Source organism: Meriones unguiculatus, chromosome 3 (genome assembly GCF_030254825.1).
Source record: "Meriones unguiculatus strain TT.TT164.6M chromosome 3, Bangor_MerUng_6.1, whole genome shotgun sequence".
Classification (NCBI taxonomy): Eukaryota; Metazoa; Chordata; class Mammalia; order Rodentia; family Muridae; genus Meriones; species Meriones unguiculatus.
Genome location: NC_083351.1, coordinates 156680030 through 156824208, shown reverse-complemented (window position 1 = coordinate 156824208; position 144179 = coordinate 156680030).

Below are 144179 nucleotides of genomic sequence, written 5' to 3'. Positions count from 1 at the left end.
GAACACTACTCAGCTATTAAAAACAAAGAAACCATGAAATTTGCAAATTGATGGAACAAGAAAAGATCATCCCAAATGAAGTAACCCAAAGCAGAAAGACACAGATAGTATATACTTACTTATAGGTGGACATTAGACATATAGTACAGGATAACCATACTACAAGGCACAGAGCAAAGAAGATAATTAGCATGAAGAATCCAAGGGTGAATGCATGAATCTCATAGATAGAACAAACAAAAGTAGTGGCTGAAGAGAGGGAACACTGTAGAAGAGGGGGTGCAAAGAGTTAAGAGCATAGAGATCAGACCTGGGGAGAGCAAGGACTAGAAGACAGAAGGACTGTAGAAAAAAAAAATGAGAGTGGAGGTATGTCTGGGACAAGCTGGAGACCTAAGTTAGGGTAGTTTTCTGGCAGGATATGAGGAAGACTCAAGCAGAGATACCTAGTAGCAGAAGCAAAAGGAACTGAAGAGGACATCCTCTAACTAGACTAATCTCCTAGCAGAGGGAGAGGAACAACCCACCCACAAAAACTTCAACCCAAAATTTACCTCACCTACAAGATGTGCAGGGATAAAGATAAAGCAGACACTGAGGGGATGCCCAGCCAATGCCCGGCCCAACGTAAGACCCACCCTATCAGAGAGTGTCAACCCTTAACACTGTGAAGGATGCTCTGCTAAACTTGCAGACAGGAGCCTGATGAGTTGTCCTCTGAGGGGCTCTACACAACAGTGCCTCAAAGTAGACGCTGACACTCAGCCAAACATCGAGAGAGGCTTAGGGAGTCTTGTGGAGAAGACTCCCTAAGTGCGAAGAAAGAGGAAAAGGTCTTTGGTCTTCTCCACAAGAAGACTAACAGAGCCAATTAACCAGGGCCCAGAGGGGCTTACTGAGACTGAAGCATCAACCAAGAAACGTGACAGAAACTGGTCCTAGGCCTCCTACAAAGAAGCATAGGCTTCATGTGGGTCCTCTAGTAAGCAAAGTGGGCACTGCATTTGACAGGGACTCTCTTGCAAGCTTTTGATCACTTTTCCCTGGTGGAACTGCCTTGCTTGGACACAGGGGAAGAGGATGAGCTCAGTCCTGATGCAACTTGATGAGCTGGGGTGTATGGGAAAGGGAAATCTCTTTTTCTGGGGAAAAGGGACCAGGAGGAGGGGGGATGGGAGGGTGGAACGGAGAAAGGAGAAGAGATGGAGCAAAAAAGAAAAAAAACCCGAATAACAAAATTTAAAACAAAAACTTAAAAAGGAACAAGAAAGTTATTCATAACCACATCAACAATATTTAGATTTGGTTGTGAAAAGTTCATTATAAGGAATTTCAGGGAGGGGGGGAAGGGTGTTAAAATTACTGCAAATTTGATATTAGTTGTACTGTGACAGGAAATTAAATATGCTGATTATGATTTGAAATTCACCGTCAGATTGACTTGAAACTAAATCATATGTGAATATTTACCATTTTCATTGTGACAAGCAAGTTCCTTAAACTCATTAAATCTGTATTTTCAATTTGGAAAATGAGTAATGTCAGAATATATATGTGTATATATGAAATTTCAATGACATAATTTTATGTTGGGGATCACCACAACGTGAGGAACTGTATTATAGAGTCGAAGCATTTGGAGGGTTGAGAAACACTCTTTAGGCTCTAAAGAGATAAGAAGAGAACAAAATAAAATATAAATATATCCATGTTCATATTATAGTAACATTTGAAAGTGTCTCCTCAATCAGGCACCTCAGAACAAGGATGGGAAACATTTCTCAGAAAGGGCTTTATCAATTATAATAGGAACAAAAATACAATTGAAGACTAATAAAAAGTGAACAATTTTTATTTTGTCAGTGCACACAGATGTACGTATGTGTGTGTATGTAGAAAATAATGAATTAAATATTAATTCCTGGATTAATTAAAAAAGCAAGTGATAAATTTGGTCTTTTTACTGCCATATTTGAGGTAGAAATATTCAAAAGCTATTTGCCTATTATCTAGACTTCATGTATTTTTTTGTAAGTTCAGATGAAAAAAAATCCTGATCTTTGTTAAATAAAACATTATATAAAACATGGAAACATTAAATTATTGTAAAATTAATTCTATAGAATATTTCTTCAGATTTTGTAAGTGTTAAAAATCACATATCTTTTTTTCAAGTATGATGTATTTAACTTGCAAAATTCTGAAAGTGCTGTGCATTTCATCATCTGTTCATCTCTTTTTCTCTCCTCCTGAAATCCAGCAATCAGTAACCTTTTACATTATTTCACAGATTACTCTAAAGGAGAATGTTATAGACTAGATTGTAAATTATATAGCCTATTCTGGCTAACTTCACTAATTAATCAGTACACGCATATATGTGTGTGTGTGTGTGTGTGTGTGTGTGTGTGTGTGTGTCTCCCATTTTCTTTGGGGCCTAGTCATTTTTTAATTATTTAACAATAGTCTATACTATGTTTGGCTCATAAAATATTTAAAAATCCAGTATCCTATTTAAGTGTATTTTTTTTTTCAATGCAGTTTATTCAGGAACCTTGAACAATTATCTGACCCTGGGGAAAGCCAGCCCACAGCTTAAATAGCCTCTGGGTAGCCAACCCCAGCATGCCATGTGCGCAATGCAGATAGGTCCACACACATGGAAGCAAGCCAGATCTTCAGCCTTAGCCAAATGTGGAATTGTTCCTGACAGAGAGCACTCACCATCAGGAAGGTGGAAGGCGGAAACCAGCTCCATCTTTAAGGCACGGCATTACACAGCTCTCTACAGTTCCCCCTTTTTGTTTTAGATGCATCAGGCAAGAGTAGAAGTCTGATCTCTGTTATTAGAAATAAATTGGGACTTTGTACAGATGTTCATTTAGGTGTCATCCACCCAAAGAGCATCAGACCCGTTCAATACCTATTTCTCAGAGGCGGGACCTGGGGCATCAACCCGCATGCAATCAGACATGCTCTTCTCTGGGTCCAAAGTGGCTGACCCTGAGTGCAGTGCTTAGCCTCGCATCCTGAGCATAACATTTTAGCTTTTTATGGTAGCCAACCATGCTTGGGGAGACTGTCCTGCTTCAATGGCTGTAAAGGCCTGAATGGTCATGGCTGCATTACTCTGTTGTGAGACTCTAATCTTGCATTTTTACCACAGGCAAACCAAGGAGACCAACACCAGAAGGCCTACTAATGCTCTCATGCCCGCCCATTCCTTCAGATGATTCATGGCTGCAGCAATCCATGATGATAATCCTGTGGCTAGTCCTGCGCCCACTCTGGTAGAATTTACTGTGACAATGGCCACTCTCAGCTGCTCCATCGTAGTATCGTATTCTCCAGTCCAATTACCTGAAATATAGCTCGACAATTGTTTAGACAGATTTGCAGCACAGGAAAAATTCTCATGTTGTATGCTAGTGACACAAAGTCCAGCATACTTTCATTGACAGCCAGGTTGAGCGATTTGCCATAGGGTATCAATTTGCTCCTGCAAGAGGTCAATCCTCTGATTGAACACCATCAAGCTTCCTTTTAGTTGAGCATTAATTCCTTTATGTACAACTAAGGCATGAGCTACATTGGCTAAATGATTATTCAGGGTCTGAGCAGTCTGCCCAGTATGACTCATGGCTAATGCCCTGGTGGTAGCTCCAACAGCCATCAATGAGATGGTAGTAACAATGGTGGCTGTAGTTCCAAGATCCCTTTTCTGTCTGAAGAGAGTCATAGCGTGAGGGGCATCAACGGGCACAGGCACCCAGCGAGGTATGTGAGTAACCAGGGCATACCTAAATTCACTAGCATTCCAGCATTGGGCAAAAAAGCAAGTATCATTACCACAATTACTTGGTTCTATCTGTCTAATAATGAATAAAAATGGGGGATATAAACAAACAGGTGTGGGCTTATAGGAAATATTATGAGAAGCCTTAACCCCCTCGTTGGAACATCTTGCATAAGTTCTAGAACTAGCAGTGGTGGAGTCCGAGGTCTGAGTAGGTTCAGGAGACCATTGCCCCCAGGGGCGAGACGTGCTCCATGTAAATTGACTAACTCCATGTTCTGCGGCCAGCCAGCTGGCTGACACTGAGCAGTGTGCACCAGGGCAAAAAAAGACACTGGGAGTCCGTGTCTCCAGAGAATCCACAGGGAAGGAAGGAAACTGTACTGACATAAATCACCCAATCCTTCCCTAGAAAAAGTCTAGCAGACTAGTGGGGCCAAGGCGCCATCACTCAGCTGTGCTCCAGACACAGGCACAAACAGTTGCTGTGTGCCTGATGTCCAACTGAGTCACAGCAGCTGATCATTAAATATACAACAAGAAACCCAGAAACAGGGCAGCTGCCCTCAGGACTTCCCTGGGTGAGAGGAGAACCCTCTCGACTAACAAAGACCACAGTTACCACTCAGTCTATATCCCTGAGCTGAGCAACTCCTGAAAAAACACCAGCCATCCAGGGACTATACCCAAAAAGCTGAGAAGACATCCTTCAGGAAAAACCAGCTTTCTGCAAAGGGGATTCTCTCCACCACAGGATCCCCAGGAACCACCAGAAAATAACCCCAAACACCTAAGATAGTATTTTTATATTTTCAAGATTTGTGATGAAAACACTGTTAAGCGACTGCCTCTGACATAATCTGATAGGCCTGTTCTTTCATCACCTCCCCCTGAGGGGGGAGCAGCCATACCAGGCCACAGAAGATGACAGTGCAGCCACTCCTGTTGAGATCTGATAGACTAAGATCAGAAGGAAGGAGAGGGGGACCTCCCCTATCAGTAGACTTGGGGAGGGGCATGCGTGAAGAAGAGGGAGAGAGGGTGGAATGGGGAGGGGAGGAGGGAAGGGCTTATGAGGGGATACAAAGTGAATGAAGTGTAATTAATTAAAAAAATGAAGAAAAAAAACACAACAAACAAACAAACAAAAAACACTGTTCTAATGAGTCAGTCACTGGCCCAACCTGAAACTCACCCATGGGAGAGAACCAACCCCTGACACTGTTAATGATACTGTGTTGCTTGCAGACAGGAGCCCAGCATAGCCGTCTTATGAGAGGCTACACCTAGCAATGGATCAAAACAGATATTGAGACTCACTCATAGCCAAAATGTTAGGCCAGAGGGCAGAGAACCTTGGAGAAAAGTGTCTTCATTTTTATTCTATTTTTCTGTTTGTTTTGCCCTATTTCCATTTGTTAGTTTTTGCTTTGACTTATTATACTTTATTATATTAACATGAAAATTTTATTTAGGTGTTTTAGTTTTTTTTTTTTTTACTCTTGTCTTCATCTCAGAATTCCAGACCTAAAATTCATTCATGTGATCATATTTTCTTACATACTTTATTTTCATTGCTAATGCAAATACTGTATTCTGAAGAGCAATGTATAAGTTTGGTGGTATTCTGAAAAGCAATTCATCATATTATGATGATCTGCATCCTTTAAACTTGCTATAATTCTTTGTAAGTTCTAGTCTTTTTATTGTTCTTATTGATAATTTTTGGTGAGACATATTTTCACATACATGGTTTTATATTCAAGTTGCAGAAAAGTCATTATTTCCATTTTACTCTGTAGTCAATTTGGCGGTATTGGGATGAGCTCAGTAATGCATATATATATATATATATATATATATATATATATATATATATAATTTTATTAACTTTCCTGTTAATTTACTGAAGCTGGTATAGGAAATTCAATGATGTATTAATTACATTTTCTATGATCTTCTTAAGCCAGAAAGCATTCCAGTGAACGTTTTATAGAACATTCTGGTACCTAAAATATCTTAGAATAAAGCTGCTTTGAGTTTAGATTATTTATGTATTTTTCTATTTTTTCTTCCTCTCAAATTCTGATTTCAAGGAATTTATTTATAAATGAACAGAGTGTTTCATCAGCAACATTCTGTTCTTCTATCACAAATATGTAAGTTTACCTTTCCTAACTGATTCACATCCTGCTTTGGATTCTATTCTTCTCTGAAGAAGAAAACACTCCCAGGTTTTCAGGAAACACACAATCATATTCACAATAGTTTGTGGTCCAGAAGGGGAAAAAAGTATACATTCCAATCAAATGTATATTCTTTCTCGTATTCAGGATTCTTAATCTATGCTCACAATTTAAAGGAAAAGACATTTTTCAAAGTGAACATGATTATCCATTGGATGGATTTGAGATCTTTCTAGTACTCTTTACTGTACTATATACCACAGTCTTTGTTTTGCGGCTCTTTTCAAACTGCAGCCACCGAAGAGTAATTCCTAATCATCCTGACAGGTCCAAAGTGACAGATTTAAAGAACGGAAACAGCAGGGTACTCAGTCTTAGATGTCAAATGTGGATGGTCCTGTAACACAGCGTTTCTCACTGCCTAACACACAGGAGTCATCATACCATCTCCAGAGAAGCTCCTACACCAAGTAAAAATGTTTTTAAAAAGAAGAAAATAAATGCTGTTTGACAGGTCTAAAGGAATAAAACTTGCTTAAAAAAAATCAGTATTAACCTGAAAAAAATCACATTCCTAAATTAGCAGCTACTAAATTTATATTTGCTTTTTCATGTACATAAATGTTAAATATAATTTATAACATAAATATAATTAAATGTCCAACATTAAATTATAACTTCTCAAGCCTTATGTGGGACTCTAAAGCATGCACACTGTTGATGGAGAAGAAAGCATATTTCCCAAATTTAGAGCTTTGTGAATGTCTGGATCTCCAGCACTTAGGGCAAGGTGTAGGTGGACAATGAATGGGAAGTCTTTTTTTCCTGATTTACTAGATGGTGCAGACTCTGCCCTTTTGACATGCAAGGGCCTAACTCCATGCTGCTGCCATCACAGCTGGGAGAATTAAACACAAGAAACTTCCATGAGCAGGCATGGATGCAAAGTTCTCACCCCAGGCCAAGTGCAACAGGCTTCTTGTGGGAGTGAGGAGGAATGCACAATTTCAATTGCCTTTCCTCACTAAACAAGCACAGAAGGTACGTAATTTTCATTACTTCAGATTCCACTTAGGAATCTTAGTTAAGACTTGAGATTTACTCAATGACATGATTGCTTCATGCTGCCCCTGATTTTTTTGATGATTTAATATTATGAATTTAAAAGAAGTTAAGAATACTAATGGCAATTAAAAAAAAATATCCTCACTAGAACATTTTCCTTTACTGTCAGGCAGGAAACAAAGGATTCCAAAGAAAATTTAAATGGATATAAACAAACAAAATCCCTACTTGAATCTCTTAGAATTAAATTGTAATATTTTAATCACTGATAGAACCTCATTTGCATGTACATTTGAATCCTCCTTCAGTCCTCAAAATAACTAAACACACACACACACACACACACACACACACACAGAGTTAAAACTGAGCTGAATTTTAAAATCTGTTTTAGTGTTACTTTTAATAAATAAAAATGAATTCTTGAAAGATTGTCAGCTGCCTGCATCACCCTTAAATAATTATATACATTAGCTAAAAATAAAACATAAAACAGAGCATATTAATTATTTTATATCATATTTGCTTACTGTGCATACTTATCATCCACATAACTGAAAGTTATCTCTATTATGAAAGAGAAATGTGAGTACCCAGGACATGTTGTCCCTAGTGACAGCCAAGAGGGTCATAGCCATGCCGCTGAGGTAAAGGTATGAGGTGATTTTCACTCTGCACTTACCATAAAATTTGAAAATTATTGGGAGTAAAAAATGAAGAGTTTTCATGACAAGAAGTACTAATTAGGCAAACTAATTCCTGTGCCAATTAACTTAAAATGGACACGGATGCTAGAGTCACACGAAAGAACATAATAGAATGTTTTATAGAGAAGTATTTGCATGTTAGTTTCTTTGCTTACATTTCAGAAAGTAATGGATTATGACACCTAAATTATCTAGCCATATATAAATCATTTGAGGAAAGATTTTTGACCAAAAGTTTTCTTTGATGAATTGACAACAGTGGTTTATTAGATTCAATTTTTTTATGAACAATGTTAAATCACTTTAATCTTACTTTAAAGAATAATTGAATGAATATAGTTTGTTGCATTAACAATTTAAACCATTTAAGAACACATTGCTTTGGCGTAAGCTGAAATATAATTCAGGTGTGTTACTAACAGAAAGTAAGTAAGCTAAAATTTAAAATGCACTTTGGTATTTTGCTTTTTATAATTAAAAAAAACTATTTATCTGTTGTTATTCAAATTCAAAATCATATCACAAAAGAGCTTATTCATATTTTTATATTTCTATTGCCCAAACTTCTTGGCAAATTTGTCTTTGAATTTGTAGGAAAAATGTATATTTTCCTCTTTTTTTGACCAAGTATTTAAAAAATTAATATACAAGCCACATGTCAACACTCACTTAAATAAAATACTGATTTGACAGTGTTGACACTTATTTATAAAATAGTTCAGGTAAAGCTTTGATAGTTATTTCACTTGATAAAATTATTTTAATTGAAGTGCTTATAATTTTTACCAAAGTAATTGGTGAAAGTTTGTGTTCTGTTTATGTTTTCATTAAATAATGTTTAAATTAAATAAAAATCATTAATATTTGCCAAGTGACAAAGACGTGAGTAGACTGTATATCTCCCTAAATCTTATTTGGGTTAATGGAATAAATAGATTCTGAAGTTATTAATTCACTCAATATTTCATAATATTTTAAGAAATCTCTAAATATTAAATCAATAACTTTAATGCAGAAATAATGAGTTTACTATAATTCATTTTATTAATCTCATGACTAAACTAGACAAATGGCTGTTATATTTTATAACTACTCAAAATTTTTTAGATAAAAGAAATTATTCAGCAATTTTATATCAAACAATACATTTGAAGTCATTTAAATGAGAATATATTAAATTAAATTGAAATAATTTTTATTGAAAATGAAATCATGTACATATAAAAAGTCAGGTAGCAAACATACTTTAATATACTCAATTTCTCTGGTTTAGATTTTAAGAGTTCATGTAATTTTTATAAAATCAGAACTGTATAAGGTCACTCAGAAAATAAAATATTAATGTTCAGGTGTCATAATAAGTGCCTGAAACCTAAGCAGGTGTACTTATGTTCCAGAAAGGAAGAGGGAGGAAAGGAAGATGAAAGAAAAACATGAAATCACAAAATATAAAGTTAAATACACTGCAATACATAATATAATTGAGTAATAAGACAAAAAAGATCTGTGAGAACATTTCAAATCTTAATATCAATTTCTAATACAAGGAAAATTGCAAATTAGGAAAAGCTTAAAATATTGTTATATCCCTAGGTATTGATGTTCTTTTGCTTATTCAGTTTGTATTTTTGTTAAATTTATGTGTATTATAAGTATTTGGGGATATTTAAACTATAATAGTATGATATGGAAAATATAAGAACTATAAACACTTAAATATTAAAAGCCTAGTTTAGAGTATATATTTCAGCTTATTTTTTAAGATGCATTTACTTTAGTCTTTCTTTCATGCCTTTATAAAACTAGTTGCATTGAAAACTTAGAAACCTGTGAGTTCAAAGCCTGCCTGGTCTATAAAGAGAGTCCAAGATATCCAGGGGTACACAAGGAAACCCTTTCTGGGAAAAAAAATAATAATAAAGAAATAAAAACAAACACACACACACACACACATAAACTAAAAACAAAGAAACCCTACTTCATATATCTAAGATTTTCTGTCTTATAATATTTTTACTTAATTATAGTTCATATTTTTGTTTACTTTTTATGTAGGTAAAGGTTTTATTGCTGTAAAGAGACACCGTAACTATGGCAACTCTAAAAAAATGTTTAAATGCAAACTAAATGGAAATTTAGTTTGCTATTGTTGTTTCGGGAACCATAGTCACATGGTGCTAGAGTGGTAGCTGAGAATTTTATAACTGGATTTGCAGGCAGCAGGAGGTGACAATGACATACTGGCCAGGCTTGGTCCTCTGAGAACTCAGAACTCAAATACTAGCGACACAACTCCTCTAACAAGCCACACCTATTTCAACAAGCCACTGTTCTCCGAATAGTGCGCTCCACTCCTTATGGACATATTGGAGGCATTTTTTTATTCAAACCACCAAACTTTGTAACTAAATATATGCTACTATACTCATCCAATTAAAATTATTTACCGTTGAGTACGCTTTTTTTCGTTTGTTTCAGGACTCATATATTTCAACTCATCTATCACATTTTCAGTAAGTTCATGTTCTAACATTTTCATGTTTTCACTTTTTTATATAAATGGTATGGTTCTTCTGAAAATAACTTAATAAGAAAGTATTTTTTAAATTTTTAAAATTTTTTTTTTTAATATTGATCACAGGTTATTTACTTTGTATCCCAGCTGTAGCCCTCTCCCTCACTCCCTTCCAATCCCACGTTTCTTCCCTTATCTCCTCCTTGTCCCTTTCCAAGTCCATTGCTAGGGGAGGAGGTCCTCCTCCCCTTCCATCTGACCCTAGCTTATCAGTTATCTTCAGGAGACAAATGGGATGGACATGGGAAGTAGGAGAAAACAAGAAACAGGCAGGAGTCTACCGCAGAGGGCCTCTGAAAGACTGTACCTAGCAGCCTATCAAAGCAGATGCAGAGAGTAATAACCAAACCTTTGGTAGAGTGCAGGGAATCATATGTGAAAAGGGGGAGTTAATAAAACAGGGAGAGGACAGGAGCTTCACAAGGACAAAATATATTAGGGCACAGGGGTCTTGTATGAGACTGTTTTTCTAACTGAGGACCATGTATGGATATAACCTAGAACCCCTACCGGATGTAGCCCATTGTAGCTCACTATTCAAGAGAGTTTTCCTAGTAAGGGGAACAGGGACTATTTCTGACATGAACTCAATGACTAGCTCCTCCCCTTCCCCCCCCTCCTGAGGTAGGAACAGCCTTGCTAGGCCACAGAAACTAATTTTTCTTTGTATTTTAGCCTAACCTATTTCTTTATGATAGAGTGTATATTTTAAATGAGACACCCAATGCACAGAGAGTTTCAAATTGTCACAAATCTCATATGAAACAGAAAGAGGTTGTTTTGTCTATTCTTACAGTAGACCTAAGGGTAGCTGAAAAACATTTACCTTCAAATTTCTAACTATTTATGTATAATAGTATTTGACAGAAAGACATCATTTCAGGCACCAAATAAGAAAGATTTTAAGAACAAATCATGTGAACTATTTCAGTGAGCTCCGAAAATGTATATTCCACACACTGTGGAGATACATATAGAGAAGGCTATGTGGACATAGGAGGTTACACTTAAATTTTCAGTGCTATAAGCCAACTCCTACCTAGGCTACAAGAAATTAAGATTCTCCTCTCAGTTGGCCAAAGGCACACAGGTATGGTGACACCCTCATTTTCAATTTGCTTTATCTACTGTCTTGAGCCCTCTCTTCCATGCATAGGAGAACCAGAAAACACACTAACAGATTTTTAACGTGACGTCTTTAGATCTGGTAATACTAGGTACCCTAGCACTTTATGCTAAAAAGAGAGCAAGAGAAGGGCAGGAAAACTAGGCTTTATTTTTTTTTTAAACATACATTACAGTACCTGGATGGCCAGAAACCAGGAACTGGATAGCCCAGAGACCTAGGGTAGAACTAAATATGACTAGAAAAAGAAAGAAAGAGAGAAAGAAAGAAAGAAAGAGAGAAAGAGAGAAAGAGGAGAAAGAGAGAAAGAGAGAAAGAGAGAAAGAGAGAAAGAGAGAAAGAGAAAGAAAGAAAGAAAGAAAGAAAGAAAGAAAGAAAGAAAGAAAGAGACAGTAAGAAAGAAGGGAAAGAAGAGAAAAAATAGAAATATTTCTTATGATCTTTTGCTATATTCATAATAAATTCATGTCTTGGTTAATCATCATTAGAAAAGCTTCCGAAGTAGCAAATTGGAGCAGGAACAGAAACCCACAGCCAGGCATTATGTGGAGCCAGGCTTGATGGGGTCCTTTTACTCCCTTCTAGCTCCATGAACACCATAGAAGAAGGAGAGGAAAGATTGTGGGAGTCAGAAGGGCTGGAGGACATCAAGAAAACATGGCCCACTGAATCAATTAAGCAGGGCTTACAATGGGCTTACATGGGCTTACATGGGCTTTCAGCCTGTAGTAGAGGATGTCTAACTTACATGGCCACAGAAGTTAGTGACCACAATGTGGTCTTCAGGGTTCTAAAAAGACTTTTGAGATTTTATTAAAAAGGGAAACAAAGGTAAGGATGGTTTTTTTGTTTGTTTGTTTGGTTTTTTGTTTTTTTGTTTTTTTTTTGTTTTTGTTTTTTGTTTTTTCAGCTGGGACATTTGCACAGTCAGCATAGCAAATATTCTTGGTCAGAAGGGGATCAGCTTGGCTCCTATCTCAGGACTACTCTGTAGTCCAAGAAAATAGTCAGTTATTTGGGAGCAACTGTGTACCTATGCTGACATGATTGCTCCTGCCATGGTAATCATCCTAACTTCCATGTAAAGGGTATGGATCATACTTAAAAGCAATCTTATCATGAGGACATCTTTTCTTCAGACTTAGATTGGATGGTGGTTGCTTTTAGTTTTTTTCATGAAGATATTTGTGAATGAGATTTCTTGTCTATAGAATTCAAGACATCCACACTGGAAAATGACTACTTTTAATTCAAAATAAGTCAACAAGGTGAAATAGAATAAGGAAGGGAACACTGGAAATCTCAACCATGAGCTTAAGCTACTCTCCATGGATGAACACATTCTTCCTCTAAAACGCCAAAGATGCACTCTTACCTCATTTCACCTGAAAAGATACTGCCTGTGCAAATTAAACGAGATACTCTCTCCCACCTAAATGCAACTAATTACAGGTTTAAATCACATATTCCAAATAACTATATAGTAAAATCTTGGTTAGGGCTCAATTGAATAGATGAGGGCTGCCATCTGGCCTGTTTGACACATAAAACTAGCTGTCGTAACCCTAAAAGAACATTTTAAATTACAGACCATAAAATATGGCATGGTTTAACTATACTTATCTTTATTTTTGTTCTTACCAGATTAATTAACTATAATTATTTCCAATTAAATATAAGGCACTGGAGAAGAGACATTTAGAGCTGGTAATGAGTAGACAGAATTAAAATCAATGTGTGATATGAATGCCTTTCTATGTACTCTTCTGCCTCAGGATATATGTGGCAGAAGTAATATAGATAATTAATTATATTCCTAAAAACCCACTTGACAACCTTATTGGCTTTGAATGGATTTCTTTTTGTGGTTAATACTTACTTGCATAAATTGAAAATCTTCTGATACTGTTTTCATTTTCTCATTTACTTTTATTCTTCTTTTATTTTATTCCATCTTTGATTAAAAATGTTCTTGTTTTCAAGTGTTTATCCATTTTTTTTTGTGTGTGTATGCCATGTAAATGAAGTTTTCCATAGAGGCCAGAAGAGGGCATTGGGTGTCAGATGCACTAGAAATAGAGTTACTAGTGGATATGATCTGCTGGATTTGGGTGCTAGAAAAAGAACTCCGATCCTCTTCAAGAACAGCATGTAATTATAACTGCTGAAACATCTATCTAGCCTATTTACCATTTTTGTATGTTCTCTCTTTTTTCTCTGTCTCTACCTTTCTCTGTCTCCTCCCCCCCCGACGCACACACTCTGTTTTTGTGTGTGCATACCTATTAAACATTCCTTGTTCAATAGCACATATGTAGAAATCTGAAGACAGCTTTCCTGAATAAATTCCCCTTTCCTTTTCCTTGAGTCACAGTCTGTCTTGTTCTTGGTGTTATGGTACATACTACAGTACTGCAGGATATTTGGTCCCATTGTGAACCTGATATTGTGAACTGTAAAGTCCTTTTTCTAATTGTGGCGTGGATCAGTCTTTGATCCTAGAGATTTCTGTATACTGTAAGCAAGTACTTGTGGTATGGCTAAACCTGAGCACACACATTTAATACAAGATTTTTGTTTATTGTAAACAGGTGGTTTTGTGTGGCTCAGCCATAACACATACTTTAATCTGAAAGTTTTCTGTGAACAGGATTAAATAAAGTTAACCCTAGGTCAAGAGGTGGAGCAAGCAACCAGCTGACAAGGATTAAACAGAAAGGAGAAACGTTGAGAGATTTAAGACAACATGGAGACTAAAGACCTTTTCCCTGCTGGGATGTGAACTGAGTAGGAGACCTTTTTCTTTCAGGACATGAGGTGAGTAAAAAGGCTTTTCCTTCTGGAATATCAGCTGAGTAGGAAGATCAGCTGGGTGTTTTCTCTGCCTCTCTAAGCTAGCAAGTTTTCACCTAAGCATCTGGCTCCTGAGCTTTTGTAAGTAAAATGGAATGAAATTATTGGAATTTTGTTTCTGTAACAACACTGAAGGATGTCTGATTCGTAAGCTTCTGGCTAATACTCCTTTTCCAATTTCCATTTCATAGTAAAAATGCTGAGATTACATCCTGCTACACCCATTGTTTTTCCTGGAGTTTCTGAGATGTAACCCAGATTGTCAGTTTCAAACAAGCATTCTTTCTTGCTGAACCATATTACTGGCCCCCATCTTATCTTAATGTCATTAAAATAGATAAAGGGATAAATGGAAGCACCCCAAACTTATAATGTCCATTCTTTGTTTTTATTTATTTTTCTGTTTATTTCATGAGACAAGGTCTCAGGCCTGGCTTGGAACTAGCTATGTAGATAAAGCTGGCCTTGAACTCAGAGCCTGTCTATGTCTGCCTCCTGAGTTCTGAAATTAAAGTTGTATACCGCCACACTCAGCATAACTTTCTTTCTTACTCATTTATTCTTTTATTCATAAGTCAAAATAGTAGAGATGGTCCCACTAATTATATTTTTAAATAATAATCACATAGTGCTTTCTTTTATTGCCAATAGAATATTTTTAATCATGACATGACTACAAAAAAAAAACATTGCAAACTCAATATTGTATAGGTAGCAAGGATGGGAGGGTTGAGAGTGTGGTAAAAAAGCATGGGAAGGGAACATTTCAAAAACATTGTATGGAATTCTCAAGCATTAACAAAAGTAGAGAATAAAATTAAATCTGTCACTGAGAAAAAATGTACGTACATTTAAAGTACTTTTGATTATGCATACTAATGCTAGCAACATATAGCAAAAGATGGATATGTATAAGCATATAAATATAAAACAAATACTTTATAAAATATGCAATGCTGTAGAACATTTATGTGTGCGAAACATGCAGTGCTTTAAACAAAAACATTAATAAATACATATTGATTATGTGACTAATTTGCTGTGCTTGACATATTCTTCACCAAATGATTTAAAATGTAATTATAAACAATCTACAAAACATAAACATTAGACTAGGCAGTCATTTAACATCCTAGAACATTTAGAACTCCTAAAGCTATTCTTCCATCCCAGAAGCAACATATCATATCTAGTACACACTTATAGAAAAGATTTATTAATATTTGTATAGACTCAATCATTTATGTATTTCCAAAGCAACAGATGGATACATACAGATCAGTGACTAAAAATATATATAGGACAGATACAACTGAAGAGATTATAGAAGTATTTCCTTTGCTAATAACCCTGATTAGAAGTAGGCATCCTCTGAGTAACAAGGGTGTATAGAGGAATAGTGAATACATGTTACCAGAAAAGATGCTGAAGCCATTAAAATCCAGTTGCCTCAAGGGAGTTTGACTAGAGCTGAGTATGAAAAGCGTTTGCTGTGCAAGCATGAGCATAAGAGGTTGAATGCGTAGAATACACATGAAAGCTGGACGTTGCAGCACACATTCATAATCCTAGTGTTCTTACGATAGGAGGTGAAGAAGAGTCCAGAGATGTCTTGGAGTCAGTGGTGAACAAATTGGAAAAATCTCTGTCTGAAACAAGGAGAAGAAAGAGAATTAGACATGATTCTGTCTCCAAACCTCATGTGTACGGTGGTATGCATTAATTCACTAAAATTCAAATACACACACACACACACACACACACACACATTCTTACAACAGCAATCATAACATTAAGTAAGGGACAGAAGGGAATAACTGGAACTCCCTGTCTCTCTTCCCTTCCAAATGTGCCCATATTAAATAAATCTCTTCTGGATTTTTTAAAAAAGACAAATGGACCAGATTTGGTGGTTATAGACTTCAATCCTAAAATTTTGAAATACACATACAACCCCCCTCACAAACAAACAAACATACAAGATTACAAAGGCAACAAAAATAATGCTTACATTCATTATTTTCAAAATATAATACAAGTATAATTAGGTACTTTGTGGATAAAATAAGAATGTTTAATGTAGAGAAATTGTAATCCAGCATCCTGACTGCTCTAACCATATCCAAAGACCTTCTAGGTCTCTGTGATCTAGCTCTAATGAAGACCAACCCTTAGTACCCACTCACCCCCCCCCCCCGCAAAAAAAAAGAAGGTAAGGTTGGTTTTTAGAAGGAAGCACCTATGTTAGAAAATGATGTTTATTCAAGAGGCAAAGTGACAAATGAGAAAAAGATTTGACCAAATAAGAAATGTCTAATCCTCACAAGAAGAGGGTGGAAAGACAGGCAACTTAAGGGAGATCAAGGGAGAGACAGAGACACAGACAGAGACAGACGGAGAGACAGAGAGAAACAGAGAGGCATAAAGCAGAGTTAGACAGAGAGAGAGAGAGAAGAAATAGTTTTACTTGAAGGGTTTTACAGAGACAGATTGAAGACAGAAAAAGCTAGACACACAGGTGAAGACAAGTGAGCCAGAGAATGAGAAGGATCCAGATTAGAACAGATTGCTAGATTTAGTTTGGGGCCAAGCAGAGCAATTCATAGAGAATCCAGGTTGAATCAGTTACTTTGGAGAGGAGTTTGAGCAAAAACAGCTGAGTTGAAACAGCCAGCCAGAACTAAGAAGGGGCTAGAAAGAGTGAGATTAATTCAGTACTAAATCTCAGAGGTTGAAAGCATTCTAGACCTAGATTAGATTGTAAAGAGTCCAGAATATTGTATGGAATCCAGGACTAGGCTGAGGTTAGCCATCAGAGACAGTAAGCCTCTGGGACAATTACATCAGGTGAATAACCCAGAGATACTTTTGCTTTATAATATTAAAAGTACAGCTTTTTATAAATGTATAGAAGTACTCTAATGAAATTAAATGTAGGATTTATCTTTGCTTCATTTTTGTGGTCTAGTGTTTGTCTTACTTTTGTTGTTTTGGTTTTGTCTCTCTCTTTTTTATTAGTTTTTGGCTTTTTTTTTTTTGGGTAGCTCATGTAGTTTTTAATACTACTCAGTCTAGAAATGTACTATACGCAGTTGACTGGATCTTATATCTCTTAGTATTGAAGGAAATGCCCCATAGACATGTCTACAGGCAAATCTGATGAAGGGAATTCCTCATTTCAGGTTATCTCTACCCAGATCTATCAAGTTTACAATAAAGATTAGCTGTCACACATCCATCTCTTGTCAACTTTACATGCAAATACATAACTTTAAAACCATAATCTTTCCTTCCAATGTCTTATATTAATATTACACTATAATATAAACCACATGTCAGCATTTTAAATGCCTAAAGTTTTGTTTTTTTTTTTAATATTCAAAGACTTTTGACCGTGAGCTCTTGTAATATCAAAATCGAATTGTATTATTATTCAAAAAGGAAAGAATCAGGGTGTATGTACAATCAAATCAATGCAAAACCAAGATCCATTGGTATAAAAGAGATACACGTCCAATATCCTGGACGTACTCCTGAGCTCGTGTTTCTAAAGAGTTTGGGATGTTACACTTCCTTGGCTCTACCATCCACAATACACATGGTTTGTTTGGTAACTGTGTGCTGCTTTACAGTTGTCTTTTTCTTTTTTCTATTTTTATTTTTTATTATTGCTTATTATTATTAGTTACATTTTATTAACTCTGTATCCCAGCTGTATCCCACTCCTTTATTCCCTCTCAATCCCACCCTTCCTCCCTCATCTCTTCCCTGCCCCTTTCTAAGTCCACTGATTGGGGAGGATCTCCTTCCCTTTCATCTGACCCTGTTTAATCAGGTATCTTCAGTACTGGCTGCAAAGTCCTCCTCTGTGGCCTAGCAGGACTGCCCCTCCCTTGGGGGATGGGAAGGTCAAAGAGCCTGCCATTGAGTTCCTGTCAGAGATAGTCCCTGTTCCCCTTACTACGGGAAACCAATTGGTTATTGAGCTAACATGAGCTTTGTCCTAGCAGAGGTTCTAGGTTATATCCATATATGGCTATTGTGGACATCCATTGCTCCAGCACCTCCAGTACGGTGCAATCTCCCCTGCAACTTAGACTGCACCTTCAAAAGTCGTGTTTCTATTTTTTCACAGTGCACCCCTCAGCAGTTGTATCGCTTCTTCATTCTTCTCTTACACACGCCAGCCTCTAGCAGGACCACTTCGGTCCACAGCTCCTGTGTGCTGACACTGAGGATATACTCCCCAGAATATTATACCTTAGGGATCTTGGTGTCTTATTAATCACAGTTGACTCTTTTCAGGCCCAGCCTGTGGGTATCCAGTGTACCCAAAAAACAATTCATGTACCTACCCAGAATAATTTAAACATATAATACAAATTTCCTGTTAGTCTTTAGGGATTCCAAACTCTCAAATTTTACAAGCCAGGCTCTCACTACCCACTCTGATCTCAGTGTTGCCTTTGAAGTTTCCATTAAAGCTCAGTCAGTTCTGAGCACTTCGAGCACAAAGTTACAAGTGCATCTGCATTTTAATTTCAATTTTATTTTATCATAGATATGTATGATTTTTATGGATAAAATAAAAATCAAGTAAAATATAAATATCATATTTTATTTTTCAATCTATTTTGTCAGAACTATTTTGAAAATTTTATTTTCAAATTAGTTACTGTAGTTGGAAATAGAATTGAGTGAAAGCCAAAGAGTAATTAGTCATTCATTTTTTAAACTGAGTCTAGAACTTTCTCTTAAATTGACTAATCTGTCAATCAGTAAAGGCTGGCAGTTAAAAGTTGTAAATATAATTAAACTTCTAATTTAGTCTTTCATTAACTAGACACAAAATTCAGAATAGTGGTATTTAGTAAAATCATTGTAATACTAAAAATGGAGAAACAAACCCATAATGCTTTATAAATAAATATATATATATAACATTTTACATATATATATAATGTATTTATATATGAATACATTTTATATCATTTATATATCCATGAATAAATATAATTAGCAATGCTTTAAATGTGCTCCTGAGAGTTAGTGGTCAGGTTGTAACTTATTTTATACTTTAAATCCTTAAAGGACAGATTAACAGAATAGAAGAGCTCCTGAAGATGAATTAGAATAAACGGTAAAAAAATTCACACAAATAAAGTGCCTTATTCTACTTTATTTCAACTAAGGAAATGACTGTTCCAATTTACCAAAGTGATAACACAAGTTGTTCAATAGAAACTTGGAAATATTTCATTTATAGAACCTGAACATAATTCTGTGAATAGGATAGTAGTTTAGCCAAACAATAATTTCTTATAAATTTGTTAATTCAGAACTCATTGAGCATCTATAAGCAGATAGTTTTATTATTATAGTGAATACTATATAAAACTAAATATATAATGTTTTGTCACAAACACTGACAACCTAGTCAAAACTCTATGACTTTTAAAAAAATTCACATAAATATATAACAATAAATATAAATTCAGTATTAAGAAAATTATGTCCTATTTCATAGATAACTTGCTGTTTTATGTCATGGACTGTAAACTAACTTGGATCAGTAGAAATATTAAAATAGTAAATGATTACAAATAAATGCCTGTTTTTTGTTTTTAACAAAATCTCTATTGTTTGATTTTAACCAATAAAGACTCAGGAGCCAGATGCTGGGGTGAAAGCCTGCTAAGTCAGAGAAGCAGAGAGAGCACCCAACTGACCTTCTTCCTCAGCTGATGTCCCCCCAAAAAAAGAGCTCCTTCCCATGCTGTCTACAAACCCCTCAAATTGAATGTCCTTCCCTTCTACTTCCTATGTTTCTATCCATCCTGACTTCCTCTTCCTCTTTTCTTTTCCTATGTTCACTTCCTGTTAACTCCTGTCTTGTGCCACCTCTTGACCTATAGTTGGCTTTATTTAACTCTGTTTACAGTACTCAGGCAGATAGCTCTTGGATTAAAGATATGTGCTAGGGATGAGAGTATCACAACTAGAAACAGTAAACATCACAATACTGGGGTTCATAGTGTGATCAAAGATCCTGTAGCATATCTTTAGTTTTGTCTAGATGTAAAGGAAAGATTTTAACTCTAACACAGTAAAACTATTTAAAAACAACAAACTTTTCAAAAATGTCTCTCTTGGTGTATTTGGTGGATTTAGGAGTTTTTTTTGTTTTTGTTTTTGTTTTTTTTTCAATGCAGTTTATTCAGAAACCTTGAACAATCCTCGGACCTTGGAGAAAGCCAGCCCACAGCTTAAATAGCCTCTGGGTAGCCAACCCAGGCATGCCACGTGGGCAATGCAGATAGGTCCACATACATGGAAGCAAGCCAGATCCTCAGCCTTAGCCAAATGTGGAATTGTTCCTGACAGAGAGCACTCACCATCGGGAAGGTGGAAGGCAGAAACCAGCTCCATCTTTAAGGCATAGCATTCGGCAGCTCTCTACAGTTCCCCCTTTTTGTTTTAGATGCATCAGGCAAGAGTAGAGGTCTGATCTCTGATATTAGAAATAAATTGGGACTTTGTACCGATGTTCGCTTAGGTGTCATCCACCCAAAGAGCATCAAACCCGTCTGATACCTTTTTCTCAGAGGCGGGACCTGGGGCATCAACCCGCATGCCAGCAGACATGCTCTTCTCTGGGTCCAAAGCGGCTGACCCTGAGTGCAGTGCCTAGCCTCGCATCCTGAGCATAACATTTTAGCTTTTTATGGTATCCAACCATGCTTGGGGAGAATGTCCTGCTTCAATGGCTGTAAAGGCCTGAATGATCAAGGCTGCATCACACTGTTGTGAGACTCTAATCTTGCATATATACCACAGACAAACCAAGGAGACCAACACCAGAAGGCCTGCTAACGCTCCCATGCCAGCCCATTCCTTCAGATGATTCATGGCTGCAGCAATCCATGATGATAATCCTGTGGCTAGTCCTGCGTCCACTCTGGTAGAATTTACTGTGACAATGGCCACTCTCAGCTGTTCCATCATAGTATCGAATTCTCCAGTCCAATTACCTAAAATATAGCTCGACAATTGTTTAGACAGATTTGCAGCACAGGAAAAATTCTCATGTTGTATGCTAGTGACACAAAGTCCAGCATACTTTCATTGACAGCCAGGTTGAGCGATTTGCCATAGGGTATCAATTTGCTCCTGCACGAGGTCAATCCTCTGATTGAACACCATCAAGCTTCCTTTTAGTTGACCATTAATTCCTTTATGTACAACTAAGTCATGAGCTACATTGGCTAAATGATTGTTCAGGGTCTGAGCAGTCTGCCCAGTATGACTCATGGCTAATGCCCCGGTGGTAGCTCCAACAGCCGCCAATGAGATGGTAGTAACAATGGTGGCTGTAGTTCCAAGATCCCTTTTCTGTCTGAAGAGAGTCATAGCGTGAGGGGCATCAACAGGCACAGACACGCAGTGAGGCATGCGAGTAACCAGGGCATACCTAAATTTACTAGCATTCCAGCATTGGGCAAAAAAGCAAGTATCATCACCACAATTTCTTGGCTCTATCTGGCTAAAGGACAAACCCACTAAAACCTGTGCATCTAAAGAAACTAAGCAAGAGAGAGGACCCTAACTAAAATGTCCAATCCCCATCCAGAAAGGCAAAGAGGATGGACATCAGAAGAAGAAGAAAACAGGAAACAACCTAGGAACCTACCACAGAGGGCCTCTGAAAGCCTCTGCCCTTCAGACTATCAAAGCAGATGCTGAGCCTGATGGGCAACTGTTGGGCAGAGTGAATGGAATTTTAGGTAAGAACTGGGAAATAGTAAGAGCTGGAGAGGACAGGGTCTCCACAAGGAGAGCAACAGAACAGGAAAATTTGAACACAGGGAACTTCCCAGAGACTCATACTACAACCAAGGACTATTCATGGAGATAACCCAGAACCCCTGCACAGATGTAGCCCAGGGCAGTTCAGAGTCCAATTGGGTTACATAGTAATGTGAAGAGGGACTGCCTCTGACATAAGCTGATTGGCTTGGTCTTTGATCACCTCCCTCTGGGGGGGAGCAGCCTTACCAGGCCATAGTAGAGGACAATGCAGCCACTTTTGATGTGAACTGATAGACTAAGATCAGAAAGGAGAGGAGAACCTCCCCTATTAGTGGACTTGGGGAGTGGCATGCAAGCAGAGGGAGGAGGGAAGGTGGGATTGGGAGGGGAGGAGGGAGGGGCTTATGGGGGATGCAGAATGAATAAAGTGTAATTGATGAAAAATTTTAAAAAAAGGGAAAAAATAATTTAAGAACCTTAAATGACTTTCAAAAGTGAAGGAAAACATGGAGTTAGTCAATTGGCATGGAGCACGTCTCGCCCCTGGGGGCAATGGTCTCCTGAACCTACTCAGACCTCGGACACCACCACTGCTAGTTCTAGAACTGACGCGGGATGTTCCAACGAGGGGGTTAAGGCTTCTCATAATATTTCCTATAAGGAGTATTTTTTAATTCATGTCAATTGTATATTAACTCAGCAATTTGGGAGCATTTTGTAATCTGAAGCTGATTTTTGAGTGGTGTTTGTCAGTTCAGTGGTATTCCTGGCTAAGCTGAACAAGTCAGTTGAGAGAACCAAGCCTGACCCCCCACCCCCACCCCACCCAAAAATCACCAGTCTGAGGAATTAGGACATAGGTCACCAATTCCAGGAACAAAACAATAAATTCCCCATCCAAGGAATAGTTTGGAGGTAACCACAAAAATGGGAAGTTATCTCATCTCAGGTTGGGGCATCTGTGCTGAGCTGCTCACTGACCTTATGTAGAACATTCAAGGCACAGAAAATACTAACATTCCTGAGGTCTATAAATAGTTCACTCTATGTTAGTTAGCCACAATTGCTTTGTAACAAGCTTGCCCTTCCTGAATATCACCCAATTGTGTAACAGCTAAGCTGGAATGTCCCAAGCCTTGTTGTAACTCTCAATAAAAACCTTGATCTCTCTCTGACCACAGGGCTCTACACTCAAGATCTGTAGTGTCCGTGATGTTGTGAGCCTGGGCTCAAGCTTTTAATAAAGACCCTACTGTTGTTAGATGGGAAAATTCTTTGGTGGTCTTTAGGGTCCATGAGACTTGGGCATACCACAGTCAACCAAAAGGTCTCCACTGTTTGCACAGAACCTGGCAGCAGAAAAAGCCAGAAAAGGTTTCTTAAATTTATTTCTTCAGCTTATTATGTTTGCTTGTTTTGTTTTTGCATTTCATTGTACAAGTGTTTCCAATCTTGTTGAGTTTTATGCCTAATAATTTCTGTATTTAAATCTATTATGGATGCAATGTGTCCTAATCTCTTTCCCAGCATTAACATTGGCATATAGAAAGGTCACTGTTTCTATTTTTCTGGTTGCTTTTATATCCTAAAACCTACAAAGCAATGTGACTTTGCTTATGATTTCTAAGAGTTTCCTTGTTGAGGCAGTAAAGTCTTTCCAGTATTATATCATGTCATGTGCAAAGAGGGATAAATTGACTCCTTCCTTTTCTATTTGCTTCACTTTAATTTCTGTCTCTTGACTTATTACTCCAGCATAGACCTTAAATATTTTATTGAGTTAGGGTGCAAGGAGTTGGCATTCTTGTTTTGCCACAAATTGCAGAGGAAATGGTAATTTCTCCATTTAGTACAATGCTGCCTGTAGAATTGTTGTTTATTGCCTTTGTGTTATTGGGGTTCACTTTTATTCCTATTCAGTGTTTTTTTCATGAAGGGGTTTAAAAGTTTGTCAAAGGCTTCTTATATATAGATTTGTCTTAAATTTTTGTTCTCAGTTCTGCTCATGTGTTTCCTTACACTTGCTACTTTGTATATTACTGATCCATTCTTGTATCTTTGAAATGAAAACAACTTCATGGTATGATCTTTTAATATGTTTCTACATTTCTTTCACTAGAATTTGGTTGATGATTTTTGTGTCTCATATAGACATAAAGAACTTTGTCTATAATATTTGTTGTTGTTGCTCTTTTTCTTGGTTTGGTTTTGACATTTCTATTAATTCTTTGTGAGTTTCACATCATTCACCACTCATCTCTCTATCCCTTCACATCTGCCCTTTGCCTTTGCAATCCTTTCTCAGCCCCCCCCCTACAAAAAAACTACAAAGAATCAAAGAAAGAAGCAAAAGCATAGAAACCATCTCATTGTCAGAACTGTAATACATCATAATGTGTCTTCTCTGACAGCATCAATATTTGATCCTCATCTGGACTCTTCCTAGTTATGCTGTTGTTGTTCGGGGTCATGGAGACCCTGCAGCTTGGTCCTCTCACACATGCCAACCATTCACAGATGATACAGATTTTGGGTTGGGCCAATTTAGAGCCCTGGGTGTGGGTCTGGGTGGGAGCCGGGCTGGTCAGCCTGGTGGCACTCCCTTATCTGCACCACCAGGGCGAGTTCTCCGGCACTTCTCTAACTAGGCCACCAAATACCATTACTAATAGGAGGCAGGGTCAGCTCTCCTGCTGTAATACTCTTCCTTGGTACTGGCTTACTCAGAGGTAAAGCTGGGAATTCACCATGGTCCCAAAAAGCAGACCTGGCCGTGGATAGCAGGCTACTCTTCTTCACCCTCAAGGCCTCAGTTCTGTGTCTCTTCATAATGGTCAAGTTGCTTGACTTCCCTTTCTCTCCCATCTGACCTCCTCATATTTGTGCACGGTGGTGACTCCTGCTGCAGGATGACCACATGGCTGTTGGCACCTTGGGATAAATAGTCCATTAGAGCCTGGCAGCACAAGGGTGTCTATGTCTTGCCTGTGCCATGGGATTTAGGGTAAGTTTCTGGGTAGCATGGAGGTATGTGGGTTTCTCTCTGACTCCCTCCTCCCACATTTTGCTGCCTGGATTTGATGGGATTTGATTTGATTTTTATGAGTACTAGGAATATGTCAGCTTTCCCTACCACCCCCAGCATTAAGCTCAGAAGAACAAAGGACTTCTTCCATCTGCTCTGCCCCTGACTCATGTAAGAAAGACACCCATTTTAGTTGTTGTTATTTTTGTAGTATTCTGACGTGGCTGGTCCTTCAAGATAGCCCACTTCATAGAATTAATTCACTACTGTTCCTTCTCTCTCACTGTTATAAAACAATTTGAAGAGTTTCAGTGTTAGTGTTTCTTTAAAGTATAAAGTTATTCCATATGGTCACTGGCTCTTCCTTATCAGCAAACTTTTTACTACTGCTACAGTATCGCTTATGGTTATGGATTTAAGTGGTTGACATCATTTTGACCTAATTTTAGTAGGCCATAAATGTCTACGAGTACATGTATTTCATCTATATTTTCTAACTGATAACTTCAACACTTCTAACAATGATTTTCCGCATTTTGTTAAATTTGTGGTAGCTTCCTCTTTCAACCTCTGATTTTTTTTTTAATTTTACTGTTTTCTGAATAGTCCTGCTATGAGCTTGTTAATCTTGTTTATTCATAACACTAAGTTTGTGCCTTATTTTATATATTTTATATTTAGTATCCATTTCATTATAATTTTTTTGTATTTACCATTTTTTGGAGACTATTCATTTTGTCTTTGGGTTTTTCCTTTTATTCTATGAAGTACACCACAGGGTAGAGCTTATCAGAGAATAGCTATACTAGGCTCCAGTCTGCAAACATAGCAGAGTATTGTTAGTAATGTCAGGGACTTGCCCTCTCCCTTGGGTGAGTCTCAGGTTGAGTCAGCTGTTGGTTGGACTTTCCCTGAATCTCTGCTTTATCTTTATCCCTGTACAACTTGTAGGCAGGGTAAATTTTGTATCAAAGATGTTGTAGGTGGGTTGTTGTTCCCTTCCCTCCACTAGAAATCCTATTTAGTTAGATGTTGTTTGCTTCATTCTCCATGACCCCTGGAGTCTCAGTGAGAGTCACTGCCATATCCTCCCAAAATTTGACTCGACTTAGCCTCCAACCCCACAGATGCTCAGGCTTCATGTGGGTACCCTAGTAAGGGGAACAGATACTACAGATACTGTCTCTGACATGGGCTCTATTACCTCCTTTTTGATCACTTCCCTCAGTTGTCTCTACAAGCCACAGGGGAAGAGGATGCACTCAGTCCTGATGTAATTTGGTGATCTGGGTGCTGGAGTTTTGCCTGCACCCAGGAGAGAGGAGTAGGTGAGGAAGGATAGGTGGACGAGAGAGAGAGAGGGTGGGACCACGAGGAGAGGAGGGAGGGGGTAAGACTGGGATGTAATGTGAATAAACATATAAATAAATTTATAAAAGAATTCATTTTAAATTATTCAGGTTATTATTATTATTGTTATTGTTATTGTTATTTTACAATTTATTTATTTTTTATCCAGGTTGTAGCCCACTCCTTCATCTTCTCCCAGTCACACCCTCCCTTCTTCTTTCTCCCTTTTCCTTCTTTCCTATTCTACTGATAGGAGAAGTCTGCCTCTCCTACAGTCTGACTCTAGCCTGTCAGGTCCTATCAGGACTGCCTGCATCATCTTCCTCTGTGGGCTGGCAAGGTGACCTCACCAGAGAGAAGTGATCAAGGAGCAGGCAACCAAGTTCATGTCAGAGAGTGTCTCTTCTCCTCTTACTAGGGTACCCACAATGGAGACCTAGCTGTCTATGGGCTACATATGAGGAGGGGGTCTAGGTCCTCTGTATACATAGTCTTTGGTTGATCTATCAGTCTTGGCAGTACCACCTGGGCACAGGTATCTTGGCTTTGTTGATCTCCTTGTGTGGCTCCTGTCTCCTCCGGGTCCTTATATACCCCACTTTTCCATAAGACTCCCTGTGCGCTGTCCAAGGTTTGGCTGTGAGTCTCTGTATCTGCTTTGATCCCCTGCTGGGTGGAGTCTTATAGAGCACATCTGTGCTAGGCTGCCATCCTATTTCCTCTCTTCTACTGCTTCCGGTGTCTATCCTGTTTTCCATTCAGAATGAAAATTAAGCATCTTCTCTACAGTCTTTGATTTTTGTTTAGCTTCTTTAGGACTATATATTTTAGTATGTTTATTCTATATTATATAGCTAATATCTACTTTATTCATATATTTTAATGTAAGCACTCAAATGCTATAAACTTTCTTCATGTACTGGACTAGGACTTCCTGAATGTCTGGTAAGTTTTACTTTCATGTTCATTTGGTTCTAAGTTTTTAAATTTTTTGTTGTTGTTGTTTCTTTGGTGACACAGTTGTCTTTAATTTTACATTTTTCAGTCTCCATGAATTTGTACAATCTCTAATTTTCTTTGCTATTTATTTTGATTTGAATGGCCCTGATTTTGATGAAGGACAAGAAAATATTTTGATCCTCTTTTATTTATTAAGATTTAATTTTTGACTAGATTGTGCTCTGTTAGATTTATTTATTTGGTTTTTATGTGCCTGTTTGTATGACTAAGTGTGTGTTGTCCATATAAGTGGCATGATGTCCAAACATATGTATGTTTATAAGTGCAGCGAGCAGAGGAAAATCTCAAGTGCTAGACGTTAGATGCCTAATGGTGTTTTATTATAACTAGTTCTCTTACTGTTTTGTATTACTCAAACCAGGCTGGACTGGCTGGTTGGCAAGGCACAGGAATAAAATTGTCTCCAACTCACCAGTGTAGGGAATCTAAGTGTGTGACTTAATGCTCAACATCTTTTTGTTTCTGAGGACCCAACTCAAGCCTCCTTGCTTATGAGACAAGGTCATTATAAACTGCGCTATCTTCAAGGCCCAATGTAATCTATTTTTCCAAAAAAATTTGACTTGTTGATAGAATCATTCATCTTATATCTGTTGTACTGAACATTCTATTTGATCTGGTTTAATTTACTTAATCTCAACTGTCTATTGAGTTGTGAATTTTTATGATCTATTTAAATGTAAGAATAAAAATCACTCATTTTTTTTATCATGATCTACTGAAGTTTTCATTCTCCTTAGTGTTTGTGTTATAAAATTAGGAACTCCAGTGTTTTGAACTTTGGAACATATGTATTTATATTGTTTAAGTTTCATTGAGTAATTTGTTTCTTTATTTGAATTAATTATGCCTTCTCACTAATTTTGGTTTTGTTTAATTTATTATAAATAAAAATAGATACTCACACTGACTACCTAACTTGAATTCACTTTATAGATTGATTTCAATCCTATTCCTTACAGTGTATGTCTCCACTAGTTAAGGTGTTTATTTTTTTTTTCTTTGAGACAAAAGGTAGTTACATCAAGTCCTTTAACACAGTAAGTCTGTCCATATGTCTTCATTTATGATCTTATACCACTTATATTTGAAATTACAAATGGGATATTTTTTATGTTTTGCCTTTTATTTTATTCTCCTTTTGTTAATGGGATGGGGATACTATCTCTTACACATCTTCTTGGACTGTTTTAAGATAACTCAGCCTCTCCAGCACTCCATTGCTGGTGGGAATGTAAACTTGCACAACCACTTTGGAAATAAATCGGCCCCTTTCTCGAACAATTAGGAATAGTGCTGCCTGAAGATCCAGCTATACTACTCCTAGGCATATATACAAAATACGCTCAAGTATACAATAAGAACATTTATTCAACCATGTTCATAGCAGCTTTATTCATAATAGCCAGAACCTGGAATCAACCCTCAATGGAGGAATGAATACAGAAATTGTAGTACATTTATACAATGAAATACTACTCACCAATGAAAAACAAGGAAATTTGTAGGCAAATGGTGGGATCTAGAAAAGATCAACCTGAGTGAGGTAGCCCAGAAACAGAAAGACACACATGGTATATACTCACTCATTTAGACATATAAAATAGGAAAAACCTACTAAAATCTGTACACTTAAAAAAGGTGATCTAAAATGATACGCTCAGGATGCGAGGCTAAGCACTGCACTCAGGGTCAGCCGCTTTGGACCCAGAGAAGAGCATGTCTGATTGCATGCGGGTTGATGCCCCAGATCCCGCCTCTGAGAAAAAGGTATCGGACGGGTCTGATGCTCTTTGGGTGGATGACACCTAAATGAACATCTGTACAAAGTCCTAATTTATTTCTAATATCAGAGATCAGACCTCTACTCTTCCTGATGCGTCTAAAACAAAAAGGGGGAAGTGTAGAGAGCTGCAGAATGCTATGCCTTAAAGATGGAGCTGGTTTCCGCCTTCCACCTTCCCGATGGTGAGTGCTCTCTGTCACGAACAACTCCACATTTGGCTAAGGCCGAGGATCTGGCTTGCTTCCATGTATGTGGACCTATCTGCATTGCCCCCGTGGCACGCCTGGGTTGGCTACCCAGAGGCTATTTAAGCTGTGGGCTGGCTTTCCCCGGGGTCCGAGGATTGTTCAATGTTCCTGAATAAACAGCATTGAAAAAAAAAAAAGGTGATCTAGAAAGTGGACCCTGGGTAAGATGATCAATGTTCACTCAGAAAGGCAAAATGGATGGACATCGGGAAGAAGGAGAAAACAAGAAACAGGGCAAGATCATACCATTACCACAGGGGGCCTCTGAAAGACTCTGAAATCTGCATTGTATCAAAGCAGATACTGAGACTCATAAACAAACTTTGGGCAGAGTGCAGGGAATCTAAGGAAAGAAGGGGGAGATAGTAAGACCTGGAGAGGACAGGAGCCCCACAAGGAGAGCAACAGAAACAAAATATCTGGGCACAGGGGTCTTTTCTCACATTGATACTCCAACCAAGGACCATTCATGGATATAACCTAAAATCCCTTCTCAGATGTAGCTCATGGCAGCTCAGTATCCAAGTGGGCCTCCTAGTAAGAGGAACAGGGACTGTCTCTGACATGAACTCAGTGGCTGGCTCTTTGATCACCTGCCCCGGGTGAGCAGCCTTGACAGGCCACAGAGGAGAACAATGCAGCCAGTTCTGATGAGACAGGATAAGGTAGGGTCAAAGGGAAGGGGAGGAGGACCTCCCCTATCAGTGGACTTGGAGAGGGGGATAGGAGGAGATGAGGGAGGGAGGGTGGTATTGGGAGGAGAGGAGGGAGGGGACTACAGCTGGGATACAAAGTGAATAAACTGTAATTAATATAAAAATTTAATAAAAAAAACAAAAAATAAAAAGATAACTCATGATTTAAACATTGTAGTTTATAATTGTTGTAAATATGCATTCAATTATTTTAGCAACTTTTGAGGAAAAGAGCTACCTTCATTTTTATAGCATTTCTGTATGTCTTTTGGTGAACTTCCTTTAAGTCACTATTTCCTTTCACCTGGAACACAGTCATGTTTATGCTGATTTTCTATGATTTGAAATCCCACCAGGTTTTGACTTTGATCTGTCATGAATTCAGCTAATCTCAGGCACTCAAAAAAAGAATGCATAAACCTTTTAGAATTAAATTCTGAATCTTATATGTAGAACAAATTTCTGTTTAGTAGTTTTCAGTCTTCAGTATATTTATTTTCTTCTTTAAAATAATCGGTTACAACTTCTATTTTATTGTATGGATTGATACATATTTAATATTGTCATATTAATAAATAGTTTAGTTTTGTAATTATGTATGGGTTTTTTTTTGGGGGGGCAAAAACATGTAGACAAGGCAAGCCTTGAACTTCCTAATACTTCCTAACAAAAACTGGGATATAAGGACATATCACCATATCCATCTCCACAAATTTCACATATTTAACTCTGTTCCCTTTACATTTTAATATGCAATGTAGTAAGAAATCATTGTACTTTTAGATATAAACTGTATCTTATGATCTTTTAAAGCTTACTAATGAGTTTTAATGACTGTTTTAAAGAATCTTAGGTATGTTTTCTATTACTGTTTTAGGTACTTTCAGATAAAGATATTTTACTTATTTATTTGAAATTGTCCTTCAATTTATTTTTTATCTTCACTATATATCGTAATACAAGTTTCAGGACAGTGTGAAATAAAAGCATAAGATTTATACTTAACTATTTTTTTTAATAAATTCTCACTACTTAGCACTGAGCTGAAACTTGCAATCCTTCTGTTTCAGTGATTAAACTGCTTGGATCAACAGCATATGCCACAATGCTCCGTTTTCTCACGTGTTATTTATTTTATGGGACAAGGATTCAATGATTTATTCTTGTTTATGACATTAGTCTGATTTATGGAAATGCACTTTGTTTTCAGTTGCCTTCACTTGTGAATTTAAATAGGTTAAATCTTACATAATAAACCAGCTTCAGGTATGAAGAGGTAGCTCGATGACTTAGAGCACAAGCAGTTAACACTACAACCTGCCACAGCTAAGAAAACATACTCTTGCTGTTGCTAGTAAAAGCTGTTGATTAATTTGACATTCATTATATTAACTTTAGAGATAGTTTGAAAGCTGTAACTAATTAAGAAGCAAAAATTTAATACAGAATCTATGAGTCTATCACTTATAAAATCTCTTCTAAGGGAAGTATCTGTAATCTAACTTTTCTAATGCATATGCCACCAGGATCTAGTAAATGAGAGACTGTTGTATCTGTGACTCCAAACCATATTTTTCTGGCAACTAACGGAGTGCAAATTGTGTCCTTATTTTGTAAAATACTTTAGCATTCTGAAGTTTAGCGTATGGTTTTCTCTGTAAGGCTCCAGTATAGTATGCATGGGAGGGAATTCTGTTTTAACTGATGGTGGCAATGCACCCTGATGAGAATTAAAAACACCTGCCTTGGTGCGCAGTTTCATGAACAAATCCCTTTGATTACATAAGTAACTATCTCAACAGTGTTAAGGAAATAGAAGACCAGTAGTGTTTCCTAGCTGCTGGGCACAAGTACATGAAAAACATCATATGAAGCAAACAGAATTCATTCAACTACACACTGAATGAGACTTGGCTGGTGACTATAAAACCTGCACGCTTATGAACAAGTCATTGAACCATGAAACATAGAGGTATGCTGTTTTTTTTTTTTTTTTTTTTTTCTTTTTTGACTGAGGGCTGCATTTTTCTTGGTAGAAAGTAAAAGGCCACTAAAATGGGAGATGGACAACGTCAAGCCAACAAGCATGCAGATGGAAGAATCTTGTATATTGAGTATACTTTGAGGGACCCTAGAATGTCATCCCTGCTAATAAAATACCAAGGTGTCAGCAACCTAAAGCGATGTACAAAGATTTCTGGAAATATGAGTGACCCTAGGTGGATATCTTTGATAATTTACAGAAATCTAAATTTTCAAGAGAAAAAACAATCAGAGGTTTGCCATTTGTTGCAGAAGACATTATTAATCTTTATGCCATGCTCTCGCAGTTCAGCAGCCACTCCTCATCCCACGTTGTGCAAACTTTTTGAAAAACTAAACAACAGTTGGAAAAATACACAAGTTGTTCAACATCTCCTAATACACCTTTGGCATAAACATCTCAGTTGCTTGCTGTTTACTAACAGGTATCTGCGTGGACAGTCTGAAAATGTTCAGATGGCCCTGGACTAAAGCATGTCTCCTCTTTGCTCATTTGCCATTCTCAAACCTAATGGCAGAATTTTCTAGAAAAGCAATATCCCTAGACACTGAGAACAGCATAGTTGTTCTATCTCCTTGAGGCAGAAATCCTTAAAGGATTTTCTAATTCGGAAAATTCCTTTGAGATTATGTACTGCCTTTCAGAGGTCCTGACCGGTTCTATGGCTGCAATGTGCTGGTCTGTACTAAGATCATTGAGGCTGCTTTCTAGAGAGGTGAGGCTGTGGGTAAGATGGGGGACTGAAGGCATCTTAGCCTTCTTTTGCCTCTAGTTGTACAGACAGTAAGTCTGCCTCATGCTGCTTGTTGCATTTCACTGTGTTCTGTCTCACTTGACTCAGACAAGTATATAATCGACTCAATGAATGTATTTCACTGAGAAATTATATATGAAAATTTTATTCTGCATGAGAGAAGTTGTGAATGTGTTTATGCATGGTTCTCTGTATGTGTGTGAGTGTGTGTATGTGTAAGATATAAAGAGGCTGATTGAGAGTGACAGCAGTGCATACTATTTTGGTCATTTCTTTTCGCACATTATCACATGAGAATTTACAGAACACATGTTTCTAAAGCAGGTTTTGTCCATTTTTCCCAGGAGTTCTCAATTGTAGCATTATTCTAGAGCAGAGGATCCCACCCGTTTCCCTAGCAGCCCTTAACAGAGGCATGTGCTCACATTTTAAAATCAAACTGATTAGAGATACTGTGTCACAGTTTGCTCTTATATTACATTTCAACCAAATTCAATTACACAGCACGCTCTTTGCTGGCATGAAATGAAAGGCAAGACAAAGATGAATGAGCACAAATGCTGCAATTGATTGATCCCAACATGCCAGTAGTTTGATTAAAGTGTCTAAGAGCAAAATGAAGAATAGTATTCATCTGTAACTGCTGGTCAATTTTTAAATTAACTATGAATTTCATCAAATGTCATTCACCGGACTGAATGTTTCTGATATTTTGAGAATGTGAAATAAACCTACTACAATATATATGGAGAGAAAACTTACATTTTGTTTAGATATTTAAATTAGTATGCATAATATATACTCAATTTTACAGTATTTATAAATACCATTTGTTACGTAAGAGTGACAGTCACAGTAAAGTTCCATGTTCTCTTTGCCGTTAGCCTATGAATCTGTTTTCCTGTCACTGAGGCTGCTGCACCATGTAAAGTCCTATTCTCACAGTTCTGTCAGGAGTAAATCAGAAAACCTCAGTCAAACTTTTATTTCTTAAGAAGGTAAACACTCCTAGCTTCCTCATCTAGGCTCAGGATTTTCCTGTATAGTCAGTATCAGTGGGTTTGGCACGTATGTAAAGATTAGGTACAATTATGTCACGTGTATAATCTTATTTGTATGGGGCTGGGTATCTTAATTCAGTTTCTACTTTCCTCATTCTTTCTTTTTCTTTTAAAAGGCAAGATGATTTTTTTTTCTGTCAAAATTTCCATGAGAAAGTCAACATACTTTTGTGCAAAAGGGAAAAGCATGGTTTTGAAAACCTAATTTACTGAGTGTGTAACATTTAAAATATATGTTCATCACTATGAATATAATGTTATTCAAAATAAGTAAAAGGAAACAAAGATTCACTCATGTAATAACATGACAAATGAGTAAGGTTGTATCATGGATTCATTCTTTTACAAAAGTATATGTAAATGAAAAATATCACAATTGTACCCCATAAATATATCTTTTCTATCTATTCACCATCAGCAGTACTGATTAAAACCACAACTATTTGAAAGCCCATTTTGAACAAGTACTCTGAAAATATTGTTGTCCTACATCTAAGAATTAGGGAACAATGTGGAAGAGGGGTGAAAAAACCCTAAGAGTCAGATGAGCAGCATGTGTGTGCTGTGGTGTCTGCTCTATGACAGGAAGCTGTACCTATGGAATCTCAAACGCCATTGCCTAGGCAAAAAAAAAAAAAAAAAAAAAATCACAAGATCTACCCATCCTTAATGAGCTACAAGCAACTGATGGATTCTGAAACAGTGAGAATCAACCTTCTCCCAGGCTAGCTTCCTGATTGGTTATCTAGTGCAAAGTGGCCTGCCCTAAGCATATACACATGGGAGCAACTCTCTCTCTTTCTCAATATCCCTCACTCCTATCTTTCACTCCTTCCCCTCCTCCTCTCTCACATGCACACATATCTACCTAGCTGTCTGTCTGTCTCTGTCTGTATAAGTATATAGCAGTAATTAAAGTCAATAGATTATGAATTTAAGAGGGAATCAGGGGACATGAGAAAATTTTGAGGGGGAGAGGAAGGGAGAAATTATGTAAATGCAATACTCGTCTATGAAATTATGAAACACACACACACACACACACACACACACACCAAATTTCAGCTCAGGGTTTTTTCCTCAATAAAATGTAGAGGAGTTTGGGCTTGAAATTCTCCTTGAAAGAAAGAGGAAAACACTTTTGTAGCCTTTAGTAATCAGTGATAATAATATAAATTAATTTTCTGACATAATAAACCTTCCATTGTTTTTGAGATGACAAAAAAGGAATTTGGTGAACTATTTTAAGTATGACATTCTATGAAAGGTCTTAAATAATATTATAAAAATATAATAGAAGGAGACAAACTGGTTGGTTGTTTGATCAAGCTCCATGAATCTAAAGGTGATCTTTAGACGAAGAAGATTATTGAAACACTGTCATTCTACCTGGGGAAAAATGTCAGCAGGAGAAGTAGAACTTGTTTATTGCAAAATAGTTTAACAACTTGGAAAGCAAATTAGGTTCAGTTAATGGAGTTCAGTGATGGAGATATGTCAGTAACCTAGCAGAAGTGTCAATCTCCTTAGTTTCATAATTGATATTTTTGCTATCCTGACCTTGCCCTGCAGTTGTGACATTGTGGAATTTGTAAAATATTTCTAAAACCCTGAGATGAAGAGTAGATGCATGTCTTACACTGTCAAAATTTCACTAAACTAGCCAATTTTCTGGCTCTTTTGTTTCATTTTATGTATTTTTTGAGATTATAATGACAACATCCCTTCCTTCCATTTTCTCCCTCCACACCATATATTTGCTTGCTCAACTTGGTCTTTCAACTTTATGCCCTCTATTTACATATTAAAAAGAAGTAATTGTGTGTGTGTGTGTGTGTGTGCCTGCTCATAGACTTAGTCTGTATATTGTTACTGTATGTGTATGTTTTCGAAGTTGACCAGTTAGCATTGGATAACCAATTGGTGTGCTCTTTTCCCTGGGAAGAATATTTCTCCAGCTCCAGAATTCCTTAATTGTGGTAGTTCTTTTTGGATTGATGCCTCCTGAGTCTCTCCCTATTCACAGCACGTCAAATGGTATTGCTTAATAACTTTTGTTGACATAATAGATTTTACTTTTTGCATTGACTCATTTTTGTGTTGACTTCACCAACAAAAGCCAATTGTCACATCTTCTGTCAATAAGAAATACTGGACCGTTTTCAAATAACTTGATATCAAATAATTCACTCTGTCACATATTATTCTGTTGTTATCCCAACCGTGCAGTCAGTAGAAAAAAAAAAAAAAAAACTTTTAAAACCTTAGAAAATTGGTTTGTATGTTACCATGTACCATCACTTATTTTCTCATAAGGAAGCCACGTTTCAGGAAGCTTAGAACCATCCAAGATTGGTTCTCAAGCCTTAATTCTGGGACCTGAGTTCATATCGGTACAAATTCAGAGCCTACAATATTTCATTACTGTATCTATTAAAATTTTATACCTACCCATTACCTTTACCTTCATAATTTCACAAATTGGATCAAATTAAATCAAAGAGGAGTTGATTAGTTGAGACTAATTTTATTAATATTTCCTGTGTTTCCTCACATAATAAAGTGACCTTGGTATAAAAAAGTGCATAAGTTAGGAAGTCATTTCCATTCCTTTGCTTCTGTTACAGAAGTTAATACAATGTAACCTATAGGCTTTGCAGCAAGGAAACTTATAATTTATCCGTATCTCTATTAGTTGAAGCAGGGCCTGTGATGGCCTGTGCTTAAGGCTATTCTGCATTTTAATCAATTGGAACTTTGATAAAATAGACGTCTGAGCTTCTTATTCCAAAATTTATGTGACACATGACCGTATCTAATTTGTAGATAATCTATTATAATAGAAAAAGGCACATCATAGGAAAAGAAAATCAGCTTTTGGCTTTATCTGTCTGCATTGTGTTCGTTGGAGTTCTAATATTTTAGGCATCTTTGTTCCATGTGAACACTTTCCTTGTCTGACATTGACTTAGTAAAGTTTTCCATCATCATCACAGACTGTGTGTCAACATTTTTATGTCCAAGCCTTTAGGAATGCCTTCAAGGCTCAGAAAATGATTTTAAAATGTGCCTTAAAATACTAGTATATGATAATCGATTCTGGGAATGAGCTCAGCAATATGAATAAACATGTTTTTAGGACAGACCTTCAACAGATTTGGGCTTTGTAAAGTGGATTTCAAAGTTTCAAAATACAAAGTACCACACACAGTAAGAAAATACTTATCGCTCATTCTTTTTTTTTTGATATAAAAGTAATTTTTTTTAAATTTTTCATCAATTACACTTTATTCATTCTGCATCCCCCCATAAGCCCCTCCCTCCTCCCCTCCCAATCCCACCCTCCCTCCTCCCTCTGCTTGCATGCCACTCCCCAAGTCCACTAATAGGGGAGGTTCTCCTCTCCTTTCTGATCTTAGTCTATCAGTTCACATCAAAAGTGGCTGCATTGTCCTCTACTATGGCCTGGTAAGGCTGCTCCCCGCCAGAGGGAGGTGATCAAAGAGCAGGCCAATCAGATTATGTCAGAGGCAGTCCCTTTTCACATTACTATGTAACCCAATTGGACTCTGAACTGCCCTGGGCTACATCTGTGCAGGGGTTCTGGGTTATCTCCATGAATAGTCCTTGGTTGGAGTATGAGTCTCTGGGAAGTTCCCTGTGTTCAAATTTTCTTGTTCTGTTGCTCTCCTTGTGGAGACCCTGTCCTCTCCAGCTCTTACTATTTCCCAGTTCTTACCTAAAATTCCATTCACTCTGCCCAACAGTTGCCCATCAGGCTCAGCATCTGCTTTGATAGTCTGAAGGGCAGAGGCTTTCAGAGGCCCTCTGTGGTAGGTTCCTAGGTTGTTTCCTGTTTTCTTCTTCTTCTGATGTCCATCCTCTTTGCCTTTCCGGATGGGGATTGGACATTTTAGTTAGGGTCCTCTCTCTTGCTTAGTTTCTTTAGATGCACATGTTATCAATTAGGCTTGCTGTGTGATATTTGAACATCTTTTTGTTCTGATTAAAACATGTGCGGTTCAGTGTACATTTTAACGCAGAGTTTAATTCATTTTTTTCATGTATATTTTGAAATTTCAATGTTTATTATGATTGAGATTCAAATAAGTGCATTTATCAAAATAAGGAAGTAAAAAACTAATGTAAATAATATTTGCATACTTATCTTAATAGTTGTATATTTATGATGTTACTAGAAAACATAAAGAGTAAATAGCTGCAATATTATGTTAATTCACATTTTTAACCTTTAAAATGTCTTTTTTACATTAGCATTTTTACTATTATAATCTATTGTATTTAATTAATTAATAATTGATAATAATTAATATTGCAATATATTCACTTTGTATCCTGATTGTGGTCCCCTCACTGTCTCCTCCCAATCACACCCTCCCTCCCTCTTCTGACCCTAGCCTATCAAGTCTCATCAGGACTGCATACACTGTCTTCCTCTGTGGCCTGGCAAGGCTACACCCCCCAGGGGGAGGTGATAAGAGAACCAGCCACTGAGTTCATGCCAGAGACATACCTTGCTCCCCTTACTAGGGAGCCTACTTGGAGACTGAGTCTATGAACTACGGACATAGCAGGGGTTTTAGGTACTCTCCAAGCACCAGTATTAGACATATAATACAGGATAAACATACTAAAATCTACACTTTTAAAGAAGCTAAACAACAAGGACGACCCTAGGGAAGATGCTTAATCCACATTCAGAAGGGCAAACGCAATAGACATCAGAAGCAGGAGAAGACAGGAAACAGGACAGTAGCCTACTACAGATGACCTCTGAAAGAATCTGCTGATCAAGGTATCAAAACAGAGGCTGAGACTCATAGCCAAACTATGGGCAGAGTGCACCGAATTTTATTAAAGAAGTGGGAGATAGAAAGACCTGGAGGGGACAGGAACTCCAAAAGGAGATCAACGGAGCCAAAAATACTAGGCTGTGGTGTCCCTGCAGAGACACATTAAGTTTTGAAGTTCACAGTTTAATTGTTAATGTAGATAAAGGGCTTTTTTGAAAATTGATTTATAATGTCTGAATATAGCAAACAAACTTTGAGAGAGAAATAAAGGGACAGTAGGTGGTATGCTGTTACTCTTTCTATATCAAAGACTAACTTTATTCAAAGTCAAAAGTAATTATTATTATGTCAGTCTTTTGGAGAAGCTAAGAAATTAGGAGAAGCCCCTACACTGCCTTAATGGCCAGGAAAGAAAGAAAAGGAAGTAAATTACTCCTAATCATATTCTACTACACCTCCAGCAGATGGGAGCAGGTGCAGAGACACACAGCCAGACACTTTGCTGAGAGAGTGTCTAAATTGCAGATCTCCATTCTTTCCTTCCCATTGGAGATTGGGGACACATGGCGGCAGAGGATGAGGAAAAATTACAGAAATCAGAGGCGATGGAGGATTCCAGGAGAACATCAACCAGCCCCAATCAATCCGCTCATTAGAGCTAACCTGGCTCGCATAGACTGAGGCAGCAAGCACAGGGCCTGCCTCTCAGCTTGGCCCCCTGAATATATGTCTGTTAGCTTGGTATTTTCGTGGGACTTCTCACAGTGGGATTGGGTGTGCTTCTGATTCTTTCACCGGTCGATTGACTATATATATATATATATATATATATATATATTTTTTTTTTTTCTCCTATTGAATTGCCTTTTCCAGCCTCAGGATGAGGAATTTTGCCTTGTCTTATTGTGTCTTGTTTCTCTCTGTTTCACTGTTGTCTCTTGGACGCCTGCTCTTTTCAGAAGATGCAACTGTGGGGGAATGTGTCTGGAAAGAGGGAATGTGTGGGAGAGCTAGGAGGAGTAGAGGCAGAGGAAAGTGTGATTGAGTTGTATTGTATAAGAGAAAATCATCTATTTTCCTTTTTCCCATCCATCCATCCGTTTATTTATTTATTTATTCCCTGCCTTACCTACTTAATCACTTAGAGCCTGATCTCACCCCCTCCTCTTCTCTCAGACCTACCCGCAGGCCTGTCCAAGCATCCTCCCTCTTTTTTTTTTTCTCAGAGAAGGGGAGGTCCCCAAGAAGTAGCAACTCACCCAGGCATCTCAAGTTGCTGCAGGACTGAGCACATCATCTCCCACTGGGACCACACAAGGCAGCCCAGCTAGAGAAAAGGAGTCCAAAGGCAGGCAACAGAGTCAGAGGCAGCCACTACTCCCATTGTTAAGGGACCCACATGTCGACCAGGCTGCACATCTGCTCTCTGCAGGAGGTCTAGGTCCACTGCATGTTCTTTGTTTGGTCATTCCCTCCTCTGTGAGCCCCCATGGGCCTAGAGTAGTTTACTCTGTATGTCTTCCTGTGGGATAAACTTGAACACATTGGACAGGAAATGTCCTGGAAGAGCCTGGAACTCATTGGCACAGGAGACAACTTCCTGAACAGAACAGCAACAGCTCAGGCTCTAAGATCAACAATCAGGAAATAGGGCCTTATGAAACTGAAAAACTGCAAGGCAAAGGACACTGTCAGCCCTCAGAATGGAAAAAGATATTCACTCACCCTACATTTGACAGAGGGTTAACATCCCAAATATATATAAAGGATTCAAGAAATTAGACACCAACAAACCAAATAACCCAATTACAAATGGGGTGCACAGCTTAACAAAGAAGTCTCAACAGAGGACTCTCTAGTGGCCCAGAAGTACCTAAAGAAGTGTTCAGTGTCCTTAGTCCTTGGGGAAATTCAAATCAAAATGAAAGGAATTTTAATCACCCTATGCTGCAATATGATAGATGTCTGTGCTAATGATGATAAATAGAGTATCTATACTAGTAAAACTGTGAGTCTTCCAGAAATAACTTGGACCACAAAGAAGTAATTAAGAATCTGTGTAATGAATGTATTTAGTAAGGATATGGACTAAGGCCTCGTGTAACTGTGATAACTCACCTAAATGGGGACATTGGGGAAAGCACAAAATATTATGGCCTGTGTAGTCATCTCTAAAAAAAATGTAGAAACCCACAGAAGAAAACAGTGAAAAATCACATAGTCTAGACTAGGCAGTTGTAAAGAGTTGAAGATCGGGGAGGAGGGAGGGGCTTATGGGGGGATATAAAATGAATAAAGTGTAATTAATAAAATTTAAATAAAAAATTAAAAAAAGTTGAAGATCCACAGAAATGGTTGCATGTGTTATATTGTATATATTTTTCATTATTTATCCTATGTTGTGTCTGTTCCTAATCATATAGATATGAATTATACAATATATTACTTGCAAATTTTAGTCAGATTTTATTTTTAAAAAGCTTTTACATTTTGTTATTTTAAGTGTTTAATAAATATTAAACATATTAAGGAAAATTATGAAAGCTAATGTATCCTTTCCTTTTAGTATCACAAACAACTCCTTTTCCAGCTAGAGTTTCCTAGAACTAATGAAACGAAAGACTCTTTATAGTTACTGAAGCCCTGGCTTTGAAGCAAAGACTCAGAGATTTGCAAACCAGAGGGATAAATTGGTTTGGAACACTGATTTCCTCTTTGTGGCAACAGCCAACTCCATAGCTGCAGGTGAACGTGAAGGAGGCTTAGAGAAAGCTTTTATTATGAGTTAAGACGAGCTATTCTTAATTCCATTAAGTGGATATAAAATTTCTAGTCTAGAAGTGTCATGAGAACTCTGTTAGCACCATAGTCTTTTCTTTTGTTCATTTTCTAAAACCTAAGTATTAGTGGTAAGCATGCATCAAAGCCAAACAAATTCTTAGGAATAGCAAGTTATAATTAATTACATTAGAAAATAAAAGTAGAATGGGATACAGAAGAAGAGTAAGATCTGTGCTTTATGTAAGAACATGCTTAGATTTTCAGTAGAAGTTTTCCCCAATGTAAAAAAATAACAACTATAATTAATAAAATTAATAAATTATAGAAAAATTAATATTTAACTTTAAAAATGGGAGCATCATGCTGTAGATGCTAAATATGTAAACACTGAAACTAGAAATAATTAGTCATTAGGCAAGATATATCCAAAAACCAACCCCAAAACACTGGAAAGAAAGAACTAACATTAAAATAGACTGAAGGAAGCATAATGGTCATCTTGGACTGCCATACCGTAATATCAGAGACTGCAGCCTAAAGAACATTTATTTCTCAAGGTTTTGGAAGGTGAGATATTCAAATAAAAGCATCAGTCATCTGCTTTCCCTGGAAAGGATACTCCTTTTGGCTTGGAACAACTCTTCCTTGCGCTCTTATTCTTTCTTTTACAGACCAAACTCCGTGATGTCTATTCTAATAATAGTTCAATATTTAATATGATAGCTGCAACTCCATGGTCTCCTTTAACTGGAAAGACCTTTCACAGCTCTCTTCTCAAATTCTTTCACTTTATTGGTCAGAACATTAATATATGAAAGAGAGAGCATAATGCAGTTATCAACAAAGAACATGCTATCCCTGTTAAAATTTTCTATTGTACATATCATTGGAAATTTTTGACTGGATAAAATAACATAAGGAGACTATAAAGGAAAATGTCTGATTTCTTTTTCCAAACCTGAAAAAGATATTATATTCACCTGCTAAAAGTGTTACAAAATGGAACAAATTTAAAGGAAAATCACTAACAACAAAGACTCTAAGAACAAAGAAAAAAAGTAGTTACAAGAATAAAAATGATGCTAATAATTTACAGTTTGGACATTATCCCAATGTTAATTTATACTCTGTCCTTTTTTAAATAACTGGTTTTTAATTTTTTTTTCAACTTGATACAAAATAGTTACCTGAGAAAAGAAAATCACAACTGAAATTGTTTCCAGCAGATTATCATGTGGCTATGTACGTGGAGCATCTTATTATTATTTTTTTCAATTCATTATTGACAGAGCAGGTGTCAGTCCTCTGTTAATGATACCACCACTAGGCAGATGGGCCTGGCTTTCAAAACACTAAGACAAGCCAAAGGGAGCAAGCCAGTAAGTAGTGTTTTTTCATGGTCTCTCCTAAAGTCCTTGTTCCAGTGTTCATGCCTACACGTCTTGCTCCTGAACCCCTTAGCAATAGCTATTATCTTGAAGTGTAAGCTGAACTCAACTCTTCACTCTCCTCATTGTTTTGGTCATGATGATTTCCAGTGCAGCAGGAGATAACAAAGATGATTATTGAAATGAGGAAGTAACTTTGAGAAAATATTCATAAAATTCATAATTAACAAAGGCTATCTGTAGTATATACCAATTATCTTACGGCAGTATAAGAAGTAAAAACAAATGATGAATGGACAAATAATTAAAATGCATTCTGCAATCAAATATCCTTTAATCCAATTAAAAGAAAATACATTTGGTTGGTTGTTTCTTTAATCTTTGTTTGCTTGTTTATTAAAATTTATTCAATTTGTATCCCTGCTGCAACCACCTCCCTTATCTCCTCCCAATCCCACCTTCCCTCCCTCTTTTCTCCCAATGCCCCTCCCCTAGTCCATTTACAGGACCCCTCAAGGTCCTTCTATTTGACCCTGTACTATCAGGTCTCATCAGGGATGGCTGCAACATCTTCCTTTGTAGGCTGGCAAGGCTGCACCCCCGGGGGAGGTAATCAAAGAGCCAGCCACTGAGTTCATGTCCGAGTCAGCTCCTGTCCCCATTAGTAGGGAGCCCACTTGGAAACTGAGCAGCCTATGTATTTCATCTGAGCAGGGGTTCTAGGTTCTCTCTCCATGCATGATCCTTGGTTGGAGTATCAGCCTCTGCAGGCCCACCTGGGCCCTGGTTTTTGGCTATGTTGGTCTTCTTGTGGAGTTCCTTTTCCCTCTAGGTCTTTCTATCTCTGTCTTCTTCCATAACATTTCCAGCTTTTTGCCCAAAGTTGGGCTATGAGTCTCAGTGTCTCCTTCAATACCCTGGTGGGTAGAGTCTTTCAGAGGTCCCCTATGGAAGTCTCCTGTCCTGTTCCATGTCTTCTGCTTCCTATGTTTATCCTGTTCACCCTTCTGAGTGAGGTTTCTGCCTCTTCCCTAGGGTCCTCCTTGTTGTATAGCTTCTTTAGGACTACAGATTTCAGTATGCTTATCCTATATTATATGGCTAATATCCACTTTTAAATGAATATATTCTATATGTGTCTTTCTGCTTCTGTGTTACTTCACTCAGTATGATCTTTTCTAGTTCCTACCATTTGCTTGCATTTTTCAACTTCCTGAATAGAACACCAACAGCACAAGCTATAAGATCAACAATGAATAAACACACCTCACGAAACTGAAAAGCTTTTGTAAAGCAAAGGACGCTGTCATTAGAACAAAACAACAGCCTACAGACTGGGAAAGGATCTTTAGCAACCCTACATCAGACAAAGGGCCAATATCCAGAATATATAAAGAACTCAAGAAGTTAAAGACCAACAAACCAAGTAATCCAATTAAAAAATGGGTACAGAGCTAAACAGAATTCTCAAAAGGTAATCAAATGGCACTTAAAGAAATACCCTGCTAACACTCCCATGCCCACCCATTCCTTCAGATGATTCATGGCTGCAGCAATCCATGTTGATAATCCTGTGGCTAGTCCTGCGTCCACTCCGGTAGAATTTACTGTGACAATGGCCACTCTCAGCTGCTCCATCGTTGTATCGAATTCTCCAGTCCAATTACCTAAAATATAGCTCAACAATTGTTTAGACAGATTTGCAGCACAGGAAAAATTCTCATGTTGTATGCTAGTGACACAAAGTCCAGCATACTTTCATTGACAGCCAGGTTGAGCGATTTGCCATAGGGTATCAACTTGCTCCTGCAAGAGGTCAATCCTCTGATTGAACACCATCAAGCTTCCTTTTAGTTGAGCATTAATTCCTTTATGTACAACTAAGGCATGAGCTACATTGGCTAAATGGTTATTCAGGGTCTGAGCAGTCTGCCCAGTATGACTCATGGCTAATGCCCTGGTGGTAGCTCCAACAGCCGTCAATGAGATGGTAGTAACAATCCTGTGGTATATATGCAAGATTAGAGTCTCACAACAGTGTGATGCAGCCATGATCATTCAGGCCTTTACAGCCATTGAAGCAGGACATTCTCCCCAAGCATGGTTGGATACCATAAAAAGCTAAAATGATACGCTCAGGATGCGAGGCTAAGCACTGCACTCAGGGTCAGCCGCTTTGGACCCAGAGAAGAGCATGTCTGATTGCATGCGGGTTGATGCCCCAGGTCCCGCCTCTGAGAAAAAGGTATTGGACGGGTCTGATGCTCTTTGGGTGGATGACACCTAAATGAACATCTGTACAAAGTCCCATTTTATTTCTAATATCAGAGATCAGACCTCTACTCTTGCCTGATGCGTCTAAAACAAAAAGGGGGAACTGTAGAGAGCTGCGGAATGCTATGCCTTAAAGATGGAGCTGGTTTCCGCCTTCCACCTTCCCGATGGTGAGTGCTCTCTGTCACGAACAACTCCACATTTGGCTAAGGCCGAGGATCTGGCTTGCTTCCATGTATGTGGACCTATCTGCATTGCCCCCGTGGCACGCCTGGGTTGGCTACCCAGAGGCTATTTAAGCTGTGGGCTGGCTTTCCCCGGGGTCCGAGGATTGTTCAATATTCCTGAATAAACTGCATTGAAAAAAAAAAAAAAAGAACTAACAACACAGACAATAAAAAAAAAAAAAAGAAAGAAATACCCAATGTTATTAGTCATCAGGGAAATGCAAACCAAAACAACCATGAGATTCTACCTCACACAATCAGAATGACTAAGATCAAAGCTCAAGGGATGAAACATGCAGGAGAGGATGTGGAGAAAGGGGAAATTTCCTCCATTGTTGGTGGGAATGAAAATTTGTACAGCCATTTTAGAAATCATTCTGATGCCTTCTCAAAAATTTAAGAATAGTTCTACTTCAAGATCCACCTATACCACTCCTGGGCATATATATTCCCAGAAGATGCTCCACCGTACAACAACATTTGCTCAATTATTTGCATAGCAAATTTATTCATAATAGCCAGAATCTGGAAACAACCTAGATGTCTCTCAACTGAAGAACAGATACAGAAATTGTGGTACATTTACACAATGGAACACTTTTCAGCAATTAACAAATAGAAAACTAAAAGAAAAATAATGTGACATAGTAGAAGGCTATTCTTACTAGTAATCAGAGAAAAATACCTTGAAAATATAATGAGATATCAGTAGATAGTCAGTGAAAGAAAAAAAATTAAAATTGGCTAAATTGAGTATAGGTGAAGATAGAAGATAGGGAGAATACAGATCTGGAATGTATGTTTAGAATATATATTCATGAACAAAAATATTTTATTGTTATTCATAAGGTCTGAACATTCAATCCAATGATTTACTAGCAAGCGTGTAGATAAAAATAGGTTTATTTAGATAGCACATTTTACCTAGCTTTAAATATAAAAGATCAGTTGAAATGGAAACATTTCAAAAGTATGCCTCATTAAAAAAACATACATAGATTAATGCATATTCAATGACATCATTCCAATTTAAGTCTATGAAAGAAACTATGCTATTATCAGAAAGTATCATTAATCAACTCATCCGATTATGGTTGATGCCTGTTTGGATGTAATATGTTGGTGAAATAATACATATATTTTGTGTTGTGGTTATTTAATATTTACTATTGATTTATCTTTTAGTTAATCAGCAGTTAGTCCTAAATGAGACATAGACCCAAATTATCACACAGAGACTGGGATTTATTTAATTAACTTAGAGCACAATGATGGGCAATAGTTACTCCATCCTAAACCTGCAAGCCCAAATAGTTTTCTACTATTCAGATATTATACTTGCTTTCAATCATATCTTAGGTCCTGTCCATCTCTCCACATAGTTCCAAGATCTCTCCTGTGGCTTCTCCCTCCTACTGGCTTCCTTCTCACTCCCTTCAGGACCAGGATGTTCCAACCTATCCTCTCCATTGCTTTGCATTGAGGCTGGTTGTTTAATTGACAGTATAGAGAACAAATGGTGGCGTATTTCACAAACTTGAGACGGGTACTACTTAGAATAAGCATCACAGTGCAGTGTCCAGATTGAAACCAGACAGTGGGGTAGAGAAATCAGCATTTGAACTAACAAGGGTAAATTGTATACATTCCAAAAGAACATTATACCAACAATTTTGCATTTAACTTTTTAGGTACAAATTTTACCTAATTACTCATTATGTGAAATTATACACTTGTTAATTACACCAAAATACTAGTTTCATAAAAACACATACCCTTAATGAATTAAGATACATTTTTCATTAGCAAACCAGTAGTAAAAGTATTAGGGAGATTTTACACTTGGGATAAATTATCCTGGATGACAATACAGTGATATAGTAAAGGAGAAAATCACAGTGAGACACTATGAATAAATATAAATGATCCTTGAATATAAAATATGGTAAAAATATAGTGTGAATTTTAAAAATGAAATAGGTTATATCTCTAATGGAACATGAGTACATGCCAAAGTACTGCTATATCTTGTTAAAGTGTTCTATGAGTTATGACTTTTCTGAGAAATATGATTTGATTTTTCATAAATATAAGGTTAGTCATCTTTATAAAAAACACTAAGATAAATTGAACAGAAAGACATGAATGCATACAACTGACAGGACTAGAGAAAATTTCATAACAAAACAAAGTACAAAGCAAATTAGACATAAAGCATTTGCAAAATAAAAATAATAGAAGATTTAGTTAGCCACTAGTATATTTATTTGAATATAATTGTTTGAACTCTGAGAAAGAAACATAAGAGAGGAAAAGTCAGTGTTGGTTTTATGGTAAGGCAGTCTGTTATCATTACAACGAATACACCAATTTAAATTATATTTGAAAGTTATGAGAATGACAGTAAAATGAGATTTTAAGAAAGAAAACCTTGCTGAGTTTGATGAGACAGTTGTCTAAATTCTCTTCCCATAAATTCTCTTCATTATAGATGTCATGTTAAAAATTTAAATAATAGATGATATATCAGGAAAATGATATTAAAGTAAATTATCTCCATAACTTAAAAAACAAATTAATAAAAATAAAGAAAAGTTTTCCAACCTAGAACAACAATTTTTTTTCTAATATTGTGAGGGATTTAGGTAAAAGTCAAATGACAATGCTCACATAACTCTATATCCGGCTAGAGCGGGACTTCCTAACCTGGCAGCGGAGCAGCACTGAGCTGGCGGGGAACATCAGTCCTCCAGCTTAAGACCAACCAGGGCCAAACCAGAGAACAGAAAGCCTGGTTACCCTGATCCCTGCAGATGTGACCACCTTGAGAGTGAGTACGCCCTTGTGTGTCTGCAGAGCCCCAGATCCAGACTCCTTCTAAAATAGAATCCAGGCATCGGTCCCCTCCCACCCACATACCCACTGTGAGAAACAGAGGGTCACTTGGGACATCGAGGCCCCTTCACTGCGGGTCCAGATCCGCGACACCATCATCCCATAGTTCTGGGTCTGCTAGCCAACATACTGGCCCCACAGGGTCGCTCAGACAGTGACTGCATGGCCTGCCCAATCCCTCAGTGACAGATAGTATGCTATATACCCACCAAAGCCAAGTAGACCCGCCGTACAAGCTAAGCACACCAGGCACTGGGCCTCCCATGCTTGGAGAGTACAGTGGAGAGCCCCCAGTCTTACCAGAAAACATCTGGACTGGCATCCCAGTCTCCAGCTGCAGTGGGACCTCCTAACCTGGCAGTGGCAGCAGCACTGAGCTGGCGGAGCATATCAAAGAAGCAGGACCAAACCAGAGAGCAGAGAGCCCAGATACCCCGATCCCTGCCAAGTGACCTGCCTGAGAGTGAGTGCACCCTTGAGAATCTGCAGAGCCCCAGATCCTGGGTCCTTCTAAAACAGAAGCCAGGCATCGGACCCCCTCCCACCCACATACACACTGTGGGAAACAGGGTCATTTGGGACATTGAAGCCCCTGCTCTGTGGGTCCAGTTGAGGAGTTAAAGCAGTTAATGCCAGAAATTGTGCCACAAACATCACTAGTGCCTGCTACATATACAGTGCAGAGCCTCTCCCACTCACTCGAGTGTTCAACATTATCTATCACTCTGTCTCCCAAGACACACTTCCCCGCACACTTACACACACACACACACACACACACACACACAAACACACACACGCCTGCATTTGCCCCTGTACTTTCTCCCCCAGGTACAGCTAGTCTTCAGCACTCGCTGAGGACACGGGACCTCTCTCAACTTCCTGAAGAACTCTCCAGACACCAGAGAGAGACAGTACCAGTCTGAACTGCAGAACACAAAAGCAAACAGGGAAGGTTTCAGATAAACCAATGGCCAGGGGTAGGCGAAAGAACACTTCCAACATAAATCAGGACATCATGACTTCACCAGCAACCCCCAAAATTGATGGATACTCCAATTCATCAGAAGCACAGAAAAATGACTTTAAAGCTATGCTTACCCAATTATTTAAGGCTCATAAAGAGGAAACAAACAACTCTTTCAGAACAATAGCCATGTAAATTCACTCAAAGAGGAAATGAACAAATCTTTCAAAGATTTGGCCAGTCAATTGGAGGTAAAGAAAGAAGAAATAGACAAAATTCTTAAAGAAACACAGGCAAAAGACCATCATAGAGAGATAGGAGTCCACATTCAAACAGATGAAGGAAATGGTGCAAGGCATGAAAACAGAATTAGAATCAATAATAATAAAAAAAAAAAAAAACACAAACTGAGAAAACCCTTGAGCTGGAGAACTTGGAGAAAAGATCAGGAACCACAAAGGTAAGCATCACCAATAGAATACAAGAGATGGAAGAGAGAATCTTTAGAGCTGAAGATACACTCGCAGAAATTGATACTTCTCTCAAAGAAAAAGTAAAATCAGAAAAGTTCCAAACACAAAATATCCAAGAAATCAAGAATGCTATGAAAAGACAAAATCTAAGAATAATAGGAATTGATGAAAAAGAAGACTGCAGGCTCCAAGGTCCAGAAAATATTTTCAAGAAAATCATAGAAGAAAATTTTCCCAACTTAAAGAAAGAGATGTCCATAAATATACAAGAGGCCTACAGAACACCAAATAGACTAGACCAGAAAAGAAACACATCACATCACATCATAGTCAAAACATTAAATCTACAGAACAACAACAAAAAAAAGATATTAAAAGCAGCAAGGGAAAAAGGCCAAGTAACATATGAAGGTAGACATATCAGAATCACACCGGACTTCTCATCAGAAACTATGAAAGACAGAAGGGCCTAGGCAAGTGTCATGGAGACTCTAAGAGACCACAAATGTCAACCCAGACTACTATACCCTGCAAAGCTTTCAATCAACATAGATGGAGAAAACAAAATATTCCATGACAAAACTAAATTTATGCAAATTCTACACAGCAAACCAGCCCTACAGAAGATACTAGAAGGAAAACTCCAATCCAATGAAAACAACTTCACCCAAGAAAACATGGCATACAGATAATATTCCAACAAAAATGAAAAGAAAAGAAGCAATGAAACACAGTAAGACCACTGACTCCAATACAAAAGAAACTAACATTTATTGGTCACTATTATCTATTAACGTCACTGGAGTCAACTCACCACTAAAAAGACACAGACTAACAGAATGGGTGCAGAAACAGGATCCAACATTCTGCTGCATACAAGAAACACATCTCTGCAACAAAGATAAACACTATCTCAGAGTAAAGGGCTGGAATGTCTTTCAAGCAAACAGACCCAGAAAACAAGCTGGGGTAGCTATCCTAATATCTAACAAAATAGACTTGCAACCAAAATTAATCAAAAAAGATGAGGAGGGACACTACATTCTCATCAAAGGTAAAATCCACCAAGAGGACATCACAATTCTGAATATCTATGCCCCAAAATACAAGAGTGCCTACATTCATAAACAAAACATTACTAAAACTTAAATCACACATCAATCCCAACACCTCGATAGTGGGAGACTTCAACACCCCACTTTCACCAAGGGACAGATCATCTAGACAGAAACCTAATAAGGAAATGAAGGCACTTACAGAAGTCCTAAATCAAATGGACCATTGTAGTAGTCCATTGTGTAAAAGCACCACAAATTTTGTATCCTTTCCTCCATAGATGGACATCTTGTAGTTTCCAGGTTCTTATTGTATTTAAGAATTACTCTATCAGACTGAATTACGGTGTGTTACTAATTAGGAGGTCAAAACCTAGTGGTTGCATAGATTTAGGCTTAAGGATTGAATAAATACTATTATTTGACTGCATGTGAACAGTAATAAAATATCTCTAATTATTATAAATGTTTCACAAAGTAGTGAGCATCAGAAGTATTCTTTATAAATCATTTTTCACACTATCTTTTATTCCATAATAATTTTGTTATTTAATGTTAGTAAGATGATGTGATGCTTTCAAATGACAACCCGTAGTTTAAAAAGTAGTATGCATTCTAATTCATTCTTTCTTATTTATATATTTGTCTTATTTCCCTCAAAACTACAATCCACCTATAAATCTCTCTTGGATCATGAATTCAATATACATAATATAATGTTACTTGGAGCAGACAATATTTGTTTCTACAAAGAGATAACAGTTTATATTGAAAAGGGAGTGAGAAAAAAATAACACTCATTAAAACAGCTCTTAAGGTTTAAGTAGAATATGTCTGTCCAGGAATAAAACTCAAATATTGTATTTGGTTTATTTATATATTGTAGATTTTTCTTGTATAAATATAATAATAAAAATTAGCTGTTTATATAAATATAATGATAAAATATTAGCTTTTTATATAAACTAATAAAAATTAGCTCTTTAAATTAATATGCTGTTGCTTATTCAAAAGTGACATAAATATCCTTTCTCATCACAGATATACAAGGTAAAATTCAAACAATAGTAAAATTCTAGTCTCTGCGAGGGGCGGTGACCTGTGTCAACCTGAATCCATGAGAAGACAGACTCCCAACGGAGAAAATGTCAATATGTGATCGAGAACGTGTCGAGCGTTTTCTTAACTATTATAATGTGGCAGGAGGGTCCAGCCGTCGTGGATGGTGGCACGGGTAGGTTAGTGGTCTTGGATGCAATTAGAAAACAGGTTGATAAGCAACGGGAAGCGGGCTGGTAGGCGGGACCTGTGGTAGCTTCTGCTTCAGTTCCTGTAGCCAGGGTCCTGACTCGAGTTCTTTCCCTGAATTTCTTTCATGGTGGTTTATGAGGACACGTCAGATAAATTAAATTACTTCCTCCCTACCTAGGATTCTTTGGTCGTGGTGTTTTATCACAGCAATAATTCCAACTAAAATAGGTATTGGCACCGGAAGCAGTGTATCGCTGTCACAGAACTAATGCTGTATTTTGAGGAAAATTGTGGCAGTACTTGAGCTTTGGGTTAAAAAAGTAGTTCTTGAGTAGTAAGAGCTCAGTGAGCTGCTCTGTTAGAACTTTAAAGAAAATGGTGTTGAGACAGTTTCATAAGATGGAGGCCTATGAACGTATTTGAGCAAATGTCCTTATTGAGGGTGGGGCATCCTTTGGGCATAAGCCTAGGAGTGGTATAGTTGGTCTTGAGGAAGCACTATTCCCAATTTCCTGAAAAAGCACCAGACTGATGTCCAAAGTTGTTGTAGAAGTTTGCACTCCCACCAGCAATGGAGGAGGGTTCCCTATTTTCCTCTCCAGCATGTGTCTTCACTTGAGTTTTTGATCTTAGCCAATCTGATTAGTGTGATCTGGAATCTCAGAGTTGTTTTGATTTGAATTTCCCTGATGACTAAGGATGTTGAGCATTTTTTTAAGTGTTTCTCTGCCATTTGATATTGCTCTGTTGAGAATTCTCTGCTTATCTCTGTGCTCCATCTTTTTAATTGGATTAATTGGTTTGTTGGTATCTAATTTCTTGAGTTCTTTATATAGTCTGTATATTAGCCCTCTATTGGATATAGGGTTGGTGAAGATGTTTCCCCAGTCTGTCATTTTGTTCTGATGACAGTGTCCTTTGCTTAAGAGAAGCTTTTCAATTCCATGAGGTCCAGTTTATTAAACTCAGTCTCCATGTATAGCTCTGAATGAGGGAAGCAGGGGCCTCCTCTATCATGAACTTGGTTGCCTGCTCTGTGATCACTTCCCCTGGTGATGTGACCTTGTCAATCCAGGAAAGGAAGAGGATCCAGGCAGTCCTGATAAGACTTGACAAGCTATGGGCAGATGACAATAGTAAGACTATTTCACTGGACTAGGGGAAAGGAATGGGAGAAAGAGGAAAAGAGGGTGGGACAGGGGAAGTTGAGGTAGGAGCTACATTCAGGATATATGAACAAATTGTGAAGAAATAAAAATTAAAATTAAAAAAGATAGAGGCTTCATTTATGAGTTTTCAAGGGGAACTCTCGAAAACTTTTGATCATCAATTAAAGACTTGTATTAGAGCTGTTTGATATATTAAATTAATGATTAATATTCTTTGCTGGGACAACTGATAATAGTCAGTTGTGACTGGAGAATCAGCTACTAATAAGAAGAGAACAATATCTGCTTTGATAGTCTGCAGGGCAGAGCCTTTCAGAGCCCCTCTGTGGTAGGTTCCTAGGTTGTTTCCTGTTTTCTTCTTCTTCTGATGTCCTTCCTCTTTGCCTTTCGGGATGGGGATTGAACATTTTAGTCAGGGTCCTCTCTCTTGATTAGTTTCTTTAGATGTACAGGTTTTAGTACGTTTATCCTATGTTATGTCTATATGAGTGAGTATATACTGTGTGTGTCTTTCTGCTTCTGGGACAGCTCACTCAGGATGATCCTTTCCAGGTCCCACCATTTACCTGCAAATTTTATGGTTTCCTTATTTATCATTGCTGAATAATACTCCATTGTGTAGATGTATCACAATTTCTGCATCCATTCTTCAGTTGAGGGGCATCTGGGCTGTTTCCAGCTTCTGGCTATTACAAATAAAGCTGCTATAAACATGGTTGAGTAAATGTCCTTATTGTATATTTGAGGCTCTTTTGGATATATGCCTAGGAGTGGTATGGCTGGATCTTGAGGAAGCGCTATTCCTAGTTGTCTGAGAAAGCAGACGCTGAGACTTATGGCCAATTGTTGGACAGAATGCATGGAATCTTATGTAAGAACTGGGAAATAGTAAGATCTGGAGAGGACAGGAGCTCCACAAGGTGAACAACAGAACCAGAAAAATTTGAACACAGAGTTCTTCCCAGAGCCTCGTATTTCAACCAAGTTCCAGGCATGGAGATAACCTAGAATCCCTGCACAGATGTAGTCCATAGCAGTTTAGTGTCCAAGGGGGTTACATAGTATTGGGAAGAGGAACTGCCTTTGACATAATGTGATTGGCCTGTAATTTGATCACCTCCCTCTGAGGGGGGAGCAGCCTTACCAGGCCACAGAAAATGACAATGCAGCCACTTCTGATGAGATCTGATAGACTAAGATCAGAAGGAAGGAGAGGAGGACCTCCCCTATCAATGGACATGGGGAGGGGCATGCGTGAAGAAGGGGGGTGGAGGGTGAGACTGGGAGGTGAGGAGGGAGGGGTTTATGGGGGGATACAAAGTGAATAAAGTATAATTAATAAAACAATTTTTATCTTTTTTATTTTTTATTAATTACAGTTTATTCACTTTGTATCCCCCAATAAGCCCCTCCCTCCCCCCAGAGAGACAACATCCAAATCAACAAAATCAGAAAATAAAATAAAATTAAATAAAAGAAGAGAACAACATCACTGAGGCCATGTCTTGTAGAAGTCTTTCTTTAGCATCAGCACAGTAATATGTGTTCCAGAGGGAGACAAAGCTTCACCTAGTACTTGCTGCTAAAGTAGGTAGTGTAAAACTCACCAAGGTAATGCCGGTTTTGAAGACATGAAGAGATTAATGAGAGTAACTGAAGTTTGCCCCTGAGTGGCAGGGCTGGAGTCTCTGAAGAGCCAGTCCCGGAAAAGACTGGCTAGTCAAAGCCATTAGTGAAGATTGGGCCACAGATTCCATCAAATTCCCAGGATTTTAGAGGTCATAAATATAGGACATGGCATGGTTTGGACAGTAGAAGAGCTGCCAGGGGAGGTTGTTGTTGACAGGAAGCCCTGTGTAGAAATACCAGCATTTTACCAGAAACATTGGGTAACCAGGACTGCAGCAGCTGTGGATGGCACTGACCTAGGCCTGAGTGATTAGCTACATGTACTACAGAGGATTGATCGAGACAAAGACCTGGTCCAAGATCTTTGGAGGAGAAGCCCTGAAAATTGTGAATGAATCACAGAGGGTGACACTGGGATTTTTACAGTATTGGAATTTACTTTTGCTTTGCTTTGGTTGTGGCTATGTCTTGGTTATTCTCTCTTGAAATAAAAATTTATTTAACTTACTTTGATTTTACAAGAACCCACAACATAGAGTCTTTGGAGATTAAAAAAAATGAGGTTATTGAAAGATTTTTGAGGATTTTTTTCTTTCACAAGTAGGTCAATACATATAATTCACATATAAGTAGATGTTACCTGAATTTGCTGTTTATTTTATAACTGCAATATGAATGCTTTCCAAATCTTTGATAGATAACTATGCATGACTTGCTGGCATATATATATATATATATATATATATATATATATATATATACTTAACTACCTAACCATTTACCGTTTCCAACTCTAGTAATATTATTTTTTTCCTAGTACTAATTACTGAGGCAAGAATTTCAGTAGCAGTGACAAACGATTCGTCAATGATTTGCATTTGATAATGATGCTTAACAGTCCAGGATGTTTACTGTCCAGATTTTGTCTACGAGGCAAGGCAAACAACTAAATGATAACTTGTAACATCTGGTTCCTCGAGGGGGCTATTTGTATGGGCTCTGACAGATGTGAGAACTGCAACGAATGGCTATAACAAATGAGACAACTAATAGTGTCGTCTTTTAAAAAAAATGCAACCAATCTGGGTTTACTGAAATCAATTCCAGGTAGACTGAGATGACATGCACCTGTTCTTCTAAACTATTGTTCTGCAAAGAGATTATGGCTTTGGAATTATTATATTTTATCAGGTGAAATGTAAAAGAAACTTAAACAGTATACCATGGGAAATTATATCATAATGGCACTATCCAAAACCTCTCAATTTGTGCAAAATCACTGTGCATTTTAGTGTCTATTGAGTGAGTAATGCAGCAATGATTATGGCAGAAAAGAATTATGCGTATCATCTTCTGGTAAATGTGCATGATTGCATTGTAATTTTGTAGACTCAAGATCCATAATTATACATCAAATTCAAGTGGGTATTCTTGATACAATTTTATTATCGTAGGTATTTAAAGTTGTTGAAAAAATCCTTTAAAACAAATGATTAAGTATATCAAAGACTTGAAAGAGCTAAAATCTTTGTGGCAAAATTCATGAGAATGTTATAGTAATTATTGAGCTTTGTATCATTATTATACGTGATTACTTTTATAAATTATAGTTTAAATAAAAACAGTGCCCAAATTCTAAACTTAAAAAAAAGAGTTATGTGTAGGGTGTTTTGCCTACGTGTGTATCTGTTATCATGTATGTAACTGGGGCGTGTGGAGACCAGAAAAGGATATCATATCCCCTGTGTCTTGAGTTACAGATGTTTGAGAATAGCCATGTGGGTTCTGGAAATCAAATCTGTGTCCTCTGCAAGAGCAACTAGTGCTCTTTACTATGGAGCCATCTCTCCATACCCTTTCTTTTGTTTATAAAAAAAATCTTCCTTAGTGAGAGTTTCACTCAATGTGCCCTTCTTGAGCACCCATGTTGAATTTTTGTGACTTCATTAGAAAGAAGTAATTTGAATGATTCCTGAGTTTATATTACAAATCCATGTCACTTCCACTGTTATTCTTGGGACCAAGCTCTTGAAAATTTACCCATACTGAGACAGGTAATATGTGAAATCGATATGCAGAAAGTTGTCCCCAGATCTCGCCTTTATTACGATGTATGTAAGTCTTCTCAATCAGGCACTGGATGTGAATTATTTCAGAGATGAATCTGAGTCTTTCAATGCTGAAAGTAGAAATTGGCCAATATCTCACCAATTAAGTCCAACCAACCCCCTAATTCAGATAGGTGAGAATGACATGAATAATATAAAGAATTTCAAAAGTTGTTTTGCTGATATATATGTCCAAATATTCAGAATATTCATTATGATAAAATTTACAAAAATACTATGATTTTTATTTTAAATAAACATTGTCTTTGATTAAAAAAACATTCTTCTCTTTCTACTAGTTAAATTCATCTAGAAAATAGTCCATATCATATAGAATTATGGGAAGGAATTCATTAAGTGGATTAAACTATCTGTGGCTTAGTACTGTAATGATGATACTACCCCAATGTCAGTCTGAATGAGTCTCATCAGTCTTTGCTGATGAGTCATGGGTGTGAGTTCAGACAGAAGGGCTGAAGCAGGAAGAACCAGATATACATTGGTAAGGGTAGAAGCAACAAGCACACTAAATAGGAGAATAAGGGTTAAGTATGATTACTAGCTTCTTCTTTCTCTCCTTTCATTCCACTGAATACCTACATTCAGAGCATGTTTATTGCCCTTGGCTCTTGTCCTGTCAATCATCTCCAGAAACTCCTTAACAGACACATCCAATAGTGAGTTTTTATCAATCTTCTATTCAATTTTCAAAAGAATCAAGTTGACAAGATTATTAACTATGACAATTTTGCTAACAGATTCTCTACTATTCTAATAAAATTTAATTCACTTCACTTAACTCTACAATGATAATTAATATTCATTCAAATAGCTGATATATTAAGCCACAATGGGTAGTGCATTTATTTGTATGTTCTTTTATTTAACTAGGGAAGAGATTTTTATCACCCTTGTTCTACATTACAGTTATTGTTCTAAAAAAAAAAGCAGCGTAAGCTGTAAAGTGATACAATTATGCTATAACCATAAAACACTAAGCAATGCAAAGGTTGTAAATAAAAAAGAAAGCAGTTGTGATGTCATTTAATGACATATCTTGCTGTCCTCTCTTGTTTGAAGTTTAAACCTCAGCATCCCACATACCCACCACAGCCTACTAGACTCTCGTGCATTTGTCTGGACGTGTGATTGGACCAATTGTCAATCTACAATGTTTATAGGAATCAGTAAATCAGCACATTGTCAATACTGTTGTTCATATGCCTTAGCCAGGAAATAAAAATTTTTAAGTTATACAGATTAGTGTAAGACCATTGCTGATTTAGTTTTTGTTTTTGTTTGTAGCAGATGAGAATTGAAATGTTTTGTCTGATGGTCATTCCATGTGTAAATGTTCTATATTTGGAGGCATTGGCTTTAGTCTGAAAATGTTCTTCTTCCTCCCTCATTCCTGTGTGACAACTGTTTGATATCCATTCTCTTATCAATCTGGGTGTTTTTCCACTTGTAGAACTACATTGTAACTTTGTTTTTTTAAATTTTTTGCATTTTTTATTAATCACAATTATTTATTACAATTTATTTACTTTGTATCCTGGCTGTGGCACCCTCTCTCATCTCCTCCCAATCCCACCCTTCCTCCCTCTTCTCTCAGATGCCTCTCCCCTATTCCACCAATAGGGGAGGACTTCCTCCCCTTCCATTTGACCCTAGCCTATCAAGGCTCATCAGGACTGGCTTCATTGTCTTCTTCTGTGGCCTGGCAAGGTTGCTCCCCCTCTGGGGGAGGTGATCAGAGAACCTGCCAGCTAAGTTCATGCCAGAGACAGCCCCTGTTCCCCTTACTAGTGTACCCACTTGGACAATGAGCTGCCATGGGCTACATCTGTGCAGGGGTTCTAGGTTATCTCCATGCATGGTCATTGGTTGGAGTATCAGTCTCAGAAAAGACCCCTGGGTCCAGATTTTTTTGTTTTCTTGGTCTCCTTGTGGAGCCCCTGTCCCCTCCAGGTCTTTCTACCTCACCCTTCTTTCATAAGATTCCCTGAACTCTGCCCAAAATTTAGTTATTTGTCTCAGTATCTGTCTTGATACCCTGCTGGGCAGAGTCTTTCAGAGGCCCTCTGTGGTAGGTTCCTGTCCTGCTCCCTGTTTTCTCCCTCTTCTTTTGTATCCATTTACCTTTCTGAATGCAGTAGCCTCTGTATTTGTATGTTCTTTGTTGATTGCTGTTATATTAGAAATCAAAGCACCTAGTTATTTTAGTAAGTGTATATTATAATAAAATGTTCCTGATTTTTTTAAATTGTTAAAATATTTTTAGTATCATTAATACAAATGGACATATTTCTATTACTGTTCCAAAGACCATTTAACTGTTCTTTTTCTTTTATTTTTTCTCATGCCTTAGCCAGAAGGTTTTCAGAATTAATCTATGGTTCCTGATGGAGGAATCATAAGGGATTTGGTTATTTTGGATAAAGAATCTTGGATCACTGCACTGTAAGTGTAACCTTAGATGAATTTTAGTTAGAAGGTGAAGGAAAGAAAAGAATTAAATGGAAATTTCATTTTTAATAAATCAGAAAGTTTTCTTCAAGGGTATAGATTTTTTTTTCTTTTTTTGCAGAGATGAAAACAATTGTCTTCAAATTTAGAATCATTAAGACAGACAATATGATATGCAGTATAGAGAAAGACTATTTAAATTTTACTTTCTTTAGAAGTACAATTCAATTCAATAATGTTTTCTGATATCGAGAACTGAAGAAAGGAAGAGAAAAATAGAAAGGGAGGAAACAGAGACAGAAACAGAGAGAAAGAGACAGACAGAGAATAGAGAAGGACATAAGATAACAATAGCTAGGACTACTATGGCAAAGCTGTATAAAATGAACTTATAGGAAAGCTGTTAATAATTTTACAGAGTTTAGAATAAATCAATAAAATCTGGAAAAACATTAATTAAGAATGCAGACTGTGCTAAATCATAGAGATGGTAAAAAGGTTTAATTTTTAAGGTTTTCATTTTTCTGATGCCCATATCAAATATTACTAGACATTAAACATGGCTACCGAGAACCAACTTCTATCATAAATGTTTAAACAATTGTGCCAGAGGATCCCATTGTGAACCCCTAATTGGTGAACTATAAAACCCCATTTCTTTGTTGTGAGTGAGCCCTGTCACACACCTTTAATCCAAAAACTCTCTCTACACAGGATTTAATAAAATTAACCCAGCCAAGAGGCAGAGAAAAAAACAAAATGACAGTGACAGCGATTAAAGAGTATGAGGGACTTTGAGTTGAAGCCTATTTAAGACAGCATAGAGAAGAAGAAAGGGCTATTAGCTCAAACACTGGCTTCAGCTTTGTTTCCTCAGCTCCCCGGCTTCAGTGCTTTGAGCTAGCAAAGCTTTGCCCGTGTTTGCTTGTTTGCTTTTTACCCCTGGGCTGTCACCTGAGCTAGTGAGCCTTTGGGGTCTGTTCCATCTGACCTGAGATGTGGAAGGTTATTATCTTTGTCTCTGTGAGCTATCAGATTTTTCACTCCAGCATCTGGCTCCTGAGTCTTCATTGGTAAAATAGAACTGTTGGGATTTTACTTCTTTTAAACAACACAACCGACTTCAACATCTTATAAAAATTTTGTGCATGCCTCAGTGGTTTCTTTTTGTTTGTTTGTTTGTTTGTTTTTTTCTTTTTATGCCGGGTTGCTTATACGATGATTAAGATGAGGACTATACCTCTCTGTATTGGCACCAAAGAGGGAACATGATGATAACTGTGTGCTGTAAAGATAATACATATCATTTGAGAAAGTTCAATTATTTGTTTGATTTTTTTTGTCAGAAACGTGTATTTAGTGAGTTTAACTTTATGTTTAAATTTATTCTTCTCTTCTCTTATATTACATCCCAACCACACTTTTCCCTTTTTCCACTCCTTCCAGTACCCACCTTACCTCCACTCTCTTCTAGTTCTACTATTCCTCCATTTCCCTTTAAAAAAGATTAAGCTTCCCAGGAAAATAGTTGGAGTGAGGGTTGTGTCTGATTATTTTAGCTTACTTTTAAAATTCACGTGATATAAATGTGTCGTTTCTTTTTCCTTAAATTAGCTGAAATAGTCGCAGAAAATTTTATATTTCGAGTAACTTCTTAAGACTTGTGTATTTGAAAATAATTTGTAACATTTCTTTGGTAGTTGGTCAATATGTATCCCCTAGTTCTCATCCAAGAGAAAATGAATAGAGAATTGTTCAACATGATTGAAGGCTCACTTTCTCCACTTAGATAAGAGCATCAATTTGAGGCTTCAAGTAATTAGGCCTCCAATAAAGATCTATTTGAATATTCTTTCTTTTTTTGCTTATAATATTGCCTGCCGTGGTATTTTCAAAATTGGAAGCAAATATTCTGTCTCTTGCAAAAGATACATCTTTTGATTTGTACTGGACAATATTCTGATTTGCTGAAATTCAATTTTTCATGTCTCTTTGCTTTCTTCTGTTCCCTCTCAAGATTTGCCTTCTCATTATATTAATAATTAGATAAGAATTTTTTACCCAAACCATCAATTCTCATGAGTTCAAAAATATTTAACAAGTTTCTACCTTATATCCATTGTTATAATTGCAAGCAACCACTAAAAATATGTACTATTTTCATGTGAAAGTATCAAAATAGACAATAAAAAAATGATGTAGCACTCTGCCTGATGTTTGTCTGTGAGTCTCAGCATCTGCTTCGATATCCTGCTAGTTAGAGTCTTTCAGAGGCCCTCTGTGGTAGGTTCTTTTCATGTTAAAGTTGTCATGTTAAAATTCTTTTAAACAATATAAACCTCAAAAGAATAAAAAGCACAGGTGATCTCTATCTTGATATGCTTTCAGGAAACAGAAAATGCTGCATTGCGTTTCCCAATTACAAGAATCAAGAAACCACGTTATAATATAATGTACGTGATATTTACTGAACATTTTCTGCAAGCTAAGAAATAGAGATATTGTTTGCTGTTTTTAAATTGGGTTTGATGGAGTGACCAAAAAAAAAAAAAAAAAAAAAAAAAGAAAGAAATTTGCTTGTAGACTCAAATTCTAAGCTTCATAAGTGATCCATATGTATTCCACAAATGAGAGGCCTATCTTTGAGGCTGCAGATCCCTTGAAAAAAAAATTGTCAAAGAAAGCATCACCTTGACATTGGCTCTTCTATAATGCAAGTGAAACTTTCAGCTTTCAGGAAGAAGTTCCTACTGTGACCAGGGGGTGGTGCTTGGGGAGCACCATTTGCTAATACTTAGGAGACAAGACACTGAGCTCCAAAATTTTGATGTTTCAATTTCAAGTAGATGAGATATCCTCAGTCTTCAGTAAAGAGTCACTTTTAAGTCTGTGTAGTCTCCCATGATCAGTGAAAGTGGCCTCTTCAACTCCAAAGGAACGACATTTTCACCTTTATCAGAATGGAAAAAGACTGAAGAGAAATGATTTGCTTTGGCTCATAGTTTCAGAGGCCCATGGGCTTGTGTTTGCATTCCTTTTGGCCTGTGATAGACCACCTTGTATCTCACGGCAGGACTACAGACCTGGGGGCTTGTTTATATTACCTCTCAGAAGCTAACAGTGATCAGTAACATTGCTGGCACTACATGCTTAAGACAAAATGAATGCGAAATATCAACTATTCTGGGTATATTATTATAACACTTGTACCATATTAGGTGGGAGATTTATTTGACTAAAGTTCAGAGACCTTTATGTTTGTTTGTTTCAATGAAAGTGGGAGGAGTATATCAAGATATTATCATTACTTAAAAGGACATGTTGCCAATTATGGCCTTAGACCCTCTCCTCTAACCCTGAAAATAATATATCTGATAAGCACCTCTGTATTTGGAATTAATATATTTCTTACCTTGGTAGATTGCTCTGACCCATTCCTCTAGTGACTTGGAAATGAGCTGGTTTTACAAAGGTCCTGGAACAAAAGACCCAGATATTGTCTATGTGCCCTGTCAAGAAGGTCTTGTGGCCTAACAGATTCTGTACTGTTTATAGCGTCAGGAGAAAGAGGGTGACATTTTTAGCTCACAGCAAGACACTATAGGTAAATTCCAACACAGTACTTTAGGATTTTGTATTAGGAGACTCTATCAACATTTGCAAATAATTAATTTTTCTTCCTAGTTTGTTTCTTAGTCCTTAGCTTTTAGTAAGCCTGAGTAAAAATCTGGGGAGCTGATCTTACACAAACCAATCACCAAGCTTCCTGAGCTGCTCATCATGAACTGGATGTTTTAATATGTTAAGCATGAACACGATGCTTGGTAGTGTGCACAGAGATACTATACCCTCAAGTTACTGTGGCACATGGCTGAAACTTTTGGACAGGAACTGGAAAAAGAAGTCAATAATACAAAATGAGCACACTAGTCATTTACTCCTGCTACATTACTTTTTTTTTTCAGTTTCCACCAATGTCTGTAGTCAGAGTTTATTGAGATTAGTTTAGAAATCAAAAGAATTTGTTCTTTAGTCATTAAATTTTCTGTAGAATAAGCAAGTACAACCTGAAAGTGGCAGCTGAAGCTCTTTATCAGCTCTCTAGGACCTCCTTGGGGACAGTGGTGAAATAAATTCACTGTAGTTTTCTCAATGTGATTGGAAGAAAATGGCCCATCATGCCACTTTATATGAATTTATGACCTCTGACCAAGAGCCTGTGTTGAAGACAGTCAAAGATTTGAAATGAGCACAATTGAGAAATTGATGACAAAGAAATGTGAGCAAAAGCCATGTGGATGGAATCGTCTGAATGGGAAAATTGTGTCCTGGGTCTCAGAGAGCAGTAAGTATAGGATTTGGGTGTCTTTGCTTTCTTTCAAGGAATAGGAGGGGGACCGTGATTCAAGGACAGAGGATGATGGCTTTTAGAAACTGGAAAAAGGAATTTGCTAAAGTATACAGTGGAATCTTAGGCTGAATGAGACCCTGATGCATACCTGATAATAGTTCAGTGACAAGACTTTCAGCCTACAGATTCCTAAGGTAATAAATGCACACTGATTTGGTCCAATAATCTGTGATAATTTATACAGCAGTACTAAAAATAAAGGGCAGTGTGATAGAGTTCATATCTGAAACGATATATCAATTGTATGATCAGTTTTTAACAAATTAACTGAGACATTATATTAGATACTAAATATCCACCCAATTAATTAAATTATCATTGTACAAAAGTCTTGAGAAACTGTTTGGTAAATGTCAGGAAAACGTTTATTGGTTAACTTTTCTAAATATAAAAAAAAAAATGGAATTTAGACTTGAATACAAATAAATTGTTACTTTTACAAGTAACAGACTGTGCTAGTCTCCAAAGTCTATGAGGCCAAATTTCATGCTAGATGAATTTCAAGGGTTTACAAAATTAGAAGTTATTTCTACTGGCAATATAAATAACAAAAAGAAGACAATAGTAATTTTATTGTATATGATTTCATTCATTCACTATAATATCCACAAGAAGAAAGTTAAATGTGGCATCTACTATACAGTAAAAAAGTGTTAATAAAATGGTAATTATTTGTGTTAAATTTCAAAATTGCCCGTTTACCTGAACTGTAATTGAAAATTTATAATACATAATAAATAGGGAATTGTAAAAAGGACAGTAGGAGAAACTGCAAGTCAGAGGACTTAAATAGAGGAAGGGCTATGCCTACTCCACTTGGGCTTGAAAGTAAATATCAAGATTTTTTAAAGGTAAACGAGGCCCTTTGTGGCAACCGCAGCCGTCGTTAGGAACATATTGCACACATTTTCTAGAACGGAAGCGTGTAGCTTGTAACCTACTTTCATTTTTAAAGCTGAAACATTCGATGCTGCCGGGAACGTCCACTTAAGTTTATAACCTGTGCCACAGCAAAGAATGGTGACGCTGTTTAACACAACTCCCCTTTTATAATTATGGCGAAAATGTGCGAGAGGAGTTACAGGGGACTTGGGATGTTTGGGGAACTGTAAGCCTTCTTAAAGGTGTGAATGAGGATTTTGATTTTAAATGTTTCAGTATTTTTGAGAACTCTTGCATATCTTTAAATACTGTTAATGTGCCCTGCACGCAGACGGAAGGGGTGGGACTGTGCGCTAAGCTGGGGGCTTTTACTGACGTAGTTGGCAGAGTTGCCTTCTACCTGCCAGTTCAAAAGTTCAATCCGTTTCCATACAGAATATGTGTACTAAAAAGAATTCAGTCTGTAAAACGGCCTTCCTCTGATCCAGCCTCTTCAGATCCTCTGTGCTGTGTAGAAGTGGCGCTGTGTGCCCATGCTATGCACTGAGGATACACAAATGCGGCATGTGCAGGATAATGCCTCATACCACTCAGACGTCCATTTGTTACTGCGTTAACAACCCCTTCTCTCTTAGCGTTATAAACTCCGCTTAAAGCTAATATATATTAGTAACTCTGAAAAAGTATAATAGGTTTCTTAGATGATATTCAAAGGTACACAAACTATGGAATATGGTGAAGTCTTAATTACTTCTATTTTTTTAATATAATGTATAATAAATTATAATATAATTACATCATTTCCTTCTTCCTTTCTTCCCTCTCGCCCTTCTCATAAGCTCTTTATTTACTCTCTTTTAAATTTGTGACCTTTTTATGGATTGTCATTAGACAAACATATGTATATACATTTATATTTCTAAATATAACCTGCTCAGTAAAAAAAAAAAAAAAAAAAAAAGATTTTTTAACCCATAAATTATGCCTTTTATTTAACCTCAGGTTTTTGTGCCATGATCTTAACACCTGATGATGCAAATCATCACCCTTGTTTATGACTATTAACATTTTGAATCAATGGAGTCTCTGAAAATAATCACCCCTTTGTCGTTTCCTTTGTGTACAATTTCTTTCAGGTTGCTTTTGTCTTAGGGAAAATATATGCACCTTGAAACAGAGAATAGTAATTTCAACACGGGGTCTCCTCATTAACAATGTTTGACATTAGGCAACTGCAGTCTGTTCGTATGAATACAGACTGGAGGTATATAAAATATTTCATAGGACAAATTTGTTATCATACTTTGAAAGCCTTAAAGTATTATCAAAAAACTGCTACTATTTTCTTAGTATTCTGCAATTATCTAATAAAAGGAAATTACAAACTGTTATTCAAGCTAACATAAAGCAATGTGCTCAGTATATCACAAGTCTTTCAATTTAATGTATTTGTATGAAGAAAAAACCCAGTATGAATACACTTTTCTATTGACAGCCATTTGGGACTCTGCCCTGAGGACGAGGAGTGAAACTGAGTACAGTATGTCAATACTTAATGATTTCGTGAGTCTGTTACTCTGATTTTTATGAAAGATACAGGAAATCACAAAACCGAAGGTCAATTCAGTAATCTGAAATTTTAAACTTTCCTGTTTTTAGCAGTAGCATTTTTGGGATCAAGCATAAGGTAGTGGTGTAGCTTGCATTCCAATTGAGTAAGAAAAAAGTATAGCTACATTCTAAGCAAATTTATCTTTTTGGTGTCAGAAATGTCTGCCCTTCACCAAATGCGAAACAAAGAATTTGATGATTCTTTGAAAGGTTTATTTATAATCAAATGCATTCACCAGTAACGTGATGAACACTAAAAGTTAAAAATAGAATAAACTGAGTACCTTGAAGTAATTAGCAGATTTATCCACAAACCACACTAAATACCAGGGGTGAAAAATGTGAAGCAGACATTTAATCCTGAAGAAACCACATGTGAATGGAAGAAGTAGAAGATATCCCTTGCCCCAAAATCACTAGCAATTTTTCTTATTATATAGTTTACTGTCTTGGGTCATTGCAATTTTTAAAAGGTTGTCCCTGCTGCTTTTCAAAATATAGGTAACATTGATTTAGTTCTCTTCTATGTAGTTTGATGTTTTTACTGTTAGCAGATCCTCTTTCTTTTTTTTTTTTTTTTTTTTTTTTTTTCAATGCAGTTTATTCAGGAACATTGAACAATCCTCGGACCCCGGGGAAAGCCAGCCCACAGCTTAAATAGCCTCTGGGTAGCCAACCCAGGCGTGCCAACGGGGGCAATGCAGATAGGTCCACATACATGGAAGCAAGCCAGATCCTCGGCCTTAGCCAAATGTGGAGTTGTTCGTGACAGAGAGCACTCACCATCGGGAAGGTGGAAGGCGGAAACCAGCTCCATCTTTAAGGCATAGCATTCCGCAGCTCTCTACAGTTCCCCCTTTTTGTTTTAGACGCATCAGGCAAGAGTAGAGGACAGGATGTGAGGCTAAGCACTGCACTCAGGGTCAGCCGCTTTGGACCCAGAGAAGAGCATGTCTGATTGCATGCGGGTTGATGCCCCAGGTCCCGCCTCTGAGAAAAAGGTATCGGACGGGTCTGATGCTCTTTGGGTGGATGACACCTAAATGAACATCTGTACAAAGTCCCAATTTATTTCTAATATCAGAGAGCAGATCCTCTTTCTACATGAGCTGAAAATTAGGTTTAAAATGTGGCTGCTTCAGAAAGTGCTTGACAAAGAAGCCAGTATATATAATAGGAGGACACAGCCAGGTTTACAAATCAGGGAGAACAGTCAAGAAATATAATACATTTACCCTCAAGATTTGAGAGGAGAGTATTTTCATTCTTCCCAAATGCATTGTTTATAAAAACAATTGGTGAATATATCTACTTCTGCTAAATCTTAAAGATGAGAGCCACAGAAAAGACCCCTGTGCCCAGACTTTTTGGTTCTGTTGCTTTCCTTGTGGAGCTCCTGTCCCCTCCAGGTCTTCCATCTCCCCCTTCTGGGATTGGGAAGGGAAAAGGGAGGGGGCTACAGCTGGGATGCAAAATGAATAAATTGTAATTAATACAAAAAATAATTTTAAAAAAAGAAAAAGCCAAAAAAGTAGATGAAAGCCAGAGGGAATAAATACAGAAAGGGAGACAAAAACGTTTTCTCCACATAAAATATCTCAAGTAATAGGAAAATCTATGGTCACGGCTTTAGTTCATCTGAATGTTCTGTTCCCATTTGATTTCAAATACAGTAGTAAATTTTGTAGCTAAATTTGTTAATAGTGTGTAAACTGTTGCTATTATGTCATATTCTATGTCTATAGAAGAATTTTCTAATATGTTAAAATATGTTTTAATAAAAAGATGATGTATGCGTAATATTGGGAAATATTTTTTCTAATATAACACTGTTGGAGAATAATGACTAATGGATACTTTTTTGTTTTACTAGAGTACTTTGATAAAGTCAACCCTTTTCTCTTTGAAAGCTAGGTCACTAAAGGTAGGGTACACTTGCTTCACTGCATTGACAATACAAATTGGTAGTGCATAAAATAGTAGGAGTTGGGGCTTATAACATTTTGAAAAACTTTATGAAATACTCTGAATGTGTTTTTGCATGGAATGCTGGTTTCCTCTGAGCATCTCTTCAGGTAACTGAGCACACTGATTTCAGATTGTGAGGATTCACTGACTGGTAATCAATTTCAATCCCTGAAGGAATTTTCAATGGAGAGAAAAGGAAGTTAGAGTAGAAGATGAACATACAAGAAATGATATGTGCTTTTGGAGGACATAGAACTTATAAATCATAGAAATTACATTGAGCTCGTTCGCTATGTTGATATAAAGATATGATGAAGCTCTAGGTTTAAGACACAAATATTTAACTCATTTGTAAGTTAGTATATATGCAAAGGTTCTCAATCTGTGGGTCACAATCCTTTGGGAGGTTCAATGACTTTTTTCAGAGGGACAGCGTAAGAACATCAGAAAACACATATTATTTACATTTTGATTCACAACAGTAGCAAAATTACAGTTATGAAGTAGCAATGAAAATAATTTTATGGTCGGGAGTCTCCACAACATGAGGAGCAGTATTAACGGATCACAGCATTATTGACATTCAGAACCACTGATATAAAGAGATGACATACATAAACATAGATGAATTGGCACAAACATCAATAAAGATTTGTAAAAATACAAATAGTAACATATTATAAAACTTAAAAATACAGAAAATTCAAAAGATCTGAATTCACTTGGACAGCACCAATATCCTCATAAATTTAAAGTTATTTTTCTCAACAATTTCTTCAATACTCTTCTAGTATGGTTTCTGTTCTAATATACATTTTGCAATTATGAAACCAGATATCACTGGAAAGAATATAGGCTCAAGCCCCTAGAGTGAAATTTCACTGTATTACATATTTGCATGTATATGAAATATTCAGAATAGTTAAATCTTTAGGAACAGAAAAGCATTCGTGTTTGCCATACTCTGGAGAAAGGGGAGCATATGGAATGGCTTACTAATGGACATGTTTATTTTAAGGTAATGAAAATGTTCTGTAATTGGTTATACAAATCTCTGCATATAGTAAAACACCAAATTATGTATTTTACAAAGTCATGTGGTATATATCTTAATGAAACTGTTGCATGTATCTAAAGAAAAGAAAAGAGATTTGAGTTGCATGTTGTTTAGTATTTTGAAATTTCACCTGTCTAGTCAAAATGTCATTCATGTTTCTCTGTGTTTTCTACCTGCCACATTTTATCTCTCTCACTGTGGTGCTTTTCCAACTCTAATAAACTGATTCTGCTCACTTGAGTTAACTAGTGCAAGCCAGTAAAGAACTGCATTTCTTAACAGAAACCACAGCTCCTTAGTGCCCTTTTACTTAGTGTTAGCATGTGACTAAATCTCAACAATAGGAAATGAGTCAAATGTCAGTGTCACTGTGGTAGTTAAGGAGTTGATTTGTTTTCCCTTCTCCCTGAAGCAATTTAGGAACTGTGTGTAAAGTGCACAAAGTTTCATCTAAAAGTGTTCCTGAACCAAGTATGGATCAATCTTCACCTAAGAGAAATTTTATTCTTGGTGCAGAATTTACCATTTCTTCAACTTTTTAAAACTTTACTCAGATTATATGTTACCTTACAAGGTGCCCCAAAAGTCACTTACTGGTTACATTATGTGTAGCAAAGAAATTTATTTTGAATGGTAGAAATCAAAGAAATTTAGTGATAATTACAGCTGGAAATAATCTCAATTCTGGTCATAAACATTATTGTACATTCATAAACCTACAAACATAGTCATGAATGCACACACACACACACACACACAGACACACCAACATCATATACCAAAAGACATACTTGTTTCCTTATTTCCTGTAGCCCTAATATAAATTATGTTACAGTTTTTTTTTTTTGCACAATCAAAATTCACACTTAGGTGGAATTATAATTTGTCATCATTTTCTTATAGTCTCCTTATTGAATGAATATTTATTCATTAAATTCATAAGGTTCATTCAATTAATTGTTGAAAGAATAATACGGTAAGTGGCAAGATAGCTTCAATTTCTTGTCATTTCTGGACTAAATTAAATGAGAAGTCCTTCCTTTAAGTCTAACTTAAATAGCACCCTTTCTTAGCTGTTAGTTTCACTCGAAGAGATGAGCATTTGTATATTGCTGTTTACTTCTATAATTACACGTTGAGAGTTCAATAAGAGTTCTAATCTCATCTCTATTTTTTTTTCAATGCAGTTTATTCAGGAACCTTGAAAAATCACTGGACCCTGGGGAAAGCCAGCCCACAGCTTAAATAGCCTCTGGGTAGCCAACCCCAGCGTGCCATGTGGGCAATGCAGATAGGTCCACATACCTGGAAGCAAGCCAGATCCTCAGCCTTAGCCAAATGTGGAGTTGTTCGTGACAGAGAGCACTCACCATCGGGAAGGTGGAAGGCAGAAACCAGCTCCATCTTTAAGGCACAGCATTCCGCAGCTCTCTACAGTTCCCCCTTTTTGTTTTAGATGCATCAGGCAAGAGTAGAGGTCTGATCTCTGATATTAGAAATAAATTGGGACTTTGTACTGATGTTCATTTAGGTGTCATCCACCCAAAGAGCATCAGACCGGTCCGATACCTTTTTCTCAGAGGCGAGACCTGGGGCATCAACCCGCATGCAATCAGACATGCTCTTCTCTGGGTCCAAAGCGGCTCACCCTGAGTGCAGTGCTTAGCGTCGCATCCTGAGCATAACATTTTAGCTCATCTCTATTTTTAACTAAGTCATCTTTATATCTTTGAAAGTACCATGCCTGGCTTCAGTAAATATTGAACTTTTTTTCTCTCTGGATTGATTCTACTACTGGTAGTTATCAACTACTAATTTTGTTTCAAGAACTGTTATTTTATATTTGAAGCGCATGAACTCTAAGATACTGTTTATTCTGATCATCTCTTTCTGTACATCTCCTGTAAGGTTTGGATTTGTCAATGTGTAGTTATATTTTGAATATAAAAATTGTATGAACATAGAAAGGTAAATGATAGAAAGTAGGACAAAAAAAATAAAAGGAACAATGTAACTCTCTTATGAAGTCCATAACTTATGCCAGGAACCTGGATGTTTTTGTTCCAATAAATGAATGTTATTTATAATTAACCCAAGGTGACAAGATTAGAAAAAATATGAGCCTAGGAGGAAAGGCGTCGAACAAATGGCATGGTGTTTTATTTCAGGGGCTTCAAATAGATATTTTGCTCATTCTATCCATGTGAGATTATATGGGGCAGACATTGTCTATTAACCCACAAATGGCAATGAATCAGACATCAGAAATGGACTCTGAGCCCCTGACTAGCAATGTGTCAAAATCGCAATTGCTGATTCATACATCTTGGATGTACTAGATTTAAGAATTAAGTTCTGTTAATAGTAATCTACTTTGTAGAAATCTGTTATAAACTGCAAAGAAGACTAAGGTAATCACAGAAAAAGGTATCGAATATGGTGAAAACTAATAATGTCAAACTACTGAGCCAGTGACGCGGACAGATGTATGTTGTTGTATCTCCAACAACATTCAATGGTATCAAAATCTAAATGCTGCACAAAAGTTGAATAAGAAAATTGGCACTGAGGGGCTAGCTTAGTAAGGAAGATCATGATGAAGAAACACAATTCAATCCCCAGGACCCATGTAAAATTGTTGAAGATGGAGGTGATACCAAGTCTGGGGAGACAGATCAGATGGATAGATATTGCCTAACATTTGAGGAGCTCAACAATAATGGGAGATTCTATCTCAGAAATCAAGGCACATATTCTCTGAGGAAAACAGACAGGTGCTCATCAAACACTTCCTCTGAACACAAACAAATTTAATAGAAAAATCATTTCATTCAAATTTAAAAATTTACCATTATTCAGAGAAACTTCTTAAAAGAATCTTTTTTTAAGAACTGAATAAGGAGAGCAAAAGGAAATGAATAGAATTTATTCATATTGTTCTCTGGTTTTAACTCTTGGAGTGTGTCTTTGCAGAATTGTAATAATGACATTGCATAAGACTAAAGGAATTGAAAACAGTTATTCAAAGAGATAAATACCTTTAGTTTGACACATCTCACACCAAAACACACAAGTGAGTAAACAGGAAACTCAAAATAATGTAAACAAACCCATAAGTTTATTGAAATTCAAGACTAAGGCTTGAGTCATTCTAATAGACAAGAAAGAAAGTTATATTTGACAATATGCTAGTTATAAGTACTGGTTGTAAACTAAAATACTGGAATATTTAAGAATGTCAGAAACATAAAGATACAAGACTATATACCACTTTTAAGACTGGTGCTACTAAAATAGAGAAGTAGAAAGATTGCTAGTTGCATTTCATAAATTAAAGATACCCTTTAGGCTTATACAATGCCTTTATTCCAATTCTGTAATTTCAAAATTAGATAAGAGTCAATTTATTGGTAAAGGAGAAAAATATATTCTAAGCAATACAGTAAAGATAACTCATTTTATTAAAATGATGTTCTAGGGATTTTCTAATTGTTTTACAAATGATTTCTATAAAGAACTTGAATAAAAAGTAAGCTTATGTTTTTATATCCTGAGGTAAAATAAACAACCTTCTATTTATTTGGATAAAGAGACACAGGCACAGAGAAATAAGATTATGTGTCTAATGACAACATACATTCAGTGACTCAGCCACAATTTGAACTTTCTTCATTGATTCCGGGAGCTTATGTTTCTATTAGTTCTGGCTGGTATTCTCAGGCGGCACTCAGAAGAACCATGCCCATGCTCAGTATTAAATTCTGACTCAGGCCTTCCTCCTTGCCTCTGTTGTCTTGTGCTGTAGAGATAAATTCACTACAACTGACAGGGTGATCAGTTCATTCTGTTGTTCTTTGTGTGGATCATTACGTTATTCCTTATAATCATGTACCCAAGGAAATCTAGATCTCTTAGCTAAAGGGTGGGCTGTGTCATGTTGTGGAAGAGCTGCCCTCTAGAAGTGACCCTTTCACACTGCTTTCAATAACAGGACCTACAATTTTATACCAGGGAGAGTGGGAATAGGGGGATATAAAGCTAAAATCATTTGGGATAACTGAACACTGACTACAATGCTAATTTCAGGTGACATGAAACATTTCTATGATTCCTCTGATGGAGGCAAGGCATACAAAGGGTTAAGTGGTTCATAGCATTCCAGTTCAAGTTTTTCCAAATATGGGTCTCCTGGCTACTTGGTATGCTCATGATTATGTCTTTCATTTTCCTTTCTTTCCTTTTTTTAAAAAAATATATTTTTGTTTTATTTTTAAATATCTTCTTACTTAATGTTTTTCTTTTCTTTTCTTTTCTTTTCTTTTTCATTTATTTATTTATTTACTCTCTTTACAGCCAGATCCCAGCCTCCTTCCTTGTTATCTCTCAGGACCAACTTCACGGTCACCTCTCCCATACCCTCCTCTTCTTCTCAGAGAAATAGAAGACCCCAGAGGTATTAACACACCCTGGCAACTTAAATGACAGCAGGACTAAGGGTTTCCTCTCCCACTGCGGCCTGATAAAGGCAACCCAGCTAGAGGAAAAGGATCCAGAGATAAGCAGCCGAGACAGCCTCTACTCTCATTGTTAGGGGACACACAAGAACAAGCTGGACATCTGGGACATATGTGTAGGCTATCTAGGTCTAGTTCATACACACTGTTCGGTTGGTTTTTCAGTCTCTGTATGCCACCATGGACCCAGGTCGACTTTTTGGTCTCCTTATGGTATAGTGGATGCATCCGGCTCCCTCTATCCACTCTTCCACAAACTCTCCAAGCTCAGCTTAATGTTTTTCTGCGGCTCTCTACATCTGTTTCCATCAGGTGCTGGAGGAAGCTTCTCAGAAGACAGTTATGCTAGGCTCCTGTCTGCAAGCATTACAGAGTATCATTAATAGTGACAGGGGTTGACACTGTCCCGTGGGGTGGGTCTCGAGTTGAGTCAAACATAGGTATGCCATTTCCTAAATCTCTGCTCCATCTTTACCGCTATACATTTTTAGGCAAGGCAATTTTTAGGTTGACGGTTTTGTGGGCAGGTCCGTGTTCCCCTCCCTCCACTGGAAGTCCCAGCTGGCTAAAGGAGGTAGAGACTTCAACTGCCTTAACAACCTGCTGCTAGGAGTCTTCCCATGGACTCCCAGGAACTTCCCCTGTTCCAGAGGTAGTCCTGCCCCTGCTGATTTCCATTCTCTCTCCTGCTCCTCCCCCCATCATTCCCCCTCCCAACTCACCGCCCACCTGATTTCCAGTCAGTTACCCTCCCCACCTCCTCTCCCACCCAGTTCCATCTAAAATGGATAAAGGGAGGGAGCTAGGTGGGAGATCATGTCTTGATATCAGAATAAAGATTTAAAACAACACTACTAATTCTGATATATTGGCTGATTATTACCAAGATAAATGTGTTACTGCCAATAAATAGATAGATAGATAGATAGATAGATAGATAGATAGATAGATAGATAGATAAACGGGATAACTTACGAAGTACAATAGATCATTTAACCTTCACCTTATATTATTACTCCTAAGATTTAAATTAATGAAAAACTATAAACAGTGTAGACGAGAACTAGAAATGGATGGGGCCCTGAAGCATAAAATTTTGAATTGTGCCTCCACCTAAAGCAAAGAAAGTACAAAATAAGCAATAAACAGTAGAAGAAGATAGTTAAAAATACCCCTCATGACCCTTTACCTGTTATAGAAATGTGCACTATAGTGATATATTTTTATATTGTATGTGAATGTCTGTGTAAATTAACAAGCAAGTAAAAAGTGGCCATGAATTTGAAGGAGAATGAGCGGGATTACTTGTGAAAGTTCTGAGAGGAAAAGAATTGGGAAATGCTATAATTATAATAAATATTAAAGTAATATACATAGATAAAAGTGTTATCATTGTTTTAAAATATTTTTAATTAATGTATGTATAAATCATTTTATCATTCCTCATTCTTTCATTAGAAAACATGGAATATATTAAATTAACATCATATTTGGAAATAAAATTTACATTGCAGCATTGAATTTACAAAATATTCATAAAGGCATGAACATACACATTTTTCATTCTCTTCTGGAGAAAGTGCTAGTGGGACTTTACTTTTACCTAGAACTGATGTAGCAAACTAGACAGATTCATGACTGTGCTGTTGCCCTTACTCAGAGGGAATATTTTAAGATCCGTGTAGGTGTCAAGATAATAATGAAAAAATTGTCAATGTTAATTTTATCTGTCAGCTTGACCAATCTAGTTAAATACTAGCACATATAGTGCTATGAAAACTGTTATTTGTTTCTTATTTAATCCTTTGTTCCTTCCTTTCTTTTTTATCTCTTTTCGGTTTTTCTTCTTTTTATGATTTGGTTTGATTAACACTCAAAAGATTTAGCAAAAGAGAATACACAACATAGAACACGTAGGATTATGCTGTTAGTCTTCGAAGGCCTCAGAGGAGAAAAATCAGTTTCCCTGAGGAAGCAAATTTCTTTCAAATATTGTATGTTTAGGTAAGTTTTGGATCTTGAAGGAGGGTCTGTCACTACCCTGAGTACTGCAGACTCGGTTTACATATACCTGTGTATAGATCTTTATATATTGATGGAATTTTAAATACACATAAAAGTACATGATCCCTGTTGTTTTTTTTTTTAAGTATTCTTGGTATTATTTGTACTTTATGTTGCCCTCTCTACATCCTGAAAAAGTTGTCTCTCCATTTTTTTATCTTCCATTCTTTATTTCCCACTGATATATTGCTCCCTTTTTATAGCCTCCTAACCCCCAACATGGCCCCAACAAGAAAGACCATAAGCAGGATGCTCGCTCCTCATTCAGAAGAACAAATATGGTAGACATTGGAAACAGAAAAAAAGAGGGAATAGGACAGGAGCCTGCCACAGAGAGCCTCTGAAAGACTCTACTGGTCAAGGTAGTGAAGCATAGGCTGAGACTCATAGCCAAAGTTTGGGCAGAGTGTAAGAAATTTTATGAAAGAAGGGGGAGAAAGAAAGACTTGGAGGGGACAGGAGCTCCAAAAGGAGACAAACCGATCCAAAAAAATCTGAACTCTGAGAACCCTGCAGAGACTGATACCCAGCCAAGGACCATTCACTGAGAGGACCTAATAACCCTGCTCAGATGTAGCCCATAGACTCAGTATCCAAGTGGGGTCCCTAGTACGGGGAGCAGGAGCTGTCTCTGGCATGAACTCAGTGGCTGGTTCTTTGATCAGCTCTCCCTGGGGGGAGGGTGTAGCCTTGCCAGGCCACAGAGGAAGATCACGTAGCTAGTCCTGATGAGACCTGATAGACTAGGGTCAGATGGAAGGGAAGGAGGAGTGCCTCTATCAGTGGACTAGGGAAGGGGCTCAGGGGGAGAAGAGGGAGGGAGGGTGGGATTGGGAGGAGACGAGGGAGGGGGCTACAGCTGGGATACAAATAGAATAAATTACAATAAATGATAATAATAATAAATAAATTAGAAAATAAAAAGACTTGAGCAATAGGAGGAGTTCACATCTGGTATGTAACCTCGTCAACTACCTTTGACTCATAGAATTATGGAACCTTAGAGAACTTTCTACTGCCATTTTCCTAAATCAGTATAATTTTACTGATTGCATTCTAAATACTTATTCTTATAATTCTCAACCTTTTTTTTTTCTTTTTGCTCAATAGACAGAAATAATTAAAGAAATCTACAGCTAGTCCAAATACAGTAAGAAAAAAAAAAGTGATCATGAAACACTAAATGATACATCGGTAATGAACCCCAATAGCCAAAGTCGTCTTTTTTATGTATGCCAGGAAAACTACACCCATGAAGTCTCATTTATGTGGTTGCTTATACAATGACTACACCTGCTGTAATGCCAGCCTGGATGGGGAAACCTTTACAAGGCTCTCCATGCAGATGAAGGCTAGAGGCGATTACTGAGTTCTGAGAGAGGGATAATCAGTTCTTCCCAGGTGTGAGTCTCCTTATTGGTTATCCAATAGCAAGCGCAAGCGTTCAACCTTAAGAACAAATATATTAGTGGTCCAAGTAGACTCAGCAGGGGATATTGAAATAGAGCAGGCTGCAGCACTTGGGAGCGTGGGCCCCAGAGAAGAGGTGGCCCTGGAAGCTGTAAAGGTCGCCCTGATGGTGTAGGTAAGGGAGAGATGAGCCAGCAGGCTATCACATGCCCGTGAACTGTAGTGTATACGAAAGGGCTGGACCCGCTGATCCAAAGCTGCAGGACCCCCACGACAGAGCAGCACTGGGTAGCTGGGAAGAGTCCTGAGAGTGTGCTAGAAGCCAGAGGACTTGAGTCAGGTCATCAGTGACTCACTGCAATGAACAGCCTAAGTGAAGAGGAATCACTGTGACACACTACAGCTTCCATCACAAGATGTTCTCTACCTTTTTTTTTTTTTCTATTTGTTTGTTTTTGTTTATTTTCTCTTGGGTGGAGGTTGTAAGGGCAGATATGAGGGAACAGAGATGTGCGAACTGGGATGCATAATCTCAAACTCACAAAAAATCAATAAAAAGTTGAAAAAAAACGTATTATTTATATAAATAGTGAAAATACATGAATTTAAGAGACTGAAGGAAGCAAGGGAAGAGCTGAAGGAAGAAGAGGAGGAATAGAAATTATGCAAGTTATATCCTCACATATGAAAGTCTCAATAATATTCTATGAAGAAATCAAAAAAGCTACCGTAAACTATTCCCAGTGATTTATTCACTGCTTGCTTTATAGACTTAAGCTAGCCCTTAATTAAATTGTGTAAGTTACTTTAAATAGGTCTCTGTCTGTCATTGTACATATAAGATGGAAAATAGAAGAAAAACTGTAATTTTTAGATGTGTATGTTTGTTTTATATACTCAGCATCTCAGCTCAGTTAAAAATAAGGTACTGTGTAAATCCTGATCAGTAATCTTACCTATGAAATATTCTTTTTGTATTGATCAAGATTTTCATACAATGATTTTTTTATTAAAGAGCTCACTAATTGTAACCATTTCAGATATAATTTTATGTGTATTGTATGAGTACTTTGTATGCATGTCTTTATGTTCAAATTTGCATCTCTAGCTTCCATCGGTAATCATCAATGGCCACAGGATCTCCTGGTCCAGGAGTTACTGATGTTGAATCACCATGTGGGTTTTAGTGATCAAGCCCAGGTTTTTTTTTTTTTTCTTCTGTTTTTCAAGAGTAGTAAATGCTTGAAATTGTTGATGCATTTTCAGTGTCACATTTTTGTTGTTGTTGTTTTTATTTTATTTTATTTTTTTACAATTTATTCATTATATATCCTAATTGAAGCCCACTCCCTCAACTCTTCCCAGTTCCACCCACCCTCCCTCATTCCCCGTATCCCCTTCTCCCAGTCCATTGAAAGGGGAAGTTCTCTTCTGCCATCAGCACATAGCTTATCAAGTCTCATCAGGACTTCCTGGATCCTCTTCCTCTGTGGCCGGGCATGTCCTCATCTTGAAGTGCAAGTGATCAAAAAAACCAAGTTCATGAAAGAGGCAGGCCCTGCTCCCTTACTACGGAACCCACATGGAGACTGAGCTGCCAATAGGCTACATCTGAACAGGGTCTAGGTCCTCTCCATGCATGGTCCTTCATTGGAGCATCGGTTTAAAAATAGTATTTAAGTTTAATTTTTGTACAAAATGTATCATGAGAAATAAAAGACATGAATACCCAGCTGACTTACACCTTCTCATGGCATTCATCCTCCAAGCATCCAAAGCAATGGTTTCCTCCTATTCCCGTGAGCATCTCTATCTACTATGTTAACAATAAGTACATAATGTACATAAATCCACACTTTCCATATGGACACTATTAAAACCTGCTAATTTACACCGTAAAAGCATTTTTTCTTCTTGCATGTTTTGTTTGCTATGCATTTACAACAATCAGCCTAAACCAGTGTTTATTTTCGTGACATGTGACAATCCATTTACTGGTCTCCATCCTTTCATTCCAGCAACAACTCCTCTCAAAAAAAGCGCTCTTTGCTAGAGACGCTAGCTGAGACTCTTATTGGGGTGAGAGGGTTGGGGGTAGGGCATGAAAACTGAAGTAGTGGAAGGAGGGGAACAACAGCCCACTAGCAAAACCTTTGATCCAAAAAATGCATTGCTTACAAGTGCAGGGGTAACGAGGGAACAAAAATTAAGGGAAAGTCCAAGCAATAATTGGCCCAACCTTAGACCCGCATCACGGTAGAGAGCCAGCCGCTGACTCTTTTAAAGATGTGCTGCTATGCTTGCAGACAGGAGCTTAACTTGACTCTCCTCTGGGAGGCTCCAGGCAGCCTCCCAGAGGGATGGTGGGACTGGCAGCCATGCATGGAGCAGAGCTCCGAGAGTTCTGCGGCAGTGCTGGGAGAAAGCCAGAAGGACCTAGAGGGTATAGGAACCTCACATGAAGAACCACACAGCGAACTTAAGGGGACTTACAGAGACTGAGATGACTAAGGAGCATGCATGGTCTGGACCTAGGACCCTGCACAAATGTGGTCAATGGGTGGTTGGTCTTCATGTGGGTAGCCTGACGAGATTCTATCGAGTGGAGGAAGGTGGTTATTTCTAATATGGACTCTATTGCCTACTTTTGGATCATTTCCCCCAGGCAGGGCTGCCTTGCCTTGCCTCAGGCATGAGGATATGCTCAGTCCTGATGTGACCATGTGCTGGAGAGGGTTGATATACAGGAAGCTCCCCTTTTCTGGGGGGAAAGAGAGAAGGGAAGGCAGAAGGAGGGGGAGTGAGCTCCCTTGGGATGTAAAGTAAATAAACTAAAAAAGAAATAGCCCTCTGTGGTCAGTAGGTGAGAGAGTGCATACTCTTAGCTGAGGCTGGCCTCAGTCTCACAGCAGTCCTCATCCCTCTGCTAAGTACTGGGATTACAGCTCTCTTGGCCTCAAAACTCACTCTTCTACAATATCTTTTTATTGCAAAGCATCATTTCCTCAGTTACTGAGTGAAGACTCATCATTATTTTCTTGCCACAAAGAGAATCTTCTTTTGAATGTCAGTCTCAGAAAAGACCCTGTGCCCAGATATATTTGGTCCTTGTGGAGCTCCTATCCTTTCCCCATCAGACTAACTCCCCTTCTTTCTTATGATTCCCTGTACTCTGCCAAAGGTTTGGTCATGAGTCTTTGCTTTGAAAACACTGCTAGTTAGAGTCTTTCAGATGCGCTCAGTAGACTCCTGTCATACGTTCAATGCACATCCCATCTGTCTTTCTAAATGAGGATTGATCATCTTACCCCATGTCTGCTCAATTGATTATCTTTTTTAGGTGTATAGATTTCATTATGTTTATCATATCTTATAGGTCTATATAAGTGAGTATATCCCATGTTTGTCTTTCTCCTTCTGGGATATTTCACTCAGAATGATCTTTTCTAGATCCCACCATTCAACCAAGGACCATGTATGGATATAACCTAGAACCTCCACTCAGATGTAGCCTGTGGTAGCTCAGTAACCAATTGGTTTCCCAAAGTGAGGGGAACAGGGACTATTTCTAACAGGAACTCAATGACTGGCTCTTTGGTCTCCCCACCCCTGAAGGGAGGAGCAGTCCTGTTAGGCCACAGAGGAGGACTTTGCAGCCAGTCCTGGAGATACCTGATAAAACAGGATCAGATGAATGGGGAGGAGGTCAGTGGACTTGGAAAGGGGCCTGGTGGAGATGAGGGAGGGAGGGAGGGACTGGGAGGAAATGAGGGATCGGGACACGGCTGGGATACAGAGTTAATAAAATGTAACTGATAAAAAAAAATAAAAAATAAAAAATAAAAAAAAAGAAATCGAAAAAAAGAAAAAAAAAAAGAGAATCTTCTGTCTTTGTTGCTTTGCCCTTCTGACACACTTTCTGTCACTTCTTTTGTTCTGTTTTGATAAAATGCAGCCAGCTTTGTTTCTACGACACATGTGTGGGCCACTGTCCACCTTTCCATGTAATGAACACTACATTTATCTGTAGACTACTTACATTCTTCACAGTTCCAACATAATTTTGAAAAATTCAACTGTATGTTCTTCAAATAATTTTATTTACTAGAGAAAGCAAAATCAGGAGTTCATACTAGAAGGAGGAAGTAATAATAATAGGAATAATGTCCAAAAATAACTTCAAAGTTAGTGACAATTATTTTCCTTAAAAGTGGAATACATAAGTGTTAATCTAGATATTTAATGAAAACAGTGACTTTTGGCTGTTTCCTCTTATTCTAATTTAATCAATAATCCAGTTCTGTGAACCTTTCTGTCTTTTGTCTGATAGGTAATTTTACTTCTTAATCTGACCAAGGAAGAAGTCCCAACACATACATACATATTTACATGCACATTCTCCACCAAATTAAATTAGAATATTAATATGTAAACTGTAATTCCAAAATATGATTATTTCTACAATGAAGAGGATAGATCTGTAAAAGATAATTATGCATCACCTTGGCTATACGTTTTTAACACCATTGACAAAAACTAGTTTTTCATTCAGTATTTTTATTACGTGTTTTAAATCCAGGTGAAATCATAGCAAAATTTCTGCTCACTGAATTCGCAATCGAATACAATGACATAGTAATTTTTTTCATCCAATTAAAAAAACTTATTGCCTAGCATGCATAATCCATATTCAAAGTTTTGTTTTTATAGCGTACATTTAATGAGACAGAAATTTCTGATCTTCGGATATAATAAACAACTAAACGGTTATCCCTTCACTCAATTTGAAGTGTAAGAGAGGAAATAACTGCAAGAAGGGGAGCTTCCAGTTGGTGCAGGGGAAATTAGATGTCCATCACCTTCCCTCGTAGGCTGCTTGTTCCTTGGTCTTTAATATGCTCCCATTCCTCCAAACGACTGCTTTAGTTACTTGTACAAATCAGCTGTCACACATCAACTTCTGCAACTTGCATGGATGCAAAGTGATTTCCATCAAGATCCGGAGGAACTGTCAGCTTGCCAGGAATGACATTGCCTCCAGCTTATCCACTTTGCAGTTTTGGTTTGATTGACACTGTTGAAATTCTGTCAGCTTTTCTTTCCTGTTTGCTTTCTTTTCTTTTCTTTTCTTTTTTTTTTAACAGAGCAGAGAAGCAGAGGCCGTTCCTATCCATTAGCTTCCTAAATTTGTGACCTTAGTGAAAGTCCAGTTGGTTTCATCATCTATCTCAAATATAAAGTGGAGATGACTGAATGGTGTGACAGATGCAGATACATAAGAGATGCCAGGAAGAAATAGGTTAAAACCATATAGTAAAATGCTTAGAAATATTACCCTTGCTTTCTTCACAGTATAATAACATACTCATATTTATTGAAGAACCAATCTTTGGACTGGTAAGATGGGTCAATGGGCAATGGAACTTCAGACCAGTCTGATGACCTTCATTTGATCCAAGAACCCAAATATTGGAAAGAGAGAACTGATTCCTACATGATGTTCTCTGATATACAAATTCATGCTGGTACACAAACACACACACACACTCACAAATAAATATAGTGTAATATATTCAATACTGAAAAATGATCGAAGGCTCCAAAATGTGTGGCATGCAAAGAGCTATGAACAAATAAAATATGCTAATAAATTTCTTTGCTTTAATAATTATATAATCCCAAAATTCTAATTGTCACTGATTTTATTGGTGTCTCTTTATAACCTTTACCATAAAATAAATAAATATTATTAAAATTATGATCTTTGGCTTAAGAAGCCTTGCTACTGAGAAACAAAAATGAAATCACTCTTTTTTTGTTTCCAATTAAAGTGATGAATATTAGAATATATAAAACAATTTATGTACTAAAATATAGCTATTTACAATATAAACTATAACATTTTATGAGATAAATTTGTGATATTAAAATATTATATACAATGTTGTCTCACAGCTTTAAAATTATTTTTCAGAGTGATATTTAGGTTAAAAATTCTGTTAAAATCATCTTCTTAAATAATAGATTTGGAATATTTTTTTCTTCACAGTAAGAACATCTTTTTTTAATGCTCATTCTCATTTTATTATTTTTTAATTCATTCATTTTACATCCTGATCATAACCCCTTCCTTCTTCTCCTTCTGGTTCTCCCTCTCTCTTCCCTCTATGTCTCCTCCCCTACTTCTCAGAAAAAGGAAGCCCCCACCCCAACAAACCACCTGGGAAAATAAAGTCCCATCAAGATTGAGTGCATCCTCTTCCACTGGTGGGCAAGGGGGCTCCACCAGAATAAAGTGGTCTAAAAACAGGTAACAGTGTCCATGTCAGAGATAGACCCTGCTCCCCTCACTGGGGAACCCACATGAAGCCTGAGCTGCCCATAGGCTACATATGTGTAGAGGGCATAGGTCCAGTCCCTTCCTGGTTCTTGGTTGGTTTCTTCTTTTGGAGAAAAGCCAGCCTGCGCCCATGTAAGTTGGCTCTTTTGATCTTCTTGTGGAGCTCCTGTCCCCAACAGGTCCTTCTATTTATCTCCTACTCTTCCACATGACTCCGTGCATTCTTCCAATTGTTTTGCTGTGAGTCTCAGCATCTTTTTCCATCCACTGCTGGGTGGAGCCGCTTAGAGGACAACTATGTTAGACAACTATCCTATGTGCAAGCATAGCAGGGTAGTATTAATTGTGTCAGGGGATGTCTCTCTCACATGGGACAGGTCTCAGGTTGAGCCAGGTTGAACATTCCCTCAATTGCTGCTCTAACTACATCCCAACACATCTTGTAAGCAAGGTTACTTAGGGGTCAAAGTTTTGGTGTTTTGGTTGGGTGGTTTGGTGTTCCCCTCCCTCCACTAGAAGATGGCCTTTCCAGTATCCATGACCCCCACTTCAAGGAGTTTTAGCTGAAGCTATTCCCATATTCTCTCAGAAGTCTACCATGTTGTAGGACTCTAGCTTGTCTCAGTGATGCCCTATCCATTAGAATCTCTTCTCTTTCCAAGCCCTCTGACCACCTACCCACGCTCTTCACATATATGATCCCCACCCACATTTCCCTCCACACACTCTCTCCTACCCTGTTCTTTATCTTCATCCACTTCTGCTGTCTATTCTATTTCCCTCTCTGAGTCAGACTTAATCATCTTCCCTTAGGCCCTCTTTCTAACTTAGCTTCTTGGGGTCTATGAATTGTAGTATGGTTACCCTATAAAAATGCATAATATCTGCTTATAAGTAAGTACATACCATGTATGTCTTTCTGTGTCTGGGTTAGCTCACTCAGGATGATCTTTTCAAGTTCCAAGCATTTGACTGAAAATTTCACGATATCCTTGTTTTTCATAGCTGAGTAGCATTCTATTGTGTAAATGTATCACATTGTCTTTATCCATTTTTCAGTTGAGGGACATTTGAGTTGTTTCCAGTTTCTGGCTATGATGAATAAAGCTGCTATGAACATGGTTAAGCAAGTGTCCTTGTTGTATTGTAGAGCATCTTTTGGGTATATACTCAGGAGTGTTGTAGCTGGGTCTTGAGGTAGAGCTATTCCCAATTTTCTGAGCAAGTCAAATGAAGCCATATATTCACTTTGGCTAATATTCTTATTATAATTATGAGACATAGCATAGTTGCAAGTGCATAGAGACAAGGCTCTGTGAGGTCTTTGGAGAAAACTTATATTTGACATACCTGAAGAAATTCATAAAAGAAGACAACAACAACTATAATAATGTGTCTTGAAATGATGACAGAAAACATTTTCAGACAGCATTCATTTGAATATAACTCTAGTGGTGTGTATGTGTGTGTGTGTGTGTGTGTGTGTGTGTGTGTGTGTGTGTGTGGTGCCTGTATGTTTTCTGTGTGCATAAGAGAACTTCAAGAAGAGTTAACTTAATAATAATTAACATAAGCTGAATTTAATCCCTTATTTTAAATACCAATGTCTGCTTATCAGGGTGTTTTGGATAAAATGTCCAATTTGATGGTGGGGATGAAGAAAACACTTTCCAGAATGTGTCCTGTGGGAGAAATAAAGTCAGAAACCAGTAATCTTTTTTACATTAAAGGTATGTAAAAAAGATGTGGAATCTAGCATTTCAGACTCTTAGGACAAATTCAGAAAATATTAATTAGCAAAATAAATAATGATATTACCATATAATCTGAAGCAAAAAAATTAGGGCCTATTGATTTTATAAATGAACAAATTATATTTTAATTTTGGAAATGATTATCCTGGTTCATTGTTTTTTTGTCTAATTGATTCAGTCTGGACATTTTTATGAAGAAGAAGAAGCCCCAACTAATAATTACTTCCATTAGACTGTCCTATGTCACATTTTCAGGGGCAAAGTCCTGGATAATAATTGTTGTGGAAGGGCCAGTCCCAATGTGAGTAGTATCATGCCAGGCTGGTGGTCATGGGTTGTGTAAGACAGCAAGCCATGGGGAAGAGTCTGCTGAGCAGCTTTTGTCAATGTTTCTTCATCTATTCCAGCTTGAGTTGCTGCTCTGACCTCAGTCAATGATAAGCTGTACTCAGAACATCTAAATCAAACTGACCATTTCACCCCCAAGTTGTTTTTGATCATAGTGTTTGTAACAGAAACAGAAAAAAAAAATAAGACACTGATAGATTGTGTAGTTTCAGAGTTGCCTAATATAGAAGCAGAGACAGGAACAATTTTGTAATATAGATGAAGGAGGGACTACAACTGGGATATGAAGAGAATAAACTGTAAATAATAATGATAATAATATAAATAATAATAGAAAAAGAAAAAACAAATTAGGGAATTGTTCTTTTTAGATTGATGTCTCAATACAAAATAATAATTAAAAGCAATATATAATCTAGAGTATTATCTTTTAAAGCCATTATTTGATCATTTTCAAAATGTGAGTCATGTCTAAGAATATCCAGTCATTTCAGAATTAGATAACTTCATGACAAACATATGGAAAATATTATCAAAATATTATGTATACATATATAAAGTTTCCAAAGATTTACTAAAAGTAATTTATTAAAACCTTATGATCAGTAAATATATTTTAAAACATTTACTTTACATCCACACATTAAAATATATAAACGATCTGTAGCAGAGTATCATCTAAATTGTTTCAAGAAGTACACATGACTCTACCATAGCATTTTATTCTTCAGCCACACTGGTGGACGTCTGTGAGATTGTTTTGTAACTGTGCTTGTGAGAGTACCAGCAAGTGTGGCCTTTGTAGGTGTGTGTAAGAATTCCAATAATAATAAGAATTCCACCATAGCTGTTTATCTGATCTTGGAGTAGAAACAACTCCTTTGCAACTAGAGAAAATTAAGTCTTGAGTGCTTAAGTAAGATGTTCCTCAAAGGTTTCTGTGTTTGAACACTTGCTCCCTCTGGTGAAAATACTCTGGAGTGCTGTGGGATTTGAAGCAGACATGCTTCACTAGGGCAGAACTTTGAGCATTAAACCTAAGGTCTGTCTCCTGAACAGCTAATAGGATGTCACCTGGCATTTCATGAAACTAAGAGAGTGAGAAGGAGGTGGGAGATGTTGAAGGCAGGAGAGAATAGAGTAGAGTGATGCAATCGCAGTTTTAATGTATAAAATTCTCAAAAAATAAAGTCAGAGGTAAACTCTTCCTTCTAAAAATGAAAGAGCACAAGAATTCAATTAGTAAAGCTGGAGCCCTGTGGTTCTATTAACATACTAATACAAATGCTTCCTTGCTGTCTTACCAGGCATCCTAAGGATTATTTTTTGTCTTTTATGTGGTGTCAGCAATAACACCAGTGAAATCGCTGTTTCTCGCGGGGCTGAGCTCATCACAACCATAACTGACTAAATAAATTTACCTTCTTTGTCTGTATCATATCAATTTCCCCTGTGAGTTTTTTGTTTGTTTGTTTGTTTTCTGTTTCTCCAAAAATGGAAATATGTACCTTACTTTATTTTTTAGTGACAAATATGTAACTATTTATTGAGAAAGTCAGAAATATTAGTATGCTACAGAAGCTAATTTGTTACCACTGTTCAAATTATTTCAACATGTTAACCTCGAGTTTATGCCATCTGTGGCTGCATACTGTCTGCAAGGTTACAAAAGCAGAATTCTATGCCCTCAGACCATCTTAAAGGACTCCATACAGACTCTCTCAAGCTTGTGGTTCGTACCACAAATTAATGCCACTGGTTGAGAGGCATGACCTTTCTTCACCTAGGATGGTCTGTCAGTGCCAGTGTCTCCCTCAGCTGCTCTTCTATCAGAAAGATCTGAGATAGGCACTGGGAAACATCTTCAGTCATTGATTCCCAGACATAACATTGAAGCTTAATTAGTGTACTGTGTGTTTGTGTGTATTGGCACATTTGCAGTGTGCACCTATGAATGGTAAAGGACAATACAACACAGGTAGTAAGATCTATCTCACGGTGTGGGCCCCAGCATTGAACTTGAGCTTTGCGGCAACTGTCTTTCTGAACTGCGCCATGTCCCTGGTCTGTTCTCCTTTATAAAATGTTGGATAATTTAAAACTGTAAGAACAAGACTAACAGCACCTGATTATCTCTTTGTCATTTCACATTATGTTATTTAATTATGTACCTTTCTTTTTAAATTAGAATCTGTTTTTAGAAAATGCAAACCTAATTTATACTCTTATAGAAAATATTTATAGAAATAAACACTCAAGGAGAGGTACTTGATTTGAATTGCTTTCCCACAAGGTGACAAGCAACTGCTCTGTTTGTAAGTGGATGGCTTTAGTGTTGACATGTGGTTGCAGAAAAGTCATTAAAAGATATTTTTGTATCCTAAAAATTGATTTGAATTCAGGAAGAAAGCATTGAGCTGACATAAACTTTTGTGCATTTGAAAGATAGTGGATATGATAGACACTATGTTGTGTAGGTTGAAAGTTGTTATTAAGTATCATTGATACAGTCAAAGAAAAAAGCAGTAAGGTCAAGTTAATTAGAAACAAAGTCAGCAAATTCTGTGAAAACTGGCTTTATGAAAGCCAGTTATTTTTTTTTTTTTTCTGAGAGGATTTAAAACACTCTTATATTCTATTCATTAATACTTTCATATAAGGACTGATTTTCAGGTTGTAACTGAAGATGAAGCAAAAACAATGTTCTGACAGATTTTCCCGAAAGTCTCAGTTCTGACAGAGTCTTTCAGCTCTGACTCCTGGAGCACGAAGATTTTCCTGGAAAAGTTTGAGAACCTTGAACTCTAAAACTCTTACATTAGTATAGGAAAGTCTGAATGCATAGATAAATTGCCAGCTCCTCTAATAATAAAAATATGTCAGATACTGATAGTTGCTCTCAGAAAAGTCTGCCCTCACAGTACTGAAATGCCCTAGATTCAAAGCAAGAATCAGATTTCAGCATTTTTTCACCAGGCAATATTTCAGGAAGAACAAGACCAGAAACCAGAAAGACCTTGAAGCCAAAACTAATAGAGTAATATAAGAGGGTGTGTGCATATAACTGGACAAAGAATTTGGGATAAGAATATGTAACATAAAATTAGGAGAATTTTAGCTTATTTTTTCTTTGTCTGAGTGACCAAGAACAATTGTTTCTATACAATAACAAACAGCGTAATTTAAAAAACAAAAAGAAAACCCAGCTACTAGTTAGTAGTCTTTAAAGAAAGATTTTTTTTTTCTTCTGTAGAACAAGATTGCTGAGAGGAGTATTACAGAACTGATTTGCAAAGGGTGGATTACGGTTGTAAGATTCTAGAACACCACAGTCAGAGTTTAAAATGATGACGATAGAAGAGATGTATTTGATTGTAACAAGCAGGAAGGCTGATAGGCATGAGGTTCCTATTGATGGGAAGGATGACTAGTAAGAGAGTTTACTAACCTGTATAATAAGACTGTTTAATAGCTAATGAATCAAAGTTGGTTTTCAAGTACTTCAATATAAAATTGTGGGTTTCCTCTCAGTTCATTCAGTTTCTAGAACTACAGCTCATTCAATGAAGAGAAGGCAGTTACAGAAAAAAAAAAACATCACAGCAAAGGTATGTTTTTTCTCTTCTCTCTCTCTCTCTCTCTCTCTCTCTCTCTCTCTCTATCTCTGTTTATGCTTGTGTTCTCCATAGCCATTCTTCCAAACATATTTATGAGAATCAGAATATGTTTAAGACAAAAGAAAAGAAAACAAAAACAGAGAAGCATAAATAATACCAACCTCAGTATGAGTGAAGAGATATAGAAGCCAAGATGATAAATAAGGCTGCCCAAATCCATCTCAGTATCTAGGTCATGGCTCCACAGTGTTGTCACTCATTAGACTGATCCTGCCAACATGATGAAGGGGTTAACAGCAGAAGCGATCTTTCCATCAGTACATTTCTCACAGATATACCTCAGTTCTTTTCTGTTCAATGGAAAGAATTCATTTTACATATTTTAAGCAGATTTTTACTTATTAAAGAAAATAAAAGAAAGCACTCCAAGCAGATATTAAAGTATGTTCTGCCAAAAAGGATAACAGCATAATAGAATATATATTGTGGATTTTAAGTATGTTTTATTAAAATGTATAAGGTATGTGGCATATCAAAATTATAAGATAGTGCCCCTTTTCTTCCCAGTCATGGTTTGTTGCAACTCTCTTTTAGAGATTTTTTTTTATCAGATTGTATTTTTTTTCATGCCTATAAGTAATTGCACTACACATGTGTAGTACCCTGGAAAGCTACAAGGGGGATGTGGGATCTCCTGTAACTGGAGTTAGAGATGTTGGTTGTGAGTCATCATTTGATTCTGAGAGCTGAACCCAAGACCTTTCAGAAGAGCAATGTACAGTCTCCATGACTGAGATATTTCTCCAGTCCCCTTTGGGTACTACTTGCTCTTGTTTCTCTAGAGTAGTCCACAAAACAGAGATTAAAACCACTGTGCCAATGACACTGTAATCAAGCCAGAATAATTTGAGGATGTAAAACTATTTGCTAATGTATAAGTTTGGAAAAACAGCTCTGTGCCCTAAAGGTTTTTATACGGGAAACAACCAACTGGACCCCCAAGGGTATTAAGGCACAGTGACCAGAACACAGCTTCAGTTTTATTGCTCACTTCATACATAACATAGTTTTCATGGTCTGGTGGTTTATCTCCTGATTACTGTTTTGTTTGTTACAATGTTTTGTTGAAAAGTCTCAAAAGCTAAGTTGCATATGAAGTAACCCAGAAAACGGTAACTGAGAGAAATAAAGCATAAACTCATAAGGGTGGAGAGTTGAGGAGGATCTGAGAGAAGATAAGGGAGGGGAAACTGTGGTCAAAATATACGGTATGAAAATAACCTTATTTTTAAAATAACAAGGATGTTTTGTTATTTTTAAAATCAAAATTTTATGTTGAAGGCTTGGTTCAGTGATTTACAATAATCTGTGTAGTTGAACATATGGAATTAGGCTTAGGCAGTCTTTCCTCAGCTGGACTAATTATGCATGTACTCAGCCTAATACAATGGCATGGGAAAAAGAACCAATAAGGAAGAAACATCAAATGTGAATTGTCAAAGTCTCTGCACTCTTGTTTAGAAATTAGAAAGAGTATTACATGCTAGGTGAGATGATTATCATGAGGGCCACTCTTAAATAATCAAGGTTTCATATGCATCTCTCTTAGAATTCTCACCTTAGAACAGTGGTATGGATTTTCTCACCTTAGAACAACGGTATTTTACTTAGAACAATGGATTTTACTCTATTTCAAGACTACTCTGACATTACTTAAGTGTGGTAAAAATTATGGCTATTTATGACTGGCCTAAAATTCAGTGTCATGCAAAATTCTTCTGTCCTTGAAGAATTTGGGAATCCAGAAAGGAACATGTGGAGAGGTGTATAATTGTGAATGTACCAAAATATAAATAGCCTACTCCCATTAGGGTTTCACACAGGAACTCTCTTGGGTTCAGTCAGTTGTCAGCAATTCATAGGGTTCAAAGATGCAACTATTTATAGTTACTGCTTTATTAAAAGATATGTCACTGGCCTGCTCTTTGATCACCTCCCACGGTGGGGGGAGGGGATGCAGCCATGTCAGGCCACAGAGGAAGACGATGCAGCCAGCCTTGATGAGATCTGATAAGCTAGGGTCAGATAGAAGAGGAGGAGGACTGCCCTTCAGAAGACTAGGGAAAGGGCATAGGGGAAGAAGAGGGATTGTGGGTGGGACTGGCAGGAGACAAGGGAGGGGGTTGCAGTGGGGATACAAGGTAAATAGATTGTAATAAATAAATAAATTAATTAATTAAAAATTTTAAATGTATATCACAAAAATTATCATCAAGAATCCATAAGGTAAAGAATGTGGAGTGAATACAGACTTCCTATTTTCTCCAGACATACCAATATCTAGTAACCTCCACTTATTTGGAAATCTAAAATCTCTAAATTTAGTCTTTTGGGGGGGATTTGCACAGACACATAATTATATTGATGGGTGACTGATTAAACCATTGGTGAACATTCCAATAGTAACTGTTCTTCCCTCCCTTGAGGTTGGAACTGAAAGTTCTAAATGTGTTCACAGTGCTCTTTTCTCATTGAAAAACTCCATATGGGATGATCTATGTCCTGTCAGCCAGGAGCCAACCTATTAGCATACAAAAGGACACATCACTTTGAAGATTTTAAGACTTTCCAGTTGTTGGAGGGAAATAAATAAGAATAAAACTAGATTTACATTCTATAGCATTAAAGAGTCTTATTCAATATATTTTAAGGAATCTAGCAAAAGACAATATAGTACATTCTTGTTTGCATTTGGAAAACAATTGTTCATGCATCTTATTTCAAAAATATTCAGAATATTTCTGTGCAAAACACTCAGATATGACGTCTTCTCATTTATAGGTTGTTCAATATGAATACTTAGGTTTCCCAGAAGAGCTCAGACACATTTTCTCATATAAAAGGACTACTAAATTTCTCTGACTGCAAAGATTAATAATTTTCCAACATATGTCTGGAAATTGTTTGAATATAATTTATCTTTAAGCCGACAGAAATTACACAAATATTTAATACTAATATTAATTATTATTAAATATTTAGTGGAATAATTAGATAACATGAACTTCTTATTAAATAAATTGTTAGACAAATGAATTATTTCAAATTGTTGGACAAATGAAAATAGTGATACACAAATGTGATATCACTATTTTATATATATTTATATATATTTTATATATACACATTTGTGTATCACTATTTTCAAAAAAACATTAATATAATTCAAACTCTTTAAATATGTTGTTTAGATTTATATTTTCTGATCTTCACTGTAACCTTCAATTACAGAAATATAGAATATTTATCTAGCTACATGAGTCTTTCATTTTCTATTTTGACAACATTTTTATGTCTTATACACCTCACATTTTAAATTGATAACTTCAAGGATAGGACATACAACAACATATTTCACAGATATAAATGATATTGTACATTTAGTAGAAAGCCAACTCCATAATACATAATATGACACTAGCAATTCATGGCCTAGGGCAATAATATACAGATATCATTGTTGCAGTACTCTTCTTGTACTTGAGAGCAAGTTGGTGTTATTTTAGCACTAAATATGTATAGATATATGTTTACAAAATTTGATTTATTATAATATGTAAAATAGGCTCTAATTTTTAATATAGGAGACCATTAAAATTACAATAAAAACTTGTAAATATATATTTAACAAATGTCAAAAGAAAGCATTTTATTATTATCTTTTTAAAATACATATACTTGCATGCTTTATTTATTACATATCTATAAATTATAGGAAAAAAATAATGTCTGTATAAAATCACTTACCACTGTCCAACATTTTCTGGAAAAAGGATCATAGTTACTTATTTTTAAAATTCTATAAAATCTCATGTATAATTTTACCTAATTGATCTTTTCAAAAAATACTTTCCTAAATTTGAATTATTGAGGACTCTGGTACTACATTCAATATATCCAGATAAATCAGTATAATCTCTATGCATTAAAGTCTTCTTCACAGTTATTAATACCATTTGGAATGTCAAATATCACATTCATTACTTTAGAAGAAAAGAATATGAAGAAGTATAAGAATATTGAGAAGCCGTTTTATGTGAATAACCATAATTATTTATTCTTCTTCTCTTCCTTTGCCATTTTACTTCTGATTGTCCAATTGGCAGAATCTAGAAACTCCTAAAGGATAGGCATCTGAAAATAACAATAAGTTATTGTTATAATAAGTTATAATAAGTCTTTTTTCCATTGTACGATTTGGCTTCTTTGCCAAAAATCAAGTATCCGTAGGGGTGTGGGTTTATTTCTAGTACTTCTTTTCAATTCCGTTGATCATGCAGACTGTATCTATACCAGTACCATGTAGTTCTTATTACTGTGATTCTATAGTACAGCTTGAGATCACGGATGGAGATACCTCCAGATGATCTGTTGTTGTACAGGATTGTTTTAGCATTTCTTTTGTTGTTGTTGTTTTTCCATATGAAATTGAGAATTGTTCTTTCAAGTTCTGCAAAGAATTGTGTTGGTATTTTGATGGGATTTGCATTGAATATGTAGATTGGTTTTGGCAGGATGCCCATTTTCACCATGTTAATCTTACTGATCCATTAGCATGGGGGAACTTTCCATTTTCTGATATCTTCTTCAATTTCTTTCTTCAGAGACTGAAAGTTTTTTTTTTTTTAAACATGTCTTTGATTTGTATGGTTAGAGTCACACCGAGGTACTTTATGTGGCTATTGTGAAGGGTGTCATTTCCCTAATTTCTTTCTCAGCTACTTTGTCTTTCATACACCTTCATACACCGGAGAGCTTTCTTTTTTCTTCGTCTTTTATTTCAAGAGAGGTCACAATGGTGGGGGTAGACTTGGAAAAACTAGAATTGAATGTGATTGGGGTGCATTGTGTGAAATGTCCAAATAATTAAAAAAATACATTATGGGAAAAACAAACAAGTCTTAGAAGAAAGCTCTTGTGTCTGTGTGGAAGCTTCAGTTGTCAATAAAAAGCTAATGGTCTATTAGCTGAAGCAAGAAATAAGAGGTAGGAGTTCGGGAGAAAGACAGATGAACTCTGGAATAGAGAGATGTGGGAAGAATTTGCCCCTGAACACTGAAGAGGACATGCTCATAAAACCTGAGCAGAGGTAACCAGCCATGTGGTTATTAAACTTACTAATTAGTGGGTATTAGTTATGAGGAAGTCAGGGAACAGGCCTAGCTATATTGACGTAGTCTTTTGTAACTATATTTAAATCTCGGGTCCTTATTTCTGGAACCAATGGTGTGGTTGATAAACATGGGTTAGAGAAAACCCCCTTATTCAACAAACAAACAAACACCTCTTTTAGTTTTAGAACACTAAATCTACCACCAGGTAATGAACATTTTACTCATATGAGAGCTGCCTACTTCTCTCCCAAATGTTAGGTGGGTGGTTCTTCTTCTCTCATTCAGCCAGAAGAGTGTTAAGTTGGTTTCCTCATAACCTTGTACACAGTGGGAGAGCTGGCTGCAAGCTCTGTGGTCTAATAAGGTCTTTGGATACCTTAGCTCTTTTTCCTGCGGAACATCATCTGCTACCTGATTGTCATGAGCAAGTGTACATCATCAAGTAAAAAGGCTGAAAGGGGCCAAGCTGCTTCCTGAGCTTCTCAGGTTGTAAAGTATCACAGTTGCACTTGTGTTCCATTCAACTGACCACAGTAAACACAAGTACACCTGAGATGTAAGTAGCATAGAGTTTGAAGGGGTGAGAAGACTTACAAAATCCTGTAGCAAAACATATTTGTGCAGAATAAAAGTAAAATTGGGAATGTGTGTACTGAATTCTTTTTCGAGTTTCTATCCAGTACACTCTATCAACTGAATATCCATTTTCTATCCACTACACTATAAAGATGCACATATATCTGGCATAATGATATGTTAATCAACTAAAATAATTTTGTAGTTTGAAAATACATTCTTTTATAATCCAAAGAAATATTAGACAAATCTACAAGATATAAAACTGTTCAGAACTTTCTATATAACTAAATAAGCAATAGAAATTTCATTTTAATCATAATTGTGTTGCATACTGCACAGCCTGTATTTTTATCATTAGTCAATAAAGCAATTTAGGAATTAATAAGCATTTTTCTATGTGGATATGGCTTTGTGAATTTCATAAAATTCATGAGAAATTGCTATATTATAACTTTTTTCAAATAATTGTTTTGTGCTATTAACAGTGGCAGATTAAAATGAGATGGGTTTTTAAATGAATAATAAACATGTAATTTCTTAGCAGTCAATATCTGTTTGCTTAGTGAAATGTCTAATACATCTTTTCAAGTATAATTTTTAAAATAAAACACAGCAATTAGCATTTTAAAGTTGTTGAAAGCTCAAGCTGTGTGTACCCTGCGTCCAGAAGACAATTAGCATTTACAAGGCTAGTCGTGCTTGGCTGCTGACCATTTTTGTTCTTTGTCTGTCACTTGATAATCTTACCTTTCCTTCACTCTTTAAAAGCACATCTGGCCATGTGATTTCTCTTAGAATATGTGATGTAAATAAAGATAATTCTTTTGGTAGGGCAAGGGAGAATGCTCAAATATGTGCAGGATGGTCTGTGTTTTCTTTGCATTCCCGTGATGACAGAATTCCTGGTAGTAGTTGTCACAGCCTACTGGTATCCCTCAGCAATCTCCTTGTTAACTCAGATAAGGTATGTGATGTAAGAGGGGAAAAAAAAAAAAGCAAATCTCCACTTTCTTTTTTCTTTCATTTTTTTTTCTTTTTTCCTTTATTTGTCTGATGGTGTCTGTTCTACTTTGGCTTATACTGATGTGATAAACTCTATGATCAAAATCATCTTGGAAGGGAAAGGTTTATTTCAGCCCACAGGTTACAGGCCATCATTCAGGAAAACGAGGACAGGAGCTCAAGGAAGAACACTGCTTACTGGCTTGTTCCAAAATACACACTCACCTTATAACCCATGACAACCTGCTCATGGATGTCACTACCAAGTGGGATGACCCTTTGTACATCAATTAGCAATTGAGAAAACACCACACAAACATGCCCAAAGGCTAATTCCCTGAATGAAATTCCCTATTGATATTTCTTCTTGACAGATGTGTCAATGACAACTGAAGCTAACTATGATATCATCCTAACTGCTACAGTTAAATATGGATCAAAATACCTTAATTTTAGCTGGTAGTAAATTAATATTTTCCTTAAAGTTACAAAGAAAATGGCTGAATTTAATATTTGTTGTTTGGAGTATGAATGTTTTTATTCCCCTATGATAAGCTGTTTAGAACTATAATGGAATATTAATATTTTAAATACTTTATATTTTCTTATCTTTGCAGATAAGGTACTTAAGGATATATACCTATATAACATAAGATACATTAATTTCATGTTTATCCATTATATAGCCATTTCCTCTGAACTGAAATATTTCTACTTTAAAAGAGAAGGAAAGCTCCCAAATCTTAGGACATAAACAATTCTTACCATTTCTAAGAAGCTGACCTTCCAAGGTTACAGAGCAGAGACAATAGGTGAGAGAAAAGCCCGATGTTCAAGTTGTCTACAATAAGGGAATGAGTTACTGTGACGTAAGCTATACGACTTGTGCACAGGTTTGGATGCACAAAAGTCCTTACATTTTCAGGTTAGAATTTGGCAGTCTTAAAGACACCCTCTTTGAAATGACAAACTTCCTTCTCTAGGAAACATCTCCTCCTAGAGGAAGATGGAAAGTATCAACTTTTAGGAAGTAAGCAATCCTTACAAGTCCTAAGAAAATAACCTTACATGTCCCTTCCCAAGGTTATAGAAGCAGGCAAAATAGCAGACAGAAAAAGGTGCTAAACCACTTTTTTATTGCAGTTTCTCTTGGACTGTTTTATTCATTCCCCAAATAACCTTCAAATTCAATTGTTTCCTGTATCTGGCTTGGATTGGGCGGCAACAACAGAGCATCATTGACTGGATGGTAAAATCAATGCTTTATTTTTTTCAATGTTTTGAAGCCTGAAAAGGTCAAGGTTTTAGTGGGTTTGGTTTCCAGTGAGAGTTCTCCTAATGGCTTGTAGAAAGCAGACAGGAAGATAAAAAGCTAGAACTCTGATGTCTATTGTCCCATTGTCATGAGTTATTACAATTATTCAATCAGTCTGAACATTTGCACATTAGCAGTCAGCACTGTAAAAATGTGTTTTGGATAGCTCTTGAATTTACTCCATTTCACTATATTTCCATGTTTATTTTTTTGTCTTCTTATCCTCTATCTTCATTCAAGTCTCCATTTATTTTTCCTCTATTTTTTGTCTTGTTAGTTATTTCACTTTATGCTTAATATAAGGCTGTGTGAAATAAATAGTACATCATAGTGATGTTTGCTAAACCTGAGAATCATGAGGAGAAAGGACCAAATCATGACTGTCCAATGAAAGCAAGTTGCATTTTGGTATGACCCTGGGCCTGATCAGTTGACCAATTTTACCTTAAGTTTTGATTTTACAGAGAAGCCCTTTCTTGCCTCCTGAAGCCCACTTGATATAAGAGATAAGGTGCCCACAGGGAAAAAAAAAATTGGCTGCTGTGCATTGTTAGAAAGATAAAATGAAAAAAAAGAAGAAGAAGAAGGATATAAATTATGTGAATGGAGTCCTACTCAATTTACATCACGTCTAAAAAACAGGGACATAGTCATTTTATATTAATATTAATTTAATAATATTATTATTTATTCACTTTGTATCCCTATTATAGCCCCCTCCCTCAATTCCTGCCAGTCCTACACTTCCTCTCTCTTCTTCCCCCATCTCTCTTTCCTACTCCACTGATAGGGAACGTCCTCCTCCCCTATTTTCTGAACCTAGCCTATCAGGTCCCTTCAGGACTGCCTGGATTGTCTTCCTCTGTGGGCTGGCTAGGTTACACCACCAGGGAGAAGTGATCAAGGAGCAGGCAACCCAGTTCATGTCAAAGACTCTCTACTCCCCTTATTAGGGCACCAACATGGAGACTGAGCTGTCTATGGACTACATCTGGGCAGGCAGTTTAGGTCCTCTCTATGCATAGTCTCTCATTGATATATCAGTCTCTGCAGTGTCACATTGGTGTAGCTTTTCTGGTTTTGTTGGTTTCCTTATGTGGCTCCTGTCCCCTCTGGCAACTTGTATATCCCCCTTCTTCTATAAGATGCTAAAGTTTGACTGTGAGTCTCTGCATCTGCTTAGATCCTTGCTGGGTGAAGTATTTTAGAGGACATCTGTGATACACTCCCATCCTGTTCCCACTCTTCTACTTCTTCTGATATCTATTCTGAATAAGAATTAAGGATCTTCCCTACGGTCCTCCTTGCTGTTTAGCTGCTTTAGAACTATATATTTTAGTATGTTTATCCTATATTATATGGTTAATATCTACTTACCAGTGAGTATATACCATGCCTGTCTTTCTGCTTCTGTGTTACCTCACTCAGGTTTATCATGTTTAGTTCCATTTCTCCTCTATACAAAAGACAAACTTGTTGTGAGAGAAATTAGGGAAACAACACCTTTCACAATAGCCAAAAATAGCATGAAGTACCTTGGTGTAACTTTAATCAAGCAAGTGAAAGACTTGGATGAAAGAAACTTCATTGCTCTGAAGAAAGAAATGAAGAAGATACCAAAAGATGAAAAGAGCTCCCATACCCATGGATTGGTAGTGTTAACATAGTAAAAATGGAAATACTACTAAAAGTAATCTACAGATTCAGTGCAATTCCAATCAAAATACCAACACAATTCTTTACAAACCTTGAAAGAACAACTCTCATCTTGTTATGGAATAATAGTAATAATAATAATAATAATAAAGAATAGCTAAAACCATTTTATACAATGAAAGAACTTCTTGAGGTATCTCAATTCCTGATTTCAAGTTGTACTATCGAGCAAAACTACTTAAATGGCATTGTACTAACAAAGAAAAAGACTGGTGGATAAATGGATTCCAGTTGAAGATAGAAGAATAAACCCACACACTTACAGACGCTTGATTTTTGACAAAGAAGCCAAAAACATACAATGGAAAAAAAAGATAGCATTTTCAACAAATGGTGCTGGTCTAACTGGATGTCTACATGCAGAAAAATGCAAATAGATCCATATTTACCACCCTGCACAAAACTGAAGTCCAAGTGGATCAAAGACCTTAATATAAAACAAAACACACTAAGCATAATAGAAGAAAAAATAGAGAAGAACCTTGAACTCATTGTCACAGGAGACAACTTTCTAAACTGAACACCAACAGCAGAGGATCTAAGATCAACAATCAATAAATGGAATCACATGAAACTGAAAAGCTTCTGTAAAGCAAAGGACGCTGTCATCAGAACAAAATGACAGCCTATAGACTGGGAAAAAATTTTCACGAACCATACATCTGACCGAGGGCTAATATCAAAAACTGTGGTAATAATAATTTTACTTGTAATAGGAAGGATCTGGAAACAACCTAGATTTCTCTCAACTGAAGAATGGGTACAGAAATTGTGGTACATTTACATAATGGTATATATACTGCTAGGCTATTAAAACTAGGAAATCATGAAATTTTTAGGCAAATTGCAGAGACTTCTTTTTTTGTCATTATATTATATTATTTATTTATTCATTCATTACAATTTATTCACTTTGTATCCCAGCTGTAGCCCCATCCATGGTCTCCTCCAGTCCTACCCTTCTTCCCTCTTCTCCCTCTATGCCCCTCCCCTAGTCCACTGATAGGGGAGACAGGAACTAATTCTTATTACAAACAGAAACATTAACTTGCATGGACTTAACCCAGACAAACAGAAATTTATCCTTTGACTAAGATATAAAAGAGGACACAAAGGAACTCTTTTTATTTTTCTTTTAAACTACAAACAGAAACCAAAACTGAACAGGACAAACTTCTTAGAAGCAGAAAGACACACATGGTATATACTCACTAATAAGTGGATATTAGACATATAATAAAAGATAAACGTACTAAATTCTGTACACCTAAAGAAGTTAAGGAAGGAGGACCCTGGGTAAGATGCTAAACCCTCATTCAGACAGGCAAATGGGATAGATGTTGGAAGATGGAGAAAACTGAGAACAGAACAGGAGCCTACCACAAAGGGCCTCTGAAAAACTACCCTGCAGGGTATCATGGCAGATGCTAAGACTCATAGCCAAACTTTGGGCAGAGTGCAGGGAATCTTATGAAAAAAGAGGGAGATTAAAGACATGGAGGGGACAGGAGCTCCACAAAGCAACAGAAACAAAAAAATATGGGCACAGTGGTCTTGTCTGAGAATGATACTGCAACCAATAACCATGAATGGAGATAACCTAGAACCCCTGCACAGATGTAATCCATGGCAACTCAATCTCCAAGTGGGGTTTCTAGTAAGGAGAACCTGGACTCAGTGGCTGACTCTTTGATCACCTCCCCTTGAGTGGAAGGGAACCTTATGAGGCCACTGAGGAAGACAATGAATCCAGTCCTGATGAGATCTGGTAGGCTAGGGTCAGAGGTAAGGTGAGGAAGACCTCCATATCAGTGGAATGGAGGAGGGATATGGGAGAAAAGGGAGGAAGGGTGAGATGGGGAGGGGACAAGAAAAGGGGCTACAGCTGGAATACAAAGTGAATAAATTGTAATAAATTAAAATAAATAAATAAAAAGAAAAGAAGTATAAACAAGAAAAAAAAATACAAGTAGAAACCTTAAAAGCAAGGACTGAACACTGGACAAACAGGAACTAATTCTTAACTGTCTCTACTGCAAACAGAACCCTTAACTTTCAAGGTTTATTGTTCCTTCTTTTGTCCCACAGTGATGATAAACACATCCCTACTAAATCCAGAACTTTACTTCTTCACTTGCTTTGCTTTATGAATATGAACCTGTATACATGCCACATGATAGGGTTTTCTTATTTCCTGATATTGTCATATTCAAATTTTTGTGCTAGATCCTCTTCAATATACACTTGCCTTTCCTGTAAGTGGAAAAATCCATATTTAGTAATTGTATTTTTGAATTAGGGAGCTGGGGAGACAGTTTGCTTGATTGTTCTCATTAATCAAGATACAAACTATCATAAAGCATGTTCAGAGATTGAGTTCCAAGAATGACAAAGCAAAACTCTACCCTCTTTCGGGTAAAAATTGTTCTAAAGTGATAAAGAACTTGTCAGTACAATCCATTCATTTTTATATAACTAAACAATTCTCTCTCTCCTTCTCTGTTTATTTCTGTGTGTGTACACATATATACATACATGTACATATGCATACACATACACATCACATTAAGTCATAGAGAATTATTACATCATACAATATAAAATATGTTATAAATTTTAGACATAACTTTATCATTTCACTTTATTTATTTTTCATACGTGAATGGATATTTTGCCTGCTGGTATGCCTGCATTATGAGTGTGTCTGGTAACTTCAGATTACAAACAGTTTTGAGCTGCCATGTGAGTGCTTGGAATTGAATCCAGGTTCTGTATATCTCTTGTAGTTAAGAGATTAGCTTAGCTTTTTTCATGTTTTTGGTAGAATAAATTAAATTACCATAATGTAAAATCAGAATTAGTGTCTCTTTTGTAACAAAAGCCTATTGTTCAAGTACTACAAAACTCATCAGAGTATTTGTCAGGAAAAGAGGTGCCTAGCACCTCTTCTGCCTCAGAAAGGATTCACAAATAAAACTGGAGAGGGAAGAAGCACAGACAGAAAACTTGTAATTTATGTTTAAGACTGCAGCACATTACCTCACTTCTACATTAAACAGCCTCTTTAAGGGATGTTATAATAATAGTGGCTGATGAAGTATCTGAAAAAAAATAAGATGTAAGGTGGCATATTATACATGGGTTATTATTTAAGACAAGTAAAACTTAAATATCAGTGGACTTTTAGGACTTAGGAGCTACAGGTATACAATCCTAACTGGGTCTATGTAACATGTTAGTTACATGAGCAAGAAAAATGGAATATCTATTCTTGTTGTCTTGTATAGGTCATCAATGATATTTGTTATAATTTTAAAAGATAAAAACAATCTACTTAAAATTATCAAAATAAAAAAATAATCATGTTTTTAATCAAATTTACATATGACACAGGATTGTAAATTATCAGAGGAATGAATTAAAGTAAGACTGACATCCAGAGAATGTCTATGGCAAGGTCAGAAAAAAGTAAGAACAAATAGATTATTTTTTGTTTGTTTTGTTTTAAATGTATTCATTTTTTATTAAGTAGTTTATTCACTTTGTATCCCAGTTGTGACCTTCTCCCTCATCCTGTTCCAATCCCACCCTCCCTCATCTTCTCCATTGCTCCTCCTTAAGTACATTGAAAAGGGAGGTCCTCCTCACCTTACTTCTAACCCCAGCTTATCAGGTCTCATCAAGACTGGCTGCATTGTCTTCCTCTGTGGCCTGGTAAGGCTGTTCCCCTATCAGGGGAGATGATCAAAGAGCCAGCCACTGAGTTCATGTCAGAGACAGTCCTTGTTCCCATTACTAGGCAACCCACTTGGAGACCGAGCTGCCATAAGCTACTTCTGTGCAGTGGTTCTAAATTATCTCCATGCATGATCTTTGACCAGTCTCAGAAAAGATGACTGGTTGGCCCAGATTTTTTGGTTCTGTTCTTCTCCTTGTGGAGATCCTTCCTGTCTCCTCCAGGTCTTTCTATCTCCCCCTTCATTCATTAAGAGTCCCTGTACTCTTCCCAAATTTGACTATGAGTCTGAGCATCTGCTTTAATAACCTACTGGTTAGAGTCTTTCAGAACCCCTCTGTGGTAGACTCCTGACTTCTACTGTGTTTTCTCCCTCTCCTGATGTCTGTTCCATTTGCTTGTGTGAATGAGGACTGAGGACCTTACCTAGGGTCCTCCTTCTTGCTTAGCTTCTTTAGGTGTATAGATTTTAGTAAGTTTATCCCATGTTGTATGTCTCAATATCTACTTATAAGTGAGCATATACCATGTGTATCTTTCTGCTTTTAGGATTCCTCATTCAGGATGATCTTTTCTAGTTCCCACCATTTGCCTACAAATTTCATGATTTCCTTGTAAAGCTTCTGTAAATCAAAGGACACTGTCATCAGAACAAAAAGCCAGGCTACAGACTGGGAAAGGATCTTCACCAACCCTATATCTGACATAGGGGTAACATCCAGAATATATTAAGAACTCAAAAAGTCAAAAGGCAACAAATCAAGTAATCCAATTAAAAAAAAAAATAGGATACAGAGCTAAACAGAGAATTTGCAATAGAGGAATATCAAATGGCAGGGAAACACTTAAAAAAATGTTCAAATCCCTTAGTCATCAGGGAAATGCAAATCAGAATGACCCTGAGATTTCACCTAATACCCATCAGAATAGTTAAAATCAAAAACTCAAGTGACAATACATGCTAGAGAGGGTATGGAGAATGGGGAACCCTCCTTCACTGTTGGTGGGAATGTAAACTTGTCAACCACTTTGGAACTCAATCTTGTGCTTTCTCAGAAAACTATGAATAGTGCTTTCTCAAGATCCAGCTATGCCACTCCTAGGCATATATCCAAAATATGCTCTAGTATACAACAAAGACATTTGTTCAACCATGTTCGTAGCAGCTTTATCATTATGGCCAGAATCTGGAAACAACCCAGATTTTCCTCAACTGAGAAATAGGTACAGAAATTGTGGTACATTTACACAATGGAATATTACCCAGTAATTAAGAACAGATAGATTTTTATTAATACTATGCATGAAAATTTTTGCATGTGTGTATGTGTGGGTTTGGGTTTTTGTGCACCAACTCTGCTACTGGATGCTAGATTTGATCAAATGCCTCAGGAGTAATAGTTTCAGACATTTGTCAGCTCTTTTATGTGGATGCTAGAATCTAGAATGTAGGTTTTCCACAGGAACATTAAGTACTGTCAACTGCTGAGCCTTCCCTTCAGACCCACATTTACATTCTAATATCAAATCCGTTAGTAAGGGTATCATTTACATGACAGTAAAATGAACACCATATAATGTACTTAATTAGGATCTGAGCTAGCAAATGTGGGAATATTTTTCAAGTTTAAGAATTGACTAATAACTTAAATATGAATACTCTCAATGCATATATTAAAAGCCACAGTTTTCCATATACCTCACAGCTGGGTAAAATTATGAGCTCTTTAATGACTGATCTGCCAAGGTGTGCCCCCTAGTACAACAGAGTCACAAACATTATAGGAGTGACCAACCACTGGAATTTATGCACTGCTTCTTGAGATGGAATCCATAATATGTCACTGTTAGGGCCAAGAATCTGTGTCTAAAGGAGCTATAGGACTTTGAGGAAAACATACAGCTGTTATTTTCTACTAAAGGGGAAAAGAATTAAATCAACTCATAATGAATTTCCCTTATAAAACCATAGATGAATGCATCTCTCATACTTCCTCAAAGATGCTCCTTTTTGTACCAGATGGAAATTGATACACACAGAACTCATCTACATGTAGAAACTAGATACTCTAAAGTGCTCATCTTTAAGGGCGAACTACCAGCCACACATAAACATAGCAAGGCTCAAAGGCTTTTAAGAGAGGGAGTGTTGAAAGACTGGTAGAGCAAACATAATGGAAGACATTAAGAGCCAGTTATTTCTAGGCACAAAAATAGCAGTTAAGACTATGAACTTATACCAGTTGTGGAAGGATTCAGAAGATTAGGAGAAGCAGAAGCCAAACAAAACTCTAACATGGAGATGAGGAGGCTAGCATTAAATCCCACTCCTGGCTGAGGAGTCATTGGTATGTAATAATTGATGGAGAAGTAAAGACAGTTCTTTAATTGTGTGCCAGGTTAACCATTGTTAAGGGCAAGGCCACATCGGAAATAATTTACCAACACAAATTGGGCTTGATTGGTTTTCTTTTTAAAGTAGAGAAAAAGAAGTTGAGTAGGAGGTAGGTGGATTGGTTCTTAGAGTACTTGAGGGGTGTTATTATAATCAAAGAACACATATGACATTCTCAAAGAAATAGTAAAATTGTATTAAATTAGTATTAGGATGTAACGAAGTAACAAAATTATTCTATTTTTATTCCTTATGAAACAAACGTTATGTTTGAAGAGCTAGCTAAAATAAAAGTAAAAGAACAACAGGTACCAAAAGAAAATTGAAAATCTGAGTTATTTTCAGAAAATGCAGAAGTCAAAACAAAAAAACAGTACCATGGATGAAGAAGGGAAATATGTCAAGAGCACAAGGGAAAAATTGTCTCAGAGAAATAAAGATTTTTCAGATAATAACATCCTTACAGCTAACAGCACAGTATTGAAATGTATGTGTCACAGTCTGAAAAGCAAAGCAGAAATAAATACATCCACAAATGTATTTTACAATTTTAACATGATCTCCAGTCATTGATAAAAGTAATTTAGACAGCTCATGTGGGTTTCCTAGTAAGGGGAGAAGAGACAGTCTCTGACATGGACTTGGTTGCCTGCTCCTTGATTACTTTTCCCTGGTGGGGCCACCTAGCCAGTCCACAGAAGAAAGAGGATGCAGGCAGTCTTGATGGGACCTGATAGGCGCTAGGGTCAGACAGTAGGGGAAGAGGTTTTCCCCTATCAGCGAATAGGAGAGAGAGCTGGGGGTGGAAGAGAGAGGAAGGCCTGGGAGAAAATACAGAAAGGGGGAATGAAAAGGAAATAAATTGTAAATATAATAATAATAATAATAAAGAAAAAACTGAATGACAAAAAATACAGAAAAAAGAAAAAAGTGATCCTAGATTATGAATTAGAGAAGCAAAATTATAGGTCAGATTTACAGTACAGCACTTAACCCATTTTGAAGGCAGTGGTCCCACAGTTTTCTAACAAATTTTTAAAACTCTTAAGTTCACTCTGACCAGAACAATCTCAATACCAGTATATCTTAAAGAATGTTTGGACAATGCCTCCCAAATCAGTCAAGTTCATAAAAAAATAAAAAGTGTTAGAAACTTTTATGAGAAAAACCTGTAGACTTCAGATATAAATAAGTAAAAGCAGTATCTGCGGTAGAAGCCTGGAGTAGACAAGTGAAAAAGTAATCAAGAAAATGGAAGTTAAAGTAGATATCAGACAAGAAGTAGTTATCATTCTTGGCTCACAAACTGGAAGCAACTAAACTAATGTATAAAGGAGTTTTGCCTTAAACTGAGAAACAGCTGTTTTTCCCAAGAGAATATAATTCAAGGTGAATTCTGAATTTGAGCAGACCTTGCTCATAGGTGAAGGATGGAAAGAAAACAGTAATCTTTTCATAAAGCTTTGTTAGGAAGCAAAGGCAGCCATGAATTCCTGGAATGACATGTACCCTGTGTCTCAATGATTAAGGTCACTGATATGAGTTTACAGACATTTTGTGGAGTATATTTAAAAAGTTTATTTACTATTCTAAGCACTCGCTAGTCTCCTTGGTTTGCCTGTAGTATATATGCAAGATTAGAGTCTCACAACAGCGTAATGCAGCCATGACCATTCAGGCCTTTACAGCCATTGAAGCAGGACATTCTCCCCAAGCATGGTTGGATACCATAAAAAGCTAAAATGTTACGCTCAGGATGCGAGGCTAAGCACTGCACTCAGGGTCAGCCGCTTTGGACCCAGAGAAGAGCATGTCTGGTTGCATGCGGGTTGATGCCCCAGGTCCCGCCTCTGAGAAAAAGGTATCAGACGGGTCTGATGCTCTTTGGGTGGATGACACCTAAACGAACATCGGTACAAAGTCCCAATTTATTTCTAATATCAGAGATCAGACCTCTACTCTTGCCTGATGCGTCTAAAACAAAAAGGGGGAACTGTAGAGAGCTGTGGAATGCCACGCCTGAAAGATGGAGCTGGTTTCCGCCTTCCACCTTCCCGATGGTGAGTGCTCTCTGTCACAAACAACTCCACATTTGGCTAAGGCCGAGGATCTGGCTTGCTTCCATGTATGTGGACCTATCTGCATTGCCCACGTGGCACGCCTGGGTTGGCTACCCAGAGGCTATTTAAGCTGTGGGCTGGCTTTCCCCAGGGTCCGAGGATTGTTCAAGGTTTCTGAATAAACTGCATTGAAAAAAAAAAAAAAAGAAAAGAAAAAGGAAAGTAATACATGAAAAAAAAAAGATTTTTCGTGTATCATAACAAGTTGGATAAAAATGAAAATTCATAATTTGTTCAGAAAACTGGAATATGTGAAAATAGTCAGGAGAATTTGTTTCATACTAATTTGCATAGTTACATGGACATAATTGGCATCAGAAACTAATTGCTCAAGCACACAAATTGTTATCAAGTTGTATTATCCATCCATACATTTGCAGAAACAATATTCACTAATTAAATCAGTTTTCACTATGTTAAGCCTGATTTTTTACACAGTGGAAATGTTACTAAAACAAGGGAGAGTTAATTTCTTGCATCTACTATGTTTAAGGTTTTGAGAAATCTCTTCCCTTATATTCCTGAAAACATATAATAAAGAATTTCCAATAAAGGAAATATGGGAGGCTGGTATCAATACTTTTTCTCACATGTGAGACAAAAAGTTCAGTTGAACAGTGAAAACAAAAAGTAACTAATAAAGGGTTAATGTCTTTGACACTGCTGTTCCGTGAAGTGACACTATGATGAAGGGAACTATTATAAAAGAAAAGCTTTTAATGAGAGATTACATATGATTTCAGAGGTTTAGTCCTAATCATCAGTAAGCATGGGGCCGGCAGGCACTGGAGCAGCAAATGAGAGCTCCAACCTTATCCATAGGCAGCTAGAGAACCTGAGTCCAGCTTTGGGGTTTTAAAACTTCAAAGCCCACAAGTAGTGGCACCCTTCCTCCAGCAAAACAATGCACACTTCGATAAATACATGCCTCCCAATCATTTTAATCCTTTCAAATAATGCCACTCTCTGGTGGATACATATTCAAATATATGAGCCTATGGGGCAGTCTTATTCAAACCACCAAAGGTTGGAAGGAAAAGTTGATAAGTCATGTTGGCTTCACCTATCAGAGGATAGATCCTAGGATCCAGGTCCCTAATATCTTTGTTGTCAGAAAGCTGTTGAGACCACAAATACTGATTTGCACCTACAGGGGAGTTGCTCACGTAACTGCAGAGGAGTTGAGAAAAACTCAAAAAAGTTGCAATACTTGAGAAAAACCCCTCTTGTTGCTATTTGTTAACAGTTTCAAATGAATGTAGTTCAGGCATCTATAAATCATTTGACTTTCTTACCACTGAGCTTGCTAATGCTTCCAACCAGATGTTTTGCTCTCATATTACTCGTCCTCCATCTAATTTAATTAACTTACAAATTATTTCCATATATTCCTGAAATGATTACAGTTTTTCCACTTGGATTATGTACTTTTCAATAAGTTTTCTTGCATGTGTTTAACACACACACACACACACACACACACACACATTCTCTCCCTCACTTTCTCCTCCCTTCTTCTCTTTACCCCTTACGTCCCCTCTTCCCACCTGCCTTATAGAACATATCAAATAGTGGATAGTTTTCATTCAGTATAAATGGTTTCTATCATAGACCGACTATGCATGCACCGGACTCTTTATAGGCCAGCTTCCTGACATGCTAACATGAGTATCTATTGCTAAAGACACCCAGTAGTTCCTGTTTTCTGCCTAAGGCACCTGAAAATTTAATGGTTGTTGAATTGAATAATTTTGATTTAACCTTTTGTCATTTCTTACCCCATTTTTCTTTGTGATTACTCCCTTGCCCTAATGTGCTGCAGCATCATTCTAAGAGTTCTTCATAGCACTCTTCTGAACACTACATGCTCCTCCTGGTGTATATTTTCCACACACAGTATCTATGGCTTACATACCTCTCTTAAAAAAAATACCATGAAGAAGAATGTTTAGTTTGGAACATTTATGGCCCTTAAAATGTCACCATTACAGTGTCCTAAATTTTCCGAATCACTTTCTGAGGAAATTTTACTTCGTAAATTAATTAGCTATATTTTCTCAGGATACTGTTTTCTTTTACCTTTGCTGATATCCAAAATGGCTGAAACTAGAACACCACATATTCTTTTGTAAGTAAACTGCATTTCACATATAGGAAGATTGCAGAGATGTTTTTCACTCTTCATACAGTTATCCTTGCCTGTCATGTGGCTCTCTTGGGCTGTGGAAAGCATGTATTAAGTCTTTGATGAATTCCCCTATGTATTATCTACATTTAATCAAATATTACCTTTTTTTATTTTTGGCCAGTTACTTGAGTTTTTCAAGGCTGGGTGTTAGATTTGGATAAAAACAAGAGCGCATTATAATTTAACATATTTCTTGGATAAAAATCAACTTATTATTCTTTTAAAATCTCATTAACTGTTTTGTACTTAATTGTTTCTGTAAACACTCTCCGAATTAATAGATTTAAATTTTAATGTTATTCCATTTTTCTGAATAATTTGTTAGTGAGTACCATAAAAAAGCATGTATGAAATGTATCTGTCTGTGCTGTACAGGTGTGTGTACATATGTATGCATGTGTACAGGTATGTATGTTTGCCAGACAACATGTGTGTGTGCTCGTGTGTTTGTGAGAAAACGACAGAGAAGAGACAGAGAGACAGAGGGAGTGTGTGTGGGCTTCCTTGTGGGCAAACATGAGTGTGACCTACGCCCACCTGTCACCTGTGATTGACACTCAAACGAAGTGCAGAGTGTAACAGCATCTTCTCGACTACTACGGTGGCATTTTTTCTCCTGTGTTTTCTCTTTCCTTCTCAGGACTCGTCATATTTTATCTCCCCACCATGTTCCTCAATACCTTCTGTGAGTCCATATTCAGGGTGATTTCCCCTAACTGCCTTGTGCATGTAGATGTGTGCTGTTCATTCCACATCTGAGTAAACCTCTAAACAATTCTGTGGATAGAGGCACACAAAGGCTTCAGTTAAAAGAGATCTAGATCATGTGGCAAAAACAGAGTTTTAGGTAACTCAGTTACTTTTTAATTTTTTATTTAACTTTTATTAATTACACTTTATTCATTTTGTATCCCCCCCATAAGCCCCTCCCTTCTCCCCTCCCAACCTCACCCTCCCTCCCCTTTCTGCATGCATGCCCCTCCCCAAGTCCACTGACAGGGGAGGTCCTCCTCTCCTTCTTTCTGATCTTAGTCTATCAGTTCTCATCAGAAGTGGCTGCATTGTCATCTTCTGTTAGTTTTTATTACAATTAGTGACAGAAGACAAGATTGCATAAACTTCTGTGATGTGGTGAAGTATTTGTTCAGAAAAATGACACAACCTGTAAGAACGATTTTCATCATTGTCATCATGATCCCTTTCTTAAGTGATATGACAAGTATTAATTTAGCATAAGGTTCAACATAACCTATTACATCTTAAAATTATTTCTTTTACACTCAGGAGAGCATGACCTGCACATATCACAGCAAGCACTGCCAGATCCTGTTCCATTACAGTTGCTTCAAAAAAAAATTAAAGCTTAAAGTTCATTTTACTAGTCCAGGGAAATCCGTATATTTCATTACACAGACAGGTGTAAAACAGAACTCTCCAAAGTAAGACCATGCTAGCATCATTGAAATAGTAATGCGTACTAGAAAATGCAAGATATTACATGATTTATGTATTTAAGCTAATAGGAAAAACGATTGGTTCTTAAAATTTTCATTTATTAGGAAATGAAATTATTTTCCCAATTATAATTGCTTTTGCTCCAGTTATGACATTTAAATTTTTAAAAGTAAACGTCGCTTATTCTGTTTTTTTTCCCTTTTCTTAGATCAAATAAAAGTAAGGATACAAGAAAGGGATCACTTAAGAAGGTAAGACTAGTTTCATAATACATCACTATTAAAAAACTCACATGGTACTCATAACACGACTCATAAATATCAAATAGGGGAATTCTATGAGTTATTAATCTTTTCAGAAAGTTAAATTTAAAATGCATTACCAGAGAACAGATATGTAGGCTATAGCAATGACCATCTATTTTTAATTCCTATAATATCTTCCTTTTGAGTAAGCACCAAATATAAAAGTATGATGTGTCTTGGGACCAATCTGCATTAAATCACACTGTGATACAGCTATCTGAAAACAAATCTAAACTCACAAATTGGCTTGAGTTGTAGCTTACTTCTCTTCTTGTACTTTATGAATAGAGACAACGGAGAGCACTTCAAAAGAAGACTTGTGTCTTCAGGGAGTCACATTATGGTTAAAAATTACCTTCTAGGATGCCTCCGTGAAATTAAGCGGTTAACTCCTCAGGTGGATGAAATGTTCAGTACTGAAGAAAACTTTTTATCATTCTAAAACATTGTCTCTTTGGGATATGCAAAAAAAACAGTTAACTGACTGAGAACCACGGATTATAGGAGTATTTAAAAAAGAAAAAAAAAACAGAAAAAGAAAAGAAAAAGAAGAAGGAAAGAACAAGAAGGTGGGGCTAATTGAGGTGACATGTGGTTGCTTGGCAGCATTGCTGGTGTGAACTGGCAAACAATAATTTTAAAACACTTGTGCTCAGGCTACTAATAATTCAAAAGTAAACTCGTAAGGAGATGGCAAAAGGAGTACATAGTGAACAAAATACAAATGAGAAATGACGTATAAGGGCTAGAGGTATAGAAAGTAATAAAAACAACAACAACACGATAGAGTGCGTACAGGGGAAAAGAGACACTATAAAAGTGGATGCAGGTGAGACATGAGCTAATACATCAAAACTAAAGGATTGGAGTACAATGTTGTTTATGAAAAATAGAAAAAGGAGATTAAAAGGTTTAGAACACCAGTCAGTAATTCTTTCTAGTTGACATGAACGTAGTTTCTCCCTCTACTTCCACTGTTTTGAGCAGCAGTCTGCAACTATAAGGAAATTGCTATTTTCTGTTGTCTTTCTTTTTTCCTCCCTCCCTTCCTTCCTTCCTTCCTTCCTTCCTTCCTTCCTTCCTTCCTTCCTTCTTTCTTTTTCTTTTTCTTCTTGTTTTTTAAATGCATTCCTTTTATTTCACATATATTCATATTATGCACACAAATATATATGTATATTATACACTTAAGATACTTAGCATAATATTTCAAATATATTGTGAAACTGACACTATAAAAAATTAACATAAGCATTTTATTCTTTAATTATTGTTATTTACTTATAATTAATTCAGTAAAAGTCAGCACATAAGATGTAGCCTTTGGATGTCAGCTGTCTTTCTCTAGTTATTTATATTTCTATAGATTGTGAAAAGCTGGAAGAATACTTTACAGAAATAACATGAAATTAAAACATCAGTGTATATAGATAAAGTTTTATTGAAACACTTGGTGTTTTGAGATAGAGTTTTTTCTGCATATCCTTGGATAAGGATTTTGAACACTTTTTAAAGTGTTCTGTGTGTTAATTTTTATCCTGCTGCCTTGTTGAATGTGCTTATTTCTTAGCTCACTAATGGGGAAAGGGCAGGGCTTCATATAACTGCAACATCTTGTCATCCTCATTTAATAAACAAAAGCAGCTGTAGACTTCATTTTAATTTTTCCTTAACTGTAAATAGTTTTTAATATTAATTAAATGTCTTTAATATGCAATTGGATTACAGTTATTTTCTATTTAAATGCTTACTTGTTAACATTTTAATGTATATTATTAGAGAGAATGTTAGAACAGTGACATATTTAATTGATCCCTTGTGATCCATTTCTGTATATTCTCTGCCTATAAAGAAAGACACTAGCTAAGTGCCTCTAATGAATGCATCAAGAATAAAGTAAATTTATCCTATGACTCACTTAAAAAAGAAAATCGCATTTGTTACAATCAACATTCCTATTTCCTTGCATCTTGAAACACAAGAGAAAGCATAATATTGATTTTAACTTCAGTCTTTAGTTATTAATTTTAGTGCAGGTGTGTCTTTTGAATCTATCACAAGCTGTGCATAAATATTATTTAACTACGAATAAAATTAAAATTTCCTGCAATCCAAGATATTTTTGGATGTAATTATGCTACAACTTCATAAATGAAAAAATATTTTTCAAACTTCATCTCCTAAACTTTGTTAGAACCACAAGATATAGATAATATTTTTGAAGAAGTGCCTGTTACACTTTCTTAGAGATCCATTTTTCTGAAAACCATATTCACTTTGTGCCTGCTGCGGGTGCCCATTAATTTGGTTCCCATTTCCAAATTCCTATTGTTTAAAAAATGCAATCATATACTTTGTATTCTTATGCTTTTAGGCTTTTATCCATTGAGCATAGTTCCCTTATAATCTATCTAGGCTGTAGTATTTTCAGTGGTTCCCTATTTTATGATGCTGAAGTGTTATTCTTGTTCTTGAACTACCTTGATTTAATTTGTACTCACAGAATGGAGGATCTTTGGGATGTTGCAGTTTGTGGTGGTTTTGAGTACGGTTAGTTCATAGATTTGTTAGCATTTGTAGAGCAATAAAGGGTGTAGAGAGCATTGAAACAAGTGTTGTAAATATGAATTTACATTACCACAGAGTAGATTTTTTGGACACAAGACCAGTTAGTCACAAAAGCACTAATGCCTGTAAAATTGCCTACAATAGGGCAAAGGGAAAAATGAATCAGACTGCAATATTAAGATTCTGCTAATGGCTTTAACCACTTACCTCAAGATAACTCCTTCTTTATATCTGTGCTCTTATATGCTGAGGCAGAAGGCAATGTAAAATTGGTGTGAAGAATGGTAGAAGGGCTTTCAGTAGACTTCAAAGCTATAGTGTCATTTTTTGTCAGCACTCATGGTCAGTTACCATTCAAAATATTAAATTTAAAAAAATTCTATAAACAAATAGTTCAAGTATAATACAAGTTTGAAAACTGTATTTTCTTATAATTGTTTTATCATTAATTCTTCTTGATCTCTATGGGACAAACATTTAAAATAGATATGTATGTATGAGAAAACTATAGTATGTAGAGGAATTGGTCTCAGTAACTAATTATAGTTCTTGAACACATTCCGAAGGGATAAAAGTTATTTATTTGGTTTTCAAGATACCAAGCGTTTCCTATTATATTAAACGTAATTTTTCTTCTAGATTTCAAGGAGACCAGCCTGTCCCTTTTGCTTTCCATGAGATGTATAGAAATATAACTGTCATCTAATTAAAAATCATAAAATGTGTGAAAGGACAAAACTACAGTTCTAATTAAAACCAGTTAAAGTAATATTTATTAAAGAACATTGCATACAGTTTTTAAACTTGCTTTTTCAAAAATCACTCATGTAACTCATTGCAAAATAAAAAAATATATAAAATTTTATTTTCTAACTTATAGAAAAAGTTTTCAATTTAAAAATCTGAAACCTGTGCAGGGGTTCTAGGTTATCTCCATGAATAGTCCTTGGTTGGAGTATGAGTCTCTGGGAAGTTCCCTGTGTTCAAATTTTCTTGTTCTGTTGCTCCTGCACAGATGTAGCCCATGGCAGTTCAGTTTCCAAGTGGGTTACATAGTAATGGGAAGAGGGACTGCCTCTAACATAATCTGATTGGTCTGCTCTTTGATCACCTCCCCCTGAGGGGGGGAGCAGCCTTACCAGACCACAGAAGATGACAATGCAGCCACTTCTGATGAGAACTGATAGTCTAAGATCAGAAAGAAGGAGAGGAAGACCTCCCCTATCAGTGGACTTGGGGAGGGGAATGCATGCAGAAAGGGGAGGAAGGGTGGGATCGGGAGGGGAGGAGGGAGGGGCTTATGGGGGGTACAAAATGAATAAAGTGTAATTAATAATAATAAAAATTAAAAAAAATCTGAAACCTAAGTGCATGTCATCTTTTCTTAAATTTTACTTACCAGCAGATGGGATGAAATATTTTGAATTCTAAGATGTTATAAAGTAGGCCAACTGATGAAACAAATGTCATTTTAGGTCACTTTAAAAAAGCAGAGATTCTGCAGATTTCTTTAGTATTTAGACAAATATCCTTTAAAAGTAATAGAAATAGATTTATTATATATTGTTCTAATTAACCATAGATTTCCTATTATAAACAGCATATAGTAAAAATTTATCATATAAAACTACCAGAAAAAATATGCAAAATCAAATACATAAAATATAAAAATACATAAAAGCATTGTTAATACTTGTGCATTTTGCAAACATTTTATACAATACAACTATTTAATTTGATATAAAAGAAATTTCTCCATTATATACTTAAACAGGACTAAATTATCAAGTCAGTATAACAAAATATGAACTTGATATAAACCGTAAATCTTCACCTACCTGGTTATTTACAGACTTTATTGTTTGAAAATATTCATATAGGTTTTTTAAATGAATATTTAAAAGATAATTTAATTTCATCTTGTACTGAATTTTTCTAAGATGTAATCATTATCCCTTATTACTAGGTCCATAACTTTGAAACTTTCTTATTTAAAGTAATGCACCAAACTATTATTTACCCAAATATTGTGATTTATTTCAAGTTTATTCAGCACTTTTGTTGTATAATATCTTTTATATCCAAACACCTACTTCCAGAGTTAGTAGCATAAATCTCAAATTATGAACTTCTGCTACTGCAAGTAGAATAAACTGCATCCTGAGAGAAGCTCACTGCATAATTTTCTGGTTAATTTAATATTTTAAATTGGTTAGATCTTTTCTTAATCTTGTTTATTCATTTATTTGGGGTATGATGATGGTGATTCTAATAGAAAATAATAATTACAAGAAAAAAATGTTGTAATAATGATTAAAAACAAGCCAGTTTTAAATAAATGCCCATGAATTATGTATGGGTCCATCTTTCTTGTTAGTTACCCAAATGTGCATGAGAAACAAGTATTGCAAGATCAAATATTGTATCATGGTATGCACAATTATGGAACAGAAATCAGAGCCTTACTTCAGATCACACCCTTAAAGTAGTGTTTTCATCTCTGTTTTCAGTAATAGAACACTGCTGTTTAGGGTTCACGTTCTCAGATGAATGTAGTGAAACCAAATCAATTCACCATTAACCCATGCTTTCTTTAAGTAAAACAATCCGCAAGTGTCTATACTACTTTCTGCTTCAAATTTATTTTTACCTAGAAATATTCTGACACATTCAAACTAAAATTAATCAAATATTGGATACATAACTGAAGTAGTTAGATTTTTGCCAGCCTGACAAATAAAACAAAGAAACAATTTAAATGGAAGAAAATTTTATTTAACCTCACTGTGTCAGGAGTTTCACTTCAACATTAACTGTATCCGTTTTTTTTTTTTTTTTTTTTTTTTTTTGAGCTAGACATGCAAAGAATCTTGGCAGAGTTTTCATGTGGAAAGAATCCTCTCCAATAGGCAGTCAGGGTGTGTTGAATAACGATGTTGCCAGGAAAAAAATTATTTTCTCTTGTGAGGAATGATTACACATTATTAGGAATGGGAATAATACAATAAAAAGGAAAGTAAAATCAATGGTCCTGTAGAGAACAGCTAAAGGCATAGTTTCTTTGGAATTCAAGTTGAAAACTCTTGAAGTTCCTTTACATTTTTTTTGTGTAATGATAAATTCTATATCATCTGACTGTATAAATATAACAATTCAGGACTTTGAATGACTTTAAGTCTATTGTTGCACACAGTTACTTACAGACTTTATTGTTTTTTTGTTTGTTTTTGTCAACTTTAAGAAACTTACAGGTATCTGGGGAGAAAATTTTTCAGTTAAAAGAATGTTTCCGTTTAGGTATCCTGTAGGGATTTTATGATTAATGACTGATACCGGTGGGCAAGAACTGGTGGAGTCTTCAGCCTGGGCTGGTGGTCCTGCATAAGAAAGCAGGTAAACAAGCCATAGGGATCAAAATGTTTCGGGAATCTTCCTTGATAACGTCAGCTTCAGTTTGTTCCTCCAGACTCAGTCTCTACTTGATTTCCTTCCTTGAACTACCTCAGTGATAGAAGTGTGGTTGGAGGTAAAAATAATAAATCTAAACCAAACCAAACAAACAAAAAAACTGTCAGATCGAAAATAGTGCCAGGAGCAAGACATTTCTGCAACAGTGAGAGCCATGACAGCGTAATTTGGGAAAGATTGTGGTGGCATGTGGATGTAGAGCTGGAGGGTTCAGAGATTCCTGAGCTTTTATTGTAAGAACCAGAGGTGGAGGGATACTCTTAAAAAAAAAAAAAAAAGAACTTTGTACCAGACCCTACGGGTTTCATTCACATAAGAACTTAAAGATACTGTGACAGCATCCACAAGCTAGATGAAATGCTAACAGTGAGGGAACTGGGCCCAAAGCTCAACCCTTAAACAAGAAGCTGTTTGTAACTGATAGTGACTGATGAATGTAATACTAGTTTTTCTCAAATGGAGTGTGTAGTGAGAGTGCAAACAATGTGCCGATAAGCACATGTTGTAGGAGATAAACAGTGAAGGCCAGAAACCAGCCTGTATAGATAGATGAGGGATGAGACAATAGAATAATGACATGCTTAAAAATAAAAAGGTATACTTTCATTGACAGCCAGGTTGAGCGATTTGCCATAGGGTATCAAATTGCTCCTGCAAAAGGTCAATCCTCTGATTGAACACCATCAAGCTTCCTTTTAGTTGAGCATTAATTCCTTTATGTACAACTAAGGCATGAGCTACATTGACTAAATGATTATTCAGGGTCTGAGCAGTCTGCCCAGTATGACTCATGGCTAATGCCCTGGTGGTAGCTCCAACAGCCGTCAATGAGATGGTAGTAACAATGGTGGCTGTAGTCACTAGCATACAACATGAGAATTTTTCCTGTGCTGCAAATCTGTCTAAACAATTGTCGAGCTATATTTTAGGTAATTGGACTGGTGAATTCGATACTACGATGGAGCAGCTGAGAGTGGCCGTTGTCACAGTAAATTCTACCGGAGTGGACGCAGGACTAGCCACAGGATTATCAACATGGATTGCTGCAGACATGAATCATCTGAAGGAATGGGTGGGCATGGGAGCGTTAGCAGGCCTTCTGGTGTTGGTCTCCTTGGTTTGCCTGTGGTATATATGCAAGATTAGAGTCTCACAACAGTGTGATGAAGCCATGATCATTCAGGCCTTTACAGCCATTGAAGCAGGACATTCTCCCCAAGCATGGTTGGATACCATAAAAAGCTAAAATGATACGCTCAGGATGCGAGGCTAAGCACTGCACTCAGGGTCAGCCGCTTTGGACCCAGAGAAGAGCATGTCTGATTGCATGCGGGTTGATGCCCCAGGTCCCGCCTCTGAGAAAAAGGTATCGGACGGGTCTGATGCTCTTTGGGTGGATGACACCTAAATGAACATCTGTACAAAGTCCCAATTTATTTCTAATATCAGAGATCAGACCTCTACTCTTGCCTGATGCGTCTAAAACAAAAAGGGGGAACTGTAGAGAGCTGCGGAATGCTATGCCTTAAAGATGGAGCTGGTTTCCGCCTTCCACCTTCCCGATGGTGAGTGCTCTCTGTCACGAACAACTCCACATTTGGCAAAGGCTGAGGATCTGGCTTGCTTCCATGTATGTGGACCTATCTGCATTGCCCCCGTGGCACGCCTGGATTGGCTACCCAGAGGCTATTTAAGCTGTGGGCTGGCTTTCCCCGGGGTCAGAGGAGGATTGTTCAATGTTCCTGAATAAACTGCATTGAAAAATAAATAAATAAATAAAAATAAAAAGGTATAAAAACCCAAAGCTTGCACCGAAAGAAGAAGCCCTCTTTCTCGATCAATCTCATGTAGGGCAGGAGACTATGCTGACGCTCTGAGGAGAGTTTCCAGTCACCTTGCAGTTTGGAACCACTCCACAAGAAATGTAGTGAGTCCGTACCTGCGGGCCATCATCAACTTTGACAGAGACTCCTTGAGTCTAGGTATCACACTATGAACATATTATGTATTGGCTCATAGTGATTGGTCCACTCCATATATGATCCTTGGTTGGGGTATCAGTTTCTGCAGGGTCCCATGGGACCATTTTTTTTTCTCTGTTGTTCTTCTTGTGGTGCTCCTGTCCCCTCCAGGTCATTCTATCTCCCTTTTCTTTCATAAAATTCACTGCACTCTGCCTAAAGTTAGGCTATGAGTTCTCAGCCTCTGATTTGATACCTTGATCAGTAGTGTTTCAAAGGCCCCCTGTGGTAGGCTCCTGTCCTGTTCCCTTTTTTCTCCTGCTTCCATTGTCTATTCCATTTGCCCTTCTTAATGAAGATTGAGAAGGTCATCCTCCTTGTTTAGCTTCTTTAGAAATATAGATTTTTAGTATGTTTATCTTATATGTCTAACAACCACTTAAGAATGAGTATGTACCATGTTTGTCTTTCTGGATGATCTTCTCAGTGATCAGCCTCTCTCAGGATGATCTTTTCTAGTTCCATCCATTTGCCTTCAAATTTCATGTTGTCCTTGTTTTTAATAGCTGAGTAGTTTCATTGTGTCAATGTACTACAATTTATGAATCCATTCCTTAGGGAACCTCAGGGATCAGGGAGCTTTTAGCTTTGAATAAGAAACAGTTTCTATACATTTTCAACTATAGCACATTATGCATACTTGTATAACATTAAAATATATGATATGCAAAAACTGAATGTGTACATCCTTGCCATCCAGGTCAGAAAAACAAACAAGAAAGCATAGTTACACAAGCCATCGCATGTTCTTTAATAATCATGTATTATACTGGGAGATCTAGTAGCTTAAATTTTACTGCAAATATAAGCTTTTCATTTTAATGTCAGCACCTGGGCACATTCTTTTTAATACAGTAAGTTATTTCATACAGAGTACAGAAAATTAGTACATTATTTCCATTTGAGTGTTGTTTTATATATTTTTAAATATAAGATATATTGTGTTCTAGTGTATATGGGGGGATTGTAGTTCTGGATTCATGTATGTTTTCTCTAATGTTCACATCCTTCTAAATCTGAATGATAATTTCATATAGTGGTTAGCCATTTTCTTCTTTGCCATTGACTATCATCTGTTAATGGTATCTGCATATATAAAGAAGATGAAACTGGATCTCACTTTCTCTCATGTGCATTTCCTCAAATAACATCTTTTACAGTTAAAAATAGCAACATAACCATCATCTCTATTGTTTCTTACGCAAAATGGAAGTTCAGAGTGTCTAACGCATTTCACAAAATACTTGTGACATTAAAAATTATTTTATCCTTTCAGGTTGAGAGCATGTATTTGAGAAATAAATAGTACTGAGTATGTTATAAAAACTAACTAATCTCTTACATATGTAGAATTCCAAATCAAAGATCAAGTAGCCAGAATATTGGGCATTAACAGAAGGTTCACATTCCTTTGCACAAATTATGCTTTCTTCCTATGATGGCACATGGCAGGAAGCACAATAAACTGAGACCTCCCTCATACAAAAATTATTCACATATTTCTTCCCAAAGATTCAAAAATCTAAATATTAGTTATTATGTGAGAGATTGATTTTTAGCATATGGATACCAGGTGGTACAATCATTTAACCATACCGCTTACAGTGTAGGTATAGATTAATATTTTGTCTATTATATAAAATACCCTAGTATTCTTTGTTTCTCTCTTATGCAATACAGCTGGTCCACATTTCCCCTCCCTATACTCCTCCTAGACTGACAACTTCCTCTTGCTCAAAGATCCACTGGTCCTCCTTTTCCTTTCAGAATAAAAGCAGGCCTTCCAGTGATATTAACTCAACATGTCATAACAAGTTACAATAGAACTAGGCATAGGCCATCCTATCAAGGCTAGGTGAGGCAACTCAGTGGGAAGAAAAGGGTCCCAAGAGCAGACAAAAGATTATGAGATACCCCTCACCACCACTACCACTGTAACACAAGCTGCACAGCCATAACATACAAGCAGAAGACCTAGGACAGATTCATGAAGTTATGGTCACAGCTTCATTCTCTGTGACCCCTGTGAGCCCTGCTTAGTTGATTCTGTGGGCCATGTTCTCCTGATTTTCTAGAACCCTCTGGCTCCTGCAATCCTTCTGTTCCCTCACCTAATATTCTTGAGTGTTATATCAAGGGGCATAACCATTATTCAAACACCACTTTGCTGATTTAGCTTTCTCCACACATCCCCACTCTGTGTGTGTGTGTGTGTTTGTACTACTAACATAAACATTTATGCAATATGAAACATCTTTCAAGCACCTTTTGTGTTCTGTACTCTTAAGGGAGTAGAAGCCTTAGAGGTGTTACACACACTTCCACCCAGCAGGTATGAGAAAATGAGTAAATAACTCTACTTTGTAGATTCAGCACTAAATCAGAATGCTGGGGGAAAGGATTACAAATCACATTCTCTCAATGGCATTTTGCCTTACTTTTTGCTAAGGGTTCTATTGTGTGTTATTCATCTTTAAAACACCAATACATTGTGGTCGCCAAAACAAAACAAGTTGAGATAACTGTTTATTGAGAGATAGATAGGAAGTCCTTGAGGAGACAGGAATTCCACAAGGAGACCAACAGAGCCCCAAATCTTGGGCCTAAGGGGTACTGCAAAGACTGATTCTCCAACCAAAGTCCATGCATGGAAAGGACCTAGAACCCCTCCTCAGAGGAAGCCCATAGGCCGCTCAGTTTTTGAGTGAATTCCCTAGTAAGGGGTACAGGGGCTGTCTCTGACATTATCTCAGTGGACAGCTCTTTGATCACCTCCCCCTGACGGGGGTTCAGCCTTGCCAGATCACAGAGGAAGATGATGCAGTCAGCCTTGATGAGACCTGATAAGCTAGGGTCAGATAAAAGAGGAGGCGGTCCTCCCCTAACTGGAGAGAAGGCAAAGGAGGTGAAGAGGGAGGGTGGGTGGGATTAGGAGGAGATGAGGGAGGGGGCTACAGCAGGGAAACAAAGTGAATAAATTGTAATAAATAAATAAAATGAAAAAAGAAGAGATCAATTCTGTCTCATAAATAAAGTATATGCTGTTCCTACTTTATTTTCAAAGTTTTAAATACATATTTGACTTTGAATTGCATTGTAAACAGTAATAAAATTAGTTTTAGGAAGAATGTACTATCAACTTTACATTGTTTAGCAAAAACACACTTTCTGCTCTTGCAAAAAAAATCAAAATTTCGGAAATCATAAGAGCAACTTAGTATTGTCTATTTCTTAAACTCTCAAAATGAAGGTTTTGTTTTAAATGTTGTGAAATGCACAGGTTCAAGTTGATTATACAATTAATGATTTATATGCATTTGGCCAATCTATAAAATTTCTATAAAACAATATTTTGTATCTATAAAGTAAAATCTTTAAGTATTCATTGTAATGGGATTAATTTGGGATTAAAGGGGTGTACTAAAGGCATGTCTGTTTTCCAGCCATATCACACTGAAAACCCCTTCCCAATTAGCAGACATCTCCACTTACTATGTATGTAAGCTTTCTTTGACAAATGCAAGCATATTCAAACATTAAGAAATTATTTTGTTTTTGTCAAATGTATTTATCTATAGTAAAGTTCTAACAAACACCTTTATTTTTATCTTACAAAACTTCGAATTAAAGTGTTAAGTATTCAACATAGACTAACTGTATCCATGGTAACAAAACACAGAATTACTTGGTGTTATTGTGAAGTTGACCTATTAAAACAAAAATGTAATAAAAATGTAAGTTGCATCTCTATGTTCAAAAGGTTATGAATCAATGTTAAAATTATTGAAATTACATTTCACCGTTTCTCTAAATGTAACTTCAGTGCATATTAATTTACCTTATAGCACCATAATAATGGATATCTATCAAGTACTTTGTATACATTGGCACTCTTCCCTAGTATTTATTTATATATAAAATAATAAGAATAGCTGACATTTGCAAGTATGTATCTTAGAGTTTTATATATATATACATATACATATACATTTACATATTTTATGTATTATGATGATGTGAAATAGGACTATAGTTTGTAAGAAATCATTAATTAAAAATAAACTATTTATCCTGTGTAAAAGTATCTACTATATGCCAGATGAATTTGCCATCTCTGAGGATTACACCTGAATAAACTCACCTTTTTTTTTTTTTTTTTTTTTTTTTTTGGTGAACCAATTTTTATTTTTTTTAATTACTCACAGAAGCATGGGTGTGGGATTACTCACACAGGAGTAAGGAGATGACTCAAAGGCATGTGCATCACTAGAAAGATCACACAGCATGGGTGACAGCTCGCGAAAGCTGGATCACTGAAAACCCCTTCCCAATTAGCAGACATCTCCACTGAAGACGACTGCGCACCTAACTTTCATGAGTCAGAAAATTCAGAAAGTTACTCAATTCCCAAATCCCTTTCTGAAGGTTCCAGATAGTTTTCTCTAAGGCCTGGGCATGAACTCCATGCGATCCTAAGTTGTCAGAAGCTTGGTTGAGCTAGAGCAGAGGATAGGAACGTGAGTTCTGAGAGGAGTGTAAAGGAGTCAGCCTCCAGGTGGCTGATTACAGGTACTATGAGGGGACTAAACTCACCTTTTTACCTGAACCCAGGCCAGCTGGTTCAACTGAGTTGTTAAGCACAAACTCCTTCGCAAGCCGATTGATTCAAACAGGCTTTTCTCATTCTGACTGAAATGCTCTGCTTGCCCTCATACTAACTCTAGCAATCTGTTCTAATTGTCTGTCTCCTTCTCCTTCTCTAGCTTGTTCTGTCTTCGCATGTGTCTACCTTGTTCTCTCTGAAACCTGTTTCTGTAATACTGCCTCTGGGCTTCATGAACAGAACTGGCACCAACTGAACTGCTACAAACTCAGCTCTACTGTATGGCCTCTCAACCAGCTGACTCATTCAACTGAACTGACTTCTGTTTTCAATTTATTTTTTTGTATTTATTCACTCTACATCCCAGTCATTATCCCCTCCCTCCTCTCTTCTAACTGACTGAACTGAACTGAACTCTCTGAAGTACACTCTCCTAAATACCCTCTTTATTTCTGTGCTGTGCTTGTGAGAGTTGGATGGGTTGTTTTATTGTGGCTTGGTTTAGTTTGGTTTGGTTTCGTTTTTGGAGACAGGGTTTCTCTGTGTAACCGTGGCTTTTCTGGACTTGCCTTGTAGACTAGGATGGCCTTGCACTCATACTGATATACCTGCCTCTGCCTCTTTGAGTGGTGTGATTGAGTGCTGTAACACCATGCCCGGCTGAGGTGGGCATATTTTATTCTGTCAAATCTTTCTCTAATTCATCATTTTGTTGTTCCCCAATTAGATACCAATTTCAAACATTGCTGCTTTCTTCTACAAGCTAACCTTACCTACATTGTTTGGGATTAAAGGGGTGTACTAAAGGCATGTCTGTTTTCCAGCCATATCACACTGTAATCCAGGGCACCTTTGCATCCTAGTTGGATCACATAGACAGAGAAAGTCTTTGGATGAGATCGCTTGCCAGAACGTCATGCTGCTCAAATAGGATTCCTCCATAATACTGCTTTATATTAAAGATTTGGAGTATGAAATTCAACTTAAAAACTGTGCTGTTAAAGTAAAATATTTTCTATGTTTTTTTTTATGTTCTCTGCTATTCATATTGTCCAACTCTGATGACATCCAGTAAGTTGTAGTTAGTTCAAGAACAGTGAAGGAAGTTTCAGGAGACTGAAATGAACTAAACATATATATATATGAGTGTGTGTGTGTGATATGCTATATATGTAAGATGTATGTCTATATCTTACATAGCTATATCTTACATAGCATATATATTATATATATCATGTATATATCATATATATTTGGTGCATGAGAGAGCCATATATATATCTATCATATCTTATATATATGATATTGAAGATGGCTCTCTTAAACATCATACTGAGCAAATTGAGGCTTCCTGGCTCATAGGAGTTCCTGTTCAGAAGTCATTGTTTCAATGAAGCTGAAGATCTGACTATTGAACTCTATTAAACATTTTTTTCTTCTGAGCAGAAACTATTCTTTTGACTCAATTTGAAAGAAATGTATTTCCATACATTTAGAAGACTCTTGGATCATCTGATGGATGGTTAAGAGCTTTACTGAATAATAACTACTATGGACTTAGAAAATACACGATTGAGTCATCTATATGCATCTTCTAAAAGGAATTCACTCATGAGACAGTGATTGGCATGAGGAGATCAGGCCTAAATTTCTTTAGCATAATGTCACAGGTGGTGCCTGATGAAAAGCAACGAGACAAGTAGAAAGCCAATCAGAGGATTTAGTTTTTAATTTATTGTTATTTAAAATTTACTCACAACGACACAATTTATAGGCAGAAATGTAGCACTTATTTCTGTTCAGTTGTTCTTTGCGGCAGACTTTATACTTTCTACGTAGGACAGGTACTCAGCAATAATGACTTCTTCATCTTCCAGAGTGGAGTCCAGGTAGTCCTCCTCATGCTCCGGAATATCCTCCAGGATTTCATTGACAGCCTCTGTCTCCATGTCTTCATCTGTAGAGGCGCTAGAGGTTCCTGCAGAGTCAGATGGGGATGTGGACTGTGTGGAGGAGGAGGAAAAGGAGGAGGAAGAGTCCTCTCCCGAGAACTGCAGGTCGGGAGGGAGGCTTCCTCCATGATGCGCAAGGGTCTGAGCTGTGTTCCTCTTGCTTTTCAACGGTTTTGCTCCAAGTAGGCTTCCTCCTCAGGTTCAGGGACCCAGCATAGTGAAGAGACTGTTGGTCAGAGGACAGTCCAGGAGAGGGAATTCCCGGCCTAGCTCTGCTCTTCCCTTCTTCCTCCAGGTCTGCATCCCCGACTCTGCCACTTCGTTGGTTCCATCCACAACTGAAAAGCAGGCTCCCTAGAGGCAGGGTGTGCTCCCTGGGAAGGTCTGTAGAGGGACAGGGCGTCTGTCTCCTGTCTTCTCAGCTAGCCCTCCTGTGCACTTTTTCCCTCCTATCCTGCTGCTGAAACTGCCCTCCTCCACCACCACCTCTGCTGTGCAAGCTTACCTCAGCCCTCGCTTGCCTGCCTCACCCCACAGAGTTATAGGCTGCAGTTGCCATACCAAATGGTGGCAGATACTTAGATCTTAAAATGTCAGTGTTTTGTGCTTAGATCAGTAAATCTGTACTTAAAATTCAAGGTTGCAAATCAGAGTTTATATGGATTCTAAATTCCTCATACAAAGTAAAAATCTTTTATTAAATGGAAAAGTTTTAAAAGCTAAAAAAAAAAAAATTTACTCATATTGTATCCTGGATGTAGATTCAAACTTTATATAACTATAATTATGGTTGCTTTTGCAGGAAGACACTTGATTCTGCAGTGTGACTGTAGTCATTTCTGCACTGTCCAGATCCTTATCATTTATTGTGTTAAATCCTAACTCTTCTACACACATACACATACAGAGACACACACACACACACACAGAAACGCGCACACAGAGAGACATATACTCACACAGTTTATCTTCTTCAAAAGTATCTACTTCTATTTCTAAAACTTCAGTATTAGAAGAACAAATCTGGAAAAGAAAAAGTAAAGGCTGCTTTTCAGAGTGAAATAATTTTGTAAGGATTTCTCCTAATTTCTTGACTTTTATAATATAATGGTTACAAGTGAAAATATTGTCAAGATTTAAATCTTGGAATCTATGACTGTCAAATTTAAAATGATAGGAACTATAAGAAGTCATTTGACAGAATATCATAAAAATATTAAGATTATAAATGAGTGTACTGAAATTATGGGAAGCAGAAAGCATTAAATAAGTATGAAAATTGTAAAGATATAAGAAGACAACAGTGGGGCACCTCCTTCATTCTATCTTAATACTGGCCACTGAGAGGATAACAGAGGGGAATGGGCAGTTGACTTAGTAGTTAGGAGCACTGGCTTCTTTTCTTTCTAGAAGTCCCAGGTTTGACTCCCAGAACTTAAAGGATGCTCGCAACTGTGTAACATTATTCTGTGGGCTCTGACAACCTCTTCTATCCCCTGGAGGCACTGAACCCACATGGTGCATAGACAGATATGTAGCCAACACACAACCATGCATAAACATAAATGAAAAAATAATAGTAGACTTGCATAGTGGTTCTGGTTTATTATAAGTTAAAGGGATCTTTGTTCAGTTTTTTCACTGATGTATCCAGATATCTAGAGAAAAACCTACATATTGGAGAAAGGACTTCCTCTGCACATAGTTTCCAGGGTTCAGTCCAAAGGGTTCTTGGTACTATCTGCTAGGGTAGAATCCCACGGGCACAGGTGTAAGGAAAAGATTGCGAATTCTGTCGTGTACTGGAAACAGAAACTGAGACAGGAACTAGATACAAATTTCAAAGTTATTCTCCCATTCATTTCCTTCTCTAAATCACTCTACTTCCAAAAGTTTTCAAGAATTTTCAAATACTTCCACCAGCTGATAACCAAGCACTTAACACATGAAGTTTCCTGAACCCTTCACGTTTAAATCTTTATTATCATTTATTTTCAAATTATTTATTTATTTATTTATTTATTGTTTATTCATTTTGTATCCCGCCTATAATATTGTCTTTGGTTTGCACAGTCTCCTAACTATTTTATAATGTAGTCGATCTATTTCCATGGGTCTCCAAAGCTCTGAAAACTCCGGTGTTCTTCTAAGTTCAAGTCCAGAGTTCTGAATCTCAAGGGAGTCTCTTACTTGCTATGAAAATATATAATAAAATAGCAGAAACCCTAGGGACCCTTCTTTAGAAAGATGGAAAGTAGGAACTGTCTCCTTAAAATGGAAATAGGACCTTCACTGTTAAACCATGGTATGCATGTGAGCTCTCTCTATCTTTCTAGGTTTTTGTTCCTCTCTCTCATTTACAAACTCTCACATTAAACAAAAAGTAGCATGCATTAATTCATTTATTTATATAAAAATAATAATAATTTCCATACTTTCAATAAGCACAGAGTAAGGATCCCTACTACATAAAGTAGGAGTAGAGGCTCATAAAACCTTTGACCCAGTATTTGTCTTGCCTACAAGACGTAGCAATAAAGATGGAGCAGAGATTGAGGGAAAGGCCAACCAATGACTGGCACAACTGGAGACTCATCCCATGGGAGAGACCTAGCCCCTGACACTATTAATAATTCTCTGTTATGCTTGCAGACAGGAACCTAACGTAACTGTCTTCTGAGAGGATTCATTCTGCAGCAGATGGAAACAGATGCAGAGACCCACAGCCAAACAATAGGCTGAGCTCCAGGGTTTTGTGGAAGAGTGGGAGGAAGGATTGAGGGAGACAGAGGGATCAAATACCTTCATAGGAAACTACCCTAGGCCCATTGGAGCTCACATAGACTGAACCAACAACCAAAGAACATGCATGGACTAGACCTAGACCCCCTATGCGAATGTAGCAGATGTGCATCTTGGTCATAATGTGGGTCACCTAACTATTGAATTAGGAACTTCTCTGACTCTGTTACCTGCCTTCGCATCCCCTTCCCCTAGCTGGGCTGCCTTGTGTCAACTATGTAGAAGAAGATGCACTAGTTCTGCTGTGACTTGAGGTGCCAGGGTGGGTTCATACCCTTTGGGGATCCTCCCCTTCTCTGAGAAGAAGGAAAAGGAAGAATGGGGAGAGGGAGGGTTGAGGGTAGAACTAGGAGGAGAGGAGAGTGCTAGGATCAGGCTGTAATCTGGTTAAATAAATAAATGGGAAAATCTTTTAAAAAGTAGGAGTGGGGGTGTAGCAAGAAAAGATAGGGCAGAAGCACAGGGGAAAAAGTAAATCTTGAAAATATCTTTCCAGGATCTAAGATAAACACTTAAGGTACATTACATGGAATACATATATGAAGGTATTAAATAATAAAAATTTCTACATTTTAAAAAGAAATATAGGTAAGCATATATCCAAAGGATGCTCAAGTACACAACAAGGACATTTGCTCAACCATCTTTGTAGCAGCTTTATTCATAATAGCCAGAACCTGGAAACAACCCAGTTGTCCATCAACAGAAGAATGGATACAGAAATTGTGGTACTTTGACACAATGGAATACTACTCAGCAATTAAAAACAAGGAAATCATGAAATTTGCAGGCAAATGGTGGCAACCAGAAAAGATCATCCTGAGTGAGGTATCCCCAAAGCAGAAAGACATACACAGTATAACCTCACTTATATAGACCTATAAGATAGGAAAAAAATACTAAAATATGTATACCTAAAGAAGATAAACAAGAGGTCCAGGGGTAAGATGATCAATCCTCATCTAGAAAGACAAAGGGAAATAGGAGAAAACAAGTAACAGGACAGTAGCCTACCACAGAAAGCACCTGAAAGACTCTACCTAGCGTCTATCAAAGCAGAACCTGAGACCCATAAGCAAACCTTCGACAGAGTGTAGGGAATCATATGAAGGAAGCGGCCAGGGAGCCCCACAAGGTCCAAACATATCTGAACACAGGGGTTTTCTATGAGACTGTTTATGCAACCAAGGACCATGTAGGGATATAACCTAGAACCCCTGCTCAGACATAGCCCATGGTAGCTCAGTATCCAAGTGGGTTAGTAAGGGAGACAAGGATTGTTTCTGACATGAACTCATGATCTTCCCCTCCCCCATAAGGGAGGAGCAGCCTTGCTAGGTCACAGTTAAGGACATTGCAACCATCCTGAAGATACCTGATAAGCTATGGCCAGAAGGAAGGAGAGGAGGGCACACCCTCTCAGTGGACTCCTAAGGGGGCAGGGAAGAGATGAGGGAGGGAGGGGAGGATTGGGAGGGAAAGAGGGAGAGGGCTACAGCTGGGATACAAATGAATATATAAAATTACTTAAAAATTTAAAAATATTTTAAAAAATTAAAAAGAAATATAGGCAACATAAATGATTGTTCCCATGTTTTGAGTTATTTCAGAATTGCTATCATGTATAAAAGAATGGAATCTGTGCTTGCAATCCTGTGCTTTGGTTTTATCCATTCCCACTTTCTCATTTTGATTTGGAAAAGTTCTGAATTTAAAATATTAACTTCTTAAATAAACATAAATGAAAAGTCATTAGATATTGTAAAGTAGATTGTAAACAATTCTCAATTGTTCTCAGCAAATGTAATTTATTTAGCAAGTATGATTGAGCAATGTCAGAAGAAATATTAAGAAATAGGAAAATCAGGATTCACTCTCTAAGATTATAACAAATTACATCAGTGTTTCAACTGTTTAGAAAAATGACATGAAGCCAGAAGCAGCTGGCCTGGAGAAAAGGATTAAGGAAGATTTTGTTAGACATTGATGATTAAGTTGAGAACTAAAAGTAATATCATATATAAGATTCAGTGTTTGGAAACACTGTGATATTTCAGACTGAAGATTTTTGTGTATATATAAATTTGAATACACAGAAAAAGAGACAAAATTGCACTTGTATGTAAACTGTACCACATCATAGGTTGATTTTTAGATGTGATGAAATCAATACATATAACAACACATAATTTGAATCTTAAAGTTATTGGAAGCTTAAGGAATAATTTTTTTATCTTTTTTTCTTTCTTTCTTTAGTTATTTTTTATTTATATATTTTACTAACTCTGTATCCCAGGTGTACCCTGCTCCCTCATTCCCTCCCAAACCCTCCCTCCCTTCCTCATCTCCTCCATGCCCCTTTCCAAGGACCTCCTCCTTAAGGAATAATTTCAAGAATGCCTATGTATACTTGGATTCAATAGTATCAGAAAAAGTCCAGAGGCAAGAATTCTCACCAGGATTTATTAATAATCACCTGGCAGTGAGCTGGAGAAAAATAACAGTTTTCTGCAATACAGAACCATCATTGGGAATCAGGAAAAATAGATGGTTACATTTTGTGAACACTTAGGCAACACTGAATTTTTTTTACCTGAAAATAAATGATGAAGTGGGCTGGAGAGCTGGCTTAGCACTGAAGAGTGTTTACTTCTCTTGCAGAGGGCTAGGTTTGTTTCCCAGCACTCACATACAACTCTCAACTATATATTCTTATAGTTTCAGGGAATCTAAGGTCATTTCTCCAGTTTCTTATAGTCACATGGCTCACACACACTTAGAGACAAAAAAAATGGATTGGTTTAAAATGAAAATTAACAATACATGACACTATGTTGTGATGATACAAATAGAGACATTACTTTATGCATTGTCTAAGAAATTAGGCATTTTCAGTCAAGAAAAAATAACTATTTATAGTCTCTTACCATGCTAGCAATTATTAAGGAGTTAAGTGATACAATAAAATGATTAATACAAACTTTGTTATTCCAAATTTCTATAATTTTTTGATTCAAAAATGCATGTTTGTCTACCACTATGTGTAAGTACTGATGAATAATATTATAAAATACATGATTATAACATAGTATTTATCCTCTAAAATGTTATTCAGATAAATATGTGTGACTACATAAACTTCTGCAGAAGTTTGATGCAGGGTCAGAGGAGAAGAAACTGACTGAGCTATGAAAAGGATTCTAAGAAACAGTCATAGTTAAGAGTCCCTGGAAGGACAGACATGTGCTGAGAGCTATTGTTTCCTCTAGGAACAGCAGGCACTGAGAGTTGTAAGTTTGGAAATTGATAAATATGCTTACCAAAGATTTCTCCACTTTAATATAGAAGTTCAAACCAAGCAACGTTTTACAATAACCTCCAATGAAAAACACTCCAGGGAACATAAGAGACTGCTGTAGATCCTCGGTTTGGCCCATAAAGTAAATCTATGGTTCAGGTGTAAAAGAGCTAAAGTAAGGGATCATTATTCTGGAGATGATGAGGATGAGATGGCTTAGCTGATATAGTACTGGGCACACAAAGAGGAGGACTGGGGTTTGGAACCCCAGCATCCACATAAAATATTGCATTTGACCTATTTAAATCAAGCACATGGGGACCAGAAAAAGAATCCCCATGTGGATCCCCATGTGCGTTTGGTGACTACACTGTGTTTAAAGTTAGATAGATAGACAGGTATAGATAGATAGATAGATAGATAGATAGATAGATAGATAGATAGATAGATAGATAGATAGGACAGATGATTTCCAATGATGACTTCAGTTGTAGTCTCCATTCATGTCCGTATGGAAGTCTGTGTATGCCTGTGCTCACATACACAGATTCACAGAAAAAGCACAAGAACCACTCAGTGTTGTGTAGTTAATTTAATTATGTCAAAAAGGTCAAGTTTCTTCACCAACCCTTTATCTGACAAAGGACTCATATCCAGTATATATAAAGAACTAAAGAAGATGAAAAGCAGCAAATCAAGTAATCCACTTAAAAAATGGGGAACAGAGCTAAACAGAGAATTCTCAATAGAGGAATATCGAATGGCAGAGAAGCACTTAAAGAAATGCTCAACCTCATTAGCCATTAGGGAAATGCAAATCAAAACAACACTGAGATTTCACCTTACACCCATGAGAATGGCCAAGATCAAAAACTCAAGTGACAACACATGCTGGAGAGGTTGTGGAGAAAGGGGAACCCTCCTCCACTGCTGGTGGGAATGTAAACTTGTATAGCCACTCTGGAAATGAATCTGGCGCTTTCTCAGACAACTAGGAATAGCGCTTCCTCAAGATCCAGCCATACCACTCCTAGGCATATATCCAAAAGAGGCTCAAGTACACAATAAGGACATTTGCTCAACCATGTTTGTAGCAGCTTTATTTGTAATAGCCAGAAGCTGGAAACAACCCAGATGCCCCTCATCTGAAGAATGGATGCAGAAATTTGGTACATCTATACAATGGAATATTACTCTGCAATGAAAAATAAGGAAATCATGAAATTTGCAGGTGAATGGTGGGACCTGGAAAGGATCATCCTGAGTGAGTTGTCCCAAAAGCAAAAAGACACACACGGTATATACTCACTCATATAGACATAAAACATAGGACAAACCCACTAAAACCTGTGTATCTAAAGAAACTAAGCAAGAGAGAGTACCTTAACTAAAACGCTCAATCCCCATCCTGAAAGGCAAAGAGGATGGACATCAGAAGAAGAAGAAAACAGGAAACAAACTAGGAACCTGCCACAGAGGACCTCTGAAAGCCTCTACCCTGCAGACTATCAAGGCAGATACTGAGCCTGATGGCCAACTGTCAGGCAGAGTGAATGGAATTTTATGTAAGAACTGGGAAATAGTAAGAGCTGGAGAGGACAGGGTCTCCACGAGGAGAGCAACAGAACAAGAAAATTTGAACACAGGGAACTTCCCAGAGACTCATACTCCAACCAAGGACTATTCATGGACATAACCTAGAACTCCTGCACAGATGTAGCCCATGGCAGTTCAGTGTCCAAGTGGGTTACATAGTAATGTGAAGAGGAACTGCCTCTGACATAATCTGATTGGCCTGCTCTTTGATCACCTCCAGCTGAGGGGGGAGCAGCCTTACCAGGCCACAGTAGAGGACAATGCTGCCACTTTTGATGAGAACTGATAGACTAATATCAGAAAGGAGAGGAAAACCTCCCCTATCAGTGGGAGAGGCACGCATGCAGAAAGGGGGAGAGGGTGGGACCGGGAGGGGGGGAGGGAGGGGCTTATGGGGGCATACAAAATGATTAAAGTGTAATTAATAATTTAAAAAAGGTCAAGTTTCAACTCCAAAACTTTAGCCTCAGTTCCCTAGCTGTTTTTCTTCTGTGTTCAGTTCTTACTAGAGTGCTGCAGATTTTTCTTCCAGCATTTTCAGATTCTACATTCTTGTTACATTTTCAATGATTGTCATAGAATTAAATTAGTCCTAAGAATCTAATAGAGGAGTCAGTATTTAAAATATTGTCAAGTTCATTTTCTACTCCAGTGTTTATGTTATTGATATTGGCAGATAATAAATAAATAAACAATGGTTTTAATTTTGTGCTTAGACATTCTTTATGCCAAAACATGCCTCACTGTATCATTTTCCCACTTTAGAGTTCATTTAAGTCAATAATTTATAATTCGTATCTACAAAAATTATACAGAGTATTTTTATTTCCAATCATCGAAGTGCTGTTAACAAAATATAACGTGTATAATAATATTGCGTGTATATTAAGAATTGAAAATTCCAGGTTAAGGAATTTTTGGAATACAAGAATTCATTTGCATTCTGTATTGCTTCATTATTTATAAGTCCACAGTTATTTTCTTTTAAATTTGTTGAGATTTTATTGACAATTTACCAGCTGTGTTTAGTGGCAATACTTTTTATTAATTGTCCCTCAGGGAAGTCATTTTCTTCTGAAAGAACAGATGTTGTTCTATTAAGGAAACCATGCTCTCCCTTCGGAGAGAATGAATGATGTTTCTAATGATGGTTTAGGTAAATGCCTCTATGTTACTAAATCGCAACTTAAGACATACAGTATTTTAATATTTTGAGAGCTAAATCTAACAAATATAAACTTCAGTGAGTTTAGTTTTAAAAATTATGTTTAAAATGGCATTGAACAGTTCATTTGGAAAGAATATATTCATATTTATTTTTAATTTTCTTCCCATTATCAAATTATTTTGGAACCTTACATACATACATGATTAAATTCTAGATATTTTATTATATTAAATAAATTGCTATATATGTCATTTATTTTATTCTCATATATATGTGTATATATATATATATATATAAAATCAAGTTTGCTTGCACTCTTGTTCAGTAAATATTACTTATTTTATTGAGAAACCATCAGAATTTTTATAAGTCTTTCAAAATCCCTAAGTGGTGCTGAAATCATTGCCCTCTATGTCACCTCTATTCCTGTTAAAATGAAGAAAGTTTCTAATAATAAAGTTATTTATCCATGAATTCAACTAGTATTTCTGGAATACCTAATATGTGGGGTATTTTCATACTATAAACCAAAAGCAAACCTACAAACAAAATTCTAGGGCCTGATGAAGTATATAAATATTTGTGATGTGGAATGAAAATAGTGAAAACCACAATGTTTTATTGTATCAGAAAGAACAGGAAAGCTACCAATGTTAATTAATGTTCAAATCCAACCTTGAAATGCCAGTGGCTTAAGGCAACAAAAATTTAATCACTAGCCATAGTTGCATATTCAGCGCGGCAGAGTCGCACTGTTCATCACTTTAATATGGAATTACTTTAATATCTGCTTCAGTGATCACCAAATGAAGGGGAAGATATGGTGGTAATTGTATTTGCCTACTTAAACTTTTACCCAGGAGTGACACACATCAATTCAGCTCATATTTCTTTGACCTATGTAAGCATATTCATTGTTAAGTAGAACAAGAAAGTAACAACTTACTTTTGTAGAAGGCTATGGTTAAATTTAAACTAAAATAACCAGTCTAACTTACCACTCAAATGGTCAAGGATTTAATGGAACCTCCTTCACTCTTACAAAGTATAGTTGCTTCCGAGGCTGAAAACTGGAATCCTGTCAATTTATGGCATAAAAACTCAAATCTATGGGAAAAGTTCTGCAGAAAATCTACAGTTTACTTAATTTTGGAATAATGCATAATGTAAGATGGAAAAATTAACCAAAGTGAGTCTAAATACTGTTGCCTACATTCATACCTAATAATTTTAAAAAGAGTTGTCAGCTGTGAAGTGCCCAGTGTCAATAACTGAGCCTAAAATAAGATATGTGCCAATAAAATACAGCATCAGAAAGATAAAGATCAGGAGGCAGGACAAACATCTGTAACAACTGCATTTTTCTTCTCCATCTGTGCTTTGAAGTGGGCAGCCATCCTTCATGGGAGGGAAGAATTATTTGATGGGCATGGACCCTGTTTATTAAGCTGACTCCATGTACACAGCAGAGTCTCTTTAGCTTCTTTCCTGCATGGCAACATTTTGCCTATGTCCACACTTGAGAAGTGCATTTAAGTATATTTACAAAGGTGGGCATGTGGGAGTTGGTTATTATAATTTTGAAAGTAAAGCTTGAATGCGTAAGCATTATTTAAGGGCTGAAGAAAGCAAAAAATGATTGGACATATGTAGGTTGCTACTATGGCAATAGAAAGTCCTTGAAACTTTAATAGATTTTGGTTACCATGTTAGGATTAACTTTTACCATTCCTCAGCCTATTTCTTCCTTTCTTTTTTCTGGGTCAATATTTGGGTTTTTGTACTTACCTCCTTGTTGTTATTTGAGATGATCAATTAGTGAAATGAGTCTAAAGGTGTGTGTGTGTGTGTGTGTGTAAAATCTTAGCCCAAGGGTGCCTGCAAAGACCAATACACCAACCAAAGACCATGTTTGGAGAGGACATAGACCCCCTCCTCAGACGTAGCCCATAGGCAGCTCAGTCTCCAAGTTGATTCCCTGATAAGGGAGAAGGGCCTGTCTCTTACATGAACTCAGTGGCTGTCTCTTTGATCACCTCCCCCTGCGGTGCAGCCTTGCCAGGCTGCAGAGGAAGAGGATACAGCCAGCCTTGATGAGGCCTGATAGGCAAGGGCCAGATAGAAGGGCAGGAGGACCTCCCCTATCAGTGGACTAGAGGAGGGGCATAAGAGCATACTATGGAGAGCAGGTGGGACTATGAAGAGATGGGGGTGCTACAGCAGGGATACAAAGTGAATGAATTATAATAAAAAATAAATAAGTAAAAATATTTAAAAAATAATGAAAAAAATTGGCCATGAATTTGAGAGAGAGAAAAAAAGGTTTCTATATAAGATGTATTGGTAGGATCAATAAGAAGGGGGAGATGGTATAATTATAATTCTGAAAATTACTAAAATATATTTGTCTTTAGTTCTGAATAAAATGAAGAAATAAAAGTGAGTTTTGACAGAGATTATATGATCTGACCGTTCATTGTCTAATTTCCTCAGGTTTAGTGAGTTTAATTTGACAAATAAAGTTTAAATTGATGAATAACACTGCATATTTTTAACGTGTGCAACATATTTGTATTCATTTATGTGCATATTGCAGGTGCTTTGGACAGAGGTGGTCATATCGTGTTGCTGATCCTGTTGCATCAGCTACCTGAGTGCTGGGAGACAGGCCTCCTTGTACCTAGTTAGGGAGATTGGGTTTCTGTTATTTTTAAAAGAGAGGTTGTTTAAAGTAATTTTGCTATTTGAAATAAAAAGTAAAAGGGAAACTCATATAAAACCTTGCAAATTTAAAAACTTAAACATCAATGGTTCAAAAAGAGCAAGGAGCCAGTATAGCTGAAGGTTCTGAAGAATGGGGAACTAGAAAGAGGCCAAATGCACAAGAGACTGGATCATGAGATACAATTAGTGATTAAAATAATTTCACTTTACTTTTCTGTGGGTTTAAGGACAAGTATTTAGAATGCAGTTAGGGATTATGCTAGTTTAGTAAAGTGGTGGTTAAAATGAACAATGACAGCAGACATGCCAATGTGGATTTGGAGGTGGTTCCAGGAGTCATCAACCAGACACAAAAGACTACAGGTAACTAAGGAATGCTGAAGAGTGGACAAAATAGTTGTTTGAGTGATAGAGTGTGCCAATTGGTTGTCCGTATTCAAGCTGTTAATCCTGAAAATGTATATGAAAGCAACATTATATAGGCTCAACATTCTGTATTTGTATTTTTAGGAAAGTGTGTGTGTGTGTGTGTGTGTGTGTGTGTGTGTTTGTATAACAATTAATTTTAAAAGGAAGACCATGAATTTAAAAGGGAGAAAGGAGTACATAGAAGATACTAGTAGAATGAAAGAAAAAAGTCAAAGGTGTAGTTGTAATCTTGAAAATTAATACATATATATATTATTTGACTTCAGTTCTGAGTGAAATAAAAAAATGTGTAATTATCTGATATGACAGTTCATTGTCCTATTTTTCCAGGTTCATTGAGGATTAATTCGAAAATCAATGTAAGTTGGTGAGTAACTGCATATATTTAGGATTCACAACATTTTTATATTCATTTATGTGCATATTTAGGGTGCATTGAAGATAAACTCAACATATGATAAACTGTAGAAACATCACTTCTGTTATCTTAAAGTCTAGAGAGCACAGCACTTGTATGAACAAGGAGTTAAAAAAATTCTGTAACTTAACTTCATAGTATTTTACTCAAGAAGTTTTATCTAATTAATGTGTCTACCTTAATTTACAATGAATACACATGCCTTTATAGAAAATTAGTGCAGTTTACAAGCAAATATTTATTAAATTTAAACGGGAAATTATAAAGAAGTAAATATGTGATAAAATGTTTGCTCTCATTTGCTTCCTGATAAATTAAGTGTGCATTCTATTTTTGTGCAAACCGATAACTTAAGTTCTCATATAAACAACCACAGGCACTTTCAGATTCAATTGCTTAAACACACACTGTGAGTCAAGTTCAGCAAATTAAATCTGTTCTCTATACCCTTGGATTGTAAGGCGAAATGCACCAAGGAAAACACACACTATGACAAATGAACTAATATACAACATAATAGAATTTCAAATCTACTCAAAATTAAATGTCGTGTTCAATTAAATAGCACCACATAAACAAATACAAAACAAATTTTAAAGATGCCAAGTGATTTTGCACCTCTATGGATGTATTCCCTGACAATATCCAGCAGGAAGAAAATTAACCAAACTTTAATAACTCACTAGTTAATCTCATTAGTTAGAAATGCGCTGTTAGTTTTAAGCCTTGTCTTTTTATATTTATAACGTCCATGAATTTTTTAACAATTAACTTTGTTTTAGACATTTCCACACATGCACATCACACATACTTAATATTCATGTCATTCTCCACCATGCTATATGTGACCAACACCATGAATTTCTCTCTCAAATTCATTTATTTTGATGTATTAAACACTGAGGTAATTTCAAGATATCTTAAGGTAGCTAAAGTTATATATATATATATTTTTTTTCTTTATGAACTTTTCATTTGCAGTAAAATTCTCAGTGTTTATCCATCCCTCTTTTGTGGCATTGTATATTCATCAAACGTTATCGGAAATGACTATATATGTGAGACTTCTGGCAAGTAAGCAGGGCTTTCCAGTGTGAAGCACTCAATCTCACTATAAAAGAAAGTGTGAGATAAGTGCCTTCTCCACGGGAGTCCTGAGAATAATCAATGCAGGTTATGCTATCAGCACAAAAAATTACTTTGGGGCTGGTCTGATGGCTCAGCAGGTAAAGGATCTATCCATAAAGCCTTTGAACATGAATTTTATCTAAGCCTCCCAACCAGTGAAAGAAGAAAACAAACCAATTACCACAAATTATTTCTTCACTTAAGCTATAATCACAGGAATTCTTCACACACAAAAATAAATACATATAAATAGTAAATAATAATTTAGTACTAGCTCAAGTAAAGAAGTACCGTAGTTAGAAAGTTCAAATCTCACACTTCTAGACAACTAACAGAATAAAAGAATTATAGATGCATGACATAATGATAAATGAAACACACACACAAACATAAGTATGTATATAAAAAGTGGAGACCGCTGACTAAAGATAATTTCTATTTTTTATTACTATTAAACTTGGTCTAAAAATATGATATATATCTTAGTATAGATGAACAAAACGAGCTGGTGACCATGAAGACTAGCACAATTATTGTGGAAAGGAGGGCCAAGCTGACACTAAAGAAAAGGCTGAGCAAATTTCATCATGAGCGCTAGAAACTGTCCTATTCTGATTTTAATAATGGTGACAAAAGTAAAACTACTTACGCTTGCATTAGTGTCTTAGAAACTTTTCATATTCATTCTGCATTCAAAATAAAATATTTGACAGAATAAATTCATGATCATTATTTGTAAACAAATGTCACAGCATATTTGATTCCATTTTGAACTCTGAGACTGTGAATTGTAAAATCTTGTTTTAATGGTGGTAAGGCTCAATCTTTGATCCTAGAACTTTTTGTTTATTGTAAACCAGAAGTTGTGATGTGGATCAGTCCTATCACACACTTTGATCCAAGAGCTATCTGTAAACAGGATTAAATAAAATTTACTCTAAGCCAAGAAGTTTAGCAAGCAGTCGGCTGACGTGGAATAGACAGAAAGGAGGAACACTGAGGGAAAGTTGTTTAACACAGTGCACAGGGAAGAAAGGTTTTGGCTTTTTTCTTCAGGGAGGTCAGCTGAGTAGAAGATCAGCTAGGTGCTTTCTCTGCCTCTCTGAGCTAGTATGTTTTCACCCCAATATCTGGCTCCTGAGTCTTTATTGGTAAAATTGAATGATTGGGATTTTGTTTTTTGGTTTTTAAAAAAACAAAACAAAACAAAAATTCATAAAATTTTCATAAAAGTTAGTCATCCATTTTATTTTACTAAGAACTTTTAAAATGTATAAACTTTTCCAATTTCTACAGCAGTATAATAAAATTATCATGTGAATAAACTTAGAATCCTACCTCTGTTTCAGATACAGGTATCACAATTAAAATACCTTTCACCTGTCTCCTGACAACAATTACTGTTAAAAACATTGTAAGTGTTCTACGTAAATGATGATTTTGATGATGTAGTATTGTAGTGTGTAGTTTCCTTTACATGTGCCTGTGAGGACACTTCATGGAAAAAAAAAATAACCAAAGGGCTATAATACACTCCATAGTGCACACTACAGGACAGTGACTGCTCAGATATGAAGAAGCCTCAGAAAAAAGCATGCTGCTCTTGCGTGTATGCATTGGCTACCTCAAGTTGAGTAAACTCCTTATGTTGCTGCTACTATTGTCATTATACTTTTATGCCACCCCCCAAAAAAACAAAACAAAACAAAAAACAGTTTCTTTGGAGTTTTTTCAACACTGGATTGTAGCTGATAAATGGCCACTGTAGCAATCATGAGAAAGCCACAGAGAATGGCGAGTGTGGTGGTACAACTGAACCTGGACAAGCAGATCTGCCCAACATGGGAATCTGAACTACAATCTTTTTATTTTTGCTGAGCTCTTTTTGCAGGAAATGGTTATCCTTTTTCTTTCATACACCAACTATTAAAACTTGTAGCATCCCTCCTGCCTTGTCATCTCCTAGCTTTTTCAGTAATAAAGCTTTATAGTGTTTAATACTACCTATAAAAATGTGCTTTGGTATGTTTAAAAGGGGAGATAGAGAGGAGGACTTCCCCTATCAGTGGACTTGGAGAGGGGCATGAGTGAAGAAGGAAGAGAGAGGGTGGGACTGGGAGGGGAGGAGGGAGGAGCTTATGGAGAGTTACAAAGTGAATAAAGTGTAATTAATAAAATAAAATTATAAATAAATAAATAAATACATGTTTAAAAATAAAAAAGGGGGCGGGAGATAGAAAGACCTAGAGGGTACAGGAGCTCCACAATGAAAGCAACAGGACCAAAGGATCTGGGCAAGACCAAGGACCACGTATGCAGATAACTTAGAACCCCTTCATAGAAGTAGCCCATGGCAGCTCAGTGTCCAAGAGGGTTCCCCAATAATAGGAACAGGGGCTGGCTCTTTGATCACCTCCACCTGAGGGAGGAAAAGCCTTACCAGTCTACAGAGGAAGACATTGCAGCCAGTCCTGATGAGACTTGATAGGCTAGCATAAGATGGAAAGGGAGTAGGACCTCCCCTAGCAGTGGAGTTTTTTATATGTATATAACTTTCATGAGAAAGAGTGCAAGGAAAAGATAGCTGATCCTTGCTACTTTGTTGGCTCTTCTTTTTCCCACCTTTATCCCCCTGGTTTCACTCCTATCACTAGACAGAAGAGAGAGAAGAATAGAGGATATATATATATATATATATATATATATATATATATATACATATACACATATATATGTGTATACATATATATGTTATAATACATATTATATACATATATAAATATATATATATATATACTTTATAGATACAGAGGATATAGATATAGAATATATATAGAGGGGGGGGAGAGATCCCTGAATCTAAAATCTTTTCTTTTGTTTCTTCTTTGAGTATGACTACTTAGAAACCACAACCAATGGCCCTGAACAAGCAATACCAAACAACTGTGCCTACCAGGGCCCTAACATTTATACAGCCTCTGAAAATTTCACAGAATTCCAAATATCACATAATTGCAGAAACTATTTGCTGCTAACATAACCACAACTTTGCTAGGTGAATTAGAGTAAGCTATGATGAATAGTCAGAAGTAGCCCCATATCTCTACATCTAGGATTAAAGCCAAAGCTAATTTTTATATTTCTGTGTTTTTAAAAGAAGCCCAAATTCGGTCTCTGCTGGCCTCCAGACCCAGGATTTTTGGTTCTGTTGCTCTCTTTGTGGAGCTCCTGTCCCTTCCACGTCTTTCTATTACCCTCTTCTTTCTTAATTCCCTGAACTCTGCCCAAAGTTTGGCTATAAGTCTCAGCATCTCCTTTGAAACCGTGATAGAGTCTTTCAGAGGTCCTCTGTGGAGGACTACTGTCCTGTTCCCTGTCTTTTCCCACTTCCGATGTCTACCTTTTTTGCCCTTCTGAATGAGGACTGAGAATCTTCCCTAAGGTCCTCCTTGTTGTTTAGCTTCTTTGCAACTATAGTGTGTTTATCCTATATTATATGTCTAATAACCACTTATAAATGAGTATATACCATATGTGTCTTTCGAGACCTATTCACCAACCAAGGACCATGCACTGAGAGGACCTAGACCTCCTGCTCAGATGAAGCCCATATTCTCTGTCTCTGCATTGCAAAAGTTATTCAAGGAGGCTGTTAGGTGAGCACTGGCTTTGCCATGTGGGTGCCGTGGTGAGAGGAACAATGAGGTTTTTTGCTACTTGTGCAACTGCTTGTGATTCGAGTTAAGATGCATGCAGTTACGGAGAGCATATCTTTAAACTGTCACAGTTGGGGAATATTTCAGGAAACAGGAAAAAAATGAACAGAAATGTTGGCTTCAACTGAAGTTTATCCATGGCTCTGCTGAGAGGATGTGATGGGAGATGACATTTGTGAGCTGTCTTTGTGATGCTGCGTCAATGCCTTGATTAACAGAGTGATGACAATGGATGTCTAGTACACGGAGGAAGCACAGCTGTGAGCTCTTAGAAGCCAATAACTGTAATGACTGTTAAACAAGTGAGTAATCCTAGCTATGGAAACCTGAGTAAAATGACGATGTGGGCTCTTAGGATCCTGGCACATTTAGCATTTCAATATTTATAAAAGGTTAATGAACAGGCCGGGCCTCTTTTAGGGACTCCTGTTTATTGTCCAGGCACTTACTTGACAGATATTTATTTATGAAGAGACAAGGCCTCACTTTGTAGCCCTGGCTGTCTAGGAACTTTCTATGTGGAGTAGGCTGACCTCACATTTATAGAAATCCACCTGCTTTTCTGTTCCCGAGGCGGAAATTAAAGTCCTGTGCTACCACAACAAGGGAGTTATCTGAGATCTCTTTAAAGATTCATCAAGAAAGCCTCAAAAACATGATTTGTAATATTGGGCTGTAAAGGTTTCTTTTATTCACCTGATGTGACCGTCCTGAATAATTAGCCCTT